A 144,179-nucleotide genomic window follows, 5' to 3' on the forward strand; every position below is an offset into this window, starting at 1 on the left:
TACATATATATACACACATATGTGTATACGTGTATATTACATATACATATACACATACATAGTGATGTGACTGTGAATTTAACTGTTACTATAATTCAGCAACCCTTAAAATGAAATTCGGTGCTTGATTTTCAACAGTATCACCCCTATGCTTGCAAGAACTAAAAGGTTCTTTGTAGTGCTGGTCGTAGTCTGTGACTTGAGCTGAGAGTTGAAAGACATTTCATTTTCTATCTACAAGTGCTTAAGGGCACTCAGAAGGCTCTATCCCATATCACTGTCCTTATTATCATCTTCATTGCCCTAATTGTGAAATGCATCAACTGCTGAGGCCGTCACTTGCTTCAGTTGGCATGTCATCACAATCAACCACAGATGGTAGTCTGATCAATTGTAATGCCCCTGCATGCCATGGATTTCTAGCATCTAATTTCCCTCTGAGGAAGAGCTCAGCCAAAGGGAATGACCAAACCAATTCTTAAATTTTATCTTCATTGTCCATCTCCTGGGACTACCTCTGATACCAATGCTGTATCAACCAGGGTCCAACTAAGAGAGAGAAAAGAGAAACCACACCACGTTTTGAACATAGAAGGTTAAGCATAAAGAATTATCACTTACAGGCTGGGCGCAGTGGCTTATGCTTGTAATCCCAGCGCTTTAGGATGCTGAGGCAGGTGGATCACTTGAGGTCAGGAGTTTGAGACAGCCTGGCCAACATGGTGAAACCACGTCTCTATTAAAAAATACAAAAGTTAGCCAGGCATGGTGGCATGTGCCTATAATCCCAGCTACCCGGAGGCTGAGGCAGGAGAATCGCTGGAGCCTGGAAGGCAGAGGCTGCAGTGAGCCGAGATCATGCCACTGCACTCCAGTCTGGGGGAGACAGGACTCCGTCTCAAAAAAAAAAAAAAGAATTATCACATAACAGAGAACACAGTAATAAGGAGGAGATGGCTAGTGAGAAGGAAAGCAAATTCTAAAGAACATAGGAATAGCAGATATAGGGATCAGCCACTGCCCTTAGGGATGAGAGGCTCTCATTGACAAAGTTCAGTGATTCAGGCTCATTGAATGTCAGAGAATTTGCTGAGGATGCAAAGCTGGCCAAGGAGTGTGAGGGGAAGCCATTCAATGGAGGGTGTTATACCAGAGGTACTAGTGGTACTAGTGGAACTCCACAAGGGAAAGCTCTTCATAGCAGTTGCCTGAAAAGTTACCTGAGAGGGTTCCTGGAGCAGTTGTTCGTGGGAGGTGCTACACACTGTTGGCCACTGGTCTCCGCTGGAACTGGGTGCTACAGAAGCCACATGCACTGTAAGAACCTGCCTAAAGAAGCACACTACACTGTACAGATAGAGAAATTTCTTTTTCTAGCGTCCCCTCAAATGTTCTCTACTAACAAAGCTTAATGTCATGCCTGCCAGAAAAGAATTTTTTATGACTTATCTATATTATCACAAAGCAGACAATGATGGGTATATTTGGAGCCTTGAGGGCATAATCTGGTAATTGGCTCATGTAATACATTTCCTTTAACTGGAAAAACCTCACAGTGAGGACTGAATTTCATTGGGGTTCTGAAAGGCATTACGAATGGCCTCTTTGAGAAGCTGATAAAAGCTATGGGTCTCCTTTAGATCAATGCCATGTGTACACATGCACACAGTACTATAGACAGTACAGGGGTATACATATGTTGGCCATCTATCTCTGAACCCAGATGAAGAACCCCTGGGGTAGGCCAATGACTCTTCTCCAGGTTCATTTCAATTTAGTGATATTTTCTTAACTTTATTTGAATGTAGTAGGAAATGTTTTTCCAAACTGTTAAACTATATTTCCTTTCTAGCAATAACAACAAACATGTGAGAAATATGGAATAATGTTAAGATAGTTCTAAATTTGGAGGAGGAAATTGGTGAAATGCCTTTAGAAAGAGAGAGGCTGAATGCCAGTGGATGGGCAAGCAGATGTGAAACAATCGCAACACTGGTATTGGGATTTGGAATTGGATAGTAGTATATAGAAGGAAAGAGATATCTATTAGACCTGCCATGCTTTGGTAAAGTACATTTGGTTAGTTGGCCTCCAATATGAGACTAATAGTCCTTATCTCCAAGTATTCATGCCCATATTTACTCTCCTCCCAAACTGACTCAGGACTGGTCTATGTGACTAAAGAACACAATGCAGGTGACAGTATTTATGTAATTTCCAAGATTAAATCATAAAAGGCATTGGTCTTTTGGCTCTCTCATTCTGGGGGAATCCAGCTGCCATGTTTTGAGGATGCTCAGGCAGTTCTACAGAGAGGCCCACATGGGGAGGAACTGAGACTTCACACTAGTAACCAGCACCAGCATGCCAGCCTTATGAGTGAGACATCTGGAAAGTAGGTCTTCCAGTCCCAATCAAGTCTTCAGATGACTGAATGCCACCTGAAATCTTGACTGCAATGCCATGAGAGCCTCAAACCAGAACTCCCAGTTAAGCTGCTCCCAAATTTCTGACCCACAGTTTTGGAGGCAATTTGTTTTACAGCAATAGACAACTAACACATACACTTAGGTAAAAATTCTCAAAGGGTGAACAATGTAAATGATTTTCCCTCTTTCCCCTACTACTTCTCTGGTCACCTAAAAGAGCCTCAGTGAGATGGTATTTAGCTACAATATTCTCCAACTGTTATCCTAAATAAGTCATTAGACTGAATCATCAGAGAAACAAGAGGTTTCTTTCTTAGCCAAATGCTCACTGTAAATACTGACCAGACATAGAGTTCCTGAAAAGCAGGAAACTCAACTGCTAAACCAGATTAGGTAGATTTCTATTAACAAACTAATAGAAATATAGATGTGTCTTTATGAAGACTATTACAGAGAAATCACAATATGTATGAACTACTGTGCTTATTGTGTTCATAATTTATGGGGGAATTTACAAACTAGTATGTTCAAAGGTGAGTCACTATTCTGAGAGATCTGGAAACTAAAGAATTGTTGAAGGATATAAGGCTATTTAGTCTGCAGAAGATATAAAGAGCATTTTATGGTTGTCTATTTGAAGGACTGGTACGTGGAATAAGAGTAAACACATTTTGGATTGATTATTGTAGGCCCAATGACAAATTATAGGAATGCAAATTTCAATTCAGTTATAATTACCATGGCTGTTTAAAACCTGTCATGTTGCAGTAAAAACTATGGTGATCCATCTCTCTAGAAGGAGCTAAGTCAATTGGCTAATCACCCTTCAGAGATGTGGTAAGACTGATTCATTCTGGAGGTACCTAGAAGACTGATCTAGATAACCTCTAAGATGTTCCTGAAAGCCTTTTCCTCCTGAATGTGTCTTGTTACCCATGATTATGTTTAAGTAATAAAGTTCAGTGTAGTGGAAAGTGTGTGCATTACAGTGGAGACAGAACTCTATTTGGAACTTACTGTGTGATTTTGGGCAGGATACTTACCCTTTCTGAGCTTCAGTGTCCTCACTATCTCTCAAGACTGTTCTAAGAATTCATTAGATGACATATAATTCAAAACACCCATTTGGCATTTAATGAATGGTTTTGTTTCATTTCCTACAAGATGGCTTGTGATCAAACATCTGGGACCATTTATGATTTTTAAAGTGGAGTGTTGAAATGAGCTAATTTTCTTAGGCTTCCAGTGTAGGTTTTCATTTTTTAAAAACAATAAACTTGATTAAGATTTGATTAGATGCTTTGTGACACAGTCTTTTTAAAATATCACAAGGATGGTGAAAGTAGAAATGAATGGAATCAGAAGCCAGATGGCCAACATCATCTCTGAAACTTGAAACTGCAAGATCATCACTTGAAGTCTTTCCTTCCAAGAGAGCTATCAAACAAACTCAAACTATGCTACTCAACATCATAAAAGTATTTTAGCTTCCTGGAAGGCACTCCAAATTTCAGTAAGAAAAGCTCAGTGACAAGCACTTTCTTTGAATTTTTAAAGGAACCTGTAATCTCACTGAATGAATCAATGTGTGTGCGTTTTTTTTTTCCCCCCAAGACGGAGGTGTCACTCTGTCACTCAAGCTGGAGTACAGTGGTGTGACCTTGGCTCACTGCCACATCTGCCTCTTGGGTTCAAGCGATTCTCCTGCCTCAGCCTCCTGAATAGCTGGGACTACAGGTGCGTGCCACCATGCCCAGCTAACTTTTGTATTTTTAGTAGTTGATGGGGTTTCATCATGTTGGCCAGGCTGGTCTCGAACTCCTGACCTCAGGTGATCTGCTCACCTCAGCCTCCCAAAGTGCTAGGATTACAGGTGTGAGCCACCATGCCCAGCCGCAATATGTGTTTTCTAGCTGTTCTCTTTTACACCTCAAAGAAGTGGAAGTAAACAAACATCCCATTAATTCACAGAAATCCATTATTATTATTTACAAATAACTTTCTTCAAATTTATATTTTATTTTTTAACAAAGAGAGCTACCCAACAGTCAGAAATCACTGAATTGCTAAGCTTACTTACGTGTGCTGAATAGTTAATATGGCTAAAGCGGAGAAGAACTATACTTATTTTTTAATTTTTAATTTCCATAGTTTTTTGGGGAACAGGTGGTATTTAGTTACATAAGTTCTTCGGTGATTTGTAAGATTTTGGTGCACCCATCACCTGAGCAGTATACACTGAACCCAATTTGTAGTCTTTTATCCCTTACACCCTTCTCACCCTTTCCCTGCAAGTCCCCAAAGTCCATTGTATCATTCTTATGCCTTTGCATCCTCATAGCTTAGGGACGTATGAGAACATATGATGTTTAGTTTTCCATTCCTCAGTTGAAGTAGAAGTATTCTATTTATTATTAATGATCATGACTGTTTTATTATCTATTACCATATTATATTACCATGGTACTCTTGAGAGTTCTCATTACGGGCTTTTTTTTTTTTTTTTTTTTGAGGCTGAGTCTTGCTTTGTCGACCAGGCTGGAGTGCAGTGGCACAATCTCAGCTCACTGCAACCTCTGCCTCCTGGGTTCAAGCAATTCTCCTGCCTCAGTCTCCCTAGTGGCTGGGATTACAGGAATGCACCATCACACCTAGCTCAGTTTTTGTATTTTTAGTAGAGACGGGGTTTCACCATGTTGGCCAGGCTGGTCTCAAATTTCTGACCTCAGGTGATCCACTTGCCTCAGCCTCCCAAAGGGTTGGGATTACAGGTGTGAGCCATTGCACCTGGCTGGGGCTATCTTTAGTAACAGATGGTAACTGAGCTGGCAATTATTCTTTGACATTTCCAGTTCTTATCTGCTAAAATGGACGGTGATTTAAATCAGTAGCTCCATGGACGGCCTCTCCCTAACTGCTGCTATCTTGTATCTCCTCACTGGTAATTATTTTTCCTAGCCCAAATTCCACATTAAACACTATCAATATTCTGGGAACCACCCTTTCATACACTGCTCTGGACACATACCTGTTTATACATATTTTAACAACAGTGGGATATTTACATACTGTTATCATGGCCAAGCTCAACAGCATCAAAAGCATTTTTAGGAACTTAATTCAAGTGGCTATAAAGTTAAAAAAAGTCATTTTTTCTGATACTATAACATCTTTGTACCCATATATTTCAATTTCTTCAATGTTCATTACAATTTTATTTTTACTTTTTATTCTTTTTTGAGGCAGAGTCTCACTCTATGACCCAGGCTGGATGCGGTCTCAGCTCACTGCAACCTCTGCCTTCTGGGTTCAAGCAATCCTCCCACCTCAGCCTTCAGAGTAGCTGGGAATACAGGCTTGCACCACCACACCGGCTGATTTTTGAATTTTTTTGTAGAGATGGGGTTTCTCCATGTTGCTCAGGCTGGTCTTGAAGTCCTGAGCTCAAGCAATCTACCTGCCTTGGCCTCCCGAAGTTCTGGGATTAGAGGCAAGCCATTGCGCCCAGCCTTTACTACAATTTTAAATGTTTTTCTCTGTGTTAGCGAACCGCTGATGGACTCTGTTTTAAAGAGTGTTAAAGAGTATTTGAATCACTGTGAAATGCACATTCTATCTTAATATTTATTAGGGTAGCTTCATTAATAATGTACATTGCATAGTGCCAAACGAGATCACCACATCACTTCTAAAGGATTCCTGGAAGTCTGAGTCACAAGCATGAGACAACAGCTGCAGGAATGGGTGGTGAAGGTTGTGAAAACTTTCTGGCTTAAACAGGAATTTGACCCAAAACAAGAAGTCTTAGGGAAGATAGCCTAGGGCTTGTCTGGTGGCACAACAATGGCATCAAATGTCCAGCCTCTTTACACTTTTCCACTCTGCCATCCTTGGCATGCAGGCCATTGTTTGTTGTTTCATGAGTGAACTATGAGTGCTGTAGCTCTTCAAGACAGGTGTAGGGCAAAGATGAGCTCTGATTCGCAGAGCCCTTCCATCTAAGCGCTTTCCTAGAAGCCTCAGCAGTAAGTTCAACATTCAACTCACTGGCTAGAAGTGTGTCAAATGGCTGCGCCTTGCTTCAAGAGAGTCTGAGAAAATAACTTTAGCTAGAATTAAAGTTCCATTAGAGTGCCTGGGTAGATAAAGAAGAGTCTGCTACAGAAGGCCAGTATCATAGCAAGTTGTTGCTCCATGACTGGAAACAAAGGAGACTTCACTATTTACTTCAGATGTGCAATTGATAGAGTACAGCTAAGATATGGTATGTGTTCTACCGTGAAGAGCAAGGTGAGGGAGTGTAGGGTGTAAGAGATCCTGGTGCATTAGCTGTTGAGAGGAAGAATCTCCCCCTGGTCACTGTGTTACTGGGAGGTCCTTGCTCCCTGAGTTCCCAAGATGGTGGTGGGCCTCTTCCAAGATGGCCACAGGCCACTTCCAAGGTGGCAAGTCTTGTGTTCTCTGACCTGGAGTTCTTGGCCTCACAGATTCCAAGGAATGGAATCTTCGACCATGTGGTGAGAGTTATAGCTCTATTAGAAGCTGTGAGTCATGGAAGAGAACCATGGAACCCAGTGACTAGTGTTTAGCTCGATTAGGACGAACCTGGGCACTTAGCTGTGCAGGAACAATGGCAAGCCTTTAGCCTGATCAGGAGCGGCAATGGGTGCCTCGCTGTATCAGGAGCACAGTGGATGCCCTGCCGGATCCGGAGGGATGGCAGTCAGCTGCTGGTCTGCGACAGCAGCAAACAGCAGTGGTGGACGGCGAGTGAAAGCTCAGCTTGAGCGGTAACAAACACTGACCAGAAGTGTGTGCAGTTGCAAGATTTAAGAATGAAAACAGAGCTCCCTTACAAAGGGAGGGGACCCAAAGAGGGTGGCTGTTGGTGGTTCCAATGCCTATAGGTTTATATCCTGATCATTGTCCCTCCTGTTGTGCTCTCAGGCGACAGATGATTGGCTATTTCTTTACCTCCTGTTTTTGCCTAATTAGCATTTTAGTGAGCTCTCTTTACTACCTGATTGGTCGGGTGTAAGCTAAGTTGCAAGCTCCGTGTTTAAAGGTGGATGCGGTCATCTTCCCAGCTAGGCTTAGGGATTCTTAGTCTGCCTAGGAAATCCAACTAGTCCTGGCTCTCAGTCCCCTCTCTCAACAGGAAAACCCAAGTGCTGTTAGGGAGGTTTGACCACTGCTCTAACTGCTTCCTGCTCAGTTGGGGCATAGTAGGGGTTGTGCAATTGAGATTTCCTCAGGAGGGGTGCCTTGTCTCTCAACGAATTCAGTGGTGGCTACCTCGAAGCCCTTCTGAAAGTGAGAGGGAAAGAAGCCAGCTCGCAAAGTCCCCTGTATTATCTATTCTTAAGTGGAAGTCGGGAGCTGTGAAAATGCACTTCCAACAACCCTTAACTTACTATACCGACTCCTAAACCACAGCAGAAAATGAAGACAAGGTTGGCTATGGGCAATAGACTCAACTTTTTGTTCCTATGTCTAACGTATAAAAATAGAAAAATAATACAGTCATCCCTCATCTCCCACCATACTGAACACGCATTAGGTGCTCAATGAATACTTGTGGATTTTAGTGAAGATTAAGAGGAACGAGACGGAAACTGACGCTTGAGAGGCGCCGGCACACGCTAGAATTGCACCACAGTTTGCTCTCATAGCTCATTTACTCAGCTTGCGGTCAGGTAGGCATCACCGTCCCCATTAGAGAAGTCAAGGGAGGCCCAGCAAGGACGGCCAGGGTCCCCCAGAAAGTAGAGGAGGACTTCGGGTTTTACCAAAAGCCTGTACTCTTTATGCATGTACCCCACGGCTTCTCCGCCAAAGCTCCTGGCACCTTGCTTTGCAGACAGACGGCGCTCAACAGATTTTGAGCAGAAGTGTGGTTCAGCACCAGGAAGGACATTAGCTTTTGCAGAGAGGACTCTTGGGATGGAGAAAGACTTCTTAAATCTTCAGGGTACGGTCAAGACAGGGTAGGCTAGCGCCAGCCGAGTTAGTGGGTAGGCCTCAGGGCAGCTGGGGCCGAGTCCGAGCAAAGGGCCAGGAGGGAGAGGCTCCGAGGAGCCCGACCTGCCGCTCGGCGACGCGAAGCCTGGCAGCTAGAATCCCGGGCAGCCCGAGCGCGGCCAGCGGGCGGCAGCCGGACGGTTGGCAGGGCGGGCGGCGACGGAGGAGGGCCATGTGCAGGGGCGTGCCGCCGGTGACGCACTTCCTCCCTGCCTGTTCCGGCTTAAAGGGGCCCCAGACTATCCTCACAGTAACAACAAAACCAGCGCGCCTGAGGCCAGCCCAACGGCTGTTGTCCCCGCCCTCCTGCCACCTGCAGTCGCCTGGGCCGTCCGCGGCCCTGCCCTGCCTTGCGCCACCCTGAGCTGTCCAGACTGAAGGGTCAGGCGGAAAGCCGGGCCGCGCCCTTGGGTCAACTTCTCTCCCTGCCACCCGCGCCTCCTCGCGAGACCCGGGGCTGGGCCGTGCCCGCCGCCGCGCAGCAGGAAGGGAGCGGCTGCCGCGGAGAACGCCCCGCCGGACGGTGTGGCTGGCGGCCCTGTCTGGGCGCGGAGGGCGGCGGTGGCGGGCCCCGCGGCCTTCTCTCAGGTACCCCAGTCCCGGCTGACCGCCCTGAGCGGCCCAGCCCCTTCCCCAACCCGCACCGCGGGGCCGTGGCGTAGGGGCCTTGTTGCGTTTCAGCTTGGGGGTCGCGGTGGGGCGGGGCAGTGACACCTGGCCGGCCGTCGTGCCCTCATCCCTCCCACCCTTCCTTCTTATAGCTTCCTCTCTCCTCGCGACTGCCTTCACAGTCTGGAGCCCGGCGGAGCCCGGACCTGGCGGGGAGAGGTGCATCCACGGCCCAGCACCCAGACCCCACCGTCGCCGTCGCCACCACCTCAGTCCATCTTTGGTACCGGCAATGGCCTTCGTGTCGCCCAGTGCACTTGTAACTGACTTGGACACGGAATATTAAGAACTCACTTCTGGCCGCATCCCAGTCGCGCCGGCGGTGACCACCTCGGCTCTTTTGGGGTTAACTGCTGCTCCTCTTGACTTTGACTTTGGGGGCACCATGGACCAAAGTGGGATGGAGATTCCTGTGACCCTCATCATTAAAGCACCGAATCAGAAATACAGTGACCAGACTATTAGCTGCTTCTTGAACTGGACCGTGGGGAAACTAAAAACGCATCTATCTAACGTTTACCCTAGCAAACCAGTAAGTGTGTAAAAGCTGGGGGCAGCTGCTCTGACCAGCAGCTTTTCGTGCTGTGTACCCTCCTTTTTCCTGCTCCTCCCCTCCAGTCTTGAATCAAATAGGTCTCTTTTGGTAGACCGCGAGATATTTTGAGTTCTGAGGTTGTGTCTCCTGAGTGTTCGAACCATCATTAATATTTTCCTGATGAGATTCAGTTAATTAGTAAGAGAAAGCAGAAATGTCAAGGGACTTAAGAATTGGCAGGCAAGGCCGGGCGCGGTGGCTCACACCTGTAATGCCAGCACTTTGGGAGGCCGAGGCTGGCGGATCACGAGGTCAGGATCACGAGACCAGACTTACCAACATGGTGAAACCCCATCTCTACTAAAAATTAAAAAATTAGCCGGGTGTGATGGCTTGCGCCTGTCATCCCAGTTTTTCAGGAGGCTGAGGCAGGAGAATCGCTTGAACCCGGGAGGCAGAGGTTGCAGTGAGCCAAGATCGGGCCACTGCACTCCAGCCTGAATGACAGAGTGAGACTCTGTCTCAAAAAAAAAAAAAAAAAAAAGACTTGGCACACCTGGAAAAGGGACCACTTTCTTTGGACTTAGAGTCATCAACCTAATATGCGAGTGAGAGATATATCCTTTCTTAAAAAAAGAAAAAAAAGATAAAAGCACTACAACCCATATCAGAGCTTTTATTGCTTCTTAGACTAACATTCCTTTTTACTTTCAACACTTGACCCAGAAATTTAAACAGAAATTGAAGATTTTTTTTTTTTCTTAGAAATAAGTATGTGACCCCTATAAAAATTATACTTTCAAGATTACTATATATATTTCAAGGACCAAAGAATTATAAGTAGATTCATTTTCACCACCACCCCTTTCAACATTTTTCTCCTGTAGAGGATACATGTACATTAATTTTAAAGAGAACTGCCCTCCACCCCACCACCATTTGGTGCATTCTTCTCATATGACTTTTCTGTTCTGTGTTCCATTCTGAATCATGTCTGGATATTGCAAAGATAATAAATAAAATACAGTACAGCTCCATCTGTCCCCAAAGTCAGTTTTGAAAGGACGTAGTTGGTAATCAAGGAGTCTTGGAATAGTTTAGAAAAGAAGTGAGTGTACTGTCATGTAGAGTACTGTATATGAAAGTGAGGCTTTCACATTCTCCATTGTATACATTTTTTAATTCTTGAATAAGTAGTGTTTATTAAAACTTTTGTTTAATGAAAAGGATTGGATTTTAGGGTGGGAAATACTTTTGGAATCAGGCACGTTTAAGCATGGATCCGTTGAAAGGCAACTATGCTTTCTATGCTTAACACTTGTTTTATGCACCTAAGTTAAGGAAGACACTTGATCTATATTATATTAATGAATTATGACCGTTTCAGTGTTGTATTAAGTTTAGTTAGGCTTTTAGGCTTGCAGAAGAACCACAGAAATGGGGCGGTTACTGCAAAAACAGGAGGTTTAGAAAAACAACCCTTAGTTGGCGTTAGCTGTGTTTATCAGTACTTTGTGATACAAATATTTTTAGTAGGAGGAGAAGAAAAACCCTGAGGAATTTAAGTACTTGAAACAAACTAGTTAGAGCCCCTGTTTATTCACATCTTTTGTTTGAAAGTTAAGATTTACACAGGGAGTAACAATTTGTTTGAAAATATCTTGATTACAAAATATTTCCTGTTGCATATGATTAGTTTTACACATTTTTGAAGTGGAAAATAGGTTTTTAGGATAGGCAATTGAAAGTCATAGACTTCCACAATACTGTTCATAACAAATATATGCTCTGGTATGTACTTAGGCAAGATCTTTATTTACATTGTACTATTAAACCAAAGGAGACTTAGTCTGCAGTTTATAGACCAATTTATCACTTTTCTAAAACTTTCTTTTTTTAAAAAAGTACCTGAGATGGGAGTGGGACGCCTGTCTGCCTTATCTACCCCTGAAGAGGTCTGCTTTTGGCAGGAGGTGTGTCTGTGCAGCACTGATCACTAGTGGAGGATGTCAGTGCCGCTGTGCATTAGTTAGCTGTCTGAGGATGAGATCTGTTGCAGAACTTCTCTTCTGCTTCACAACCTGCCTGCCTCTTATAGCCACACTGGAGGCACTTTTGGAGGCTAAACCAAATACTATGCAGCCTATTAATGATTAACATGGCAAACCTTTTTTTCTCCTTTGACAAGTTTTCTTTAAGTGAATTGTAATGGCTAACTTTCATTTCTAGGTTGAGAGTGGGTGGAGCTCTGGAGCAGCGCGGGTATGTGTGCTTATCGTCATAGAATTTCACTGAAAACTTTGTATAGTTACCAGATGTAGTAAGTTTACATTCTTATCACAGAATTGATTTGAAGCATCACAGTTATTGAGCAGCAGTTTAATGGTATCGCAAAGCCGTAGGTAGTCCTCAACATAGGAGTTGGAGTCCTAAAAGTTTACTTTGTAAGGTCATTTTTTAGAATTCAGAACAGTTTTCTGTTAAGTAATATTATAAAGGAAGTTTAGGTTTTTCTGACCACCTGCCATGACTAAACATTGATTCTGTGTTTTAGTTTTCAAGTGCTGTTATGTTTAACAGAGATAATTTCTTGTGCATCTTCCTTGCACATATGCCTACTTTCGTTATCAGTGTGTGGACTTAGCGGAGTAGAGCTGCAGTGTTTTGTAGGAACAGGAGTGTGCCAGTAAGTAAAAAGTTGATGGCTGTCATTAATATTGCTCTAATTGGATCTGATGGGTCAGGGGTAGGTGGAGGGCCTTTGTCCCTGTGGGCAGTGGCTTCTAGGAAAATAAATTGGTGCTGCTAGAGGGGAAAGAATGAAAATTTGAGATTGTCCTTTTAGGATCCTGCAAGGATAGGTCATATGTCTATATGCTGTTAATGGAATTCTGGCTGAACTCTGTGAAGTCGTAAAATCCTAGGATCCTAGTTTCATGGTCAGATACTGATTTGACTAATCACAGTCTCCATATGGATATGTTAAATGCGCTTCTCCCTCCCCTAGTAAACTTAGAACAAATGTACTCCTCCCCCTCAAAGCACATTTTTTTTTGTCTTCATTTATTTATTTAACTAGGATTTTATTGGCCTAGCATTTGAATATTTATGCTAAGTGTGAAGATGATGGTAAGAGTCCTTTGCTTTTATGAAGCTCAGATCCAGTGACATGTAAGTAAATAACCATAATAGTATGTGACTAGTGTTATACAGGAGGGGTGTTCTGTGTGCTGCATAGGAGCACAGAAAGGGAATGGTTGTGTCTGGAGTAGGGGTTAGGGGAATGTGTAGCTGTTTCAAGAAAAGATTCACAGGGACATTTACGTTTTCTTCAAGAGTTGCTTACAGTTTTAAGCAGACAAGAATCACACTCTGATAGCTTCGTTTTTTAAACTATTCTTTTTTTTTTTTTTTGAGACGGAGTTTCGCTTTTGTTGCCCAGGCTGGAGTGCAATGGCGCTATCTCGGCTCGCTGCAAGTTCTGCCTCCCGCGTTCAAGCAATTCTTCTGCCTCAGCCTCCCCAGTCGCTGGGATTACAGGCATGTGACACCACGCCCGGCCAATTTTGTATTTTTAGTAGAGATGGGGTTTCACCATGTTGGTCAGGCTGGTATCAAACTCCTGACCTCAGATGATCCACCTACCTCGGCCTCACAAAGTACTGGCATTACAGGCATGAGCCACCACTCCTGGCCTTAACTATTCTTTTGGAGTTAATGTTTGCACTGATGACTTTGTTTTATATTAGTATGTTACTTAGTAATACAGTATTAGGTAAAAAGATTATAGATCCTTAATGATCTATGAAGGGAAAGGTGTTTTCTAGTTAGGAATTTAGGCAGTTGCCATACAAAGTCATAATTAAAAACCTCGGATGTGGAGTTTTGAGCTCTTTTGGAGTTAACTTTGAATGATATTGATAGTTGCTTTAGGACTTGGTTTAGGAAATGGGAAGTGCCCTAGTTTATATTAATAGAATATATAGATAATTGTGAGTTGTATTGTAATATGACATTTGACATCACTTCATGACTAGCTTTTCAGATCCTGAAATTGGCCTGCACTGTGAAATAATTCTAAAATTTAGGTAATTGCTGTTTGGTGATAAAGATACTTAGCAAGAAGACCACTTTTACTTGAGTTTCAGACTTTAATCTGAGTTTAGACTTAGTTGTTAGAGATGTAAATATCAAAATGGTTGATAATAGATGGATCATCCTAGAGAAAATTTTAAAAATATCAATCTCTAAGTCCCGTTAGGTACCTTTCTCGTTCTCTTACTGTATCTGTTCTTGTGAACAAGCAGTCACTAAGGTGGACCTGATTCACTCTGAATTCAATTTTGAAGGCAAACCTTTTTGGGGCTTGCATGACTTGGCTCTCCATTTTTCAGTCTTGGGGTCAAAATACCTCTTGATTGTGTCCCTCAGTTCTGGATAGTTTTCCTCTGTCTTTGCCATTCATGCTGTTAAACTAAGCAGTCATTTTCTTACCTGCCTCTCCTGATCAGCTAGGCAGGTTTGTGCTGTTTTTTCAAACTGTTCCTTTACTCTCAGATTCTATTAGAATTAAAGAAGCAAGAATAGAACCAATTGTATATATAGGTTCTATTGTGAGATTATAACACTCCATAACCAAATTGCCTGCAATCAGAAGTCTTACTTTTATTATAGGTAGAAATAGCTCATATCATTTGAAATTTTATCTTTCTTAGTTTTGTAATTTCCTATTACCTTACTTAGGTCATTTAAAAAAGTCTACTTGTTTAACCACTTTGGAATTGTTGATTTAATCCATAAACAAAACAATCCATAAACAAAACAATTTTGTTTTATAAAACTATTGTCTTAGAAGATTTTAATACATTTAAGAGGGTTTCATGTCACCGGGAAATATAGTTCAAGATTTTAAAACCTCTTTTGAACAAAGGGTACTATAAAATTGAATGTTAAAGTTGATGAAAAACAGACTAAAAGTTTTGAATGACTGCTCACTAAAATTTTACTGCTTAATGTTATTTGTAGCCTTATGTCTTTTTGGAAAATATAATAACATTATTATCAAGGTAATGTTTAATCATTTATCAATACTTTCCAGATAGGATTTTTGTAGAACTTTTAGCTTAAGTTACTTTTTTTAACATAATAAATTCTGCTTTGATTTTCTAGAATGCTTTTATTTAACTGCTCTGACTTTACCATTTACTAAGTGTTTGCCATGTGTGCCAGGCATTATAATAAGCATTTGATATGCTTTATTACATAGACTTCTTATGATGTAAGGTTTATAATTAGCTCTACTTTATAGATGAAGAAACCGAGGCTTGGTGATTTTTTTTTTTGCTTAGGTCAGACTCTAAGGAGTGGAATTAGAATTGAACCCAGGTTGGACTTACCGTACACATTATATATGATGGTTGTATATAATAAAATGAAGAAAGGCATTAGGGACTCGGCCATCTCAGGTATATACTTGTAAACTAAAAAGAACCAGTTGAACTATAAAAAGAGATGTATATGTTTGGCAGGTTTGTTGTCTAAAGGCTGCAGATAAATGGATAACAGCCTTACTGTTGTGCTAACACTTAGCTTAATGTGTGGTTATTTCTCTTTATTCTGAGAAATTATAGGAAAGATTGGATGCATAATATCTGAAGACTGCAGTGCACGTATCTTTGTCCTATCTTCACAGTCTACCAGTTTGTGTGAACCATAGTCATATACTTTGACATGCTCTATTGTACATCAGAGGTGTACATCACTTGCTGTGTGAATATCATATATCTCCACCCATGAGTGGAAGCAGTTAAACTGGGAATGTCTCTTTGGAGTTCCAGAGAACATTACTCTGTAATATTATGTATGTACAGTTTTGCTTACTGTTACTGCGAGGAGATAAGGGGTAGAGGCAGTTTGGGTGACTGTGCCTCTATTTATAGTGTTTCTGAATTTTCAGGGGTTTTAGATTGGATGCTTTTAGTGGGAAATGGGAAGGAGATGTGTTCTAGTACAAATTTACAGAATTCATTTCCCACAGAAATGATATTTTGTGTACTTCCTGGGACCCAGCTCTTTAAAGCTATTTGATATTTGTGACTGAACTCTATGTAAGTACTTAATAGTTACTGCTTTTAAAGGACTAGATTATAGTTCATTGAACTAACCTGTAAGTTGAAGATTGATTTACTGAACTATTAAGATGATAGATATTTAAAAAATTTTTAATTAATATTTTTAAATTAGCATATGAAGTTTGATTATGCTGAAGTTGGATATACTAGGAACATGATTTTTAAGCCATACATAATTGAAAGACCCATTTAATCCTTGACATAAAAAATTTAATCATTTGATACTAAGTGACGTTCTTGAAATATAGAATTGTTGGCTTTAAACTCATTTATCAGACTGCAGGAGATAATTTAAATGTGTTAGAGATGTATGATATTTGATCTGTTTCTGATATTTAGTTAAACATTAAAGGGTCAGACACTTTCAATAATGGCATATACACGAACCTTTTAGAAACAACAAAAAAGTCCAGGTTAGGACTTATTTTCACCTGTTATACCAGCAAGTGAGCTTTCCTCACCTTGGTTTTTAGCAATGTCTGTTAAGTGGGTAGCAGAGGTTTTTTTGGCCAGTTGTTAAGCAGCTGGTTATTTGGAGTGGGTTATTTCTATTTCTGGGCCAGAGTATATCAGGATGTTTCCAGCTTGTTCTTTGTCTTATTATTTGGCTGATTCTGCACTGCCATATGTGACTAGGCTTCATCTAGGGTGAAGTATTGGTGGTGAAAGTAGTGAACCTGATAGAATTTGCTGACTATCGGATGTAGGGGTGAGTACCAGGAAGAATAGTGGTGGTGTTAATGGAGAGGCCAATTATATTTATATATTACTCTGTGGAGCCAGTATCTTATCAGTAGAATCTTTAAATTGACAATTTAACTAGTACTTTTAGGTTTGTCAATGCTGAGCCTTCTGAATTCTTATTTTAAAAGGGTACCATGCAATGTTTTTTAAATTGAGAAACGAAGTTTTATTGTGTTAAGCTACTGAGATCTTGGGATTTGTCGTAGCAACTGTCATTACCCTAACTAATATAGAAACGGGTTTGTTTTGGTTTGTTTTTTTTGAGACAGAGTCTCACACTGTCTTCCGGGCTGGAGTGCAGTGGGGCGATCTCAGCTTACTGCAACCTCTGCCTTCTGTATTCAAGTGATTGTCCTGCCTCAGCCTCCTGAGTAGCTGGGATTACAGGCGCCTGCCACCATGCCCAGCTAATTTTTTGTATTTTCAGTGGAGATGGGGGTTTCAGCATGTTAGCCAGGCTCGTCTTGAACTCCTGACCTTGTGATTCGCCCCCCTTGGCCTCCCAAAGTGCTGAAATTACAGGCGTGAGCCACCGCCCCAGCCCAGAAATGGGTTTTTAATCAAGCCAAAAGATAATGTTTTTAGCAGGACTGGGTAAATAATATTATATTACTTTTTACAAGTCAAATTGAATTGACATCTCAAAATCTGTGCTTTTCCTAATGCTGTAGCTTATAATACCAAAATAACTAGTTGAAAATTCAGTTGATTATTGTCATTTGTTATTAGGTCTAACACATGATTTTCCTGATATTTAAATTATTTATTTATTTATTTATTTATTTATTTTGAGACAGAATCTCGCTCTGTTGTCCAGGCTGGAGTGCAGTGGTGCAATCTTGGCTCACTGCAACCTCCGCTTCCCAGGTTCAAGTGATTCTCCAGCCTCAGCCTTCCACACCTGCCACCACACCTGCTGCTGCCACGTATTTTTAGTGGAGATGAGGTTTCCACCATGTTGGCCAGACTGGTCTCGAACTCCTGACCTCAAGTGATCCGCCTGCCTGGGCCTCCCAAAGTGCTGGGATTACAGGCGTGAGCCACCGCTCCCAGCCCTGATATTTAAATTAAATTCATTGGTATTTAAACTGAAGAGGCAGTTTTTTTTTAATGGCATAAAAAATATCCAGCCAGGCACAGGGGCTCATACCAGTTATCCCAGCACTTTGGGAGGCTGAGGCGGGCAGATCACCTGAGGTCAGGAGTTCGAGACCAGCCTGGTCAACATGGTGAAACCCTGTCTCTACTAAAAATACAAAAAAATTTGCTGGGTGTAGTGTAATCCCAGCTACTCAGGAGGCTGAGGCACGAGAATTGCTTAAGCCTGGGAGATGGAGGTTGCTGTGAGCCGAGATCATGCTACTGTACTCCAGCCTGGGTGACAGAGCAAGATTCTCAAAAAAAAAAAAAAAAAAAAAAAATTCCAAGTGTTACTTTTTACCTAGTTTAGGCACATGAAAAAATTAGTAAGTTAATCTTTCTGTTTTCTTTTCTTTGTTTGTTTTTTTTTTTTTTTTTTTTTTTTTGAGACAGTCTCTCCCTCTGTTGCCAGGTTGGAGGACAGTGGAATGACCTTGGCTCACCTCTCTGCCTCTTGGGCTAAAGTGATCCTCCTACCCCAGCCTACTAAGTAGCTGGGACTACAGGCATGCACAACCATGCCCAACTAACTTTAGTATATTTTGTAGAGACAGGGTCTCACTATGTTGCCCAGGCTGGTCTTGAACTCCTGGGCTCTAGCAATTCATCTGCCTTGGCCTCCCAAAGTGCTGGGATTATAGGTGTGAGAAACCATGCCTGGCCAGTTTTTCTGTTTTCAATTACTGTAAAATTAAAGAATACCTTTCCTTTCCTTTTACTTTACTTTATTTTATTTTTATTTCCATAGGTTATTGGGTAACAGGTGGTGTTTGGTTACATGAATAAGTTCTTTAGTGGTGATTTGTGAGATTTTGGTGCACCCATCACCCGGGCAGTAAACACTGCACCCTATTTGTGGTCTTTTATCCCTCACCCCCTTCCCACCCTTTCTCCCTGAGTCCTAAAGTCCATTGTGTCATTCTAATGCCTTTGTATCCTCATAGCTTTAGCTTCTACTTATGAGTGAGAACATACAATGTTTGGTTTTCCATTTCTGAGTACTTCACTTAGAATAATAGTCTCCAGTCTCATCCAGGTTGCTGCAAATGCCATTAATTCATTCTTGTTTATGGCTGAGTAGTATTCCATCATAGAGATAGATAGATAGATATAGATATATAGATAGATACAGATATCTCACAGTTTCTTTATCTATTTGTTGATTGATAGGCATTTGGGTTGGTTCCACGTTTTTGCAGTTGCAAATTGTGCTGCTATAAACGTGTGTGCAAGTATCTTTTTATTTTATTTTTTTTGAGATGGAGTCTCGCTCCATCGCCCAGGCTGGAGTGCAGTGGCATGATCTCGGCTCATTGCAAGCTCTGCCTCCTGGGTTCACGCCATTCTCCTGCCTCAAGCCTCCCAAGTAGCTGGGACTACAGGTGCCCACCACCAAGCCCAGCTAATTTTGTTTTTGTATTTTTAGTAGAGACAGGGTTTCACCGTGTTAGCCAGGATGGTCTTGATCTCCTGACCTCATGATCCACCCACTTTGGCCTCCCAAAATGCTGGGATTACAGGCGTGAGCCACTACACCTGGCCGCAAGTATCTTTTTTCGTATAATGACTTCTTTTCATCTGGGTAGATACCCAGTAGTGGGATTGCTGGATCAAATGGTAGTTTTACTTTTAGTTCTTTAAGGAATCTCCACACTATTTTCCATAGTGGTTGTACTAGTTTATATTCCCACCAGCAGTGTACAAGTGTTCCCTGCTCACCGTAGCCACACCAACATCTACTATTTTTTGATTTTTTTGATTATGGCCATTCATGCAGGAGTAAGGTGGTATTGCATTGTAGTTTTGATTTGCATTTCCTTGATCATTAGTAATGTTGAGCATCTTTTCATATGTTTGTTGGCCATTTGTATATCTTCTTTTGAGAACTGTCATGTCCTTAGCCCACTTTTTGATGGGATTTTTTGTTTTTTTTCTTGCTGATTTGTTTGAGTTCCTTGTAGGTGCTGGATATTAGTCCTTTGTCAGATGATTAGATTATGAAGATTTTTTCCCACTCTGTGGGTTGTCTGTTTACTCTGCTGACTGTTCCTTTTGCCCTGCAGAAGTTCTTTAGTTTAATTAAGTCCCAACAGTTGATCTTTGCTTTTATTGCATTTGCTTTTGGGTTCTTGGTTGTGAAATCCTTGCCTAAGACAGTATCTAGAAGGGTTTTTCCAATATTATCATCTATAATTTTTATAGCTTCAGGTCTTAGATTTAAGTCCTTAATCCATCTTGAGTTGATTTTTGTATAAGGTGAAATATGAGGATCCAGTTTCATTCTTCCACATGTGTCTAGCCAATTATCTCAGCACCATTTGTGTAAAAGGATGTCCTTTCCCCATTTCTTGTTTTTGTTTGCTTTGTCAAAGGTCAGTTGGCTGTAAGTATTTGGGTTTATTTTTGGATTCTCTATTCCTTCCATTGGTCTATGTGCCTGTGTTTATATCAGTACCATGCTGTTTTGGTGACTATGGCCTTACAGTATGGTTTGAAACCAGGTAATGTGATGCCTCCAGATTTGTTCTTTTTGCTTAGTCTTCCTTTGGCTCTGTGGGCTCTTTTTTGGTTCCATATGAATTTTAGAATTTTTTTTTCTAAATCTGTGAAGAATGATAGTGGTATTTTGATGGGAATTACGTTGAATTTGTAGATTGCTTTTGGTAGTAGGGTCATTTTTACAATATTGATTCTACTCATCCATGAGCATGGGATGTGTTTCTATCTGTTTGTGTTGCCTGTGATTTATTTCAGCAGTGCTTTGTAGTTTTCCTTATAGAGGTCTTTTGCCTCCGTGGTTAGGTATATTCCTAAGTATTTTATTTTTTTTGCAGCTATTGTAAAAGGGGTTGAGTTCTTATTTTGATTCTCCGCTTGGTTGCTGTTGGTATATAAAAGTGCTACTGATTTGTGTACATTAATTTTGTATCCGGAAATTTTGCTGAATTCTTTTATTAGTTCTAGGAACTTTCTTTCTGGAGGAGTCTTTTGGATTTTCTAGGTAAATGATCATATAATCATCAAACAGTGACAGTTTGACTTCCTTTTTACCAATTTGGATGCCCTTTATTTCTTTCTCTTGTCTGATTCGTCTGGCTAGGATTTCGAGTACTGTGTTGAAAAGGAGTGGTGAGAATGGACATCCTTGTCTTGTTCCAGTTCTCAGAGGGAGTGTTTTCAACTTTTCCCCATTCAGTATTACGTTGGCTGTGGTTTTGTCATGGATGGCTTTTATTATATTGAGGTATGTCCCTTGTATGCTGATTTTGCTGAGAGTTTTAATCATAAAGCGATGCTGGATTTTGTCAAATGATTTTTCTGCATCTGTTAAGATGATCATGTGATCATCTTATTTTTAATTCGGTTTATGTGGTGTATCAGATTTATTAATTTGGGTTTGTTAAACCATGCCTGCATCCCTGGTATGAAAACTACTTGATCATGGTAGATTATCTTTTTGATATATTATTGGATTTGGTTAGCTAGTATTTTGTTAAGAATATCTTTCCTTTTAAAACTTCATTGTGGTTGGTCATGGTGACTCATACCTGTAACCTAGTACTTTGGGAGGCTGAGACTAGTGGATCACTGGAGCCGGGGAGTTTTAGACCAACTAGGGCAGCATGGCAAAACCCTGTCTTTACCAAAAAAAAAAAAAATATATATATATATATACACACACACACACACACACACGTATATATACACATATATACATACACACATATGTATATATACATACACACGCAAAAATTAGCCAGGTGTGATAGCACATGCCTGTAGTCCCAGCTACTCAGGAGGCTGGGGTAAGAGGATCACTTGAGCCTCAGGAGGCAGAGGTTGCAGTGAGCTGATACCATGCCACTGTACTCCAGCCTGGGCTACAAAAAACCAAAAACTTCAGATTATTTGAAGGCATTTGAATATTCAGTTGAAAGTAACAGTTTTTCTTAATGCAGATATAATTCACATACTGTAAAATTTGCCCTTTTAAAGTATATGACCCAATGGTTTTTAGTACTTCACAAAGTTGTGCTGTCATAATCACTATCTAATTCTAGAATATTTTCATCACCCCAGAAACTCCATACCTATTGGCAGTCACTCCCCATTCTTTTTTCTTCCATCTGCTCATCTACTTTCTGTTTCTTTTTTTTTTTCTACTCTGTTTCTATGAATTTGCATAGTCTAGACATTTCATATAAATAGAATCATAGTTATATGGATTTTTGTGCCTGCTATCTTTAACTTGGCATAATGTTTACAAGGCTCATCTACATTATAGCATGTGTCAGTATTTCATTCCTTTTTGTGGCTGAATAATATTCCGTGTGTGCATATATTTATATACACCATATTTTGTTTATCCATTTGTCAGCTGATAGACATTTGGGTTGTTTCTACTTTTTTTTGACTATCATGAATAATGATGCTATGAACATTCTTGTACAAGTTTTTATGTGCACATATGTTTTCCATCATTTTTGGTACGTACCTAGCAATGGAACTGGGCATATATTGTGTCATAGGGCAACTGTATGTTTAACTCTCTGAGACACTGCCAAACTTTTTTCCACAGTGGCTGCACCCTTTTACATTCCTACCAGCAACATATGAAGGGTCTAGTTTCTCTGCATCCTTGCCCATATTTGTTTTGCTTTATGTATTTTGGGGGGTACTATGTAATTTTGTTACATTTTTATGTTCTACATTTCTGAAAATTGATGTGACCTTGCTGTGGAAAGATAAAACCATTTTTTCAAAGTTGACTACTAATTTAAAGAAAAAAATACTACAATACTAATATATGATTGCTTCTTTATCATAATTTGCTAATATCAGTATCATTTGTAGAAATGAATCAGATGAATTTAGCACCAGCAAGTGTTTTAAGTTAGTGTTGTAATTCATAGACTGAATGTTTCATTTCTGTTTTTCCTGATTACATGTAAAATAACTTATTTAACAAACTTCAGATTAGGTGGTTTCTCCAAGTCTGTGTAAGCAGTTTTGGACTCATGACACCTCATAAATCTACACTTAGCATGTACTCTGTGAGGCACAGTAGTGGGCTATGGGAACACAGTGACAGCAAGATGGCTATGGACCCTTTGTTCTTGGCACTTTTATTTAAGGGAAAAAAAAACACATGTTGGCATAATTAGAGGTTGTGGTTTGTGTTACGAAGGATATAAACAGGATGTGTGAGAGGGAATACTATACTGTAGATTTATAAGTCAAGGAAGACCTCGCTGAGGGAGTGATTTTAAAACTAAAATCTAAAAGGTGATTAAGAGTCAGGTATGTAAGAGCTAGGGGAGAATACAGCAGGCAGGGTGTCTGAATTGGAAAAGAGCTTGGGATCTAAGTGAATGTCAATTTGGCTCATAAGGAGGAAAGAATACTACTGGGGAGTTTGGAGAGAGACAGAAGCCAGATCTGGCCATGGAAAGGAATTTGAATTAAATCCATTGTAGTGGGACTCCATCAGAGAGTGACAGGATTGATCTAAGTTTTTTTGTTTTGTTTTGTTTTGTTTGTTTGTTTGAGACAGGGTCTTCCTCTGTCACCCAGGCTGGAGTGCAGTGGGAGTGATCATAGCTCACTGTAGCCTTGAACTACTGGGCTCAAGTGATCCTCTCACCTCATCCTCCCAAGCAGCTGGAACTACAAGCATGCCCTACCACACCTGGCTACATTTAAAAAATTTTTTTGGGGAGATGGAGTCTTACTATGTTGCTCAGGCTGGTCTTGAACTCCTGGGCTCCAGCAGTCCTTCTGTCTCAGCCTCCCAAAGTGCTGGGATTACAGATGTGAACCACCATGCCTGGCTGATTTAAGTTGTTAAAAGATCACTAGAGCTGCTGACTGTAGAATGGAAGCAAGAAAACCAATTAAAAGGTTATTGCAGATGACCAGGCAAGAAATGATGGTTTAGATTAGGGTAATGGCAGTGTAGGTGGAAAGAAGTAGACTGATCTGAGAGGGACTTATGGAGATAGAGTCTATAGGATTTGACAGTGGTTAGATATGAGAGGCAAGGCAAGAGAAAGAAAAGTTGAGGATGATGCCCAGGTTTTGGCTTAAACAGTTGGTCACAGGTTGTTACAGGATAGGGAAGAAATAAGAGGAAAGATTTGGGGAATTGGGAATTGAAGTGCATTGTAGAATTTGAGTTGCCTGTTAAAATATATGAAGATGTCAAATCTCTTAACAGTTGGGTATATGAATCTGGGTCTGAGAGGGTGAGGCCTTGGACAGAGAGACAAATTTGCGACTTGTCTGAAGAACCCTAACGTTTAGAATTGGATGAGAAATTTAGCAAAGACTCTGGCAGGGCAAAAACCAGTGATATGAATGAAATGTACATATGCCTACTAACGGTTTTTCTAAACCTTGATTCCTTTTCTAGAGAAGCAAATGATAAAGACTGTGGTGTCTTTCTTTCTCCTTGCAAAAGTCAGAAACTTTTGCTGGGTGCTATTGCATCTTTTCCTCCTACTGCTGACGGACTTGCTTAGCTATTGCCTAACCTTTCTGTTTAGTAGGTGTAGGTGGTTTTAAAAAAGAAGGACTTGGAGATAAGGGATTACCAGTCTCTTTCTGGGATACTAGTCATACTACTTTAGTTAGCTATATTTTGGGTTAAATACAATATGTGCCTAGCTTTTAAATTTAATAATTATTTGTATGTGTGCGACCCATAGTTCCAGGACTAGGAATTCTCAAAATCTTTTGAGTTTTTATCTTGATAAAAAATTAATATTATCAATAATCTGGATAATCACTTTATAGCTATCATGAGATTTCAGTACCTCTACTTTTAACTAAATGGTTTTCCTAAATTTATTTAACTTGTATTGCATTGCAAAGTTTTCCAAGCTTTGGCTTTTGAAGTCTCTGACTGAAAATGACCTATTGTTTCTGTGAAAAATTTGTTTTAAACCTGTCTACTAACAAATTATGGGAGTAAACATTTTAAGTAGGACTGTCAGTGTGCGCCATTTATGTATATTTTGATCAGTAGTCCCAAATACTGAGTTTTCCAGAATATTTTTTCCCTATCTTGCTTAGAAGTGATGCTTGTGATAAAATATCTGACAAATTCCATTACTATTACAGTTTAATAGGAAAATGGAGATTATCCATGTAGAAAGCAGATAATATATTAACATCTTGAAGTAGTTGGTAAATACTACATTCTTTCACTAAAAATAAAAAAGCGTAAGTTAGATAACTTATGTTTTGGACATGGACTTCTTTTGACTAATATGAAAGTATTTTTTCTCGTAGAGAAGGTAAAATTAATTAAAAGATTTCCTTTTGTTGTTTATAGATGTCATTTTAAACTGAGACTTTAGGCTGGGCATGGTGGCTCACACCTGTAATCCCAGCACTTTAGAATACTGAGGTGGGTGCATTACTTGAGGCCAGGAGTTTGAGACCAGCCTGGCCAACATGGTGAAACCCTGTCTCTACTAAAAATACAAAAATTAGCAGGGTGTGGTGGTGCATGCCTGTAATCCCAGCTCCTCGGAAGGCTGAGGCAGGAGAATTGTTTGAACCTGGGAGGTGGAGGTTGCAGTGAGCCAAGATTGTGCCACTGCGCTCCAGCCTGGGTGACAGAGTGAGACTCTGTCTCAAAACAAAAAAAACAAAAACCAAAAAGAACAACAAAAAAACTGAGACTTCAAAGTTCTAACGTGAATTGGGACTTTGTTTTTTTTTTTTTAAATCACATGAAGTGACAGTCATTGCAACTTTAACCCAACCTGTTTTAGCAGCATCCAAATCATGTTCTTATGCATAATGAACATACACAGCCTGCTGTTAGTCATTCAACTTTTCGGTACTTTTCCATAATCTCATTAGAGCCTCATGAAACTGCATGATGTGGGAGGAGCAGGTACTAGAAATTAGCACCTAATGTTAATTGAATACTCAGTAGGCATTGTGTTCTGTTCTAGTTTATGTGCATTTCCATTGTTACGAAAATTAAGCCCTGTGAGATACAAACTATTATTGCCCTTATATTACAGACAAGGAAGTCGAGGCACAGAGTGCTGGTGATGGGATATTGTATAAGTTTCTTATCATTTCTTTACCTACATCTGTCATATTGTGCTGTAAGTCCAACTCCTCTGCACAAGACCCCCATCCCTTATTAGCTACTGAAGGACATTGCTCTTGAAATTGTTTTTCTCTCTTGCATCATCAGTTTTTTCCTTTCTACTGAATTACTCCTATTGGCATACAAACACGTTATTTCTCTCTTGAATAAACAAAAGCACAAAAGAATAAAACAAACCAAAAGCAAGACCCTCTCTTGATCCCATTTCCCTTCTAGCTGTTGTCCTGTTTCTTCCTTTAAGTGCAAAACTGTTTATAAGTTGTATATATTTGCTGTCTTTACGTGTCTCTCCTTTTCTCTTGAATCAATTCCAGTTAGGTTTTTATTCTACTACACCACCAAGATTACCTTTATCAATGTCATTAATGATCTCCTTGTTGCAGGATGCTGTGGGAAGATATAGAGATAAATAGAATAATATGAAGGGAGGACACTGTGCATAATAACGAAAGCCTAGAAACGCTCAAATATCCATTAACAAACTATAGTCCTTTCATATAATGGAGCATTGTGCGTTTGTTAAAAAGAATGGGGAAATATTTTTATGCTGCTAAGCAGTAATCTCCCTGGCTTATTAAGTGAGAAAACAAGATGCAATAGAGTAAGTGTATTGTACTACTTTTTATGTAAGAAAAGGAGGAAAATAGGAGTATGTGTGTATTCAGCTTTGTTGTTAAGAGTTGTAAGGGCAATCCAAAATCATAGAGGGGACAAGGACAGAACTAAAGCCTCTTTGAATGCACCTTGTTTATAGTTTTTACCTTATCGCCATTTTTTGTTATATATAATTATAAAAAAAATAGAGAAATCTCTAAATGAAAACACAAGAATTAAAAAACGTCAGGATGGTGACACAGTTACAAGAATTATTATTTCAAGTAACTTTGAAACACTGTATTTTGCCTAGTGACCTATATCCTAAGGACAGAGAAGATCAATAAGAAATCTTAAACTTTGTTCAATATTGTTAGTAACAATCTTGTTATTGTTATTTTGAAATTACATATAGTAGGATAAAACAAATAAGTACATTTGCTAATGGCATGTATTTATTAATGTCATTAGCAAGAAAGATTTTCAGGGTGAGAAGATACAAATAAAATGAGTGAATACTATTTAATTGGAAATGTCATAGTGAACTCAGGATTTAAGTTTCTCTTTATAAAAATACATTATTTTCTAGCTCTGCTTACTGAAGAAGTAATGACAAGTAAAAATCAGTACTCGTAGCTCCTAGATTTTGGTCTTTAGATACCATTTCCCATTAAAATGAATCATGAATCCTGGAGCAATGGCTGATTCCAGGTCTGGGGCATGGAATGTGTAAGATGAACTTCTGGGGCATTTTGTGCCTGAGAGCAAGGAAGCTACTATTAGAGATGACAGAGGTCATGTTAAAATGCAGGAGCCACCTTGTAGGGACTCCTCTGGTAAAAAATGGTGCAATTTGAGGTCCCCCTTGTCAAAAGTCCTCTTGTCATACAAAAAGGAATTGGAATCTGATCAGCCCTCTAGATCTAACTACATTGTACAGGACTACAGGAACATGCTGAGCAATACCAGGAGGATACAGTTTGCCTAATCAGACTGGAAAGTTCTATGAGATGAACAATTTCTTCAACACGTAAATAGCCTGGGAAAAATTTTTTGAAAATAGAAACTGTTAAAAGATTAAAAGAGGCATAACAGCCAAATTTTGTGTGTGAACCTTATTTGGATTCCGATTCAAATCATCTTTAAAAAACATTTTTCGGCAAGTGGGAAGAGTTGAACTGCACTGGATATTACATATTAAGGAATTATTTGTTGAATGTAGTAACATTATGGTTATTATAAAACTTACTGAATTTGTACAGGTGAAAAGAAATGATGTGTCGTATTGCTTTAAAATACAGTACTCAGCTGGGTACAGTGGCATATATCTGGAGTCCCAGCTATTCCAGAGGCTGAGGTGGGAGGATTACTTGAGCCCAGGAGTTCGGGGCTGTAGTGTGTACCATGATCGCACCTGTGAATAGCCACTGCACCTCAGCCTGGAAAACAGAGTGAGGCCCTGTCTCTCTCTCTCTCTCTCTTTTTTTTTTTTTAAAAAAAGATTAAAATGCAGTATTCTCTTTGAAGAAAAAAAAAAGAAATGAGGGATGGATGAGACAAGAATAGCAGAATTTGGTAATTGTTGAAGCTGGGTACTTGAGAGTTCTTGAAGATGGTACCTGGGGGTTCATTTTATTGCCTCAACTGTATGTATGTTTGAGAATTTTTATAAAGGAAAAAAATTCACAAAAAGAGACCGATGTCCTTTATGCAGAGTGATGATATGACATAAAAGTATCTATCTATTAAATGTTTGGTCTGGTAAAAAAGTGATAGTTTATGATGACTGTAATACTTACTGAAGAAACTTCTTTAGGTTCCAATTGTAATAAGTACATTATAAAGATTTATAAAGCATTGCATAATTCATTTTGGGCAGGAATTAAATCATTGAGTGTATATTTAGCATTCAACTTATGGTCATATAGTTGGCCATTCAGTGCCTATAAGGATATAGGAAAAAACAAACTCAGTTTCTCTTATGCTCTCACAACACTCAATACAGAATTCTTCTGTAATGTCTGGTCACCAAAATGTGTGGGGATTTCTCTCCAACAACAAGGAGTTCTGCAGATAATTCTCCAGAGGACACCAGCTGAATGTCCTTTAATTCAGTTTACTTCTGACACTATCTACCTGGAGATAGATTCCACAGGTTGAGGGCTCAATCCCACAAGACTGCCCCCCTTCATATGTGGTCCCAAGCACAGGTTGTGGCCTGTGTTTTTGACCAGCTGTTTATAAATAGGGGTTCCCATGACCTCCTCCTAGGGTTCAATTAATTTGTTAGTGCAGCTCACGGAACTCAAGGAAACATGTTACTTACATTTGCTCACTTATAAAGGATATTATTACAAAGGATACAAATGGAAGAGAGATGCATAGCACGAGGTCTGGGAGAAAGGGCTCAGAGCTTTCATGCCCTTTCTGGGCCCATCCACTCTTGAGGAACTTCGACTCATTCTCCTATGCTGGAGCTCTCAGAACTCTCCTTTTCGGTTTTTATGGAAGCTTCGTTAGGTAGGCATGATTGATTAAATCATTGGCCGTTGGTTTATCAACTCAACCTTAAGCCACTCTCCCTTTCTGGAGGTTGGGGGTGGGGGTGGGACTGAAAGTTGCAAACTTCTAATCACTTGGTTGTTCCCCTGGCAACCAGCCCCCACCCTGAGGCAGTGTAGGGTCCCCCAGCCACCAGTTGTCTTATTAGCACACTAAAGATACTCATCTTTCTGAAGATTCCAAGGATTTTAGGAGCTATTTGGCAGAAAACAGCATGAAAACCAAATATATTTTACAATACCACAGTGCTCCTCTCTCTCTCTCTGTCTCTCTCTATATAAACAGAAACCTTTATATATAAATAATAAACCTTTATATATATATAAAGGTTGTAAGACTTATGATTTTAAAACCTGTGCATTGTATTTGATTGTTTATATATAGGAGTTTGTACATGTGCATTTGAGGAATGGTACGCTCCAAAATGCTTCCAGGAGAAACTGGAATATGTGTAATGGTTAAGTATCTTGGAAGGATAGCTATACCTTTGGTGTGTAAGGATGCCTGAACCACAGATCTTAGTATGATAATTTCTATTATGGCTAGTTTTAATATAAGAAGACCCTTTTGTAGTAGCTATGTTGAATACAGAATCTTAAAAATTGTTATAGTTGTGGCTTGGATTTGGCATATTTAAGAATTACTGATATGGCTAGTATTTGTTTTGATAAAATGCAAAGAACATTCACCTGTTTTGCAGTTATTAAATAGGCCTTATGTGGAGTATATACAGATGCTTTAATTTTACATAATTTCATATTTTGGTTGCATATAGAGATGGCAACTGACTCTCCATGCACTTGTGTTGATTTTTCTTTAGTCTTGTGTTTTTGAAAAGCTTAACAAAGGTATTTGTGAGAGTGGTAGGAATAATAATTAGAATAGTAAGTAAATTTATAACTAAATCTAAATGGCTCTTGAATTAAAACCAATAAATTGTTCTGCACAATATTAGTAAGGAAGAAAATAAGTCATATATTATCTTAGATGAAAAATTGACAAAATAAGGCAAAATGATTCTGGTGACCTCGAAATTTTATCCTACTGTTGACTATTAATATAAGGCCAACCCCTTTCTCATTTATATAGTCTTGAAGATTTTTTAATGATAGTCATATATGCATTGCATTACAGTTGAAAAGACAGACTTCCAATTTACCTACCCCCCTACCCCGCCAGGATAGTATTAATTATCTGTACTTTATTATAGCTGCAATAGATAAATTACCATTTGCTGAACTCTTAAATGTTTTTTCTTAAGTAGAATTTGGAAAAACAAAAGTTCTTAAATTGTGTCAGTTTTCTGCTTACTTGTGCCTAAAGGGAGTTTTATTTTACCCATAATTAGGCATGTTATTCCCAGCCTTCAATTTGCATAATTAGAAAAGTTGAATTCTTTTCTTTGTCCCATTTCTTAGTTGACGAAGGATCAGAGATTGGTGTATTCGGGCAGACTGCTTCCCGATCATCTGCAGCTGAAAGACATTCTCAGAAAAGTAAGCTTTTCTATCACTATTTGATACCAGATACATTCAGAATGTGAGAGGAGATATGTTCTGAAATTGTATTCAACCAGTTCAGTTTTTAGATACTTAAAATCAATCCCTTTGGGTAGCATAACAAGTAAAGATAAATTAGAAAGTAACATGATAGTTCCTTGCTAGTTTAGGTAACGGTTCTGTATATTCATCTGATAGTTAAATCTAAAGTAGGATTATGTATTTGTGTTCAGGTATTTGTCATTTTTTGTAAGAAAATGCTATTGACGTCAGTAGTGCAGAAGTAGAATGTTCAGTAGTGGTGACGGATTTTCATTGATAACAATCTTTCCTCTAAATCTCCTTTTTGCCAGCTGCATGATATTTTTATACAAATTGCTTGAGTTGGGAGTTTAATTTCAGGAGGAAATTAACTGGTCCATCAGTTAGCAAACTTTGTGGGTGCTCAGAGCTAAAATATATTTCAATACATTTTTATATTTCAATATTTTCAATAAAATCAGCTTGAAGGCTAGTTATTTTAGTAGTAGCTTTTAGCTCATGTTCGTTTGTGGAATTTATACTTATAGAGCTTTTCAGCATTTGAAATGTTGCTTTTTGTTGTTGAGTATAGCAAAATTGAATTTCTTCTATGTTTTGCCTTAGCTCTTTGACTTAAACTGTTGTTGTAGATATTGCTTATCTAATTTAGAAGATCTGTATCTTCTCCTGTATGTTTATGATCACCTGTGGGAAACTTTAAAAAAAAAATTAGTATATTCCTTCTGCTTAGACAGTTGACATTTTAGCTTTGCCAGTGTGACTTCTTGCTGTTATTGGAATTATGTAGTTTCAGATTGCTAACATGGTGCAATACCCACTCCCTCAAAAATAGTGGATTTTGCAGCAGGTTTTTTGTCTTTTTTCTTTCTTTCTTCTTTTTTTTTTTAAAGACATACATTATTACCCAAAGCCTGTAGTTTATGTTTAGGGTGCACTCTTGTGTTGCACATTCTATGAGTTTTGGCAAATATATAATGACATGTCTCCACCAGTATAGTATCATTTAGAATAGCCCTGAAAACCTCTGTGTTCTGGCTGTCCTTTTTTTTTTTTTTTTTTTTTTCTTGTTTTTATGCTGGTGCTCAGAAATAAAATATATTTCAATATAGTCCTTTCTGCCATCTGCTCTTTGAAATACAGATATATTAATTATTTTACCCCAAGGATAGCTTAAATCTGCACATGAAGACTTTTTAAAACATTTTTGCTGCCAGAAATGGTTTCAGGCCAGACAACTTAAAATAAAAACTGCTTCAGTCAAAGAACTCTTGTGCCGCTATATAAAACATGTTGAGTAATATGTTTATATTTTAAATAGTTCTTTCAACTGTTTTTGTTAAAGTCAATGTACCCCTTTACTTTTTTCAGTTTAAATGCTGCCATTAGCTTTACCTATTTAGTCACAAAATGTTTTATGGAAACATTCCCGAGATAAATAAATTCTGTGAATTAATTGTGATTAATAATGACCTTTTGGAACTATGTTTCTAAGAATCAACATCTTATACTTGTATGCTTGTTAATATTCTGTATTAAGAAGCTAAGGGGGGCATTGAAAATTAGGAGTGTCTTCAACCTCCTTTGCCAGGCATACCTTCTGTCGTGCTGTCTCTGAAGCCTTTCTTTAGCATTCTAACCCTTAGTAACTTCTTCCTCCAAACTCCTAAAGTAATTAAGGTTGGACTTCTCAGTTTCATGCAAAAAAGACTTCTCTGTTTCTGTAATTGTGCTGTAGTGCACAAGTCTACTCTCTTAATAATGTCATGAGCCTCTTTAAGGAAGGGCCTGTTATACCCTTTCTTGGATTTGCCTCCAAATTAAGCACAATTATAGGTTCGTGGTAGGCAAGTGATACATTCTTGGTTTCTAGTAACTTTGTTTCCCTTTCTCATCATTTGGGTATCTTTCTTTCTGCTCCTTTTTCTTTGTCATTCTGTTCTTTTCTTTTTTAAAAACTTGCTGACTCATCCCTCATTGTTCTCTGTCCTCCTTTATTCCTTCTTTCCTTTCCCCATCTTATTTGCTAGCTTTATGTCTAAGTATAAATAAATATGCTCATGATCTCACTAAGCTAAAATGCCAACCGTAATCGTTATTTGTAACATTTTTCTTCAGTCGTATTTGTAGGTTTATGGAAAAACATGGGATATTTACAGAATATAGTTTAAATGTATGCTTTATATCTGCGTATAGGTGTTATAGATGAAAATAGTTTTTGACTCCAAAAAGAGTAAAAAAATCACCTTGCTAAAATTAAGGCAAACGTGATTATGATGAAGTTATTTGAGTTTCTTTTATGGTTGCTAAGCCTCAAGTGATGGAAATATATAAACTGTAAAAAGTTTAAGGTGCTAGATGTTTTCATGCTGAAATGATAGATTGTGCTGATACAACTTTCACAACATTGTTTGCTTTAAGACTGCTTTGTATGCAAAATAATTTTTTAATACAGCAATTAGAGTATTTAGATCATTTTCCAAGTATGGAGAAGATATTGAATTCAAAAGGATCCCAAATAAAATGACAGATTTACCTTCAAATGGTAACAGTTTATCAGTAATAGAATGGCTAGGCTGTAAAGGGATCTAAGTTTTAAGTATTTCAGTTTAGCTACTGACTTTTTGAACTGTACATTTTGTAGTACTACCCTTTAAATGTAATCTTCTTTAATTTTAGCAAGATGAGTATCATATGGTTCATCTAGTATGTACTTCTCGGACTCCTCCCAGTTCTCCAAAATCCAGCACCAATAGAGAAAGTCATGAAGCATTGGCATCCAGCAGCAATTCTGTGAGTTGTTTTGGGAGGAGTAAACATTGAACTTTTCTTCTTCTTCATCTTCTTCTTATTTTTTGCCTCTAAAAACTAAATGAAAAACAACAATTGGAGCTTGTGGATTTTGAGATTGCGTTTTCAACTAAAGTTAGACATTTTGTAAAGTTTACGATTTTGAAAGGTCTAATATGCAGTGTTATCCCTTGAAGTCTATTCACCATGAGTTATAATTTGCTGTATGGCAGGTCAGTAATAGGTTTCATCTTCAAAGGTTTAATTATTGGAATACTTAGAAAACGGAATTATGTTATGGTTATATAATATAAATTCTTAGGCCAATGATGTTTCAGAATATGCCAGGTATTTAAAATAGTATATTTGATTCAAGGTAGATTAAATTGTTTAAAATTTAAGTACCCTAAATCTTCTTGAAGTAGATGACTTGGTCAAGGATTTTGTTTTTTAAAAATGACTGGATTTGGGTGTACCTTCCACCTGCTTGGGGAGGTAATACTTAATGTGCTAATTTTTTTTCAGACTTGGGTATTCATTCCTCCATCCTTATTTTTCCATCTGCCTGAAATTGTTTTGGAAATGTTTTGTAATAGTTGACTTTCTCAATTTAGACATTTTCTATAAATTTCAAAGACATTGTCCCCAGTCCTCTTATGTTATTTTTGATTTCCCATAAAGGCTTTCTATGACACCTTTGCAGGTAAGAGGACTGGATGAATGGAAGCTTGCTTTCAACTTCTTGAGCAGGCAGGGAACTTGTATACTGCTAAGTATGCTTTCCTTGTCAAGAATCCAGCCAAAGCTCGAAAGAGAGCACAAATGACAGGGGTGGGAACTAGTTGAAAGCTCTCTCAATAGATGCTAGTTAACTGCTGCTTTAAGAAACTAGCTTCTCCAGTTGCTGTATTTAATTAGTATTCTCTTAATGGTAAGTATTTCCTAGTACCAGCCATGGGAATTTAGCTTACATTAAACTAAATATAATATGCCTTGTCAAAACACCCAAGGGTCTTTATATGTTTCCTGCCTTGGCATGGAAAGGCACAGACATTGGCATTGGCACAGAGTTTTTTTTTGTAGTTGTCGGACGCAGTTGCATTGCTCCAATTTTTGTTCAGAAACAACCCTCTGACTTTGACTTGTCCAGTGGGTTGCTCAGCCATGATTTTGTATCTTTAGTGTGTATATTTGTTTTTTTCAGAGTGTTATGAAAGCCTGAAAAGTATCAAAGGAATGTTAAGTTGAATTCACCTTAATTTTTCATGGTTCAGAAATTTCAAGGGAGTTGAAAATGTTTTAAAGATCTAATCATAAAATAATTACCTAATAAGGTCAGAAATCATTAGTTCTAGAGAAATTAGGTTGTGCTGCCAAATGACTAGGCTTTTCTTCTAATAATTGTATTAATGAACACCATATTATGATGGCCCATTTAATGAGAAATCTTGCCGAAAAAGCAGCCTTTCCCAGTTTATGTTCCTAAGAATCCAGACTCCTTAGTAAGATATTTGATATCTATTGTGTGTGAAGTAACATTTTGAAGTATTTGTTAGTCTTGCAAAAGACTGGTGTGGGCTGTTTTGCAAAAGACTGCTTTGGACCTTTCACATGGCAGGACTTAGCATGGGAGTCATGCAAAAAGACATCCTGTCAATAGGAAGGCAGTACGGGTAAAATACAATTTAATAAACTTGTTAAAGGAAGGATGTTAAAGTAATACTGTACCTAGCTTTTTAAAGTGGAAGAACTATAATTTATGTAAAATGTAATTGTGTTTTAAATGTACATGAAACACTTGACAAACTATTTTTAAACAAATTGGGATGGTCTTCAGGGAGTTATATTGTTTACGGTTACTGAATCCATGAGCACGAGAATAAAAAAATTTGAGCATGAGAATAAAAAAATCCCGATTAACATTTTGATCCTCATAGTTCATTTTGTAAAAAAGTAATATTTGTTGGTGATTTCTGTAAACTAATAGAATTTCAGAACTGAAAGGAATCTTGAAAATTTAGTCCAATCTCATTTTCTGTAGGAAAGTGGAGACTCTGAGAGGTTAAGTGAACCTTTAAGGTTATACTTCTTGTTAATGTCAGAGATAACACTAGATTTTAGATCTTTTGATTTCTAGCCTGTTTCTCATTACTTTAAACCAATGTGTTACCAATAGGATGTTGTACAGTACTTGGCACATAGTAACTGTTTAAATGACTCAGTAATTAGTACCATTTATTGAACACTTTATATGTGTTAGGCATCATGAAAGGAGCTTTGCATTAATTTAATCATGTGAAAAGAGCTTTTTATGCATTAACTTAATCTTCAGAATTTAATATGCTGATTTTGTGTATTATTCTGCTCCTCAGCCATTTCTAGTTGAAAAAATGGAATATTTTAATTTAATTAAGCAGTTTTGATAAGTTTTGACTTATCAAAATTGAAGTACTTATACTGGACACAAGATTTAAAACAGTAAATTTCTGAAATTTAGTTGTTTTGTGGAGGGATTTCATGAATACATTTTTAGTAATGTGCCTGTAATTTTATGATTGTAAAGAACTAAATCTCCTTTTAAAAATTACACATTTTTGTTTGTAGAGTTCAGATCATTCAGGATCAACAACTCCATCATCTAGTCAAGAAATGTTGTCTTTAGCTGCGGGTTCTTCCTCGGAAGGATTGAGGCAGCGCACCCTTCCACAAGCACAAACTGACCAAACACAGAGTCACCAGTTTCCATATGTAATGCAAGGGTAAGTGAAATTGTGGTAGCTGTGGAAAGTGATTGGGGCCCCCTAAAAATGAATTCCTTTTGATTTTTACCATAGCCTCTTTGCAGCAATTAAAGTACATTTTAAATTTATTCATATACTTGATTTTATATTTTGAGAACTAGAGGGTTAAGAAGAGCACTGCTTTTGAAACCTGACTGCACATCAGAATCATGTAGGGCAGCGCTTTCAATCTTGAATGTTTGTCCTAATCACTGGGAGACCTTGCTGAGCTTCAGGTTTATATTCAATAGGTATGATGGGGCCTGAAAATCTGCATTTCTGACAAGCTCCCAGATGATGCTGATGCTTCTGATGTTTAGACCACACTTTGAATAGCAAGGATCTATGTAACTAATTTTTTTTTTTACTCAGTCTCATTATAGATCTACTCAATTTAGTCTTCAGGGGAATGTGGTTGAGTGAAGGTATATTTGGAAGAGTACAGATCCCAGCAATCTGTTTTTAAAAGTTTTTAAAAGTTCCACAAGTGTTTCTGATCAACTTGGTAACAGCTGTGCTAGAGTAAAACCATGATGTATTACAGAGATATGCTAACCGCTGCATGTTTTCCAGGATCTTTGTTGTATTGATAGTTTTATAAAGCAGTTTTCTTAAGAAGCTTGCCACAGTCACCCTATATTTAGCAATTACAGCAGGCCCTTTGGGTTAGGCACTTCTAGAGGAAATGCAGCCACAGGTAAAGCAGATCAGAGAGTAGGATCTTGGAGAACATGGTTTGGACCAGGGTTGTATCGAAAGCAGACTGTTTTACTGGGGTATTATTGTTTGTCATTTTTGAGCTAAAGGAAGCTTGAGTAACAGGTAGTGATAATTTCTGTGTTGCATATCAATCCATGGGGCTGCAGTGTGTGTCACTGGTCTGGATCCATGATGATGGAGCAGGAAATGAGACTATGGCTAGGACCTCAGAATTGTAATGTAGGTGATGTAGCCAAGGAGTAGCTATTGACTGCTGTGCTAATAAACAGGATAGCATAAACACTCAGGTACTTTTTAGTTAGAACTTTTAACTTAATTCAGTTATTAATATAGAAAAACAAAGCTGAATATATAGCAAATAGAAGAGAACTAATTTGTCTAAGATTTCTTGAATGTGAAGCCTTTTCTTTCAAAATAAGTGTTTAGATGAGGCTGGTTGTAGACTTTCATAAAGTACCTGTGAAACTATTTTTGTTTTCAGAAAGTAATTACTATTAATATAAACCAAGATTTATTTGTAAAAAGCAGTGTTCTCAGGGTTTATATTATGGAACAGTAGCTTAAAATACTTCCTATCTTATGACAGTAATTCATTTCCTTTCTTTTTTACAGAGTAAGTTCCTCTCAGTTTTTATAGAGTGATTTTACTTACTTTATTTGGTGGTAGTGGTGGAAGGTGGGATTATAAATAAGCCTGGAAGAGTATATAGTGCCACGTTAATAGTGGTTATCTCTGAATAAAATTTTTAACTCTTTCTCATACTTGTAGTGAATATATTTTGTAATAAACAAATCAAGCTTATAAGATTACAGGTCTTCAGAATAAGACCATAGATACATTGGTAAAAGATTAATAATTTCTCTAAACTAGGCTATTGAGAAAATTAATAAACATAAAAGACAAAAGCATTCAGCTCTTCGAAATATATTAAGCAGATTAGAAAAATCTGAAATAGTGTTTATTTTGCCAAAAGTGAATGTTGAAGTACTGAACAACAAAGATATTTGAGGTTCACTTAGGGAATCTATTACTAGATGAATAATATTTTATTTTAAATAATGAAGGCAGTATCGCCTAATGATTGTACAGATTCTCAAGCCAGCCTGTCTGGGTTTGAATCTTGTGAATCTGGGTCTGAATTTAGTGACTAGTTTGGGCAAGTCTCTTCTCTACTGTGCTTCAGTTTTCTCATTATTTGAGGGATAATGGAACTCTTACAGGATTTCTATGTGGTTTAAAAGTTAGTGTATATAAAGTGATTAAAACAGTAACTGGCACGTAGTGATGTATTAGCAATTACTTATAAATTCTTTCATCCTCATAAGTGAATGTTATACATTCAGCAAACAAATTTATAAGCATCTCTGTGTATGGTACACTAAAACAGTCGAATGAATGCTTGTGTTAGGTGCCAGAAAATAAGGCTTTATATTTGGAGAGAGTATTTTGTGATTTATGAAGCAATTGATGTGACAGTTCAGTAATTAGGTTATTCAGTTCAACAATGAACATGATTTAACTTATTCTCATAGTTGTCATTTTGTACTAATGAAGACTTTATACTTGTCTTTAAGTAAATTTTATTTAACATAGTCTTAGCCTTAAAATGTGCAAGAGCAGTAATTGAGTGACCTTGAAGAATTCGCTATCAAAATAAAAAAGCTCTGCTCTTTATTTTCAAACTTCAGTATAGCTTATATTTAGCTAGTCTGCATGTGTTGTTTACCACCATGTAGGTTAGTATTCTCAATCTTTAGTGAGTGTATTAAAACTGAAAATTGCTCATTTCTGGTCCCTGCTTCCTGAGGTTTTGAATCACTAGTTTTGAGATGGCGTTCAGAAGTCTGCCAATCTAACAATATCCTGGGAACCTCACTTTGGGAAATCCTGATGTAGTTGATTGTTTGCCTACCTAGCTCTTGAGAAAACATGAGAAGGACAAAGCAATACATCACCTACCACACTGTCTGTTCATTTACAAAGTTCCATTTATAAGTCTTGACGGTTTTTAGACTCAGTCTGTTGTGCTGTTTATTTACTCTAACAATTACTGGCTGGTTTATAAAACACCCAGTTTTGTACATTCAGTTTTTCCTGCTGAAATATTAACAGCCTTGTTTTATAACAAATCTGAAAAGCTACTTATTGTACCCATCTATATTGTCTGTTTTGTTAGAATTTATTTTTAAAATTGTTATTCGCACATATTTATGGAGTTCATGTGATGATCATTACACATGCATAGAATGTGTAATGATGATTAAGTAAGGGCATTTATGGTATCCATCATCTGGAGTATTTATCATTTCTGTGTGTTGGTAACATTTCAAATCTGCCTTTCTAGCTGTTTTGAAATTTACAACATTGTTGCTAACTGTAGTCAGCCTACTCTGCTATATTTATACCCATTAACCAACTTCTCATCTTCCCTTCATCACCTCACCCCCACCACTCCCAGCACCCTTCCTAGCCCCTTGTGTCTATCAGTCTACTCTCTACCTCCATGAGATGAATTTATTTAGCTTCCATATATGAGTGAGAATATGAAATATTTGTTTTTCTGGCCTAGGTTATTTCACATAACATAGTGACCTCCAGTGCCATTTGTGTTGCTGCAAATGACAGGATTTCATTCTCTTTTATGGTGAAATAGTATTCTATTGTGTATATGTAGCACATTTTATTTATCCATTTGCCCATTAATGAGCACTTAGATTGATTCCATCTTTGCTATTCTAAACAGTGCTGTAGTAAACATGGGAGTGCAGGTATCTTTGACATACTTTTCCTTTGGATAAATAGCCAGCCAGTAGTGGGATTGCTGGATCATATGGCAGTTTTATGTGTAGTATGTTATTTTTTTTTTTTTTTTGAGAGAAAGCCTTGCTCTGTTGCCCAGGCTGTAGTGCAGCAGTATGATCATACTCCTGGGCTCAAGCAGTTCTCCCACTTCGGCCTCCCAAAGTACTGGAATTACAGGTATGAGCTACCACACCCAAACTGTGTTTAGTTTTTTGATAAATCTCCATACTGTTTTTCCATAGTGGCTGTACTAATTTACATTCCCACCAACAGTGTATGAGGTCCTTTTTCTCCCCATCCTAGCCAGCATCTATTGTTTTTTGTCTTTTTAATAATAGCCATTCTAACAGGGGTAAAATTAAATTTCATTGTGGTTTTGATTTGCATTTCCCTACTGAGTCATGTTGAGCATTTTTTTTCAGATACCTGTTGGCCATTGTATGTCTTCCTTGAGAAATAGCTATTCATGTCCTTTGCCTACTTTTTAATGGGATTATTTGTTTTATTAACTGTAAGAAAAGTTGTATGAGTTCTTTATATATTCTACATATTAGTTCCTTGTCAGCTGAATAGTTTGCAGGTATTTTCACCCATTCAGCAGTTGCCTCTTCACTCTGTTGATTGCTTCCTTTGCTATGCTTTTATGCTTTTTAGTTTAATATAGTTTCATTTGTCTAGTTTTGTTTCTGTCATCTGTGTTCTAGATGTCTTAGCCATAAAATCTTTGATGAGACCTATATCCTGAAGTGTTTCCCCTGTTTTCTTTCAGTAGTTTCATATTTCAGGTCTTAAGTTTAAGTCTTTAATCTGTCTTGAGTTGAATTTTTTATATGGTGAGAGAAAGGAGTTCAGTTTTATTCTTTTGCATATGGCTAGCCAATTTTTCCAGCACCATTTATCAAAGGGAGGGTGTTCTTTCCCCACTGTATGTTCTTGACACCTTTGTTGAAAATCGGTTGGCTTTTTGAGAAACATTTAGAAAAAAGAAAAAAGGAACTACATGGATTTATTTCTGGCTTCTCTGTTATGTTCCTTTGGTCTTCTGTGTCTATTTTTATACCAATACCATGCTATTTTGGTTACTATAGCCTTGTAATATATTTTCAAGCCGAATAGTGTGGTGCTTCCAGCTTTGTTCTTTTGTTTAGGATTACTTTCACTGTTCAGGCTCCTTTTTTGTTCTTTATGAATTTTAGGATTTTTTTTCTAATTCTGTGAAAAATGACATTGGTATTTTCATTGAATTTATAGATTGCTTTGAGCAATATGGTAATTTTAGTGATAGGAGCTCTTCTGATTCATGAGCATAGGGTGTCTTTCCATTTGCTTATATCCTCTTCAATTTCTTTCATTAGTGTTTTATAGTTTTCCTTATAGATGTCTTTAACCTACTTGGTTAAATTTATTCCTAAGTATTTTATTGTATTTTTTTTTTTTTGTAGCTATTGTAAGTGGGATTGTCTTCTCGATTTTTTTTCTTTCTTTCTTTTTTTATTTTTATTTTTTCGAGATGAAGTTTTGCTCTTGTTGCCGAGTCTGGAGTGCAGTGGCACAATCTCAGCTCACTGCAACCTCTCTCTCTCTGGTTCAAGCAATTCTCCTGCCTCAGCCTCCCAAGTAAGTGGGATTACAGGTGTCTGCCATCGTGCTGGGCTAATTTTTTGTATTTTTAGTAGAGATGGAGTTTCACCATTATGACCAGGCTGGTCTCGATCTCCTGACTTCAGGTGATCTGCCTGCCTTGGCCTCCCAAAGTGCCAGGATTTACAGGCGTGAACCACCACACCCGGCTCGATTTCTTTCTTAACTAGTTTGTTTTTGGTGTGTAGAAATGTTACTGATTTTTGTATTTTGATTTTGTGTCCTGTAACTTTCCAAATCTAAGAGTTTATTGGTGGAGTCTTTATCTACAAAGAGGGATGGTTTGACTTCCTCTTTTCCAATTGGGCTGCGTTTTCTTACTTTCTCTGGCCTGATGGCTCTGGCTAGGACTCCCAGTACTGTGTTGAAAAAGACTGGTGAAAGTGGGGATCTTTGTCTTTTTCCAGCTCTTAGAGAAAAGGCTTTCAGATTTATTTATTCAGTATGATGTTAGCTGTGGGTTTGTTATATATGGTCTTTTTTATGTTGAGATGTTCTGTCTATGCCTAGGTTTGTTGAGAGCTTTTATTATGAAGGGATGTTGAGATGATCATATGGTTTTAGTCCTTCATTCTGTTAATGTGATGTATCATGTTTATTGATTTGCATATATTGAATCATTCTTGCATCCCTGGGGTAAATCCCATTTGATTATGATGTATTCCCTTTTTGATGTGCTGTTGGATTTGGTTTGCTGTATTTTGTTGAGAATTTTTGTGTCTGTGTTCATGGCTGACCTGTAGTTTTTTGTTGTTTTTGTTGTGTCCTTCTCTGGTTTTGGTATCAGGGTAATGCCTTGTAGAATTCCCTCCTCTTCAGTGTTTTGGAATGGTTTGAGGAGAATTGGTGTTAGTTCTTCTTTATAAGATTGGTCAAGGCTGGGCACAGTGGCTTATGCCTGTAATCTCAGCACATTGGGAGGCTGAGGTGGGTGGATCGCTTGAGGCCAGAAGTTTTGAGACCAGCCTTGCCAACATTGTGAAACCCTGTCTCTACTAATGCAAAAATTAGCTGGGCGTCATGGTGCATGCCTATAATCCCAGCTACTCGGGAGGCTGAGGCAGGAGAATCGCTTGAACCCAGGAGGTGGAGATTGCAGTGAGCTGAGATTGTGTCACTGCACTTCAGCCTGGGCAACAGAATGAGACTCTGTCTCAAATAAATAAATAAATAAATAAATAAATAAATACATAATAACCACAAAAATTAGCTGGGCATGGTGGTGTATGCCTGTAATCCCAGCTGTTCAGGTAGCTGAAGCATGAGAATCACTTGGACCCAGGAGGTGGAGGTTGCAGTCAGCCAAGATTGCGCCACTGCACTCCAGCTTGGGCAACAGAGCATGACTCTGTCTTAAAACAAAAAACAAACACACAAAAAAACAGTTTTGCTCAAATTTGGCAGTGAAGCCATCCAATCCTGGGCTTTTCTTTGTTGGGAGATTTTCTTTTTATTATTACTGATTCAATCTCATTACTCATTATTGGTCTGTTCAGGTTTTTCTGTTTCTTCCTGATTCAATCTTGGCAGGCTGTGTGTGTCTAAGAATTTATCCATTTTCTCTAGATTTTCTAGTGTATTAGTGTGCAGTTGTACATAATAGCTTGATTATTTCTCTTTTGTATTTCTGTGGTATCAATTGTAATGTTTCATTTTTCGTATCTGACTTTATTTATATGGGTCTTTTTGTTTTCTTGGTTACCTAGATAGTGGTTTATTGATTTTATCTTTTAAAAAAACCAAGTTTTTATTTTGTTGATCTTTTGTATTTTTTTTCAGTCTATCCTGATTTTTATTATTTCTTTCCCTCTACTAATTTTGGGTTAGGTTGTTCTTGCTTTTCTAGTTCTTTGAGGTGTATTGTTGGATTGTTTATTTGAAATCTTTCTACTTTTTTGGTGTGAGCATTTATTACTATAAACATCTCTCTTTGTCGTATTCCATAGGTTTTGGTATATTGTTTTTTGACTTTCATTTGTTTCAAGAACTTTTTGTTGTTTTAGAGAGGGTCTCACTTTGTTGACCAGGCTGGAGTGTGGTGGTGTGATCCTAGCTCACTGCAGAACTCCTGGGCTGAAACAATCCTTCCGCCTTAGCTTCCTGAGTAGCTGGGATTACAGGCACATGCCACTACACACCACAAACATTTTTTATCTCCTCCTTAATTTCTTCCTTGGCCCAATGGTCATTTAGGAGCATATTGTTTAATTTTAATGTATTTTGTACAGTTTCCAAAGTTTCTCTTGTTACTGATTTCTAGTGTTATTCCATTGTGGTCATAAAAGATACTTGATATGATTTTGATTTTTAAAAATTTGTTGAGACTTGTTTTGTGGCCTAACATACGGTCTGTTCTGGAGAATGGTCCATGGGCTGATGAGAAGAGTGTATTCTGTGGCTGTTGGATGAAATGTTCTGTAAATGTCTGTTATACCCATTTGGTCTAAAGTGCAGTTTGAATCCAGTGTTTCTTTGTTAATTTTTTGTCTAAATGATCTGTGTAATGCTGAGAGTCAGGTATTGATGTCCTTAGCACTTATTGTATTGGATTCTGTCCCTCCCTTTAGGTCTGATCATGTTTTCTTGATAGAGCTGAGTGCTCTGTTGTTGGGTTCATATATGTTTAGAATTGTTACATCTTTTTGTTGAATTGATCCCTTTATCATTATATAATGACCTTCTTTGTTGTTACTGTTTTTAAATTAAAGTCTGTTTTATCTGTTATAAAGATAGATGTTCTTGTTTGCTTTTGATTTTTGTTCACTTAGAATATCTTTTTGCATCCCTTACTTTCAGTCTGTGTCTTTACAGATGAGATGAATTTCTTGTAGGCAGCATATGGTTGGATCATTTTAAAAAATTCTTCAGCCCCTCTGTATCTTTTAAGTGGAAAGTTTAATTCATTTATATTCAGAATTATTATTGATATGACAGGGCTTATTCCTGTCATTTTAGTAATTGATTTCTGGTTTTTGTGTAGCATTTATTCCTTTCTTTCTCTAATATTGTTTTTCATTGTAGTTGGTGGTTTTCTGTAGTGATGACATTTAAATTATTTCTCTTTTTTATTTGTGTATTTGCTCTACCAGTGGGTTTTATATTTTGATGTATTTCCTTCCAGGTATAGGGCTCCCTTGATTATTTCTTGGAGGGCCGGCCTAGTGGTGATGGGTTCCTTCAGCTTTTACTTGTCTGGGAAAGACTTTATTTCTCCTTCATTTATGAATGATAACTTTGCTGGGAATAGTATCCTTGGCAGAGAGTTTCCTTCTTTTCCTTCCTTTTCTCCCTTCTCTGCTTTCCCTTCCCCTCCCTCCTTCTCTTCCCTCTCTTCCTCCCTCCCTCTCCTTCCTTTTCTTTCTTTCCTTCCTTTCTTTCCTTCCTGCCTTTCTTTCCTTTTTTCCTTTCTTTTTCTTTCTTTCTTTCTTCACTTCAAATATATCTGCTTATTCTCTCCTGGCCTGTAAGGTTACTGCTGAGAAATCTGCTGGTAGTCTGCTGGGGGTTCTAAGCATTAAGTGACTGGATGCTTTTCTCTTGCTACTTTTAGAATTCTCTCTTTGACTTTGACAGTTTTACTATAATGTGCTGTGGAGAAGACCTTTTTGAATTGTATCTATTTGAGGATTGTTGGGTGAGGTGTCAGAGCCCTGGCACCAGGAAGTGGTCAACTCACAGGTTGGTTAAAAGAATTTACTGACAACAGTACAGGTTTGAAAAAGGAAACTTTATTAGAAAGGAAGGATGCTGCAAAATGGTGCAGCGGGGTGCCTCAGTGAGAGGACTGAGCGCACCGTGGTGGATTTTCTTTAGGAGCATTTATAGACTTTAAGACAGTAGCTTAGGGTTGTAAAATTAGTTTCAGCATGACATTCCAGAGATGTATAGAAATTTTAGTTACTTATAAAAATTGAAAGAAGCCTGGAATCAGATGCTGACTTTAGATACTAGGGAGGTTTGATTACCTCTAAATTCCCCAGATAAGGAGTCTTGCTTCTGGATGGCCTGTTTGATGGTCACCAGGTAGTCTTTGCTCCCTTCTAAATTGCTCAGATAAGAAGTTTTTATCTCCAGGCCTGTTCAGTGGTCACCAGGTGATTTTCACTCCTCAGGTACTTTTTAATGATATCAGTGTCTTTGGTAAATTTCTCATTTATATCCTGAATTGTTTTTCAGATTTTTAAATATTGTTTATCTGAATTCTCTTGTATTGTGCTTCTTTAATATCATTATTCTGAATTCATTTTCTGGATTTCACAATTTTATTTTCACTGGAATCAATTGCTGGAGAATTACGTTCTTTTGGAAGTGTCATATCTCCTTGCTTTTTCATGTTTCTTCTATCCTTATGTTGATATTTGTGCATGTGGTATAACAGTCCCTTCTTCAGTTTTTTGAATTTGCTTTTGTAGGGGGGGCACATTTTCCTAAAGATGTGTCTATGCTGTTGTTTGGTAGGCCACTTTGGCTTTGATTCTGTATATATACCATAGTATAGTCTCTGTATGAATTTTGTCAGGAACAGTGTCAGTGGTGTCTGATTTCCTCAGTGTCTCAGGGTGCAGTTTTTAGTGGAGGCTGTGGTGAAGTTTTGCTGGGGACAGGGGTGTCAGGTGGGCCAATCTTTAGGTCCTAGCGATGGCAGTGGTAGGCTGAGTATGCCTGTCCTTAGGCCCCAGTGTGGCATACGCTGACACCAGTGTGAGATGGTCCAGGTGGGCCAATTCTTGGGGGGCCTCCAGCCAGTTTGTTTGGATGCCATCAGTGACAGTGGTGAGCTGGGCAGTTTGGCATGTCGTCAGGCCCCTAGGCAGTGGATATGCCATGGATTATGGCAGTAGAAGGTGGGACAAACCTCTGGCTCCCAAGCGGTCTATAGTGGTGTTGGTGATGATTGCAATGGGTTGGATGGGCCAGTTCCCAAGCCCACAGATAGTGCATGCACATGGGTGTCTGCTGTGGTAATAGTGGCAGGTTGGGTCCTCAGGCCTCTGGGAGGAGTACTCAGGTGCCAACAGTTGCGGATGGGGTAATCCACAGGCCCCTGGATGGCACGCTTAGCCACTGGAGGTGGGTGGAACTGGGCCAAGCTGGCTTGACTTCAGGCCCCCTGTTGGTTTGTGCAGCTGCTGGTTCTGGTAGGCGAGGATGGCATGATCCCCAGACTTCCAGCACAGTGCTCGGGAGATGTACTGTAGCCTGTTACTGGGAGGGCTGGCTTGCTTTCAGTGACAACAGTCATAAATTGGTGGGGGGTACACTTTGGTCTCAGATGGCAGCTGCAAGTTTGTAGCCTGTCCTCAGGGTACGTGTAAATGCTCAGTAGCACCATTCACGGGTATGGGGTTGCTGACAATGTCTTGCACTTTGGCCCAAGATACATCAGTTAGCAGCACCACCTGGGAGTGCACAGGGGATCTCAGTGAGGCTCCAGGGATGTGAGATTCAGGGGTTCTTGGGCCCCAGGGCAGGATGCAGCCCGATGGGGGTTGGACTCTGAAAATGATACCTTGCTGTAGCTATTTAGGACTTAGGAGGTGTGTGGGACCCATTGTGAACTCCTCTTGAGCAGCGCCTTCGCGTGGTCTCCTGTTAGTCTTGGGGCCGTGTGTGTTAAGGGTCTCTCTTGTGGCTAGGATTACAGGAGTCTGCAGTGGGAATGTAGACTGCTGGGGGTCCCCACTTAACCTTTCCCTGCCCTGGGGAGCCTTTCCAGCCTCCCAGCCCATCCAGTGCAGCAGGCTGCCTTGCTTCTCTCTCCTTCCTTGCCTTAGGTGTTTCCTGTCACTTCTCTATTGAATTCCAGCTTTCTGGTGATCTACTGGAAGTGTAATTATCTACTCAGTATTTTTGTTCTTTTTTGTGGAGGAAGTGAGTATCAGATGCCTCTAGTTAGCCATCTTGAAGCCCCTCTTAGAATCCCTATTGTCTGAATTTTTAAAAGTAAAAATTTCTTATAGCCTAACACTCAGAAATAACCGTATAGACCCAAAATAAAATTCTCAAGTCCCCTAGCCATCTGAGTGGATCTCTCCTCTTAGCCCAGGCACTCCAGAGTGAACCTGAAAAACTGGTTCAGGCCATGATGGGAAGGGAGGGTTGGACATCCCTCATTATACCCTCTTCCCTTTTGGAATTCAGGAAAAGCTGACCAACATTTAACATCAACACAGACCTTAAGTCTAATAAGAAACATTTACAATCTATTCTCTCTGAAGACTGCTACCTGGAGCTTCATCTATATGATAAAACTTTGGTCTCTACAACCCATCATAACTCAGACATTCCTTTCTATTGATAATAATTCTTTCACCCAATTGCCAATAATACTTTTTAAAAATCTACCTATAACCTAGAAGCCCCTGCTTTGAGTTATCCTGCCTTTCTGGACCGAACCAATGTATATTTCACATGTATTTGATGTGTCATGTCACCCTAAAATGTATAAAACTAGGGTATCCCCTGAACACCTTGGGCACGTGTTCTCAGGATCTCCTGAGGGCTATGTCATAGACCATCAGTCACTCCTATTTGGCTCAGAATAAATCTCTTCAAATATTTCACAACATTTGACACTTTTTGTTGACAACCATTACTAACATTTTAGTAACTATCCTTCTAAATGCTTTTCTACGTATACTTTTAAAATAGAAACATCATACTGTTTATTTTGTTTTGTAAACTTAAAAAAAAAGTAATATAGCTTGGACATATTTCCAGGTCAAATATAAATCCACAACTTTTTTTTTTTTTTTTTTTTTTCTGGGATGGAGTCTCGCTCTGTCACCCAGGCTGGAGTGCAGTGACAAGATCTCAGCTCACTGCAAGCTCCGCCTCCCGGGTTCATGCCATTCTCCTGCCTCAGCCTCCTGAGTAGCTGGGACTACTGGCACCCGCCACCACGCCCGATTAATTTTTTGTGTTTTTAGTAGAGATGGGGTTTCACCGTGTTAGCCAGGATGGTCTTGATCTCCTGACCTCGTGATCCGCCCATCTCGGCCTCCCAAAGTGCTGGGATTACAGGCATGAGCCACTGCACCTGGCCGTAAATCTACAACATTTAAAGTCTGTATGATTTTTCTTTATGTAGATTTACTAATTTGTTCACACATATATTGATGGAGAATGTATTAGTTTTGCTGCATGATAACCTCAGAATCTCAGTGGCTTACAATACATTTTATTTTTCTTGCTCACAGATCTTTTAGTCATTGGTACAGCTCTTCCTTGGGTTGTAGATTGAGTTCAGATCTGTTTCAAGTTTCTCATTCTCTGTAGATCAGTCATTTCCTAGCACACATTCTTCTTATGGCAAATGACAGGAAAACAAGAGGGCAAGCTAATGTCTGAGCACATTTGAAGTCTTCTGCCTGTCACATTTACTAATACTACATTGGCCAAAGCAATCACGTGACCACTCTCAATAGCTCAGCTGCGTTTAGAGGGGGAAGTATTGCAAAATTACATCCGGTGCTGTGCTGGTAAATGCTTACCAGCTGGCTTTGGGGGGTGAGGGAAATAAAGCACTAGATTTGTAGCATTTGCTGATTTCTATGGTGTAAATACTCCCATCATGGCTCAGCAGTGTGCTGTTATGAGCTAGATGAGCCAGCGTAAACCAGTTTTGCCACTGTGTGGCAGATAGTATGCATGTATAATCCTGTTATAGAAGACTGAAGAATTGGGGCAATCTTTTACCATAAACATTTGGGTCAGTCTTTTTTCCCACGAAATATTACCATAATCAGCATTCTTAAATATGTGTGCTTACATATTAGCAGTTATTATTTTAGGATAAATTGTGAGAAGGGGAATTCCTGAGTGTTCTGCTACTGTGAACTTAGGCAAGCTGCATAACCTTTAAGTCTTCTTAAGTGTTCAAAGTGTTCTTAAGACTTTTTGAGGCCCTTAAAGACTTTTGCAAAATTGCAGTAAAGTTGTACTAGTTTACTTTCTCAGTAATGTTAAAGATCCTGAGTATCTTTACTTGTACAGATATGTACTTGCTAAAGTGATAAGTTGGAATGTCCATGTTTTAATTTGAGACATGATAAAGAGGCATTCTTTATGTTTTATTTGTGAGTTTCTTATTTGTTGGTGTGGTGGTATCTTTAAAAATTCATTTACCACACTTTATCCAAAAGGATATTAATAACTAATACTTAGCATTAGTAGAAGTTAGGCATTGTATTAAGCACCTATATGTGCCTGCCTTCACCATATTTTATACAAACTCTGGTCTCAGCACTGTTATCTGCTGCTTATGGATGAGGAGAATGAGACTTAAAGGTTATGCAGCTTGCCTAAGTTCACAGTAGCAGAACTAGAATTCAAATCCATTTTTAACTTGGAGGCCTATATTCTTTTTTTTTTTTTTTGAGACGGAGTCTCACTCTGTCGCCCAGGCTGGAGTGCAGTGACCGGATCTCAGCTCACTGCAAGCTCCGCCTCCCGGGTTTACGCCATTCTCCTGCCTCAGCCTCCCGAGTAGCTGGGACTACAGGCGCCCACCACCTCGCCCGGCTAGTTTTTTGTATTTTTTAGTAGAGACGGGGTTTCACCGGGTTAGCCAGGATGGTCTCGATCTCCTGACCTCGTGATCCACCCGTCTCGGCCTCCCAAAGTGCTGGGATTACAGGCTTGAGCCACCGCGCCCGGCCTGGAGGCCTATATTCTTAACAGCATTGCCGAAGTGACTATTTTGTCTATCATTTGTTTCACTATTTTTTCCTAGGTTATCATTTGTATTTTAACTTTATTCGTAATGGTGGTGTCCCACCTCCAACCACAATTCAAAACTTTTTTCTTGTCAGATCTACCAGTCGGATTTTAAGTATTAGTGACTGTGTGAGCAAATCTATTTGCATGAAGACCCTGTGACTTCATTCAGTAAATATTTACTTTAGAATCTGCTTTGTGCTAGGCACTCAGGAGAGGAAAATGAATTCTGTACTTTCTCACTGGAAGTAGGTCAGATAGGCAAATGAATTACCATCTGCTGATGGGCTGTCATGGTCTTGAAAAAAATGCTGGGGGAGCCTGGAGGAGGGAGGGACTATCTCTGCTTAGAGGAGTTGAAAGGGCTTCAGAGGTGATAACGTTTGAGCTGTCTTTAAGGGTGTTAATAGGGAGAACAAAGCAAGTGCAGAGTCTTGAAAAGGAGGCTTCTGGGAACACAGTGGGATTCCATGAGGTTGCTGCTTGATCGCTTGTATGGAGTGGTGGGGGAAGCAAGGATAATTTGACGAGTTTCCTATGAAAGTTTGTTCCTGCCGGGCGCGGTGGCTCAAGCCTGTAATCCCAGCACTTTGGGAGGCCGAGACGGGCGGATCACGAGGTCAGGAGATCGAGACCATCCTGGCTAACACGGTGAAACCCCGTCTCTACTAAAAAATACAAAAAACTAGCCGGGTGAGGTGGTGGGCGCCTGTAGTCCCAGCTACTCGGGAGGCTGAGGCAGGAGAATGGCGTAAACCCAGGAGGCGGAGCTTGCAGTGAGCTGAGATCCGGCCACTGCACTCCAGCCTGGGCTACAGAGCGAGACTCCGTCTCAAAAAAAAAAAAAAAAAAAAAAAAAAGAAAGTTTGTTCCTGAAGTTTCCAGTTCCTTTAATCTCCTCTCCTCTGTAATTTTAACTTTTTAAAACCTACAAAGAGTGTCTTTTGGTATAGCTTTCAAGTATATAATTGCGAATAACAGTCTTTCTACTTCTTGTTTATTCTTTATAATTTCTATAGTACTCCACCAGTTTTATGGGTTTCAGTGAATTTGCCTTGCTCCTTTTTTTGTGTTTAGTTATTATCCTACAGTGCTAACTAGTATAGCCTATCTGAAAAGAAAAAAAAAAAGCTGTCAGAACTTCTGCCACCAGCTGTGATTTCCTCCAGCTTGTTTATTTCAGCTATTTCCTCACTGTGACTTTCCTAGGGGCAGAGGGAGAAACCAGGTTATCATCTTACTTTTCCTTGCATAAAGAATATGACATTTTCTATGGGGACAGGCATATTACACATTCCAAATAGTTATTTTCCCCATGTTTCTGCTATTTTATTTTGCTTTTTGCCAAAAAAGAAGACAATTAATTTAACATTTTGTGTTTTCTTCCAGTATCCTTTCCTTGTTTCTTTCTTTTTCTTTTCTTAAATAGATGGGGTCTCGCTCTGTCGCCTAGGCTGGAGTGTGGTGGTGCCATCATAGCTCACTGCAGTCTTGAGCTTCTGGGCTCAAGTGATCCTCCCGCCTCAGCTTCCTGAGTAGCTGGGACTACAGACATGTGCCACCATGCCCAGCTAATTGAAATTTTTTTTTTTAGAGATAGGGTCTTGTTATGTTGCTTAGGCTGGTCTCAAACTTCTGGCTTCAAGCAGTCCTCCCATCTCAGCCTCCCAAGTAGCTAGGATTATAGGCTTGAACCACTATGCCCAGCTCAGTATCCTTTACTTTGTAAATGTTTTTATTTAATATAGTTGAAATTTTTACTGTGTTGGTAACCTTACATGTTTTCATTTAATGTTGAATAATTAAGTTGAATTTACAAATTACTAGATTAAATAGTTGCTTATAATCAGTATTTTATTTTCACTATTTTCGTAATGCTCATATGAAGTTGTTCAATACATATTTATTGTGGTAGATGCTAGAGATATAGTAATAATGTATAAAGCCCATTCCCTGTTCTTAGGAACACAGAGACTGGTCAGAGAGACAGTAGATTATTTTTTAAATAGGTAATTTATTTTTAAAATTATTTTCTAAGAGGTAATATATGTGATGAGTAGTACCATCTTCAAAACAAAACGAAACAAAAGTATGTAAGAGTTTCATTTCTATGTCTTATACCACTTGCCCTCCTTAGAGGCAACCATTATTAGCTGTTTCCCCTGTATTATTCTAGAGATAAAATGTGCTTACACAAGTATATGTGTGTGTGTGTGCATGTGTACGTGTGTTTATTTTAACACATAATAGCATACTTTCTATATAAGAAGTCCTCACTTAACATCATGATAGGGTCTTGGAAACTGCAACTTTAAGTGAAACAATATTAGCAAAACCAACTTTTTTTTCATTAATGTTATAACAAAATGACATTATTCAAGGACCTGTTATACATCGTTTTGTTTAAAGTCACAGTTTCTAAGAACCTACTGACAATGAAAGTGAGGACTTACTGTACACACTAGCCAATATCTTGTTTTTTCACTAAGTATATTAACAACTGCACCACATTAATACACAAGAGCTGTACCATTCTTTGTTTATGTAATATATATTTTTTAGTTTTTATTTTAATTTTGTTAGAGATGGGGTCTCACTGTGTTGCCCAGACTTCCATGAACTCCCAGGCTCAAGCAGTCCTCCTGTCTCAGCCTCCTGAGTAGCTGTGACCACAGGGTAGCCCAGCTGTCTCATTCCTTATTAATTGCACAGCATTCTATTATACAGATTACTATACTTTAATGAACCAGTCCTTGCTGATGGATATTTAAGTTAAACAGTCAGTATTTTTATATACTGCTTTTTTATTTTTAAAGACTTTATTATACTTTTTAAACATTCACAAAGTACAGAAGATACTGTAATGAACCCCAGTGTACCTAATACCTAACTTCAACAATCAACAAACTACCATTGTTCATCTAATTCCTCTTCTGTTTCCTTTTTTATCCTTGGGCTGGAGTTTAAAACAAAACCTAGACCTTATAATTATATCTTTAAACAGTGTGTATTTGTAACAGATATGGGCTTTAAAAAAATCTTAATCACAATACCATTAGAAAACTCAACAAAATTAAAAAATCTTCAATATCATCTAGTATTCAGTTTGTGTTCAGATTGAATCAGTATTTGAAGAGAGTGGCATGGTGTATTTGGTTGATGTTTCTTTTTTGTTGTTGTTGTTGAGACAGAGCCTCGCTGTGTCCCCCAGGTTAGAGTGCAGGCGTGCGATCTTGGCTCACTGGAACCTCTGCCTCCTGGGTTCAAGTTATTCTCCTATCTCAGCCTCCTGAGTAGCTGGGACTACAGGCACACATCTCCACGCTGGCTAATTTTTGTATTTTTAGTAGAGATGGGATTTCACCATGTTGGCCAGGCTGGTCTCAAACTCCTGACCTCAAGCGATCCACCTGCCTCAGGCTCCCAAAGTTCTGGGATTACAGGCATGAGCCACTGCGCCTGGCAGGTTGATGTTTCTTAAAGCTTTTCTAATCTAATTCCCCTTCCTTTCTTTTCTTACTTCATACTCTTTCTATAGTTCTGTGTTATTTTCCACAGTGGTCTAAATATAGCTGACTAAGTTCTCATGGTGTCATTTAGCATTTTTCTTTATCCTATATTGCCTGTAAACTGGTAGTTAGATCTAGGGCCTGATTAAATTCAATTAAGGTTCATCTTTTTTGTTCTTTTTTTTTAAAAAGAAATTCTCCCATGGGTGGGTGGTGCTATGTATGTTTTAGAAAAAAGGAAAAAAAAAATCTTGAGTTCATACCGATATTTCAAATTTAGGTTAAAAGTTAAAGAGTTTTTTTCTTTTTTCTTTTTTGGAGACGGAGTCTCGCTCTGTCGCCCAGGCTGGAGTGCAGTGGCCTGATCTCGGCTCACTGCAAGCTCCGCCTCCCGGGTTTACGCCATTCTCCTGCCTCAGCCTCCCGAGTAGCTGGGACTACAGGCGCCCGCCACCTCGCCTGGCTAGTTTTTTGTATTTTTTAGTAGAGACGGGGTTTCACTGTGTTAGCCAGGATGGTCTGGATCTCCTGACCTCGTGATCCGCCCATCTCGGCCTCCCAAAGTGCTGGGATTACAGGCTTGAGCCATTGCCCCCGGCCAAAAGTTAAAGAGTTTTCACAAATCATCTTGGGTATGTGTATTTATATATCTTCTATGCTAAAACATCCTAGTCCCTAATGAATTAGCATAATTACTTATTTGCTTTATCTGTATGTATATATGCGTATGTTTTTCAAATAGTTTTAAAATAGCAATACTATTTCCACTTTTGTAAGATCACTGAGTGTGATTTAAAACTTTTATTGTTCTTTTTGTATTTAGTATTTACCCTACTAGGGATAGTTAAAATATTATTTTGAAGTCAGTAGAATAATTATCTGTATGGTTGTACTATTAAACTTGAAACTTCTTTAGTTTTTTTTTTCCAGCTTTCTATTTTTTTCTTTTTAGTTTTGTTTTTTTTTAATTACATAAAACATTATTAATGTTCCAGTGTCAAAACAAGATACATTCAGAGAGACTTATTTTCATTTTCTTCACTCCTCTTTTTCTCTTCCTTTCCATAATAATTTATTATTTTATTTTTATTATATATATTTTTTCCATTGGTTTCTTTGTGGAAAATTCATGAAAATGTGTGTGTGTGTTTGTGTGTGTACACACACATGTATATATACACACACATAAAAATATATCCTCATTCTTATACAAATATTATACATATTCTTCTTAACATTGTTTTTCAACAAAATTTCATGTAAATGTCTAAGAAGTCACTCCATAGTAGAGAGAGATCTTCATTCCTTTTTATAGCTGCATACTAATTCATTCAGTGCGTAAACTGTGACATCCAACCTCATATTGGCAAATATTTGAGTTATTTACAATCTTTGCTGTTATAAATAGTGTTGTGATGAATAGTTTTGTGGAAACATCCCTTCATGTGTTTGTTATGTTTTGGCCTTGCTGTATTTAGGGTAGATTTCTGTCTTAAAGTAGGAATGGGCCAAAGTGGATAGGTCAGAGAGTAAATGCCTACATAGGTGTGCAGTTAAAAAGGCAATTTCAATGTGGTGGTAAGTGCTGTAACATTCTCTATTTTTAAAAAAATTAATGAACGATTGTCCCTGTCTCCAGTTTCTCTCTATTACTAGAGGACAGCGGGCTGGAAGTGGGAGTATGTATAAAGGTTTTATTAAAGGGCAGAGATGTGAAGTTTTTTTCCTTATTTCATAGTTCTATAAGCTAATTTTCAAAAGCAGAATTATTTGGGCAGTTGGGCATAAGAGCAAAGCTTTTTAAAAAACTTTTAGGTTCATGGGTACATGTTCAGGTTTGTTACATAGGTAAACTTGTGTCATGGAGGTTTGTTTTACAGATTATTTTGTCACCCAGGTACTAAGCCTGGTACCCAGTAATTTTTTTTGATTCTCTCCCTCTTCCCACCCGCCACTCTCAGTAGGCCCAAGTGTCTGTTGTTCTCCTTTTTGTGTCCATGTGTTCTCATCGTTTAGCTCCCACTAATAAGTAAGAACATGCGGTATTTGGTTTTCTGTTCGTGTGTTAGTTTCCTGAGGATAATGGCCTCCAGCTCCAACCATGTTCCCGCAGAAGACATGATCTCATTTTCTTTTATGGCGGTGTAGTGTTCCATGGTGCATATGTACTTTTTCTTTATCCAGTCTGTCATTGATGAGCATTTAGGTTGATTCTATGTCTTTGCTATTGTGAATCGTGCTGCATGAACATTCACGTGCATATGTCTTTATGGTAGAATGATTTATATGTCTTTGAGTGTATACCCAGTAATGGAATTGCTGGGTCATATGGTAGTTCTGTTTTTAGCTCTTTGAGGAATCACCACTCTGCTTTCCACAATGGTTGAACTAATTTACACTCCCGCCAACAGTGTAGAAGTGTTCCCTTTTCTCTGCAACCTTGCCAGCATCTGTTATTTTTTAACTTTTTTATTGTAGTCATTCTGACTGGTGTGATATGGTATCTCATTATGGTTTTGATTTGCATTTCTGTAATGATCAGTGTTGTTGAGCTTTTTTCCATTTACTTGTTGGCCACATGTATATCTTCTTTTGAAAAGTGTGTGTTTGTGTCCTTTGTTCACTTTTTAAATGTTTTTCTTGTCTTTTAAAATTGTTTAAGTTCTTTATAGATGCTAGATATTAGACCTTTGTATGATGTATAGTTTGCAAATATTTTCTTCCATTCTGTAGGGTGTTTGTTTAAATGCAGAAGCTCTTAAGTTTAATTAGGTCCCACTTGTCAGTTTTTGCTTTTGTTGCAATTGCTTTTGGCATCTTTGTCATGAAATCTTTGCCCATTGCCTAGGTTGTCTTACAGGATTTTTATAGTTTTCAGTTTTACATGTAAGTCTTTAAACCACCTTGAGTTGATTTTTGTCTATGATGTAAGGAAGGTGGGTCCAGTTTCAGTCTTCCGTATATGGCTAGCCAGTTATCATAGCACCATTTATTGAATAGTTTTCCCATTGCTTGTTTTTGTCAGCTTTATAAAAGATCAAACAGTTGTAGGTGTGCAGCCTTATTTCTGGGCTCTCTATTTTGTTCCATTGGTCTGTGTGTCTGTTTTTGTACCAGTTACAGTGCTGGTTTGGTAGCCGTGCAGTAGTTGGAAGTCGGGTAACATCATGCCTCCATCTTTGTTCCTTTTGTCTGGGATTGCCTTGGCTCTTCAGGCTCTTTTTTGGTTCCACATGGATTTTAAAATAGTTTTTTCTAGTTCTGTGAAAAATGTCAATGGTAGTTTCATTGGGATTGCATTGAATCTACAAATTACTCTGGATAGTATGGCCGTTTTAATGATATTGATTCTTCTTATCCATGAGCTAGAATTTTTTTTTTCCATAGAGCAAAAGATTTTTAAAGGTCTTTAATTTTGTAATTGTGTTTTAAAGGCTTATTCCAATTTATACTGCCACTAGCAATCAAAGAGTTAGGTTTTACTTGTACCTCTTGCCAATAATGGATATTTTTATTTAATCTTTTCTACCTTGGCAAATAAACTTAAAAATGCTATCTTTGCTTTAATTAGTATTTGATATCCTAATGATTATTCTGTTTCTATCAGTTCTTTATATAGAAAAGATATTAACTACAATTTATTGGCCATTTCTTAGCCATTTCTCTCTAAATTTTGTTGTCAAATAGGTTCATTTTTTTTTTTCTCTAAGAAATGTAAAACTACATTTCTTAGCCATTTCTCTCTAAATTTTGTTGTCAAATAGGTTGATTTTTTTTTTTTCTGCTTTCTTCTATTACTTAAGTTAGGAAAATCCTTCCTCCAAAGGGTTGGTAAATAATTCTAGTTTCTTCTAGGCTATCTGTGGTTATACTCTTAATACTTTATTTCATCTCTCTTATTTGAATATATAGAATGAGATGAAGCTTTTTAAACTCCCTTCTCCCACAAATTTGGTAATCTTTTTTCCTAGCACTAAATAACAATTCTCTTTAACTTGTTGTTTAATGATGCATCCTCTAAAATATATTAAATTCTTAAGTAATGTGTTTCATTGTATCTATTCCTATATATTTTATTAATAACTTTATTAAATTCTTAAGTAATGTGTTTCATTGTATCTATTCCTATATATTTTATTAATAACTTTATAATTTAGCATCAGATCTTTTATTCCTTGTTTCTGGAGCATACCATCTTGTCTGAGGGTAATGAACACAACTGAAAATTATAATGTGTCATCTTGGGTCTAGGATGTATTTGGCAATTATATTGTCCAGTGGTTTTCTAACTTATTAGGGGAAAAGGGAAGAATACTTTGGGCAGGTTGTTTATTTTGGCAACGTATTTTCAGTAATCACCTTATATTCTCCATATGTTTTGGGCAGCATGCAGGAGGGTGAGGTGGGAAACTATGACTTTTTAAAAAAGTAATTGTTAGTGTCTTCTTTTTCTTCCTTGAGCTTTAAAAACAGTGACAAAGTCCGGCCTTCCCATTTTACAGTTGAAGTAACAGACTTGTTTGACATTCTTATTAATGATAGTGATTGGTGGAGATTTACTTTCAAGGGGATGGATTTTTTTCATAATGGGGAATACTAATAAAATTTAAAATATACACCTAGATACAGCATATTGCTGTAATACTTGATTTGGGTAGTTTTATAGATTTGCGCAGAGATGCATCAGCTCCCTGGTGTAAATGCTGAATTGTATAAAACGAATGTTTTTATAATACTTCTCTGCCTCAGTGGTATGGCTTTCTCTCCAGAGTTGATCACTAACTGACATCTTTTTAAAGGAATAGCTGGGTTGAGGTTTGCTTTTTTTTAGGTGGGGAGGTGCTGTGTCGTCTGTTGTCCTGTGTCCAAGAGAGCTGAAGTTTTTTCCCCCTTATACAGGACCCTATATGAAGGTATATATAATATATATATAATATTAGGAGATTGAAGGGTCTTTTGAGGATGGGACCCTCTGTGGCTGCCACAGCTCCATCAAGAATAAGGAAAGTTCAGGTAATATGTGGGGAAGGTGATGCCTTACCTAGCACCAGGTTTCCTTAAGTATAGCCTATTCAGGCTTAGCTTCCCAAGCTCTTCTAAAGTTAGGTTTCTATAATCAATTATTACCAATTGTATGTGTAAACAGTCTTTAGAATATAAAATTACAGCTAATGAATTTAATTATTCTTGTCTCACTCCAGATAGACCAAACTAGTATTAGCTAAAGATAAAAATCAAGTAATGTGAAGAAGACTTAGCAAATTCATAAAGAATTCTGCATTTACTTACCTGTTTATCTCTGTAGTTGTTCTGATATATGTGATTTTCTACAAACCTCACATTATACACTTTGGCATCGTGTTCGGTGTTGGAATGGGAAAGAATAAAAATAAAGCTAGCTAACATTTCATGAATACAGGGTGAGAATCCTGTGAGGAAGAGTCTAATATTAGATCCATTTTAGAAGTGAGGAAACTGTAGAGAAGTTAAATGTGACCTTCTACAAGTTTTACTGAATTAATAGAATTTGGCCAGGTGCAGTGGCTCATGTCTGTAATCCTACCACTCTGGGAGGCCAAGGCGGGAGGATCACCTGAGGTCAGGAGTTCGAGACCAGCCTGGCCAACACAGTGAAACCCTGTCTCTACTAAAAATACAAAAAAAATTAGCCGGGCGTGGTGGCACATGCCTGTAGTCCCAGCTACTTGGGAGACTGAGGCAGAATTGCTTGAATCCAGGAGGCAGAGATTTCAGTGAGCTAAGATCACGCCACTACACTCCAGCCTGGGTGAAAGAGCGAGATTCTGTCTCAAAAAAAAAAAAAAAAAAAAACAGAAAAAAGAAAATTTTAGCCTACTTTAAGAATGTATATGTAAACATGTTCTGCTAATCTTGTCTCTTTACAGAATATTTTACAGGTTTTTGTAATGTTCATTTTTTATTTTACAGCTCATAACTGCTGTATTTTAATAACATTTTATTACTAATATAAAATATCATTTGTCTATTTCACCATTCCCCAAAATATTTTGTCATGAAATTTATCTTAGGGCTTTGTTTCTTAAGGAAAATGTACTTAAAATGAAGGTATTTTTGGCTTCATGTGATGAAGTGAAAAGATAATAAATGTTCAGATTGGCTCTATATTTTGTGGTGTTTCTCTTTGTTTTCCCTTTAAAACTGGGCTAAAATGTTAGTTATTCTCTATAGTTGGGCCCTGGTTCAACCTATGTAAGACATATTTTATTTGAAGAATAGTTGAAAATAAGTATTTTTCTTTTCAGTGAGATTTAAATATATTCTGTCAATGGTTGACTTGGGGTTCAGAAATGAAAATTTAGAATAATACTTTTAACTGCTAGAGCATTAAAAGAGCTCATTATTTATTTCTTGCAGAAATGTAGACAACCAATTTCCTGGGCAAGTTGCTCCACCTGGATTCCCAGTGTATCCCGCGTTTAGCCCACTGCAGATGCTGTGGTGGCAACAGATGTATGCTCATCAGTATTATATGCAGTAGTAAGTTAATCTGAGTTCATTTTTTAAGTTACTCACTGTGTTACTTGCTTTATTTTCTTTTTATCCTAAGTAAGTTGATTTGGGATTTCATTTTTTTATGTATTTAATGTTGTTTTGACTAAAGGAAAAAGGGTTCACCTCCAGTTCACATGAGCTAACCCTGCCCTTGGCTCCTCCCTATCTTCCCTAATTACATTTAGCAGTATTCAGATTCTTTAATACAACATTTTATAAATTCAAGAGGAGAAAACTTAGGAATGTTTCACTGGAAGGCAGCAAATGTACATGAAGAGTTAGTCAAATAAAAAAAGGGATAGAATCATGTCAGGGAGGCCATAGCTTATGTAGGGCTCAAATGTGGCTAATATGCTTACTGGACTCTCAGTATTTAGTCCGTTTTGATTCTGGTCAGCATGGAACAGTCCTAGCATTGAGGACAGTTTCTCAGCCTTCATTCTCCTCAACTCATTCTGCATTCATTTAACATTGATTAGCTTCTCTTTACCGTTCTCCTCTCCTTGTTTCTGTGATTCTTTTGTCTTCTGTATCTTTTTACCTTTCTGTGTCCTTTAATAGCTCATTTTATTAACATATCTTTGTCAGTTCATCATGTGTTTGTTACTACGTGCTTCTCAGCACTCATAGTCGGTAGAGAGGATGGGATTTAGTTGTGGGGTAGTTCTCTTGGATTTCTTTTTTGTATGGCCTTAGTTGTTAGCTCTCTGTGAATGAATCCTGGTTCTTCATCTCCTGTGCTTCATCCTGTGTCTCTGCTTTATTGTTGGAAGATTTCCATAGGGGAATGAGCCTTTACCTCAAATTCAGTGCATCTAAAATTCGATTCCTCTGTTCCTTAAGTGCCTTCTCCTTTCTCACTTCTTTGTCAGTGATACTAGCTCTCTTCTTATTACCCAAGCTCTTAACCGTAAACAGCTTTGATTCTGGGCTTCTGTTACTCCTGAAAGCAGTATTTTATGAAGATGAGTTAATAGAGCTTTTGTCCTTCCCCATATGCTACCTCCAATGTTTCACCAGGTCTTTTCTCATTCTAAGTCCACTTGACTTCAATAGCTTTCTCCTTTTAGTCTTTTCACTATATTTCCTTATACTACTGCTGGGTTACTTTTTTTTTTTTTTTCCTTCCTTCCTTCCTTCCTTCCTTCCTTCCTTCCTTCCTTCCTTCCTCCCTCCCTCCCTCCCTCCCTCCCCCCCCCCCCCCCCCCCCCCCCTTTTTTTTTTTGACAGAGTCTCACTCTGTTGCCTAGGCTGGAGTGCAGTAGCATAATCTTGGCTCACTGCAACCTCTGCCTCCCGGGTTCAAGCGATTCTCATGCCTCAGCCTCCCAGGAGCTGAGATTACAGATGTATGCCACCACACCTGGGTAACTTTTGTATTTTTAGTAGAGACGGGGGTTTGCCACACTGGCCAGGCTGATCTTGAACTCCTGGCCTCAAGTGATCCATCCGCCCGCCTCGACCACCCAAAGTGCCAGGATTACAGGCCTGAGCCACCATGCCCGGTTTGCCAGGTTACATTTCTTAACACATAATTAAGTCAGTCATTCCCGCAGCCACCCAGATATCCTCTGATTCTCTTGCCCACTGTGAAGTCTACATCCTCAGACTTTTCCCCATAAAGCTAAGCTGCTTTATGAACCTTGTATCCTAAGGCTCTCTTTCATAAGCCCTTGGCTCCAGGCAGGATATTCGTACCTTACATGTTGCCATGGTAATGGTTATCATTTGAGTGACTGCTTTGTGCTCAGTACTTTGCTGGATGCTGTACCCCACCTTGTCTCGTTTGTGAACCTTACGAGAACTATGTGAGATAAGAGGAGCTTATTATGCTTGCTGCTAAATCATATACTCTTATGCGCATCATTTAACTTCAGAGCCTTAGTTTCTCCCCTTGAAAATAAAGTAACTCACCTGTGTATCAGAATATTCATGAAGTAGGAAGTGTTTTCTAAACTAAAAAGCCCTATACAGATACAAGATATTAGCATACTGGCTTAAATAGGATTTTGTAGCCTGGGAACCATTTATTTAACTTTCCTGTGCTCCCTTGATTGTTAACTTCTTATTGTAGAAAAATTTAAAAACATAACAAGGTAGAGTAGTAAAAGGAATCTGTGTGTACCTATCACCCAGCTTTGACATTTATCAATTCATGTTAGTCTTATTTTACAACTTTCTTCCTTCTGTTGGATAATTTAAAGCAAATCCAAGATATATTATCACTTTTCTGGGAAATTTATTCTTTACTGGGAAATTTTAAGCAATCAAATTATAAGCAAACCTCAGAATCACAATTCTTTCTAACTTGACAAGGACCAGTGGTCCCCAGTTGGAGTTCTTCCAAATCAGTATTGGGGTGAAAGGGTTGTTACCTGAGATGTATTTAGGATTTTAGGATACTAGTACAAATCATTTATCACTGGCAGTAGACACACAATGTAATAATAGCATGTATTTTTAGACAAGCCTTTCAAAACATGGGTCTGAGGGAGAGGTAGGTGGTGAGCTTGGGAGTATTCATCCCATGTAGAATAACAAAAGGGGGCATTCATGAAAAGGTTTGGACATCTCATTAGCTTATAAGGTAATTGATTGAAAGAGAGAGTAGTGGTTAACATGGCTGCTCTCACATCTTTTGCCTTTCCCCTGTCATCTTACACTACCAGGCTAAGAGAACATCCTTTCCTGTGTGACATCTACCATCAACCTTGGCTCCACTTTTCCATTGGAATTTGTGCTTACCTAAGAAATGTGGTACAGGAGTTGGGATATTCCATATTAGGTTTATGAAAAATACATATAGCTCCCCAAGAAGTTTAAAAAAATATGGTATGGTAAAGTTTTTTTTTTTCTTTTTAATATTTATTTTGGTGACTATTTCAGTCAAGCTGCAGTTTCAGCTCAGGCCACATCAAATGTCAACCCAACCCAGCCTACTACTTCACAGCCTCTAAATTTGGCACATGTTCCTGGAGAAGAACCCCCACCAGCTCCAAACCTAGTGGCCCAAGAAAATCGACCCATGAATGAGAATGTTCAAATGAATGCACAGGGAGGTCCAGTACTAAATGAAGAAGACTTCAATCGAGACTGGCTAGACTGGATGTACACGTTCTCACGAGCTGCGATTCTCCTTAGCATTGTATACTTCTATTCTTCTTTTAGTCGGTTTATCATGGTAATGGGAGCCATGCTGCTGGTTTATTTGTGAGTGATGTTCATTAACTTTTTGTGGTTTAATGTCTGAAACTATTCAGCACAGAATCTGGTGTAGGGTAGTCTGTTGTGAATGTTGAGTGAAGGAATTTGAATGCTGGACTTTAGATATCTGGCATGTTTTTGATGCCAAAAGCAAGGGCAGGTTTTGTTGAGTGAGAATGTTTATCAGAATTATTTAGAAGCAGATTTTTTGTTTACTGTATTTTATAAAAATTGTTCATTCAGTGAGATATACTCTATCCGTTATTCAGAACTTAAGAAGTGTATGATGCACTCCTGCATAAGGTTGTCCTCTTTCATTAGACTTACCAATAGTAAGTCCTGTAGGTATAAGCCAGATTTTTTTCATAAGTAGACTGTTTTTCCCCTGCTCCCTTCTCTCCAAGGGGCAAACAGATATCTAAGTTGTATTTCATTTTGAAAAATACCAAAAGAGATTTATGATTCCTCATATGTTTTATTAACTAACATAGAGCCAGTGAAGTCCATGATAGACTTAGAGATTTGAGTTGGTTTTGTTTTGCTGTCATTGCTTTGAGAAGGGTGGTTCCCTGTCCTGAAGTGGGAGATTTGGTCTTTTTATTTATTGTAGTTCTAATCATTTTTCTCTTATAGGACACTAATAACATTTTATAGTGTTACAAATAAAAACAACTGTGACTTATTTTATTTTCTCTTTATTTTACTGAACAGACACCAAGCTGGATGGTTTCCTTTTAGGCAAGAAGGAGGTCATCAACAGGCTCCCAACAATAATGCTGAAGTTAACAATGATGGGCAAAATGCAAACAACTTGGAACTTGAAGAAATGGTATGTGATTGAAGCTTTTGTATACTTAAGTTATTGAGATTTTCCCAGCACTGTATGGGACCAGTGTGATGAAAGAAGATTGGATGTTCCATAAGTATTTGTGAAATGGTATGTGAAAGAAAGCTAACATAAATTGTGATGGTTTCATTTGGGAGAGCTTAGAATATAATACCAAATCAGTCATATATTGTAACTAAATGGGAAGAAGTAACTTTTTTTTTCTTGAAAATAGTCAATAAATAAAATTATACACATGGTAAGAATTTATTGTATTGCATTGGCAGTTGTCCCCTTTAAACTAGAACACTGAGGAATTTACCAATTTTGGCCTTAAAGATTTCTAATGACCACATATGTACCACTTCATATTCCTTTGTTCTACAAAGAATTTAACTGTCTTCTATTATGAGCTAATGCTCGTTCACATCACTCAGGAGTATGTTTCTTGTTTTGCTTGAAAGGAGCGTCTTATGGATGATGGGCTTGAAGATGAGAGTGGAGAAGATGCAGGTGAAGATGCCAGTGCAGTTCAAAGGCCTGGATTAATGGCTTCAGCTTGGTCTTTCATCACCACCTTCTTTACTTCACTAATACCAGAGGGGCCTCCCCAGGTTGCCAATTGACCTGAAAAACTGTGCCAGCTACAAGGAGGGTCTGACTTTAGGAAAGTGGTTTAAATAACAGTGCAATTTCAAAAAAATTTATAACTTTCTTTTGATCATCATGTACAGAGGTGTTTTTTTTTCTTTAGGCTTCTCATGCATATGAATATTTTAAGCACAAATGGACTACTAAATGTCTGAATTTTTTTTTTTAAGATCCTAACAGAACATAGCGTAACAATATTGGTCTTCCAGGTGTTATTCATTTCAATTATGTGTAGTATACCAGGACAGACCTATTTTCATGTCTTATTTCTTTAAAGAGCTGCTTCATTGGCCGGGCGCCATGGCTCACGTCTGTAATCCCAGCACTTTGGGAGGCCGAGGCGGGTGGATTACTTGAGGTCAGGAGTTCGAGACCAGCCTGGCAAACATGGCGAAACCCCGTCTCTACTAAAAATACAAAAAAATTAGCCGGGTGTTGTGGCACGTGCCTGTAATCCCAGCTACTCGGGAGGCTGAGGCAGGAGGATTGCTTGAACTCAGGAGGCGGAGGTTGCAGTGAGCTGAGATTGGGTCACTGCACTCCAGCCTGGGTGACAGAGTGAGACTCAGTCTCAAAAAAAAAAAAAAAAAAAAAAGAGCTGCTTCACATGTAAATGTCTATAGCTAGTAGCCTGGCCCTTTAATGTTTAATTTGAATAAATATATCTATTTTCTGTGAATTATCTTGAAAGTTTTAAACAGAATGACCTCATAGTTTTTAATAAAGAATATTATTTACCTAAAATGTGCTAGTAGCATCTTGCCCAGCCATAAAGCAATAAACTTCTCAATAATCTTAATTTTGACGTTTGAATAAATAATGGAAACTTTCTATTTTAAGGGCATGTATCCCATCAATTGGAATCAGTACCTTAACAGAAAAAGGCAGCTCTTCAATGGAATTAACGTGATATAAAATGTTTGATATAGGCAGTACTTTTATAAAAAAAAGATATGCTGGAAATTGCTCAGTGTAATTTTTTAAATAAAAAGTCAATTATGGTAAACAGTTCTAAGGGGTATTTGTTCAAACTCTTCACCCATTACATGCAAAAATTATATAAATTTTAGTAGTTGTTTGGAAGGGTTGCTGAAGTCTTAAAAGTCATTTACACCTCTTTCCATCCTAGATGGATATCTCCTAGTTAGATTGTCTGAAACCTCATTAGTTTGTTTAAAAATCCCTGTGAAAGCCAAGTTAATGTATCATGAGAAGGCAGTAAGTTTCTTACGGGATAGCTAAATAAAAGAAATACAGGCAGGAGAACTTTATCTCACATGAAATGCATTATAAAATTATGAGTGTGGTACTGGCCCAGGAAAAAAAATTATGTATATGATTAGATAACAGAGAAGATTAAGAAAGCATCAATAAATTATTTTCTGATTTGTTTACTTATAATGATAAAAGTGAATTATCAGGGATGACTAGTTAGTTAACCATTTGAAAAGTAAAGTTAGATTTCTATTTATAAATGTCAAGACATCATGATTGAATATGAACAACCAAATCATGAGAATACTAAGAATATATAGGTGAATATATAACATTGGAGTCAGAGGACACTTTTATGGCAGAGTCTTTAAAGACTGCTAAGAATATAATGTTTTGACATAAGTAATTTAAAGGCAAATAATTAGAGCGAAAAAAATAGAAAAGGTAATAAATGAAGTCTTAAATTCAGTCCAGTAAAAAAAAATTTGTATCCAGTAAAAGAAGAAAAAAAAGCACTCCAATAGGAAATGGGTAATAAAGATGAAAAAAAGTATCTAGTAGTTAAAACTACCAGATTCATAAGATGATATTCAGTGTTGGTGAAACTGTAGGGGAATTTAAAATAGAATATAGCCATTCCAGCAAGTATCAGATTTTCAAAATGTGCACAGAATCATTCAGTGTCATCCTGTTATTCCTAGAATACAAATCAGACTAATAATGAACATGGCTTACAAAATCCTGAAAGGTTGTGCCCTCGCTTCCTGTCAGTTTGAGCTGCCCCTTAATTCCTGTTTGAGCTAGGCTGCTCTAACTCCAGCACCTTCCAGCCCCGGACTTTTTAAATTGCTATTCTTTTTGCTGCAAACACACAGTTTCTTCCTTCTCTGCCTCACTAGCACTAATGACTCATCAGATCTCAGCATAATTGCCAGTTCTTTGGGAGGCTTTTCCCTGGAAGCACAGTTTATTACTTTGCCGTTAACACTGTTGCAGTTTACATTTATTTCCTTATTTCTCTCACCATATAGAAGGGATGAAGTTGGGGAGAATCTGGTATTTAGTTCAGTCCTGGATGAGTGCCAGCAGAAGTTTGAAAGGATGTCATGCATGTGTGAGATTTAGCTTTCCAGATATTCATTGCATTGTTGGTAATTAGAAAAAAATCAGAATTAGCAGATGTTCAGCAGAGTGAGCTATGGCCACATTTGAACACTGTTTGGGTCCATGATTAGGGATGGCTTATTTCAAGACTGATGTAATTATTGCATCCAGAAGAAAGGTCTGGATTTTAACCTGGAAGCTAAATAGATAAACTACCAAAGCTGGCAGAAATGCTCCATGGGTCAGAGCCTAAAGCGGGTACAGGGTGGGGAGAGAATTCTGAGTTAATTATGAAACTGATCAGTTTCATTTCTCTTGGGAGCTGGAGAGAAGAGAATTGGAGCTGTAGAACTCATTGAGGGTGGGCAGCATCGTGGGGACACCCCTCTGGAGGAAATGAGCAAGTCCCTGCCTCCTAGCAGCAGGCTGGGGCCTAAGGAGAAAGATCCTGGTTATAAACTCCTGTGAAGGGATGTTGTCACAGGTTCTAAGAACACGGAATTTGTGAGCCACTGTTATTTTCTCTACATTGTTAATTCCCTTGTGTTAGCCTCACATTCATTAAGTCTTTGTCAAAAACTACAGCCCAATGTCAGCTGTGTTTTGGATGATTCAGGGAGGGACTGTGTCCATTCTGGGGCCAGATGGTATCTAGGTGGCTGGGGTAATCCAAACACTGGTCTTAAGGCCAGATTGTGACTAGTAACAACCTGTTTCTGGAATATAAACACTTTTAGGACTTATTACATTATTATACATTACCATAAAGACTAGACCTTCTACAGTGAGAGGGTCAGATTATGTTAGGTGGGTAAAAGAAAAGAGTGATCTGTAGGGCTGGAGAATTGGAGACATTCGCATCATATTTTGTTAACATAATTAGATGCCACAGCTCACCAGTATTGTAACTGGTTTCTCTGGCTCTTTCTACCATCACTATTGAAATTAGGCTTTTCAAATTTGTGGGAGGAAAGACCATATTTGGAGTTTCAAATATACAGTCCCAGTGGCAGTTTTTGCCTCACTGTTTTGTTGTTGTTGTTTGCTTGTTTGTTTTGAGACGGAGTCTCACTCTATCACCCAGGCTGGAGTGCAGTGGCACTATTTCGGCTCACTGCAACCTCTGCCTCCTGGGTTCAAGCAGTTCTCTGCCTCACACTCCCAAGTAGCTGGGATTACAGGTACCTGCCAACACGCCCAGCTAATTTTTGTATTTTTAGTACAGATAGGGTTTCACCATTTTGGCCAGGCTGGTCCTGAACTCCTGGCCTCATGATCCACCTGCCTTCGCTTCCCAAAGTGCTGGGATTAACAGTTGTGAGCCACTGCGTCCGGCCTTGCCTCACTGTTAAAAGACTATAATGTGATGTGATATACGAGGTTTTTCGAAGTCCAGTGTACGTCAGACCCTAAGGCGTGCAGTATCCGGAATGGTGTTGCTGGATGTGCAAAACTGCCAGGCTCTGGCATGTGGTATTCTCATCTACCAGATCATTCCTTGGGCTCACTTCTGCGGGTGGTATTGCTAGCACTGCACATTGGAACTGCAACTTGGGAAAGTGATAGAAACCGACTGCATGATAGGTACAAAGTAAGTTTGTTGTATTTTATACACATTAATATTTTGGATGTTTCAATATTTAAACATTTCACAAAGGAAAATCAATGATAATGCTTCTTGAATGTGTTGTGAACAATGCAAGCCTTTTATTAAAAATTATGGAATATTCAAAAGAAATGTTTTTCTTACAGAGAGCAGAGAATAATTACTCAGGGTTCCTGTGTCAAGGCCTCTAGGGCCCCTTTACTGTCTAGAATTCTTAGTAAGTGGAAAACCTTTCCCAAGCACACAACCTAGATCCCTCACATGCACAGTTCACAGTAGGATTAGCACTCCTATGAGAATCTAGTACCACTGTTAATCTGACAGGAGGTGGAGCTCAGGTGGTAATGCTTGCCGGCTTGCCACTCACCTCCTGCTGTGTGGCCCAGTTCCTAACAGGCTACTGACCAGTACTTGTTCACAGCCTGGGGACTGGGGACCCCTGAGTAAATGGAATTAAAGTATTCTGAAGTCCTTGAATTGTCTTGAAAGTGAAGATGGTGGAGGCACTGATTTATATTAGAAATGAATAAATCAGGGGTACATGTTTCAGTTTCTACAGTATTTTCTAAAAGAATAAGAGAATATAAAACTAACAAGATAACAGAAGGAGAATATGAAATAAAATAATCCCAAGGAAGCAAAAAAAAAAAAAAAGCACAGAACAGACGGGAACAAATAGAAAACAAACGCCCACATGCATCAATCTCTACATCAAGCATATGTGGACTAAATATTCCATTTCAAAGGCAATATTACCACCCCTGGATAAAGAACAAATATAATTATCTGAGACTTCAAAACAACATACCTTAAACAAGGATACAGAAAGACTGAAATTAAAAGGATGGAAAAAGAACTATCATGCAAGTATTAACCAAAAGGAAGCTGGTGTATTTAGTACACGAAGTAAACTTTCAGGCATTACTAGAGTATGAAGGATATTTCATAATGATAAAGGGCTCACTTTACCAGGACTATACCAATGGCTGAGGTATTTGGGCTGTCTGTGAAGCTCAGATGGGCTGCTCATGGCCCAGCCTCACCTTGGTGATGGCCCAGGAAGCTAACTGAGACTTGGCTGAAGAGAAGCCAGACTCAAAATAAGTATTTGAAGAGTGTGTGTGTGTGTGTGTATGTGTTTAGGGGAAAACATGAGAGGTAGAGTACTATTCAAAAGGACAAAAAGTGGAACATTTTCTTTTATAAATTAAATAAATGATGGCTCCGAGCCTTCCCCCGCCTCCTGCCTTTTTTGGGTCCAGATTGCTAAGAAATGTTATTAATGATAGTTCACGCTTACGAAATTCTTACCTTCTAAGTGCTTTGCAGGTATTAATTTAATCCTCACAACAGCCTTAGGAGATAGGCATCATCACTACTATCGCTATTTTACAGATGGAAAAACCAGCAACCGTCAGAGCTGGTATTCAAAATAAGCCAATTCAGATTCCGAGTCCCGGCTCCTAACCATGGAGGGGCCTCAGGGTTTTATAGATTGTCCGGCTCTTTGGATGAACATCACACCTCATGGAGAAGAGTCCCTTCCATTTTAACGGCTCCAGGTTGTCATGGAAATCCTCTGTATACAGAGGGTAGGGAGGAGGATGAGAAGCAATACATGTTTATTGGGACTTTCTGTCACCCCAGGACTTATCCACGTACATTATAACAATATTGAATACAGTGTTAGTCCCATTTTAACTATGAGGAAAATAAGGTTTGGACCGGCAGAGACAGAGCAAGGCACATTGGTAAGGGCAGACAAGGGATTCATCTGACTCCAATGCCTCTTCCCTGCTAAACCACACTGGCTTGTCACACCGTGAAATTAGAGTCAACTTGTTAAATCTTGGCACGTTGCTAAATTATTACACCCTCAGGAGCTGTGACTGGAGCGGCAGGGATGCTATGGCTGCACTGTACTATTTTTAGCACTAGATGGTGCTGTAACACTGCACATCTCTACTGCGGTGGTCCTTGGAGGAAGGTTACTTCAGGGCTTGGAGACGCTGGAGGGAAGGATGCTACACTACCACACATGAAAAAAACATGGAAGACAGGACACTCTCGGGCCCTGATATTCTGGTTCCTGATGGCGAACTTTGGGAAAGCTGGAGACTGTAGCCTCCAGGTGACTCCAGGATGTGCAGTACTGGCATCTGGGTTTTGCTCACACAACGGTGAACTCCTGGTCCCCCCAAGCCCTAGCGAGTGGATTGGAGCACAAACCCACCCACCTCCTCAGGTGCTCCTACGAGTGGGGGAGGTATCTAGGCACGTAGGAGCTTGGCGCCGTGTTAGGTGCTCAGGATACTGGTTGTCTGTCCGGAATCCCAGTGAAGTGCAGTCCCGCCTTTGTTGTGCCACTTTCCCATGCGCCTCCTGCCACCCTGAGGGTTGCAGAGGCTGCAGAGTTGTCCAGCTTGAGAAACTGTATCAAGGTTGCTCCCTGACGGCCTGGCAGCTCGCTGAAGAGCTGCCTTCAGTTCAAAACAGTTTTAGGGAGATTGTCATAAACTCAGTGGGTTTAAATGATTGTACACTGACTCTTCAAAAGTGTCAAGGTCATGAAAAACAAAGAAAGGCCGAGGAAATGCTCCAGACTGGAGGAGAAGGGCGACATGGCAGCTGTGCATGCACCGTGGGTCCTGAACCAGAAAAAGGAGCTCAGTGGGACGATTGGTAACTTTTGGATACAATCTGTAGGTGAGCTAATACTATTGCTTCGATGTTAATTTCTTGGTTTTGATCACTGTACTATAACTATACAGAAAGTTAACATTTGGGGAAGCTGGGTAAAGGGTATGTGGGAATTCTTTGTGCTATTTTTGCAACTTTTCTCATCAAGTTTGAAATTATTTCAAAATTGAAAGCTAATAAAAATCATAAAAATGTTCTTAACATTATTATGGAATATTTCAAACATATAGAAAAATATAGAGAATAAACCTGGCCACTTTTACAGGTGACTCAAGGGTGCTGTTGGCACCAGACAGACGAATGAAGTTCCTGTAGGAGTTAAGCATTGAGCGCTGTTGTCTCGCTCTCTGTGTCCAGAGGTGGCTACTGGTAGTTGAATTAGACCATTATATTTTGGGCAAAAGCTATTTAAATTTTTGACAGCCTCCACTTTAGAACAAATCAGCAGACAATCCACCTCTATGGCCATAGTATTTGCTTAGTGAGATAGCACCTTATTCCCATGCCCTACTTAGTAATTCTCTTGGGAGATATTTTTTTTTTTTCCAGACCTTGTCTTTTATTACAGGGATCTAATCATTACTGTCTAAAACAAAAACATATAAAGATGGCCCCAATTGCTTAATGATGCTTTTGATATTTTTCTTTAACTTCTTTAACTTTCAAAAATGAACTTTTAATTTAGAACAGTTTTAGAGTTTCAGAAAAATTGCAAAGATGATACAGAGTTACCATATTCTCTGCACCCAGTTCCCCCTATATTATCAGGTTACCTTCGTAGGGTACATTTGTTGCAATTAATGAACCAATATTGATACATTATGATTAACTAAAGTCCATACTTTATTTAGATTTCCATACTTTATTCAGATGTCCCTTTTCTGTTCCAGAATCCCCTCCAAGATTCCAATATATCACATTAAATTTAGATGTTATGTCTATTTATGCTACTCTAGGGTGTGACAATTTCTCAGACTTCTTTGTTTTTGATGGCCTTAATATTTTTGAGTAGTATGGGTGGAGTATTTTTATAGGATGTCTCTTGACTTGGGATTTGTCTGATATTTTTCTCATGATTAAACTGGGGTTATGTATTTTTAGGAGGAAGACACCAGGGGTAATGTGCCAAATATTTTCATCACATCATATCAAGAATACATAGTATCTCTGGGCATGGTGGTGGGCCGTTAAAATTAGCTGGGCATGGTGGCAGGCTGCTCAGGAGAATTCCTTGAACCCAGGAGGCGGAGGCTGCAGTAGACCAAGATTGTGCCACTGCACTCCAGCCTGGGTGACACAGTGAGACTCCATCTCAAAAAAGAAATACATGATATTGACCTTCACCACCTGGTGAAGGTCACCTGGCCACCTGGTAGTGTTTGTCAGGTTTTCCCACTGTAAAATAATTCCCACCTGCCTTCCACACTGAGCTCTTTGGAAGAAAGTCACTATGTGCAGCCAAGAAGGAGCAGGGAGTTATGCCTCACAGATTCGAGGACAGAGTATCTACATAAATTATTTGGAATTCTTCTCTATGGTGGGATTTATCTCTTGCCTCCCAATTATTTATTTATTCAATCTATTTATTTGTGTTAGTGTGGACTCATGGATATTTATTTTATACATTGGGTTTTAATCCAATATGACTTTATTTTATTGCTAAAATTGTTTAAGCTTTGGCCACTGGGAGCTCTTTCAGGTGGCTCTTGTGTTCCTATTTAATTGCTACATAATAATTGTACATATTAATAGGGTACATGTGTCATTTTGATACAAGCGTACAATGTGTACTAAAATCAGGGTAATTGGGATATCCATCACTTCAAATTTATCATTTCTTTGTGTTGGAAACATTCCAAATCTTCCTTTCTTGCTATTTTGAAATATACAGTAAGTTCTTATTAATTATAGTCATTCTACTGTGCTATCAAACACTAGAACTTATTTCTTTTATCTAACTGTATTTTTGTATCCATTAACCAACTTCTCTTCCTGCCTCCACCTCACCATTTCCTGGACTCTGGTAACCACCAGTCTACTGTCTTCTTGAGATCCACTTTTTAGCTCTCCCATGAGAGTGAGAATATGTGATATTTGTGTTTCTGTGCCTGACTTATTTCATTTAACATAATGTCTTCCTGTTTCATTCGTGTTGCTGCAAATGACAAGATTTCGTTCCTTTTCATGGCTGAATAGTACTTTATTGTGTCTATATGCCACATTTTTTAATCCATTCATCTGTTGATGGATACTTGGGTTGATTCTACATTTTTGCTATTGTGAATAGTGCTATAATAAATATGGGAGTGCAGATATCTCTGGTATACTGGTTTCCTTTCTTTTGGATAGATAGCCAGTAGCAAGATTCCTGGATCATATGGTGGCTCTATTTTTAGCTTTCTGAGGAACCTCCACACTGTTTTCCATAGTGGCTATACTAATTTACATTTTCACCTGTTTATACAAGCTTGCCCTTTCTCCAAGGCCTCAAGCATGTTATTTTCTGTCTTTTTGATCATAGCCATTTTAACTGGGGTGAGATGATAGCTCATTGTGGTTTTGATTTGCATTTCCATGTGAATTAGTGATGTTGTGTTCCTTTGATATATCCCCATCATTGAGACTTTTCTTTTGAGCACTTCCTTATTTCCTGGCATAATAAGATGTTCCAAGCTCATCTTGTATATTTTCTGCTCCGGTGCTAGAATCAGCCATTTCTCCAAAGAGCTTTTGGAAGATATTTGCTTTCTTGATTACAGTTAGGATTTTCTCATGAGGGAAGTTTGTTGATGGCCTGCAAACAAATAGTAAAATACTACGTGATGTCATGAAAATTAATTGCATCTTTCCTTCTAGATTTTGCATATAGAAGACGGTAATTGTAAAAACAGTGAAAGAAGAAATGTATCTGAGAATTCAGTCAATAGACTTTAGAATGAATATGATTTTTGTGTGCTCAAAGGCATCTTTTCAGTTTGGCTTTGTAAGGTTTCATTCTTTTTTTTGATAGGAAAATATAAATAAAAGGAAGGAGCAGGGAAAGTGGAGAGTCACCTGCGGGACCAGCTATACCCCCTGTGGCTGCCCTGAAGGCCTAAGCTGTCTATAATAGCATCAGTTTTCTCTTTCTTTTCCCTTTTGTTTTTAGATGGTGTCTTTCTGTGTTGCCCAGGCTGGAGTGCAGTGGCATGATCTCGGCTCACTGCAACCTCCACCTCCTGGGTTCAAGTAAGTCTCCTGCCTTGGGCTCCTGAGTAGCTGGGATTACAGGTATACACCACGACGCCCAGGGAATTTTTGTATTTTTAGTAGAGACGGGGTTTCACCATGTTGGCCAGGCTGGTCTCGAACTCCTGACCTCAGGTAATCCACCTGCCTCAGCCTCCCAAAGTGCTGGGATTACAGGCGTGAGCCACCGCGCCCAGCCAGCCTCAGTTTTCTTTGTGCATCTTTTCCACAGCCCTCTCACTGCAGATGTTTTCAGTTTTTCCTTCTGCTTGGTATACTTTTCTCCACTCATAGTTTCTTAGTAACAGCTGCCTGCTATGACCCTTCATCCTCCCATTTCTGCCTCATGTCTTGGTTCTCTGCATTTTTCCAGTTTCAGCCCTGTTGTTGACTGCTAGATTCCTACTGTGTTTCCCAGTTAAAATTCTCAAAAGAAGGAACCTGACTGGCTCAACACAAAGTTTCTTGCTAGACAATATCATGTGTCAAAATCAGCGTATCGACTGGTTGCCTGGGCTTAGTGTCAACGCAGTTCCATCACCTGCTGCCTGAGAGTGAGGTGGGATCAGTTGCAGGGCTCATTTGGTCCTGCCCCTTCAGCAGAGGCTTTAGCATTAGAAGAGGCTGTGGGTACCAAGGCTGGCCTTCTGCTTCATGGCTTGGTGGGGAGGAACACAGCAAGAGTAGTTAGAGACCCCTGAATAGGATCAGGAGTACCCAGTACTAATAAAGCCAAAATTTGTACAACACTCTAGCATTTGCTAAGCACTATAAAGTCATTATCTCATTTTGTGCATACCTGGGAAACACTTATTCTCCTATACTGTGATTGCTCTTTCCTTGGGTCTCTCTTACAAGCAGACCACAGGGACCCTGCAGGCAGGAACTATGTCCTGTTATTGTGATATCCTTAGCACCAACTCTACAGATAATATTCTAGAAATATTTATTAGATGTAAGAATTAAACAATAGCATGTCTTCAAGGTGGACAGCTGTTATTACTGTTTTACAACTGAGGAAACTGAGGTTCAGTTAAGTAATGCAAAGTAATTTGAATAAAAGACTGGGTTCCTTGTAGCCCAGTCCTTTTACAAAGTTGCATTCAGAGAGAAGCGTTTGACTCTTTTTTCCCGTCATCCTGTACTTCCCTCCATTTTTCTTTCCCATGCCAGTCACTGCTGGGGCTTCGGGGCCCTCTGGGTGCTCTGAGCCCCTCTAGAATGACTAAGAGTCTTCGCTCACTCCTGTCAAAGGGCAGTGGGTAGCAGTCCCTTGGTAATATTTTAGCCGTCTTCACTGATTTTTTTGTGAGAAACCTCCAGAGAATAAAAGTCTTCCACCTCATTAAATTGGCTAATATCTGGTAGATTTATAATGGAAATAGAATCTTCATATCCTAGGCTGGAATAAGGGTTAAAGACAGGTTTAAGGTGGATCAGGGACGCTGTGTTCAGTTCTGAATACTATGAGTTGGAGGCAAAAGGGAGGAATGGTGGAAGACATACTTCCAGGAGGAGGGGTCCAGGTTTGGATGCCAGACCGGAACCAGAGAGATGGATTGTATAATGCATGGATGTGGAGGTTTCAGAGAAGTAGCAACTAAAATTGGTGCCACAGATGAGATAACTGGTAAGTAACTTAAAATATTATTATTCAATGTCAAAACCATCATAGATAATTATGGATTAAAATGGAAAATTAGCATGTGTAATTTAGTCACACACAAAGACCTCAGAGAACTTTAGTTTTAGCGGTAGGCCATTTGGAACCCCAGACTCTTAGGAAAACATAATCACATGTTTCTCTGTTAGGCATGCATGCATGCGTGTGTGTGTGTGTGTGTATGTGTGTAGACATATACTTGCTTCCCTTTGCTGTCATTTTCTTGTTTTGTGCCCACTAGACTGTGTCCTCACTCTTTCTCCATAGTGCCCACCAGGTTACCTTGTCCATGGAGGGCATCCGTATGTGGAAGGATGCTCATTGCAACATTACTAATAGTAGTGAAAAGTGGAAAACAATATAAAATATCTTTAAAAAGGGCATGGTATGGTAAAATAGGATGTATTCACTCTGTGTTAGTCCATTTTCAGATTGCTATAAGGAAATGCCTGAGACTGGGTAATTTATAAAGAAAAGAGATTTAATTGACTCACAGTTCTGCATGCCTGGGGAAGCCTCAGGAAACTTACAATCATGGTGGAAGGCACCTCTTCACAGGACAGCAGGAGAGACAGTGAAAGCCAGCAGGGGAAATGCCAGACACTTATAAAACCATCAGATCTCATGAGAACTCACTATCATGAGAAGAGCACGGGGGAAACCGCCCCCATGATTCATTTACTTCCCACTGGGTCCCTGCTACAACACATGGGGATTACAGGGATTACAATCCAAGATGAGATTTGGGTGCGGAAACAGCCAAACCATAGTACACTCGATGGAATGTCATGCTGCCATTCTATGACGGTTGTAAAAAATGTGTTGCAAACTCAAAAATGCATATGTATTTTCTCAAAAAACGTATCTCTCATACACCATTTCTTAAGAAGCTGCTGGACGGTATGTTTCCAGCAGAAAGAACAGACAATGGAAAAGGCCCTCAGGACTCCAGACATTGGAGTTATGAGTTACAACTTTAAAATAACAAAAGCTCCCTATGTTCAAAGAATAACAACTGATAAAGAGTAAACCAAGGAAGAAAGAGCTGGGGGCACTGGAATCTGGAGATTCAAAGCAGGGGAGAGGTGAAGGAAACCCATAGGCTGATGATGAAGGGAGCTCCCAGGCTGGTGGCCAACAGCGGAGCTGGAAGGCAGCCTCTGTGAGTTGAGGGCCATCATCGCAAGATCCCTGCTATCTTAGTGCCGTCTGTGAGACCCGAGGAAGAATGTCTGGGGGAGGCTGGTCCTGATTCTTCTCTTGGCTCAGTGCTATTAAAGCTGCTGCTCTCCCCTTGATGCTTGGGTTAGCTCTGAACTTCTCTTGAGGGCTGACAGAGGAGCGCTGTGAAGTTAGAAGAAAATACAGAGCAGCCTCCTCCCTCCGAAGCTCTTTCTGACAGGTGTCTAGTAGGTGGTTCAAATTATAGTTCTGTCTGATGCCCCAGTTGTGTTAACTTGTGGTTTCCATGACTCAGCCATGACCTTGCCTGTAGACATGCCTAGAAAGTGCTCTCATAGATTCTCAGGGAAGCAGAAGCCAGCCTGTGACGCCCATTTTGCCACCTTCTCTTCTGTTGGGAACCCTTGTAGAATAGCGTTGATATTTTCCTTCTCTTACACAGATTTGTGCTTCCTAGGCAATTTTTACAACACTATTTAAAGAAAAGCAAGGGAGTGACTAACACAGAAGGCAGGAAGGGTTATCTGTCGGGGATAAGGTATCTGACTGTGGCAGAGGCAATATGTGATGGGCAGTGTTGTTCAGACATAAAGGAAGGCCACATTTCCAACCCCCTTTAGAGTTAAGTCGAGGCCATGTGGCAGCTCTTACCGAAGAAGGCAGAGATGTGTCACTCCTTGAGAAAGGCAGTTAAAAGCAGATGTAAGTTCTCTGTGTCCTCTCTTATTTATTCTACTTAACTAAAAGCAAAAATTCCAAGATGGTGAAATGATGAGTCTTAAATTACTGTTAAGACTCTTAACAGTCTTAAATTTGTTCCAGAGCTTGTGTTTCAATGGGGCCAGAGCCAGGGTCTTAAATTACTTTTGGAGGTGGCAAGGACAGCTCCTGAGCCTGCATGGACTGTGATGTGAGAGGGACATCAGTGTATGCGTACGTGTGTTTTACATCAATGGCATTTTGAGATCTGTCTATAGCTGCTGTGATACACTAATGTAGGTACATGAGGGGCCGCTAATGTGGTCATAATAGTCTATTTCTTAAACGGGATAGTGGGTACATGGCTGTTAATTTTATTATTATTATTATTATTTTTTTTTTTTTGAGATAAAGTCTCGCTCTGTCGCCCAGACTGGAGTGCAGTGGCATGATCTTGGCTCACTGCAACCTCTGCCTTCTGGGTTCAAGCGATTCTCCTGCCTCAGCTCTTGAGTAGCTGAGATTATAGGCACATGTCACCACGCCTGGCTTATCTTTGTGTTTTTAGTAGAGACGGCATTTCTCCAAGTTGGCCAGGCTGGTCTTGAATGCCTGACTTCAGGTGATCCGCCCACCCTGGGCCTCTCAAAGTGCTGGGATTGCAGGCGTGAACCACTGTGCCTGGCCATTATTATTCTTTAAACCACATAATTTTTATATACTTTTCTGTATGTACTGTACATTTCATAATAAATATTTAAAGTCAGTCTCTTATGTATGTTGTGACTACCTGAAATTGCAAGTTTATTGATCTTTTTCACTTTGGTCCAGCTGACAGTATACGTGGGAACGTAAAGTAGAACAGTGTTTTGGAAAAGCTGTTTCACAGTATATCTCAAAAACCTAAGTATTCTCCTTTATCCAGCAGTTCCACTTTGAAGAACTGAACCTAAGGAAATAGTCCTAAATATTGGAAAAGGTTTTACAGAAGGATGCTTATTGCACCATTATTAATAGTTAAAAAATGGAAAGAAAAGGCCATGGTTTATTAAAATAGAGTATATTGACTCGATGGAGTGCCATGCGATATTTCTAAATGATGTTTGTAGAAACAATGTTGTAACCTCAGAAATGCACATGACAGATGAACAAGAACAGGATACAAGATTGTGTCTCTTGGGTGATTATAGCTATGTAAAAAATGTATGAAACAAAGAACTCTGTACCTGACATCTGCAAAGCCTATCCTATACCTAACTGTTCTTTGAATCATTACTTTAAAATACAGTAATTTAGGCATAATCCAATATATATACTTTATGTCTATGAGGAAAAATTCAAACGTGTTTGAGATTCTTTTCTTCTTCCAGATTAGGTTTTTAAATTCAAACACAGATTTAATAAATCTAACTTGGTTCAGCAATACAGTTGGAACAATTGAACACATTTGTATGTGAGGATGGAGGAGGGAAGAATGAAAAGGAGGGATTGGGAAGGGGATGGGGATGAAGTTCATAAAAGCACAGTGGCTAGACCTGTAACTCATGGCAGTGTCCAGCTATTTGTCCAATGAGCAGTAAATGGCCTCTAAAGTTTCTCCATTGTGTCTATGATCTTGCATTTCAGCATCTGAAAAGAAATCACAAGAGGTTGGGTTGGTGCAATGTTCCTTTCTTCCCAGGACTTTCTGGTCTTCAAGGCTTTCTTATGAGACGGAAGACTGATGGATGTAGAAGTTTCTAAGAGGACAGGTAAGCCTATCGTCCCTAGATCCTCCTCTTTCCCACTGAAAGACCAAACCACCATGGTCAGTTCAAGCGTTCACTGTTCATTGTTTCCTGTCCAGTGACGCTGCCATGTTTTAAAGCAGGAAGACTTTACCACTTCTCAAAGGTCTTTAATTGCCTGACGACTGCTTCTCTTTGGAAGGCTGTCAGGGTGATGGAATCCCAGATCACAGCACAGATAAAATGGACAAAGAAAGAAAGATACAAGAAGAATGTAAAAATGTCCATAATGAACTCATGTATCTTGCGGAAACCTCTAATCTAATGAGAATGGATTTTGTTGAGAAGATTGTACACCAACAATTAATTATTCATGGCAGAGACATCATTAAGATTTCATTTTGTTTAAAGGCCTCTAAGTGACTTAGGAAATTGGGTTAAGCTAGAGAAGAATTTCAAGAAAGAGACAAGGGAAAGCTTTTCGTTATATTGACTTTTTCTAATATTTTCCAGATAGATATTTTGACTTGGCACATAAATTATACTCTGACTAAAAATCTCCAATGATCTGTCTGAGTAAGAGTCTCCACATGGGTGGATAGTATACCAGTGTGGTCAGATGGTAGCAGATTGACAGAGATTTGTGAAAGGATTAGGAGATTTATTCCAGAATTCTATAATAATTCAATTTGGCTTTTTGGTTAGGAATGCAGTGAAGAGTCTCCTTGAAATAACAATGGGATTTGTACAACCTGTGATATTTTGCACTCAAGGATACTTTTCCCAGTGCACTATGGGATGTGAGCACCTGTTCACTTATAGTACATGTAAGATAAGACACTTTTAATAAAAACTCTGGAGACCTGGAGTAGTATAGACCCTATGCCTGCTTATCTTAAAGACAAACACCAGAAACTGGTGTCAGGTTGTGAGTTCAATGTGAGATTGATTCAAAGCATAAAGCTAGAGATCTAGTGTAAATTTTCAGAGGGATAGCGATTACAGGGTCAATTTCTATGGGCAATTAATGCAGGGGTTTGGTTTATGTTTGAATTCCAAGCACCCAGTGGTATTCAAAAACAGCACCCATTTTTACGTAAAATGTAAAGTTACATTTTGTGTTTGATTTGGGCACCCTGTAATGATTTACAATAAAGGGCTGGGCTTTCGTTTTCTTGTTCCTTCATTAGAAAGGTTAGGACTTGCCTTTCCTCCTTGATCACTATCCCAGTGTCCTGGGTGCTTGGGATTCAAAACTAAACTAAAATTTATTAGTGGTTGAGAAATGTTAAGGTTGAAATAGTAGATCAGGGCATGTCTGCGTGGAGAACATCACAGCAATCGAGAACCGCAATAGAAGAGGCTTGGTAAAGGGAGAGTCTCTTCCCTGTTTGTGAGTTAAAGAGTCCTGTAACACCTTTAGGGTAATAATGAATTAGGGTTGGCGCCCTACACCTGCACAGCTAGAGTTGGGGAGAAAATAGAGCTCCAGATGTGGAGCCAGGAAGACCTGGGTTGAGTTTTCAGCTGTGTCCCGGGCCAACAACCACAGCAGCAGCAACACCCACCACATGCACCGATCTCCATCTGCCTCAAAGAACTACACATTGTAGTAGAGGGAAAGAGTCAATAATCAATAAATGCACCAAATAGGTAAATTACGTAAATTTATATAAAAGAGTCAATAAATAGTAAGTGCAAAAAATAAGTAAATAAGTACATCTATTATGGTAAAAAGTGATAATTGCTATAGAAAAAAATAGGTGTGTGCCTGATAGTTTGTTTATGAAAATCTGCTTTAACATTTTTCAGAAAGCTGTCTCCTGGAAAAACAAGTAGTCTCTTAACTTTATACATTTCCAGGGACAAAATGTTATAACCACTGCTTAACTGATGGTGATATCAAGTCAAAATGTATGCAGCTTTTATACGGTGGCAGCTCTAATTTCCAGTAGCACGGACATTCTCCCAGTGGTTCCCTTGTTTTACTATCACAGCTAACCACCTATTTATGTGTTTCTTTATCTCAGCCTCTCTGTACCTCTGTGTTACATGGAGAGACAAGATGGCATGTTGTTTTCGTAGCTTGATACATACCACAGCCAGAATTCCAGAACACTACATACTTTACAGTTAAATGTTTAGGCCTCAAAAACAGGAATCAAATACTTTGCTTTCAACACTGCTTCCTTCATGAGAAGGAGAAATCTCACCCCTGAGGCTGGCTCCAGGGCCGTGGCCCCGGTAAAACGCAAGCCCTGGAACAAAGCAGAGGCCTGGCTAAAAGGAATTGTTTGCTTGGTTAGCTTAGCTTGAGGCCGAATACAGGGAATTTGTTTTCAAGCCAGACAGGTGCACTTGAGGGTGCAGGAAGGGAGACTGGCATTTGGGATTGAGCCTCAGGGTGGGTCCATCTTGACCTGTTTTTATTTCAACTGATTAGTCAATCATGGCTTGTTGCTTCTTAAGTCCTAAGAATTTTAGAATTCAGGCAGCCAGTCATGGTTTACAATAAAGACTTGGCACTTTGGGAGGCTGAAGCAGGTGTATCACCTGAGGTCAGGAGTTTGAGACCAGCCTGGTCAAGATGGGGAAACCCCATCTCTACTAAAAATACAAAAATTAGCTGGGCGTGGTGGCGGGCATCTGTAATCTCAGCTACTCGGGAGGCAGAAGCAGGAGAATCATTTGAACCCAGGACGAGAGGTTGCAGTGAACTGAGATTGCACCACTGCTCTCCAGCCTGGGCAACAGAGCGAGACTCTCTCACAAGAAAAAAAAAAAAAAGACTTGGACTTGTGATTTCCTTATTCCTTCATTGGAAATGTTAGGACGTGCCTTTCCTCCTGGATCTCAATATATTCCATCCAGCCCTTCCCACCTCCCTCACCCCCTCTCCAGCAGGGTCTCCCTCCTGCTGGTCACACAGCTGGCGACTGTAATTAGTCCTCAGGGCTGCAAGGAGAGTCTCAGCAATCCCTTAATGAATCGCCCCGAATCTAATAGATAAGAATTGCACAGGAATATTCAGGATGCAAGAAATGTTCCAGTTCTTTTTTTTTTCATACTAAGTTTTATTGTATGCTGCTGCCAGTGTTTATAAAACAATTACTCTTGTGAAATAGAAATTCATGAAAATTCAGAGAGGTAGATGTTAAGGACTGACAAAAGCAGAATTTTGTATATTATGGCCCATGTGTTACAGGGATAAGCTTTTGTGCAGGTTTCAAATTTAGCTCTCTTGAATATTCACTGGATCATAAGAAGCGATTTGGAAAACCTTTGAAAGATTCATTTTACTACAAAAAGGAACAGACTTTCTGGGGTCTGAAGGGATTTGTACCTGAAGATACTCCAGTCAGCAGAGGGTCATGTTGAGCATTCTGCAGACCGAATTGTTTTAAGTCTGCAGCTGCCTAGGAAACTTGTACGCGTTTGAGCGTGGTTGAGCCCGGCTTCCAGCGGGAGCTGCTGAACCACTTTCTTCATAGCGGCGATGCTGGAGGAGCCAGGCATGCTGCACATGAGGGCCAGGCCGATTCGTGGGTTGGTGAAATGTTCCAGTTCTGTATTAAAGAATCACAGGCCGGGCGCGGTGGCTCAAGCCTGTAATCCCAGCACTTTGGGAGGCCAAGACGGGCGGATCACAAGGTCAGGAGATCGAGACCATCCTGGCTAACACGATGAAACCCCGTCTCTACTAAAAAATACAAAAAGCTAGCCGGGCGAGGTGGCGGGCGCCTGGCGGGAGGCTGAGGCAGAAGAATGGCGTAAACCTGGGAGGCAGAGCTTGCAGTGAGCTGAGATCTCGCCACTGCACTCCAGCCTGGGCGACAGAGCGAGAATCCGTCTCAAAAAAAAAAAAAAGAATCACAAATGGTGAAAATTCCAATGTCAAACATGAAACTCCCAAAACCTTGAAGTCAGGGTTTATCTCTCACCCCTCTTGACACTTGTCAAAATAGCATGCTGGCTTTGACCTCCTAATGCATCCAAACCTGCCCACTTATCAACAATTCCTGTGCCACCACTTGGGGCTCAGTCCCTGTTCTCTCTTCCCTCAGGTTACTTCAGTAACGTCCTACCTGATTTTCCCACTTCCACTAAACCATTAGTGCTCAGTCTTGAGATGGAACAGGGCTCTCTTTGAGGGTCTGTCGAGGCCCTCAAGCGTAGAAATAAAGAAAAATCCTAGTTCCTTTAAGGGAAATTCCAGGTACCTAGGTCACCTTGAGAAGTAAATGAGCAACCTGATAAGTAAATAGGTAAATAGTAGCTTTTTTTTTTTTTTTTGAGACAGAGTTTCGCTCTTGTTGCCCAGGCTGGAGTGCAACGGCATGATCTCAGCTCACCGCAACCTCTGCCTCCTAGGTTCAAGCAATTCTCCTGCCTCAGCCTCCTGAGTAGCTGGGATTACAGGGATGCACCACCACCCCTGGCTAATTTTGTGTTTTTAGTAGAGATGGGGTTTCTCCTTGTTGGTCAGGCTGGTCTTGAACTCCCAACCTTAGGTGATCTGCCCACTCTGGCCTCCCAAAGTGCTGGGATTATAGGCATGAGCCACTGTGCCTGGCCAATAGTAGTTTTAAACAACAGCCAAGGAAACTAGAGCCACAAACTCTTTGGTTCCCTATAGAAACTAAAGATAACATCTTCACATATGTCTTTGAGTTGTTTTTTATAAACCCGAACCCCCAGCAAATGCAAAATGCCATCTGCCGGCCTGTAGATCTCAGATAAGGGGAACGAGGACTGAACTCTGCCTGCCAGTTATTCTAAACTTCTTCCTGAGGTGCCCAGAGGAAGTCATGCCCACAGGCCAGAGCTCAACATTCCTTTTGACTGACCCCAAGTTTTTAAACAAAGCTTAATCAATCACAAGTCAGGAAATCTTTGAATTCACCTATGACCTTTGGTCCTCCCAACCCCATTTCAAGATGTCCTGCCTTTTTTAGGCCAAGCCAATGTATAGCTTCATTGTGTTGATTTATGACTTTGCCTGTAACCTCTGCCTTCCTGCCTATATTAGGCAGTTCTTGCATTGCTATAAAGAAATACCTGTGACTGGTAATTTATAAAGAAAAGAGGTTGAATTGGTTCACAGTTCTGCAGGCTGTGCAGGAAGCATGATGCCGGCATCTGCTTGGCTTCTCAGGTGGCCTCAGGAAGCTTACAGTCATGGTGGAATGCAAAAGGGGGGCAGTTACCTCACATGGCAAAAGCAGGAGAGAGAGAGAGATTGAGAGAGAGGGATCGGGAGGGTGGGGGGTAGGTGCCACACAACATTAAAGAACCAGATCTCATGTGAACTCAGGGCGAGAGCTCGCTCAGCACCAAGGGGATGGCCCAAGCCATTCATGAGAAATCCACCCCCACAATCCAGTCACCTCCCACGAGGCCCCACCTCCAATACCGGGGATTATAATTCAACATGAGATTTGGGCAGGGAGAAAATATACAAACCATATCACTGCCTTAGAAAAACCCTTATCTGTCAGCCAGTGGGGAGTTCTGGTCTTAAGCATGAACTGCCCAATTCTCCTTGCTTGGCGCTTTGCAATAAATGCCTCACTTTTTCTTGCCGTAAATCCTGATGTCAGTGTTTGGCTTTGCTGTGCCGGGTAGGTGGGCCCAAGTTCTGTTTGGCAATATTCTCATCTGGTTCCTCTTGTGCTCAACACCTCGCAGTGGCTTCCATTCCACGTGGAGTAAAAGTCAAAGCTCCCCTATGCACCTCTCTGAGACTTACCCCCAATGATGCTCTCTCCTCGGCCCCTCCTCTCTAGCCACCCTACCCTCCTGCTGGTTCCTGAACACCTCTGGCAGTCTCCCACTTGAGTAGGAAGAGTAGGTCAGGGGTCAGGACCTACTCTTATTCCCCTGAGCTTACCTCCCCACACACCCACCCCTACATGTCTCTATTTACCCCTGAGTCCCCATCACCATCTAGCAGACTGTATGTTTTACTTGCAGATTACATTTAATGATTTAATGCTTAATCTGTGGCTCTGCCTGCTAGTGATGTAGCTGTGGTCTTTTATTTGCTGATATATCTCCAGTGTTTAGATCAGTGCCTGGTACATAGTAGATGCTTAATAAATATTTGCTGAGTGTATGAGTGACTTTTCTGTGACTTCATCAATTATCTTTGAATTAATCTAGGACCTGGAGCTCAAGAACGTGGCTGGGAGAGGCCTGGGATCATGAACATTCTCTAGGCACCACCTCCACTACTGCGGGTTGAGCCCAGGTACTAGGTTTATTTTTTGGCACCGTTGTCTAAATAAGCTCACAGCAAGCTGATTGTAGGGACATTCCTTGTCAACTGCTGGCCTGGCCACTGGACTCCTCATGGCTGTTCTCAAGGTAGGGGCCTTAGGTTCCAGCCTTTTTTAGGTCCCATGCAGCTGTGTCCATTTAGGGTCTGGTCACCTCCGGGAGGCTCCTGTCAGAAACCTGCAATGTGCAGAAGGGAGGAGCCCCGTTTCCCTGGAGGAGGAGGGGCCCCCAGGCCTGTCCCTCTCAGCCTGGCTGCTGAAAATCCCCCAGAGACTTAAAAAAATACCCTGTCTGGGCCCCACCCTAGGCCAAATGAAATTGGAATCTCTGGAGATAGAACCTGGTAATACATACATTTTGCAAATTTCTAGATTATTTTAAATGCAGCCAGGATTCACATCAAGTGTCCTAGGACAAAGGCCTCCTGGGAGAAAAAAATACGCATGTCCTTCCCCTCCTCCCAAAGGCAGCCAGAAAGGATAAAGAAATGAGCAAACAAGGCACTAATGTCTTCATTCCTCAATGTCTAAGCCTGTTGTTGAAAAGATGAAGAAGATACCATTTGCTTACTTCCTTAATTAAATCCTTGAGTTAAAATTTTAGATGTGAAGTTACAGGATATTTTTGACACTTAAAAAAAAAACATAATTTCACTAGAAGTGAAAAAGGTGTGATTATTTGGGCCCTTCCAATTCTGGAAATTTTCAGTTTAAAAATTTTTGCCCATTTGGTAGATGAAAAATAGTTTCGCATGTGTGCAACACATATTTCTTGAATGTTTTATATATGCCATTACTCCATTGGACAGTGTTACTTTAATTTCAAAGTGTGTCGATCTTCATTGAGATTCAGCATATTTTCATATACTTGGTAGCTAATTATAATTCTTTTTTTTTTTTTTGAGATGGAGTCTCGCTTTGTTGCCCAGGCTGAGATGCAGTGGCGCGATCTCAGCTCACTGCAACCTCCACCTCCCAGGTTCAAGCGATTTTCCTGCCTCAGCCTCCTGAGTAGTTGGGATTACAGATGTGTGCCACCACACCCGGCTAATTTTTTGTATTTTTAGTAGAGATGGGGTTTCACCATGTTAGCCAGGATGGCCTCGATCTCCTGAGCTCAAGTGATCCACCCGCCTCGGCCTCTCCGTTCTTTTGTGTATAGCTCACTCTAGCTGAGGTGAGAGTGGATGGTTGGAGGGGGAGGGGGCCAGAATGGCAGACAGAGATATGTCCAGAGGCCATTGCAGTGGTGCAAGTGTGAGAAGTGGGTACCATGAAAAGGGGTCAGGTTTGGGATGTATTGCAGAGGCTGGGCTAATAGCATTTGCCAATGGATTGCGTGTGAGCTATGAAGGGAATCAAGGATGACTTGGAGGTTTTCAGGCTGAGCAACTGAGTGGGCAGTGGCCTCACTTTCTGAGCTGGAGAAGGCAGGAGCCTGAGGTATAGTGGCTGGGAAGAGGAGGTGGTGGCTGGTCTTGCTCAGCTGGAAGCTCAGGAATGCTGGGCCAGGTTTCCAGGCCTGCTGGTCTTTGGGGCTGGGAGAGATGTACTGTGTTGTGGAAGCTGGTTCAGGGGATCAGTCTCCCTCTGCATGTAAGGAAAGACACACAGCAGCAGAAGCCTATTCTTTCCACAGCCCAAGACACTGTCTTTCATGTATATATTTTGTGAAGATTTTCGTCCCTGCTTCTCTATTTTCTGATTTTTAAAAGTGAATCTTACAAGCATTTTTCTTTATTTAAATACATACAAATTATACATTTAAAATAGAACATGGCATGACGGGAAGTATAAAGATTTGCTCATTTATGTCTATACTGTTGGACTTGTATGATGTTTCCAAATCTTTATAAATATATGTTGCAATGGACATTTTTGGGTATATGTATGTGCTTATATATTTGCTAAATTATCCTTTAGGATAGATACATTTGCAGGATTTCAATTGCTGCATCAGAATATAAAAGGTACAAAGCCATTTCATTGATTCTTTTGTTTTAGTCCCTGATGCCTCATCGAATCCGGGGCCAAGTTCAATCTTCCTTCTACTGCTCCAGACGGCTCCCCTTTCTCCCTCTCCCACCAGGACCCCTAATCTCCCCCGTTTCCCCAACGCTCCTTCTCAGAGCCAGGCTTCCTCTCACTACTAGCCAACCCCTACCCTTCTGGAAGTCCACCAGTAATCTGAACACATCTCTTGTATCTGCGCTAAAGCCACCATTGAGGATATTCAGAATTTTGCTGTGGAATCTGCTTGGAAAACTAACAGAGTATTAATAATATTTAGAAGAATTATGTAATAGAGGAAAAGTTATGGGGGATCAGAGAGATTTAAGTGTGTATTTTTGTCTTACCCCTTACTAGCTAAAATGTAAATGAATTTGAAGCCTGTAGGCATGTGCTTAAAAAATCACTGTGGGCAAGTCATGTATACTCTGTGTGAGCCTCAAGTGCTCCGTTAAAATGGGAAGAATAATCACTATATCCTAGGATTAGCGTGAGGGGTGCACGAAAAAGCACATGAAACACACAGCCTCATATCTGGTGTATAATACCTTGTATTTATTTGGGTTTGCTTTCCTTCCATTCAATTTTCCCTTGGTTGCATCATCTTAGAAATTATGGCTAAATATTAGAGCTCTTTGTATCCTCAATAAAAAAGACATGGACTTAGATAACACTTTACCATGAAATCAGCTGAGGTTTGTGTTGCTTCTCAAATCTAGGAAGCACATTAGTCAGAGGCTGAATGCTAACCCTCTTTTCTCTGAGCCACAGTGGAAAAAAAGGAGATTTTCCTGTATCACTCTGATAGTATTCTGTTTCCTTCACCAATGTAAGTCCGTTATTGCAGTGAAGAAAATGCACTGACACCTGGATGAAAGGCGACTCCATGGAATATGAAGTTGTTTGAAAAGATATGAGTGGCATGATTAAGATGCCAGGTTTTTATTTTATTTCTCTTCAGCTTGTAAACACTTCGGTAACCTGCAAAGATGCTGGAGCCGGTGGGGAAGAGAGTCCAGCCAGGATGTCCAAATGCCACTGCCACATCAGGATTACTAATGGGCATGGTCATCTTCTAACCAGTGAGCTTCTTTAATTTTGGGGAGACAACAAAAATGAATCAAAAGAATAATGTGGTTCTAATGTCATCTGTGAGAAAAATGATATCAGCCAAACCCTGTATCCTTAAGCCAGGCTGATCTGCCTGACACCATAAGGGCAGTTGGCCAATAGGCACACAGCAGTGCATTAGCTCAGTGGGCTTAGTGTTGGACGCTAAATTCCAGTTTCACTCTCATTGCCCTTGGCTTCTGCCAGGGACTTGGTCTCAGTGTCAGCCCTACTTTTGCCACATAGATTTTGTGTTTGAACTTTGTTTTTCCGACTTTGATGCTCAGATCGCCTCACAACTCAAGCTCTGGCCTCCTCCTTCCTGACTGCTTTGAGTAGACAAAGACCTACTTTTTCTCCAAGGACAAAATACTTATCTGGGCTCTGATCATGCTACCTTAGTCACCTAAATATCATCAGTGCTGATTCCTAACCACTCTGACTATTGTCACCAGAAAGTGGCCTGATAGTGTTGGGAAGTCTTGCTCCTTGTCTGGGGCCCGAGGCCCCCTTTTGAAGTTTGAAGGCTCTTCTGTAGGTAGGTAGGTGGGGTCATCATTTGCTTAGCAGCCAAACCAAAATGTTGTATACTACCTGTGGTAGTTAGAATGATGACCCTCCAACAATGTCCACATCCTAATCCCCTGAACCTGTGAGTATATCGTGTGACATGGCAAGGGGGAATGAAGGTCGCAGAAAGAATTAAGTTGCTAATCAACTGATCTTATGATTGGGAAATTATTTTGGATTACTGAAGCAAGTCTAATGTAATTATTAGGGTCTTTAAGGTGGGAGAGGGAAGCAGAAGAGGAGGTCAAAAGGAGAGAGAGATTGGAAGATGCTCCACCCCTGGCTTTGAAAATGGGGAAAGGGACCACAAGGAGCTGGAAAAAGCAGAGAAAGATTCTTTCCTAGAGCCTCCAGGAGGACACAGTCCTGCTGACGCCTTGATTTTAGCCCAGGATGATCAATGTCTGACTTCTGGCCTCTAGAATTGTAAGACAATGCACTTGTGTCCTTCAAAGCCTCAAAGTGGGGGCTAATGTTATAGCAGTAACAGCACATTAATATACCCTTCAAACAACAAAGAGCTTCTTTCTATTCAATAATGAATTTTTATAAATGAAACAAAAAAAATCCATCCTTGAACATGGAAGGTTAAATTGTCACCTCAAATGCCTGGATTACTGAATATAAATTGGTGTTTTTCTAGCCAAAATACTGATGTTTGAGAAGCAGAGAGGATGAGCTGCTCCTTCTCTTACTGAGATAGATGGGATCAGTAAGAGGAAGTCCCCTTTGATTTTAAACAGAGGCTCTAGGAAGGTCCAACATCTGTTCTGCCTTGATCTTGTCTCTGGTCATTTGATGGCAAGGAAAGGTGAACCCAGAGTCAGCAATTGGTTCAAAAGATAGTGTGCCCCAGTGCCTGGGCAGCCTGGCCTGTCTGCCACCCCAGGTCTCTGTAGAGCCCAGAAGAGCCCACCTGAAGCTCTCTCCAGATCCCTCTCAGCAGCCTGAGGGAGAGCAAAGGACCACAGGCAAAGATGTTTGTTCTAATTCAGAGTGTCCATGTTTTTCCTGCCAACGAGTCACCCTGCTCTTGTAATTGACCCCTGCGTGTCCTTGGGGGAGAAGTGGTAATGGTGGGAGAGGCCAGGGGAAGATCCAAAGGAGGAGCTGACTCGGGATCCCCATCCTGCCATTCATCCAGCAACATCTGCAGGCTGTGCAAAGCCCTGCCTTGCATCTCTGCAGGCAAGCTCAGGCTGCAAAATGAATGCAAGGCAGGTGTGGCAGTGGGGAAAAGAAGGCAAGGGGAGGAGTAACTGTGTAGCTTGATTTCATACTCTTAACCTTTTAGGAATTCTAACCTGAAAAATGTTGCCAGCTACGGATAAGGTACTTTGCAATTTGTTATCCCATTTTACTCTCCACCCATTTTATAGTAGAGGAAAGTGAACTTTTACAATGTATCTTAGTCCATTCAGGGTGCTATAACAAATATACCATAAACTGGAGGTCCTAAAGAGAAATATGTATTTATCACAGTTCTGGAGGCTGGGAAGTCCAAGATCAAGGTTCCAGCGGATTCGTTGCCTTCTTCCTGGTTTTCATATGACCATCTTCTCACTGTGTCCTCACATGGTGAAAACAGATCAAGAGAGCTGTAAGGGCACGAATCCCATTTCTGAGGGCTCCAGGTTCATGATCTAATTACCTTTCAAAGAGAGTCATCTCTACCAACACATTAGGGGTGAGGATTTCAACATGTGAATGTTGGGGGTACAGGTTCAGTTCATAACACCATGTGACAGGCAATATTCTAAAATATTCACAGAAAATCTAACTAATTTAGGTACTAGATTTTGGATGGCAATTTGGATGGAGTCTGAAAAAACTTCCCCTTTACAATATTGCTTTATGGAAAAGAGGCTTGTTCTATAAGTGAAGAGTGCATGAGGCTTTCCCCTCATGACAGATTATCTGAACCAGGATTCTTAGTTGCTCCTGTCAAGTCAGAGGGGCTTAAGATGTAGCCCCTTCAGTTCCTACACAGCCATGCCCATCGCAGGCAAAGTCACTTGGGGGGCTCCTCTCAGAAAACTGCAGTGTGGGGAACAACCCTTCTTGCTGTGGGTGAGGAAAACCCAGGTCAATCCTTCTCAGTAGACTACTCTGAGAACTCTGTAAGGAGCTTTAAAAATATCCTGCCTAGGCCCCACCCCGAACTAGTGAACTCAAGTCAGGGTTGTGAAACAGTGGCCTCTCTTAGGACAAAGGCCTGGAAAACGTTTCTGTGTCACATGACAAAAATCCTTTTTCTTAACCCCCGACCCATCTGGAGCGACAGACAAAACGAGCAAATGGGCACACCAAGACACCAACTGGTTTCTGAAGGTTTCACCTGGTTACATCAAAGATGCAGAGGCTACAACTTTGTGCACATCCTTAGTCAAATTCTTAAATTGAAAATTTAGATATGAAAGTAATTGATCAAAATATATGGGCACTTCGGAGACTTTTGAGACAAATTTCCTGATAAAAAACAGAGTCTCTCCAGAAGTGTGAAGAGTGCCATTTCTCTGAGCCCTTGCTAACACTGTACTTTATACTTAAAAAGTTTTGCCAATTCGTAAATGAAAAATTGTTTTTCATGTATACAATAAATATTCATTGAGAAGTCACTTTGTGCCAAGCACTACATTGAGCAATGTGTTATTTTAATTTCAAAATGTTTAGTTGCTTGCTGAGATTGAACATCTTTTCAGAAATTCAATATTATACGTATATATTTTCTATTTGTAAAGCTCACTCTAGCTGTGACAAGATGATAACTGCACAGTGGGAGGGGACTGGGGGGCCAGGATGGAGATAGCGAGACACAGCCATTGCTGTACTGCAGGTGGCATCCAAGGGTGGCTGGGCTGAGTGTGAGAAGTGGAGGTGGTGAGAAGGGGTCACAGTTGGGACATGTATTGTAGGGGGAGAGCTAATAGTGTGTGTTGATGGACATGGACTATGAGGCGAAGTGGGGAAAAAAAGATGACTTGGAGGTTTTCAGGCTGAGCAACTGAGTAGTTGGTGGCCTCATTTCCTTAGGTGGGGAAGACAGGATGGAATAGGTTAGAGTGGGGAAAGGTGGACCAAGATTTCTTTTATGTGCAAGATGTCTATTAGACAGGTGGAGATGCTGAGTCAACAGTTGGATTTACAAGCTTGGAAATCAGGAGGGATTAGTTTGCAGATATAGATTTGAGAGCCAGAGTACAGATAGTTTCTAAAGCAGTGAGAATGGGCGAGATTTCTTAGAGAGAGAGAGAAGAGATAGATAAATGAAGACCGAGAACTGGGGAATGTAATAATTTAAAGTTCTGGGAGAGAAGCAGAGTCTAGAGAAGGAGAGAAAATGAACAACTGGTGAGACAAAATATCTAGTGAGTTTTCTATCAAAGAAACCTAAGGAAGAAATATTCCAAAAGTGTCAGCCGGGCGGGGTGGCTTGCACTTTGGGAGGTGCTAGGTGGGCGGATCACCTGAGGTCAGGAGCTTGAGACCAGCCTGGCCAATGTGGTGAAACCCCATCTCTACTAAAAATACAAAAATTAACCAGGCGTGGTGGTGTGTGCTTATAATCCCAGCTACTTGGGAAGCTGAGGTGGGAGAATCGCTTGAACCTGGGAGGCAGAGGTTGCAGTGAGCCGAGATCATGCCATTGCACTCCAGCCTGGGCGACAGAGTGAGACTCTGTCTCAAACATCTCAAAAAAAAAAAAAAAAAAAAAAAAAAAAAAAGTGTCAACTGCAATCAGTGAGATGGGGACAAGAAATTGGTATTAACTTTGACCATATGTTTGATAAGAGTTGCTTTCTTGGTGCAGTGGGGACAGAATCATGATTACAATGGTTAAAGAGGAAGAGGAGATGGTGACAAATCTCTTGAGGAATTTTGTGTTGAAGGGAACAGAGAAATAAAATAAAATATGTATCTGTTCTTGGAATCTAGGAAAGATTTAAAAACAATATGTTTGTAGGCTCATGGGAATGTTCTTCTCTGTGGGAGAAATGGATGATGCCAGAAGGAGAGGGAATAATGGCAGAACCTTTTACTTATCAATGAGAAGTCAAGAGAGAATGGGGTGCAGACTGCAAGGGGAAGGATTATCTTTGGTTTGCTCAGGGATATTTCTTAGACAGTGAAAATGGAATATGGGGTACAAATGCAGACCAGTTCATGGATTTAGTGGGACTGAGATGTGGGCATTCACTTTGCACTCACATATGTTGACTGCTTTGTCTGCAACAACCTAGGTACCTCAAGACATGGAGATCAACTCGCTCCTCAATGCCACATTCCAAGCTATTTCATCTTCAAAAACCTCAGACTGAAGAATCAAGCCTTTTCTCTTATCCACTGCAGCCATCTACTCAACACCTTCCAATACCCCACACCCTGCTTCTTGAATCGGTGCATTTAGCATTTGGATCACTGGCTTTCTGTACATGGTAGAACTTTGGGCTCATGTAGAACTTTGGGCAACTCACTGTGCCCACAAATTATGAGTCCAATAACCTGTTGCTCCAGATGCTTGATTTCCTCAACTCCAGTGCCCTTGAAGTGAGGTCCACCTCACTCTTCTGATAGTGGCAGGAGGCAGTCAAATGCCTAGGCAGATGAGGTGGGTCCCCAGTGAAACTCCCCTTCAAACCAAAGACAGTTCAAAGCCTGAAAGTCAAGCTACAAGTCTTGGATAAATCCATGGACCAGACTGAGAACCTCTCTTCTCGTTTGGCATGCTTTCCTCTGATTGATCCCCACCTTTCACCTATTTTGCATATAGCTACCCTTTCCTAAGTGGTTTCTTGCACTGTGTTTCTTACCCACCTTTGATTGGTGCCTTTGTTTTAGCCTTTCTTGCATACTCATAAACCAATCAGCATGCACTCCCCCATTCTGAGCCCATAAAAGCCCTGGACTCTGCCACAGTTGGTGGGGACTGCCTGCCTTCAGGTGGGGGGAGCTACCCAACTTCAGGTAGGGGGCTGTCTTCTCTTGATCCCCTCTCTGCTGGGAGCTGTAACTCAGTAAAACTCTCTGCCCTGCTCACCCTTTGACTGTCAGCATAATCTCATTCTTCTTGGACATGGGACAAGAACTTGAGACCCACTGAATGTGGGTATGAAAAAGGCTATAACATTCCCTTTGGGGCTTCAGGGTCACTGGCATCCCTGTTCAAGCACCACCACATTCCCCTTGTTGGAATGCTGGTGCACAGGGCAGAGGCAGGTCAAGGCACCCCCAGCCTGGCCCAGCTGTGGGCTGAGTGTGGATCCTGTGGTGAACATGGGATCCAGCCAGAGTACAAGCCAGGTGTGGCCTGGCTCGTCGAGTGGCCAGGGTGCCTCCTGTTGTGAGCCCAGGGCTGAGTGAGGCTCAGGTGTGGGTTTTGACGGCTGTGGATATCTCCAGCTGGCCAAGCAGCACTGAAAAAATCCTGCATCACTGGTACTTGCTTGTAGGGTCATAATGAAAATCAGGGAGTGCATCTTTTAAGAGGGCTCAGGTAAAGCATGTCCTCCAGTGCCAGCCAAGTTTCACTCAGAAGAAAAAAGGGAAAACAGGCTGGGAGTAGTGGCTCGTACCTGTAATCCCAGCACTTTGGGATCTTGAGATGGGCAGATCACCTGAGGTCAGGAGTTTGAGACCAGCCTGGCCAACATGATGGAAACCTGTCTCTACTAAAAATGCAAAAATTAGCTGGGCGTGGTGGCACATGCCTGTAATCCCAGCACTTGGGGAGGCCAAGGAGGGCATATCACCTGAGCTCAGAAGTTTGAGATCAGCCTGGCAACATGGCGAAATCCCATCTCTACTAAAAATACAGAAATTTGCCAGGAATGGTGGTGCATGCCTGTAATCCCAGCTACTTGGGAGGCTAGGCAGAAGAATTGCTTGGACCCGAGAGGCAGAGGTTGCAGTGAGCCAAGATCACACCACTGCACTCCAGCCTGGGCGAACAGAAGGAGACCTCTCAAAGATAATAATAATAATAACTTTTAGGATATGGCTGGAGATTAAAAGTGATTTTGCTGATGAGAGGTGGTTAATTTGGGACGATGAAGAGAGGAAGTGATTAGGTCCAGTTGGGGCATTACAGATCAGAGTGGGGTAAGCATGTCTCTGATTAGGCTGAGGACTGAAGCAAATGGGATGTGTGGTATAGTGGAATTGGTCCTTCCTTTGAGGAAGGAGGGCCATCAAAGGAAAGCTGTAGATTATTTAGCTGTTGAGCATGTAAGGTGTGGGACCTTCTCAGTAGCAACTGAGGCAACTCCCAGAGCCCTGGTAACCTCAGGGAAGGACCAGGGTGGCTGATCTTTCTTTCAGATGCCCTCAGGCAAAGTTCTTGGGGCTGGTTCCAGGTGTCCTCTTGTGGCAGCTAAGCATCTAGTCCAGGTGACTGATGTCTCCCTTGAGGGTAGGGAATGACTTCTTAGAGCAGACGGAAGGTTTCTCCAGCAGCTTTGTGTGTGACTCTCATATATGTTTTATTATTTCCTGCTTATTTGTTTTCTGATTTGTGTGTAACTGAACCTTAGGCATTAAGCATTTTTCTATTCATATATTATTCACAATTATGTTTTTATGTTGTATAATATTGCATGGTATAAAGCATAAAATGTGCTATTTTATTTCCTTATTGTTGGATATGTATGCTATTTCCAAATCTTTGCAAATATATGTTACAATGAACATTTCTACATATATATGTATATTTTATTTGCTAAATTATTACTTAAGATAAATTTCCAGGGTCAGGATTATTGGATTGAAATATAGGAAAGGGACCAGGCGCAGTGGCTCACACCTGTAATCCCAGCACTTTGGAAGGCCAAGGCAAACGGATCAACTGAGGTCAGGAGTTCAAGACCAGGCTGGTCAACATGGTGAAACCTCGTCTCTACTAAAAATACAAAAATTAGCCAGGTGTGGTGGCAGGCACCTGTAATCCCAGCTACTTGAGAAGCTGAGGCATGAGAATCACTTCAACTTGGGGGTGGAGGTTGCAGTGAGCCAACATCACACCACTGCACTCCAGCCTGGGCCACAGAGCAAGACTCGGTCTCCAAAAAAAAAAAGAAAAAGAAAAAAACATGTGGATGGTTTACGGCCATTTCCATGACCCATTAGTTTTAATCCTAAATACATCATCTAATGCAGAAGGAAGTTTAGTTCTCCTTTCATGGCTCCAGGCTGCTCCTCCTTCCTTTATCCACCTCCTAATATAGTTCCTCAATTTCCTCTGACCCCCAAACATGTCTCTTTAGCACCGTATTTCCTGTTACCAACAGCTGTCACTCTTAGCCTCCAGAATTCCACCAGTAAATTTAACAGGTCTCTTGGATTTTTGTTGAAGCTGCCACGAAGATAATCAGAAGAATTTGTTCTTGAATCTGATTAAAGCAGTGTAATAGTATTTGGAGGTATCATGTTATAGAGGGAAAGATTTGAGAGCTGGAGAAACCTAAAATTGAATTTGAGCCTTAGCATTTCCTAGCTAAAAATGCTATAAAACATATGCAAATGTAGATGTGATATGAAAATTACCTTAAGCAAGTCTTTTATACTCTCTGAGCTTAATGTGTTGAACTATAAAATTACTCTAATGAGAATGCTTTCATATAATTGATGCATGAGATAAAGGCAAATGTGAAAATACCTTCTGGCACGTCTGGTGTGTGAAAATTATTATTGCTGTTTCTCATTTTTTTTTCTGTATTCACTGGCTTTTGATCATTCTTGGATCAAATGACTCAGTGTTTGAGTCATTGATGGTATCATTGCCTGTCAGTCAAAACTCCCAAGGAATACATCTGCAGTGGAACATATTTGCCTGTGTTACTTGCTGCAACAAAGGAGACTACACACCATGAGGAAATCAGGAAGCATTTCAGGATTTAAACCTGTTAGGTGGTTTTGGGGGGTGTCTGAAGAAGCAGGGTACTCTCCTGGGTTGGATACTGTCAGGAAGTAAAATTAAATCTATGTATGGACAACTTAATATTTTACCTTGGAAGTGGGAGAAGTGGAATGGAACTGAAGATGTAATTGGCAAAAAGGCAACGGCCACTCATGTGAGCTGAGAGAGGAAGAAATTGGATTGTTTTTATAGTATTTCCAGTATTCTCATGTTTGTATTCAGACATAACTTCCGAGGGATTTGGCTTTTCTCCTACTCTCTCATGGTCCCACGTTGAATTGATCTGATATAGGTGTTCTGTGAAATTGTTTATCTTCAGTAGAACATCATGGTCTTGCTGGTAGTGCAAGCTGACGGCTTTTGGATATGTTTTTCTTGTAATTCTCACTTTTGGCCAACAGCAGATGAAGTTAGGCCACAGGTAATTAATCCATGATATTGAGGTTTTTCACCATTACTGAGATTCTGCCTGTTGGGAGACTGTCTAGAGAACATTCTTTGTATTTGGACAAATTAGTACCTCTTACTCCATTTGTTATCAGATGAGTTGTTGAGTGATCTCACATGACAATGGTGATGTATTTTAGACTCAGTATAAGATGCATCAGTCAAGTGGTTTCTAGGCAATTATGAAAGACAAAATGACTATTTATTAGTTTTCCAAGGCCAGGGGCCCAGGTGACTAACCCCAGGTCATGAAAACATGAGTCAAAGTCCAAGTGGGTCTGCTGTAGGGATCTAAGCCATGACCCTTTCTTTCAGTCCAATCACAGACTATTCCATCTCTCCAATTGTACATATGTTGATGACACAGGGAGTGCTGACTATAGCATGAATTCCCTATTAACTAGTCCATTTAACTAGTTTATTTTGGGCCTTCACAGTAGAGGTAGTTTGTACTTAAGAGTAATACTGTATGGAGCACAGACCTTATTGAATGACAGTCACTTTAAAAAAAAAAAAGGAAAACCAAACCCTCTACTTCTAATTTTACTAATTTTATATATTATTTATGTAACAATTTGCAGGGAAAGATAAATAAACCTTCATGGCTGTATTTACATATATGCATGTAAATTAGCATAAAATTAAGTGATAAATGTAAATATTTTAACTATAACTTCAAAATATAATTGACCTATTGATATTTGTTAAAACAATATATATATAAAATACTATCTTAATACACTGAATGCTTTTAACAATCAAATCACATCAATTATCTTATATACATATTCCTTTTTTCTGTAATTATTGCACTAGTCTACTCAACCATTTATATTATTATATGTAGCCAAATTAACCTGCTTTTTTCCTCAAACAAAAAAGCAAACTAGAAAACTGTTGAATTGTTTTAAAATTTTGCCATTTTCAGCAAATTTAAGATAGCAAAACAAATGTAGGTAATCATAAAAGTCATTTGCATACCCTGTTAATTTGTAGCCATCTCAAGAAATAAGGGTAAATTAAAATTATATTTAGTCTTTTGCATCTTGTTCTTAGGAATTGTCTAGGTATCAAAAATTATTTCTTGATTCAATTTAATATTTGTCTTAGGTCTTAAAGTTGCTAAAGGTTATGATTTTAATTAATACATTAGTTCTTTCTGTTTTGTTTGTAATATTAAAAGAAGTTTTATAAGATTAAATGCTTTAAAATAACATCTATTTTTTGATTCTATTTAATTATACAATGACTCTCTTGATGAGAGGTTCCCATTACTAGTTCCTTTTCACAGATAAGTAAACTATCGACTAAATATTTATAAACTATTTAGTATTGTTAGAAATCATTCTGAAGGCTTTACAACTTAATTTCATTTTGATACTGTGTTTTATACATTGTGGCTATTTGGTCTGGATCTGGACAAAGATTCCCTTTTGTAATTTCATTTTATGGATAAATTTTGTCACATATGCTAAGAGTGTAAGTGAGCTGCTTTGAGTAATATTAGAAAGGTATGTTTTGAAGAAAATAATTCATGTGTCTGGTTTTTAAAGCCAATCAATATTTGTATAGGTATGAAACAATTTTTACATTTGCCTTTTAACTATAATATAGCATTTGGGCAAACAAAGACAACATTTAAAGTGAAAAATATTTTCTCTCGCTGATACTCATACTACTCACATTATTGTTGAGGTTATAATGGACACATAATTAAAATTAAAATACAGTTTTTATACTCTCGAGAGGGCAAAATAAAAAGTAATTATATATATAATCATTTTGTAAATGATATACTTATCATTTATAAATCTCTGGATATTATAGCTTCATCTAGCAAAAAATATAATCTCTTAAGCAGGAGCAGCTGCATAAACTAAGAAGGAGAGAGGCACGATTAAATTTTTTTCTAAGCAAGACAAAGGAAAGCTCCAAGTTTCCTGGCGTAGTTTTGGAAGTGCAATAGTTGGTTTGTTTGAAGACTGAATTAATTTTGCAGGCACACATTTCTATTTTCAGCCTGTGAAGTTTGGGGGAGGTCTTGACGGTGGTGGCAGTGGTGGGATCCATGCATGGCATCTGGAAGAAGGAGAGAAAGGAAGAGAAAGAGGCAAGGAGGGAGGAGGAAAATGAGGCCTTGAAATATCATACACAGTTCCTTGGATGGAAGGAGGAGCGAGGTGAGCATAACCTGGCAGCTTAAGCGGAAGCTGAGCAGAGGGGAGGGGAGCTCTGTTTTCCAATTAGGGAGGCCCCCTTGCTGTGAGGGACCAGCTGTGCACCAGCGGCTCTGTTTGGAAGAGCTACTTGCTGTGGGATGACTCATAATTCCTCTTCTAGAAACTGGACCTTTCCCCTGACTTCAGCTGTCTCCTCTTGTTCTGGGCCTGGACTTCTCTTCCTACAGGTCCTCCTAAGGAACTAAGTTGACCCTCTTCAGTTCTCGGGGTTTTCTGGCAGGCTCCAAGTTCCTGCTGACATCCTAAAGGCTAATGCTCTATAAGGAAGATTCTAGCTCCACAGCCTCCTTTTTGTCGGAGCTGAGATTATCAGTGGTTTTGCATTCCTCCTGAATCAGTGGGACATGTTTTTCTTCCAGCTGTGTCTCTCTTTTAACAAAAGGTTGGATTTCAGCTGATTAATGTATCTGAAAAAAGAAAAAAAGGTATGAAAAGTCTACATATGGCTGCACATGTCCCAGACTCTCACAAGAGGGGGAGGAAGTCAAGGTCAGGCTCAGGTTGGGTGGGGTCATGGCAACCTCCCTACTCACTTTCCTAAGGACATTCTCCAAGGGGTGCTGCACAGAGGGCACCCTGAGCACCATCCTGTAGCCACGGCTTCACAAGATCACACTCCACACGTACCACAGAGCCACTCCAAGGGTTCAGCCTGGAGTCCTCCTCAGCACCTGGGAAGCAGCGCAGAACCCTAGAACCTTGGGAGATGGCCGGACAGATTCAGCGAAGAGTACCTATGCTCTGGGACTGGCCAGCACATCCAGCTCCCTCCTTCCTCTCTCTCATAATTGCATACATGGGTACATAAGGAAACGCTGAAAGACTAGTACAATGGACATCCCTATAGGTACCTGCTAGATAGAATAGTTGACATTTTCCTATATTTACTTCTATCTCTGTCTCTTTTTTTCTCTGAAACATTTCAAAGTAATAGATGACTTGACATTTCAGCGTGCGTTTGAAAATCGTGTGCACATTGTACTCTATTTCCATATGTCACTGTGGTCCTTTGTTAAGCTCATTTTCCAGATGAGGAAAGGAACTGAAGCACAGAGAAAGAAGTTACACAGGAAATTGCAGACCTGAAATTTATATCCAGCTCTCACTAGCTCTGAAGGTTGCGAGAAGATTTTACAGTGATCTCTCCGACTGTGTGGAGGAGAAGGCCTCAGGTCAGTGCCTATCCTTTCTCATATCTCCCTAGCACTCCCTTGTCTCCCTTTTCAGCACAGAGGGCACTTCTCAGGTGTAGAATGATTGCAGGCACAAGATCTCTCTCAAATTTAATCATGCATTTTAAAATTTATATTTAATTTTATACTTATCTATCATTTATGGCTATATTTTTGCATATGCCCATGTTTTATATTTTAAAAATGCATGGCAGTGGATATAAAGAAACTTTTTATACACATCTACTTAAATAAAAGTGTTATAATATTGGTAGTACATGGCAGAAATTGTAGCAAAAATTCTCCCTTTGATAGGTGAATTACTGAAGCTTTAGCAATAATGTTGCAAACTCTGTGAAAGAGTTGCTGTGGGTATACACCACCCCTTCCTCCAGCCGGGTCTGAACTTCAGGGGGCATTTCTCATTCCTAGTCCTGTCCCCCCTTGTCTTGGCTGTCTAAGGGAAGAGGAGAACCAGTCATTGGTGTGGCCTAAGTCGAAGGAGGAACTGTGGTGAGTCCTCTCCCTGACCCCCTTTTCCCACCCATCCTGACATATTTCTTCTGTTTTGCATTCCCAGTGCCAGGGACTGTTTGTGTGTTAAATACGACATAAAATGGATATCTTTCCCATGAGCAATGGAAGAGGTGGGGGTGCTTACCTATCCCTAAGCCTTGGTTGCTTTCTCAGACACATTCTAAATAGCAAAGCAGTCTCCTCCAGGGGACCTTTAGAGGATGGGCTTCAGGGCCATCCTGGACCGTGGCCCTCTGTGCAGCTCTCCTTGGAGGTGGTCCTTGGGAAGGTGAGCAGGGAGGGACTATGACATCTAAAGTCCAGGCTCTGACTACTTCTGTCCCTGGGAATCAGTGACATGTGAAGCTATGGCTAGATTTTTCGTAGATCTCTTATTTGTATTCAAAAAGCATTCAGAAGTTTTTATTTAGCTAAAAGTTGGCTTTATGTTAAGCGAGAGGCAGTTGGCATAGAACTTGTCTGTTGATTAAGGAAATACGTAAATCCTTGACAACCTCAGGTCTGATAAAAGGGAATATGAGACGCTGGAGTCTCCTCTAGGGGGCGCTAACCTCCAGAATCAGCTGTGGGGAGCCACGTGCAGGAAAGCCACCCTGAGTTGAAGAGGACTCACTGAGTGGTGCGCCCCCTGCCCCTGGCCCTCTCTCCAAGGCAAAATGAACAGGCACGGTACTCACAGTCCTGCGCACTGGGAGGGTTTCCTTTCACTACTGCCTTTCAGAGCTGTCTCAAAGTGGGGTGGTAGTGCTGCCGCCCACTCCCAGATGGTGTCTAGATATCAGGCCGAACTGCCTGTCCAACCAGCCTGTTTCTTCTCCATCAGTCAAATGATCATAGAGGACTCCCCATGAGGCCATACACATGGGTTGAGAGAGAGGATGCAGTGTAGCAAGGGAAGGGGGCCGGGGTTTCTGAGGGCCAGTGTAGCCGGAACGAGGGCAAAGGCACCTGCTGGAGCTCAGTCCATATATAACACTTCTGCTTGAGGATGGAGCACTGCTTCATATTCTCAACTTTATGGCTTGAGGGGTTAGAAAGCACCCAACACGTGACATGGAGCTTAAGGCACATGGTGATGGGTGGCCCATGGGCAGTTTTGTCTCTACTAAGGCCCAACAGAAATCTAAAAGCTGTTTCTCTAAAGGAGAGTAGTTACCAGCAGAGAGCCACAGATCTTCCGCCAAATCCTTTGAGTCTTCACTGTGATTTACCCTAGAGAGGTCTGCCAAACACTCCACGCAGAATCCCTATTTGCCATTGACCCTTCAAGCAGCGTCAGTTCTTATGGGTTCTGTGTCCCAAGTGAGAAGCCTGTACATCAGCCTGGACCTGTTGCAGAACTCTCTCTTGTGGGTCTTACTCAACACTGGAAGCTTTGTGGCTCACTAGGTAGATGAGTTGGAATAATATGCCTGAATGAGGAATATATTGCCTGCCAAACCCAGAGAGGTTCACCAGGGGTCGTGCCACTTTCTTAGTGGTAGGAGGGGCCAGATACAGCAACACGCTCTTCAATATGGAAGGGATATGTTGATATGCCTCAGATCATTAAATCCTTCAATTTTTCACAAAGATAGAAAGCTTCTGTTTTTTTTGTAGCATAATTGTATGATTTTTTTTTGTATGCGGTTGTATGCTATTTGTGGATTTTTTGGTGATATCTTACCAATGCAGCTAGAAGTCATTTCTTCCTTTTCATCAGATCCAGTCAACATAACATCATCAATGCAATTGACCAGAATAATGTTCTGCAACATGAAAAATGTGACCAACATCCTATACACTAGGGCTGGAGAGTTGATATACCCCTGCAATAGGATGGTGAAGGAAAATTGCTGGCCTTCTCAGCTGAAAGAAAATTACTTTTGATGATGTCTACTAACAGTAGAAAAACAAAGAGTATTCGCCAGACCAATAGCAGCATGTCAGGTGCTAAGGGATGTGTTGAAACTATGTTTGGAATATGCAATTGAAACTATGTTTGGAATAACAGCAATTGTGTCACCATCTGATTAAATTTCTGATAATTGGAGTCACCATCTGATTAAATTTCTGATTATTCACTGCCATTCTGTTTACTGCACAGGTCAAATCAGTGAGTCAAATGGGGATTGGTAAGAATCATCACCTCTGATCTTTCAGAGGTCCTATGGTGGCACTAATCTCTACAGTCCCTCCAGGAATGAGACATTGCTTTTGGTTTGCTTAAATTCTTATGGGTAGAATCTGTTTAGTGGCTTTTACTTGGATTTTTCTATTGTAATAACCTGAGCATACAAATCAAAATGGCTGCCACTTCACTTTCACCCTCCAAATCTCATGTAAAACATCTCTTGAGGCCCACCTGAACCAGAAAGGAATTCTGGGAAGCATGGCTCAGCCTAGCCAAGTTGATATTTTAAACCGTTTCAAACTATGGTCATCTTTACCCTTTACACTTCAGCATGCTTTTGCAAATGATGACATTCTACTGTGTAATTGTATGCCATTGTGGTACTGCGTTATTTTGTTTCACAGATAAGGAAACTGAAGCACAGAGATAAGAGAACTTGTCCAAGTTACATGGTAAGTGGGGGAGCCAGAGTTTATATCCAGCTCTGTCTAGCTTCAAAATCTGTTTCCTTCCTTCCTTCCTTCCTTCCTTCCTTCCTTCCTTCCTTCCTTCCTTTCTTTCTTTCTTTCTTTCTTTCTTTCTTTCTTTCTTTCTTTCTTTCTTTCTTTCTTTCTTTCTTTCTTTCTTTCTTTCTTTCTTTTCTTTCTGTCTCTCTCTCTCTCTCTCCTTTCTTTCTTTTTTTCGACAGAATCTCACTGTCACCCAGGCTGGAGTGCAATGGCGCCATCTCGGCTCAGTACAACCTCCGCCTCCTAGGTTCAACTGATTCTCCTGCCTCAGCCTCCCGAGTAGCTGGGATTATAGGTGCGCACCACAACACCCAGCTAATTTTTATATTTTTTAGTAGAGATGGGGTTTCACCATATTGGCCAGGCTGGTCTTGAACTCCTGACCTTGTGATCCACCCACCTCGACCTCCCAAAGTGCTGGGATTACAGACATTAGCCACTGCACCAGGCCAACCTGTGCTCTTTCTACTGCACTCATGCCTTAGGGTGTGCACATCTAATGGTATTTACAGGGACTTCATGGTACAATGGTATGGTACATGGACACAATGTTCAATCATATAATGAAAAATCATAAGTTATCTTTATTATTGTGTCAATGAAAAAGTCTCAAGTTAGAACCAGTATGTTTCTAACACCTGTCACCACCTCACTAACCCTTTCTTTTTTCTTTTTTTTTTCTGAGACAGAGTCTCACTCTGTCACCCGGGCTGGAGTGCAGTGGTGTGATCTTGGCTCACCGCAACCTCCACCTCCCAGGTTCAAGTGATCTCATGCCTCAGCCTCCCAAGTAGCTGGGATTACAGGTGCACACCACCACACCTGGCTATTTTATTTTATTTTTTTAATAGATGGGGTTTTGCCATGTTGGCCAGGCTGGTCTCAAACGCCTTACTTCAGGCGATCTGCCCACTTCGGTCTCCCAGAGTGCTGGGATTACAGGCGTGAGCCACCGCACCCAGCCAACTAACACTTTCGTGTCTCACTTTTAAAAAAGAAAGATCAGACCCTAGTCTTGGCAGTAACATACATACGCGCGCACACACACACACACACACACATACACAAACACACACACACACATACACACACACGCATACACGAACACACACATACACAAACACTTAGTTAATTTTGTGGTAGGAGGTTTGCGATTCCTTTTGAAGTAAATTTATTTCAAGAGAAAAGGAAAAAAGAAAAGTAACTTTCTAAAAGAAGAGCAACCAGTTCATGTACTGGCAAAAGTTGTATCCAAAGTTGTGAATTCTATATGTGAATTACGTTCAGAATGTTTTTCTCAACCAGGCATCTTTTCCTGGGCAGGAGCACTTTCCTTGAGAAAGAAAACATGTTTTATCCATAGCTTCAGTAATGAGGCCACTAAAATACTAATTTTCTGAGCATTCTTAAACATAACTGAATCAGCTTCAATTTGCCTGGATAGATAGACATTTTAGTGGTTTATAGCAAAATGTAATAAACTGAATAACTGTAGGCTTTAATGTAATCTCACACAATCCTATTACATCCCAATTACTTATTTGACATTTTAAGGATAGTTCCTGCCTAAATACACACAATCCTGCAATTCTGAATGTCTTCTTCCTGTGTTGTTCCAAGGCAATCAATAGATCAGAAAGAATTAGTATCTTGCTGTGTCCTCCATTTGTAATATACACTGTCCCAGGAAGGCCTAATGCATCCCTCCCAGGCATAATAAATGTTTAGTGAGCACTGTTTGTGATAAGCTCTCCACTTTTCATTCCCACGAGTTTCAGGGCCATCATAACATCTTTTATTTCCCTTAAAGTAATGAACAAACCCAGGATCAATCCTACTGCTGCTTACAATGCGTCAGAAAGGTGGGAGGGTGGCTGAGTTCAGCATAGCTTTTACGCTGTAAAGAAGCTCCTTTTGAAAGTTAAACTTCAGGGACTTGGGGAGAAGGGTGAGAGAGGGGGTGAGGGATAAAAGATAAAATAGGATGCAGTGAATACTGCTCGGTGGTGGGTGCACCAAACTCTCACAAATCACCACTAAAGAACTTACTCATTTAACCCAACACCACCTGTACACCCATAACCTATAGAAAAAAAATAAATAAATGAAAAGAAAGTTAAGTGTATAATGTATTTAGAGGTAGATGACAGGAGCAGTGAGTCTATATAGAATTATGCAGATTGAGATCTGTGGATAGAACAATCAACATGAGGTTCAGTTGTCCCCAGTCACTTCCACATAAGTGATGAGTTTGCTAAATGATTATGATATTATATGATTATGAGTAAGTGAATGTACTTATCCAAAATTAAATAAACTACCATTTATTGAACATCTATTATGTAACAGGTTCAGAGCTATATTTGTGGTAAACAAAGCAACATAAAATGTATCTGTCCCTGGAGACTCTTGGTTTAGATAGGATGAAAAGTAGACTAAATAAATCATAGTATAATGCGATGGGGACAAAAATAAAGGTGAGTGCCAGTTGTGAAAGTGGCACCAAAGAGGCTGTGATGGGCTCTACTTGGAGGAGTCAGGGCAGAGGGGCATAAGTGGGGTCTTGAACACTGAGTGGGAGTTATAGAAGCTTGAAACAAAGGTGAAGGGAAATGGAAACTGATTCCAAGCAGTAGGATTCATTTTAAAATGTAATGAAGTCTTTCTAAAATTGGTACTATCCTGGAAAAATAACTGTGTTTGAGGTTTGTTAGGGCTGCACTCATTTGCAGCTTGCAGGAAGCCTAATTAACAGCGCTTTCAAAAGGTAGATATTTATTTGTTTCAGGCAACAAGAATAGTGATTGTAGGCCAGCTGGGTCTGGGATGATGGTTTAGTGGTGCATTTGTAAAGTAGGTTCTTTTCATATTTGCCCTCCACACACAGTAGAGTCCAGCCTTAGCCCTTGCATTTGTGTTTCTTGGTCAAAGATTGCTGCTGAGGCTTTGGGCTCATGTTCACATCACAATCAGGAAGATGGAAGAAGAAATGAAAGGGAGAAGGGATGTCACACCAGGTCTTTTCTTTCTTTTTTTTTTTAAAAAAAAAAAAAAAAAAAGCTTTCCTGAAATTTCTTCAAGAGATTTCTTTTATTTATTTATTTATTTATTTATTATTATTATACTTTAAGTTCTAGGGTACATGTGCATAACGTGCAGGTTTGTTACATATGTATACTTGTGCCATGTTGGTGTGCTACACCCATCAACTCGTCAGCACCCATCAACTCGTCATTTACATCAGGTATAACTCCCAATGCAATCCCTCCTCCCTCCCCCCTCCCCATGATAGGCCCCGGTGTGTGATGTCCCCCTTCCCGAGTCCAAGTGATCTCATTGTTCAGTTCCCACCTATGAGTGAGAACATGCGGTGTTTGGTTTTCTGTTCTTGTGATAGTTTGCTAAGAATGATGGTTTCCAGCTGCATCCATGTCCCTACAAAGGACACAAACTCATCCTTTTTTATGGCTGCATAGTATTCCATGGTGTATATGTGCCACATTTTCTTAATCCAGTCTGTCACTGATGGACATTTGGGTTGATTCCAAGTCTTTGCTATTGTGAATAGTGCTGCAATAAACATATGTGTGCATGTGTCTTTATAGCAGCATGATTTATAATCCTTTGGGTATATACCCAGTAATGGGATGGCTGGGTCATATGGTACATCTAGTTCTAGATCCTTGAGGAATCGCCATACTGTTTTCCATAATGGTTGAACTAGTTTACAATCCCACCAACAGTGTAAAAGTGTTCCTATTTCTCCACATCCTCTCCAGCACCTGTTGTTTCCTGACTTTTTAATGATCACCATTCTAACTGGTGTGAGATGGTATCTCATTGTGGTTTTGATTTGCATTTCTCTGATGGCCAGTGATGATGAGCATTTTTTCATATGTCTGTTGGCTGTATGAATGTCTTCTTTTGAGAAATGTCTGTTCATCTCCTTTGCCCACTTTTTGATGGGGTTGTTTGTTTTTTTCTTGTAAATTTGTTTGAGTTCTTTGTAGGTTCTGGATATTAGCCCTTTGTCAGATGAGTAGATTGCAAAAATTTTCTCCCATTCTGTAGGTTGCCTGTTCACTCTGATGGTAGTTTCTTTTGCTGTGCAGAAGCTCTTTAGTTTAATTAGATCCCATCTTCAAGAGATTTCAACTGATGTCACTGGCTAGAAAGAACTTGGCCATCCCACTTAAGCACAAGGGAGTCTGAAAACCAAGAACGTTAGCTTTCCAGCCCATCACTGAGGAAGGAGAGAGAAAGAGAAAGAGAGAGAGAGAGAGAGAGAGAGAGAGAGAGAGAGAGAGAGAAAGAGAGGAAGAAGAAGAGGAAGAAGCAGAAGCAGAAGAAGAAGAAGAAGGAGGAGGAGGAGGAGGAGGAGGGGGAGGAGAGAGGAGAGGAGAGGAGAAGAGAGGAGAAGAGAGGAGAGAAGAGAAGAGGAGAGAGAGAAAGAGAGAGAAGTTGTGGGGGGACCTGTGGCTTCTTCGTGAATAGCTCGTTCACAAAGTATAGCAAAAGGTCTTGTGAGACGGTTTTAAGCCAAAATCACCTAATTTTAGCACTAAATGTTTAGGTCTTATATTAGTCAAGGTTCTCGAGAGGGACAGAACTAATGGGATATATGTATATATGAAAGGAAGTTTATTAAGGAGAATCAGCTCACATGATCTCAAGGCAAAGTCCCACGATAGGCCATCTGCAAGCTGAGGAAGAAAGAAGTTGGTAGTGGATCAGTCTGAGTCCAAAAGCCTCAAAAGTAGGGAAGCTGACAGTGCAGCCTTCAGTCTGGCCAAAGGCCCTAGATCTCCCAGCAAACCACTGGTGTAACTCCAAGAGTCCAAAGGCCAAAGAACCTGGAGTTTGATGTCCAAGGGCAGGAGGAATGGGAGGAAGCATCCAGCATGGGAGAAAGATGAAAGCCAGAACTCAGCAAGCCAGCTCATCCCACCTTCTTCCACCTGCTTTGTTCTAGCCTGGCTGGCAAAAAAGTGGATGGTGCCCACTCACACTGAGGGTGGGGCTTCCTCTCCCAGTCCACTGAATCAAATGTTAATCTCCTCTGGCAACGTCCTCACAGGTACACCCAGAAACAATACTTTACCAGCCATCTATGCATCCTTCAAGTCAATCAAGTTGACACCCAATGTTAACCATCACAGGTCTAAACATCTAAAGGAGGTAAAAACATCTTCTGAGTTCTTCATTTTGTAGATGAAATAACCCACTTGCTCAGGATCACACAGGTAGCTAGTGATACGGCTGGAACTTGAATTCAGGTCATCTGGTTTCCAGTCCTGGTTTTTGTCTCATTGTATGACTCCGTTCTCACACTGCTAGAAAGAGCTACCTGAGACTGGGTAATCTGTGAAGAAAAGAGGTTTAATTGTCTCATAGTTCCACAGGCTTACCAGAAAGCATGATTGGGAAATCTTAGGGAACTTACAGTCATGGCGTAAGGTGAAGAAGAAGCAAACACCTTCTTCACATGGCAGCAGGAGAGAGAGAAAGAGTGAGGGGAGAAGTGCCACACACTTTAAACCATCAGATCTCATGAGAATGCACTCACTATCGGGAGAACAGCATGGGGGAACCGCCCCCGTGATCTAATCACCTCCCACCAGGTCCCCTCCCCCAACACTGGGGATTACAATTCAACATGAGATTTGAGTGGGGACACAGAGCCAAACCGTATCACTCCTGTACACTAAACTGCTGTGTTGAACTTAGGTTATGGTTTACATTGATCTCAAATCAAATTGTTAGTTACAAAATATTAAAAGTTTCTATAATTATTATAATCTGCATAGAAAAACAATAGCTATAAGAAATAAAAAAACTCTGGAAGAACCAGAGAAGACACCTGAGCAAATATTGGTAAAATAGCTCAATGCACTGCAGGTATCTGGTTACTTACTTATCCCTGGAAGGGAGATAAAAAAATACCAGGCAAGAATAAAGCTTCCCATCTTTTGAGGCACAAAGATTGAAAACAAAGTTGGTTCTTCAAGTGGAATTCAACTAGCCTAGAAAGTGATTGTCAATTCTTTCTCCTAAGCCTTCTTCAGATCTTCAAAAACAAGGTAATATTCCTCCACAAGAAAGCTACTTTTCAGACCTGTGGAGCCTGTTCCTGAGGAAGCGCTCCTGCTTATCACAGAATGTCTAAGTGTTTGTCAAATGATAGTTTGCAGAAAGGAAGAAAATAGATGGGAAAAAATGTCCACAAAGACACTTCTTCCCTTTGCAGTAACAAAACCTGTTGCCAAATTATTGCCTCTTATAATAATAAGGGAAGGCCACTGAACATTCACACTGCAATTTAAACGATGGAGAACGCAGGTTATTTTATTAAAATGCATGTAAATATTGATTTGGAAAGAAAATTATGTGAAAATGTTGCAGTGACTCAATAAGGAAGCAAGTGTGCCAAATATAACCTTCCACTTCTAAGCATTTTGAGAAAGAAACATAATAGAAACAGATACACAATTCCTGTATACATTTCTATCCATCATCACACATTCATGCAAATGGTTAACCAGATAGTCTGTCTGAAGTCTGTCACCTTCATGAGTCAAGTGTGTTGGTGGCTTATTCTTAAATTTATCTTTAATGTCTTTGTACCCCAGTAGCATTTTGCACTTTCAAGTAATATTTTAAAATTTGTGTAAGTTACTGTAATGTCCTCTCTGAATTCCAACCTTTTGAATCTCCACTCTTGAATCAATGTGGCAATTCATGGTTCCTGTGACATACCACTGATGCAGGTAGAACTTTATTGTAATTCCATAGTCAAATAATCATATTTTATTTACTTGTGCTTGGCATATTGTAAGCACCCAGAGATTGATGGGTTAAATCAATTTATACATGTCTTTTCAGCATTCAAATGGTGTGCCTTGCAGTGAAACACAATGATTCGTTTTACTGAAACACTGTGTGGAACTCTAGGTAGACTTTGAGTGTGACTGCATTCCTCTCATTTCATTGAGGTGAAGCCACTGAATGAATTTAAAGTGTAAATAAATTGTGTATAGTGTATGTATTATATGCACATCAGCAAGCATGAATCACTGCATTGATCACAATCATGGGAATTTTACACCTATTGTCAGTTCTTACACTTTGTTTAAGTCTCTGGTTTCTGGTACAGTCTTCAGTGCACTGAATGAAATGAAATACTTGTTTTGAGTCTGTTCATCAGGTTGGAAGGGGATGGAGTTGAGGATGTGATAGAACAGAAGCTGCAAAGTGACATGGTCCACACTGCCTACAAAAAAGACTGGGGTGCCTATGGCTTTTGGAAAATGAAAAATTCCAAACATATACATATAGAAACAGAATAATAAAATCCCAGGTACCCATCTCCAGCTGTGACTAATATCCACTCATGGCCAATGTTTTTGCATTGATATTTCTCCTCACCTCATGTTTTGATGCAAGTCTATACTTACATTCATAGCTTTTCAGAATGTAATTCTAAAAGACTCTTTATGAACATAATCATAGTACCAATATAAAATCTGTCAAAATCAACAGTCCCTTACCATAATTAAACGATTATCCAATCTGTGTTCCAATTTTCCTGATTTCTCAAATTATATTTTGTGGTTTCTTAAAATCAGGATATGAGTAGTATTGCAATCCATTGCTGTGCCTCTTAAGAGTCATTTTATCTAGAGTCTTCTCTCCTATTCTTTTCCTACAATGTATTTGTTGGAGAAGATGGGCTGTCTGTCCTGTCCCAGTCTGTATTTTGCGGAGTGCACCTGTGGCATTGTTCCCTTCTCCTCCACATTTACTACAATCTAGTAGTCAGATCTGATGCTTTGATCAGTTTCAGGTTTGATTTTTGCTTGACAAAACCACTGTGCAGGTGCCACTGTGTTCTTCCATCAGGGGCATGGAAGATCTGGTGATCTGTCTTTTTGTGATGGTGCCATGACTCCTTTTGACAAGTTCCCATGGTACATCATGGGGATGAGGGTTTGATGGACAATTAGTAGCTATTAGTAAGTTACAATATACCTGAATATCACAGATTGTGTGTGAGTTTCAGTCCTGCAAATAATTGGCATGCATTTAAAAAAGTTTAGAATAGTAATCACTGTTATATCTTTATTATTTTTTCTGTGTGATTTTCTAAGGTGTCCCGCCAGTCCTGCTAAGCAGAAAGCACAGTTTCTCTGTGTCAAAGCCTCTTCCATGTTGCTGTGCAGGGGCCGCCTCTATCTTACAGCCTTTAAGTCAGCCCAGACTCCCCTCTGCTGTCCATGGACCTTGGCTGGGTCTGTATCAGGCCTTTTGAATCTCTAGATGGAAAGTCAGGGCTCCATCTCTTACTGTCTCAGGTGGCTTCTTGGCACTTAGACAAAGAGACCCACTTTCCCTGCAAACCAGCTCTGCACACCAGAGAGAATCTCAGCCCTCCAGGCCAGAGGTCTTGAACTCCTTTCTCCCAACAGGAGGCCTCAGCTCTTTATATTTACATACGGATAAGAGACTCCTCAAGTGCTCAAAGTTGCTAAATGAATATCTGTTCCAAGGTGACTTTCTGTTCTTCTAGCCTGAGAAGCTGCTGCAAGCTTTTTTTTTAAAATGAACTAAAACAAATCAATGAACAAAAATTCAATTTCTAAGAATTTTGACTTTAACCATTTAATCCATACTTATAGAACGCTATGACACACACAATACTGTTCTATAGCATACATTCCAAACCTTTTTAATGAAGAAAAATATTTCACATCAAGATCCATTTTACCTACCTACCTACCTACCTACACACACACACACACACACACACCCCTTTGTTTCATTTAGCGAAACAAAATATTGCTAAATGAAACTTATTCTCTCTGTTTTCTTTTCGTTTCTCTCTTTTCTTTTTTCTTTCTCTCTCTCTTTTTTTTTTTTTTTAAAGATGGCCTTACTTTGTTGCCCAGGCTGGAGTGCAGTAGCATGAGCAGAGCTCACTGCAGCCTCGACCTCCTGGGTGCAAGCACTCTTCTTGCCTCAACCTCCCTCCTGAGTAGCTGGGACCACAGGCATGTGCCACCATATTCAGCTAATTTCTTAATTTTTTGTGGAGGCAGGGTCCCACTATATTGCCTAGGCTGGTCTTGAACTCCTGGGCTCAAGCATTCTTCCTGCCTTAGGCTCCCAAAGTGTTGGGATTATAGGCATGAGCCACAGCACCCAGTCAAAACTTATTCTCATTATGCGAGAAGCATGCTGCTACTTGCTACTCCTTCCTATTTGCTTCCATTTTATACTATGTCATTAACAAAAAAGGTGGTTAGGCCAGTAAGTTGATTTTACCACTGAATAACAACTTGTAAACTGCAAATTGAATAATACAGCTGTGGGAAAACCTTCTGGGCTAATATAGATCCAGGCACATAGCAGATGCTCAATAAATATTCGTTGATATACATGATCCTTTCTCTTACAGGTCTTTGTGAGATAAGACACACGTACATTAAAAATAAAGATACTATACAAGAATAAATTATATAAAGAAGCTACATGCATTAAATCACAAGGCAGTAGCCTAAGATTAAAAAAATCAAAAAGTGATGCAGATGGTTATTTTGTGAGTTAAGCTAATAAATGCTTATCCTTTACAATTGAAATCTAAGCAATTTATTTTTCATGATTAAATATCTGATATTTGGTATCAATTTGTATTTGATCTTTAGTTGGGAAACTTTTATGTCATAGCTAGAGAAGTCAGCTAACTACAGTAAAGGGAGAAAGAGGAGCCTGTTTATAAACCATAAAGTATACTTTTGTTTAGGCTCCAAGTCCAAAGGGTAATAATTCACTGAAAAATTTATTGAAGAATATGTTCTGATGTGTTCTGTTTTAATTTTAAAACTTAGCAAATAAGGAGACATTTAGGTTTCTCAAGTGCCTTACAGTGTAACACAGTCTATTCCAGTAAATAAACTTTTATTTGCAAATATCTCAAATCTGAGTGTATATTTTTTTCTTAAAACAGCTTAGGGATGTAGAAAATTGTTTCTTACAGATCTGTAAAGATTTAGCAATAAAGAGTTAAGACAGTAGTTTCTAAACTTTGTGGTATGTAGGCATCACCTGGGAAACTTTTACAAATTCAATAAAATTCACAAATGCCTGTCTTGTGCTGCTGGTGATTCTGATTAAACTATATGAGGTGCAACCTGGTGAAGGAACGTTTATTTGCTTCCCAGGTAATCTCTAGGTGTGATAAAATGTGGGAACTGTGTTAAGGGAACTGCTGCCATCCTCTACCCCTAGAAGTCTTCAATATCATACGGTGATGGTCTGTCCTTGCCTTGGCTAAGGTGTACAGATGAAAATGTTTCTGTTGGAAATACCACCCTTTTAAAAAAAGGAACGCTTATACACTGTTGGTGGGAGTGTAAATTAGTTCAGCCATTGTGGAAGACAGTGTGGTGATTCCTCAAAGACCTAAAGACAGAAATTCCATTCAACTTAACAATCTCATTACTGGGTATATACCCAAAGGGATGTAAATCATTCTGTTATAAAGACACCTGCACATGTATGTTCATTGCAGCATTATTCACAATAGCAGTGACATGGAATCAACCTAAATGTCCATCAATGACAGACTGGATAAAGAAAATGTGGCACATATAGACCATGGAATACTATGCTGCCATAAAAAGAATGGGTTTATGTCCTTTGCACAGACATGGATGGAGCTGCAGGCCATTATCTTTAGCGAACTAACCCAGGAACAGAAAACCAAATACTACAGGCTCTCACTTATAAGTGGGAGCTTAATGATGCCAGCACATGGACCCATAGAGGGAAACAACACACACTGGGGTCTTTCAGAGGGTGGAGGGTGGGAGGAGGGAGAGGATCAGAAAAATAACTAATGGGTACTAGGCTTAATACCTGGATGAGGAGATAGTCTGTACAACAAACTCCCATGACACATGTTTGTTTATGTAACAAACCTGCATATGTACCCCTGACTTAATAATACAAGTTAAAAAAAATCTTAAGATGTTTTTATGTATGATTTCAAGAGAAGTTAAAAGATATGAACAACAACAATAGCAGTAACAAAACAATAGTAAAACCTTTTTTTCACATTAAAAAATCTCCCTTTTAGGATAGATGTGATATTTGAAAGAGGAGTGGCATTTTGATATTTAGGTTATCGAGCTAATTTAAAAATTCCTAGCTATTAACCTAGGAAAGTAAGTGTTTACTATGTAGGTTTGAGAAGACTGTTTACTGAAAAACTATTATAAACTCCCAGATCAGCAGAATTTTATGTTTGCTTCAGGGTGATCTTATGTGTTTGTGGACCTGGGATAAATTATAGAGGGATATGAACATTGTGTGAAACAGAGGTAGTTCTGGAGGTGATTCTGAAAAGAGTTTGTCAAAGTCTCATAAATGTGCAAAACAATTGGGTTTTTATTGAATCAGATGGGTTGGTGCATTTAATGGAGATGGGAAAAACTACTGAGGAAGGATAATCCAAAGTCGAATTGAGATTGACATTTTGAAAAAGAGCAGTAAGTATTGGATATAGCCTGGGGGTTCATCACTCTCTAAGTTCTATTAATAGGCTCATTTAACCAACTACAAGGTGGCAGAGTTTAATGAATGCACAGAGAATCACCTATTTGGCAATGAAAATGAGGTGCTAAGTCAGTTGTTCTCAGACTGGCTGAACATTGGAATCACCTGGGGAGCCTTGAGAAGTCCCCGGGCCTCATATCAGTTACATCGGAGTCTCCGGGATGGGGACCAGGCCTCGGCACTGGTGATTCCAGTGTGCACCTGTGGGTGGCAAACACTATATCAAGTTAAGAAAACAGCAGATGCCACCCGCAGGCCTCTCTTCCTGTCATTACAGGCGTAAATGACATTTCTGGGGTGGGGTGAGAGTGCATAATTACGGTGGAGTTCTGGAATTGAGAAGACCTTCTAAAAGTTAGAACGCGAGGTTTGCTAAAGCATTTTCCTTTTTAGATAATTTTTGGGAGAGGGGTTTATTATTACAAATCTTGTTTTATAGAGTGTCTCAGAGGCGATCCATAAGATTAGGGGCTCTAAGATACTGAAACCTAATGTACCTGTGAGTTTTTCTCGATAGCTGTGGTATGGGCAGGATGCACTACATTTCTACTTGTGTGCCAGCTCCATCTGATGGGCGGTGACTTCCATGGGGACAGCGTGAGAGAGATTCTGAGGCCAGGTCCAGCTGCGGCCGAATGAGTTCTGGGGTTGCTCATGACATCTGCTACGGAGGTGGAGGTGAACTGTGGAAATGGCGATGCCACATTTTTCCTGCCTTGGGTATCAAGAAAAGAGCTGAAGTTCTAAGTTAGAAAGGGAGAAATGAAAATTCCAGTTCTGCCTCTGTGGTGATTTAAACATATGTCGTAAATTCTCTGATGTACTTCCCCCCCAAAAATGGAGTCTACTTCTTCCATTGAGAGTGGGCTGGACTTAATGATTTGTTCCTAAACCATAGAATGCGATTGAGGTGACACTATGTGGCTTCCAAGGCTGAGTTCTAAAAAGGATAAACTTCTATTAAGCTCTCTGAATTTTGGATTGCTCACTCTGAGGGAAGCCAGCTGCCATGATATGAGGATACTCAAGCAGCCTGTGGAGTGGCCCATATGGAGTATGACTGAGGCCTCCCACCAACAGCCAGTGTCAGCACGCCAGCCATGTGACTGAGCCACTTCGGAAGCAGATCCTTCATCCCCAGTCAAGCCTTCCAATGACTGTGGTCCCAGTCGACGTCCTAACTGCAACCTCCTGAGAAGTCCTAAGCTAGAACCACCCACCCAAGGCATTTTCAAACTCCTGATTCACAGAGACTGTGTGATGCAATAAATGTTTATTATTGATTTAAGCTATGAAGTTTTGGAGTATTTTGTAATACAGCAATACATAATGAATTCAGCTATTTAGTAGCTTTGTTCTCTAAGTTTTGGGTTCCCCTTCTGTAAAATGGAGATAAGTATCTCATAATGTAGTTTTGAAGATAAAATGAGTGAATAGTAAAGCCTATCATTGATTGAGTTCATGTGAATACTATTACACGATCTTGTACTGTGCTAGCTTGTCAATTAACTGAGGGTGTTACAAACAAAAGCCTTTGGAACACAGGCCAACCTACACAAGCAATCCCTAAGCAGTGGGAAAGATGGTGTTTTCAGTGATGGTTGTGGTCTTCTTGCATTGTATAAAGTCTGTTTCTGCCAATGTGGTCTTTCTTAATATCATAGGTGTAGACAAGTCAGACCTAGGCATTACATTTGAATGTTATCTTCCACATGTGTAGAAATTACTTAATTGTGAGAATTCAGAGGGGTGGCATTTAGGGCAGGTTGATCCCCTTCATTATGAGAATAAGGAACCATCATGGGATGATTCAGGATCTGGGAAGCAGTGTTGTCTACAGCCTTGGTTTATTTTTTATTTTTTATTTTTTTTATTTGGGAAGACCAGGATCCAAATACTAGCCTTTCCCTTTGTCTATGTTGTTTTGGTCAAATTACCAACCTCTTGAGCTTCTAGTATTTCGTGTATGAAATGTGACGAGTAATACCTACTTTATAAGGCTGTTGTGAGTTGTATTGAATCTCAGTATGAAAGAGTATCTAGTACAGTGTTGGTATTTAATAAATGGTCAGTAGAGGTGATTAATATTTCTTTTTGAGCCTCAAGTTGAGTTCATTCCACACAACATTCCTATGAGGTAGGTGCTACTTTTATCTTTATTTTACAGATGAGGAAACTGAGGCCGGAGGCATTAGTCCAAGGTCATACACTGATTTAGGGGGAGAACAGAATGTGAATCCAGGCTGTCTTGCTCCTAAATCAAACATCTTTCCTTCTCACTATTCCTTCCATGGAAAGATTATGCATGTATGTGTATATGTCTTAAATCTCTTTATTGGAAGAAGGTGAGATCTAAATATATAGGCAAATAGTAGTTAAAAATATATATATACACACATATATTTTGAGTCAAGGTTTCACTCTCTTGCCCAAGCTGGAGTGCAGTGGCACAATCGTGGTTCACTGCAGCCTCAACTTCCTGGGCCCAAGCATCCACCCATCTCAGCCTCCCAAGTAGCTGGGACCCCAGGCATGTGTCACCATGCCCGACTAATTTTTTTAGTTTTGTAGAGATGGGGTCTCCCTATGTTGCCCAGGCTGGTCTCAAACTCTTGGGCTCAAGCAGTCCTCCCACCTTGGCTTCCAAAACTGTTGGGATTATAGGCATGAACCATTGCACCCAGCCAAAAAATATTATTTATTTATTTATTTATTTATTTATTTTTTTGAGATCGAGTTTCATTCTTGTCACCCAGGCTGGAGTGCAGCGGCATGATCTCGGCTCACTGCAACCTCCGCCTCCTGAGTTCAAGCAATTCTCCTGCCTCAGCCTCCCAAGCAGCTGGGATTACAGGCACCTGCCATCACGCCTGGCTAATTTTTTGTATTTTTAGTAGATATGGGGTTTCACCATGTTGGGCAGGCTGGTCTTGAACTCCTGACCTCAGGTGATCCACCCGCCTCGGCCTCCCAAAGTGCTGGGATTACAGGCGTGAACCACTGCACCTGGCCATTATTTCTAATATTTGTAGTTTCTCAGTAGTTGGTTCCTGACCATGCTTTGGATTTTCTCATGCTTGACTCTTTTCTTCATTCTGCCCACTTGAAACTTCTGAGGGAATCTGCTTTGAAATTAGACCGGTGAATGAAGGCTTGGGAACTATTTCACAGCAGTTAGAGGGAATTAGGTGTAAGAAGAAATGCATCCATCAGTCACATTCCATGAATGCTCTCCAGACCTTAAACTCATACTTGCAACAAGGCACCAGGCATGAGTTCAGTGAACTAACAGCTTGGCCACATGCTTTGGCTTTTGTGAAACACTTTTCTCTTAGACTATTCCCTGTGGGGTTAAGTGGACAACTGTAGGTCACAGGGTCTTTTGTCCAGATTTCCAGCTTCTCTCTGAGGGGTGGGCCCATATTTCTTGTGCAGGTGCAGAAATGGCTTCTTGGTTAGGGGAAAGCTGTGTTGTTGAAACTGGTGGTGTTGATGGTTAACAAAGAGGCATAGTTGTCATCTTGGGCTGCTGCTGGCCACTCAGGTAAGCCTCCTCCCACTAAGGTGGGGTCAAGGTTTGTAAATCTAGAAACTTCAATCTCTAGACACACTAAAAAAGATTTGTGTACGTATGTTCTCATTCATAAGCGGGAGTTGAACAATGAGGACACATGGACACACAGAGGGGAACATCATACACCAGGGCCTGTCGAGGGGTAGGGGGCAAGGGGAGGGAGAGCATTAGGACAAATACTAATGCATGTTGGGCTGAAAACCTAGATGATGGATTGATAGGTGCAGCAAACCACCATGGCACATGTATACCTGTGTAACAAACCTGCACGTTCTGCACATATATCCCAGAACTTTAAGTAAAAAAAAAAAAAAAATTGTGTATTCATATACTTCAACAAATATTTACTGAGAGCCTACCACATGCCAGACATAGCACTAAGCACTGGGTAGAAACCAGCACAGCAAATTAATAATTTAGAGTGGAAAATATGATCTCAACAGATTAGAGTGTGCCAGTGCTCGACTCCTTTACAGCAGCAGGGACTCCCTGCCCTTCCCTTTCCTCCTCTTCTTCTCTGTTGTCGTTCCTCTGTTTTCTCTCTAAAGCATCAATGCATATGCAGTATGGATTTGGAAGGAGTACCTTACTCCAGATAATGTGGGTAGGGTGGGCAACCAGTGTCTACCATGTGGTAAATGCCCAATGACATAAAGAAGATTCTATTGTAAAGTCCTTAGATTTTCGATGCATACAAAAATAAGGAGTTGATTGCGTTTCAACTGCGTCCTCCTTCTCTGGTCAAAGTGACTATTCTCTCCTTCTCTCTCTCTCTCTCTCTCTCTCTCTCTCTCTCTCTCTCTCTCTCTCTCTGTGTCTTTCTCATCTTCAATCTCTTTAACAATGTTTAACACTTTCTTCCAGACCTTTTCAAATCTACCCTTTCATTTCAAGTCTAAACTGGACCCAGCACCTCTCATGTTGGGTTACAAGTCCCAGCAAGGAAAGGGGGTCAAGGAAAGGGACATGCGACCCTGAGCAAGAGGGACCCCTCTCACTCCCTGGGCTGTAGGAACACAGACCATTGGGCCTGTTGCTGTTGTGAAGAGGCCTGGCTTCTTCCAGGGAGCATCTGGTGATCACCATGGCTGGGCCAGGGCACAGATGCACCACCTGAATTGGCTGATTCACCCTGATATCTCTGTCTTCCACCTTTCAGCAGCATCACATGCTAGCCAGAATTTAGTAAGTGAGGACAAAATGAAATCAGCGCAACCTAGGGACCTCTATGAGAGCTTCTAAAGGTATTGCACTGAAACCATTGGGCTGTGTCCCCACCCAAATCTCACCTTGAATTGTAATAATCCCCATGTGTCAAGGGCAGGGTCAGGTGGAGATAATTGAATCATAGGGGCGGTTTCCCCCATAGTGTTCTTGTGGTAGTTAATATGTCTCAAGAGATCTGATGGTTTTATAAATGGTAGCTCCCCTGCACAAGCTCTTTTGCTTGCTGCCATGTAAGATGTGACTTTGCTCCTTGTTCACCTTCAGCCATGATTGTGAGGCCTCCCTGGCCACGTGAAACTGTGAGTCAATTAAACCTCTTTCCTTTATAAATTGCCCAGTCTCGGGTATGTCTTTATTAGGTGAGATGGAAAAGTCAACACCACCAAAGGGGCTTCTTTTTTTTTTTTTTTTTTTTTTTTTTTTTTTGAGATGGGGTCTTTCTCTGTCACCCAGGCTAGAGTGCAGTGGTGTGATCTCGGCTCACTGCAACCTCCTCCTCCCTGGTTCAAACAATTCCCCTGCCTCAGCCTCCCGAGTAGCTGGGACTACAGGCGTGTACCACCATACCTGGCTAATTCAAAGGGGCCACTTTTCTAATCTGCAAGAAAAATTATATTTTTGAACAGACAAAGAGAGAAAATAAGAGGCACTGGCATTCTACAGTCTGTCTGTTCTTTGGCCACCTGGCAAAAAAGGGGTATCTTAAATTGATCAGCAGAGCAGGGTGTCCTGGAAACGGCATGGGCATGGTAAACAGCCAGGCTGAGTCTGGACCCAGTTCTGTGGCTTGCCACCTGTGTGTCTGTAGCAGGCCGCCCAGCCTCTCCAAGCTTCTCTTCCTCATCTACAATAAAATGACCATGACATCTTTCCTTCCAAGGCTGCTGTGAGAAGGAAGGAGAGGAATGTGAACATGCCCAGCTTTGTGTCTGATACACAGTTGGTGTTCAAATACCAATTTCTGTTCCCTAAACCCCATCGGAACCCATATTTCTTCTTTCCAGACACCATGCCAGCATAGATTTAGAAAACAAAATCACTGGGCTTGACTTTCTAAAAATATTTACTTTTTCCAGACTCAGCCAGTTTAACCAAGGGAGAATGTTTAGGTAAGTGGGGGGAATTCAACTCGACCCCCATTCCTGGTCAGCTGGCTCTGGAACTGCTCTTCTCTGATCAGTTCTGGGGAAAATCAAAACCCAGCAGCCCACAGTGATCCCCACAACCCACGGAGGGTGCCTGGCTATTTCTGGAATGAAGGACATGGAAAGCGGGACAAGTTCTGTTTTTGCAGGTGGGTGGGGGCCAGAGCTCCCTTCCTCTTGAGGCTCTACTGTGTACCTGGGGTGTCGCTGGCCAATGCCTGAACCCCTTAGGGTGAACCCCTTAGGAAAGGCCCCGGTGTCACTGGGCCTTTCTAGGCTGCAGTGGGAGGCAGTGGCATGGTTAGAAATCACTTCCCTCATTCTCATTTTGTGGGTTTCAGGGCCATCATGATGGGAGCAGTAACAATAATCCCTTATATTTGACATGACATTTTAATTTCCAGAATATGTTAGTCTGCATGGTCTTATGATCATCTTCCCAAATCCTCATAATTTCCACTGGTAGGAAAGTGTTAGTCCCATTTTACAAATAAGCAAACAGAGTCCCAGCAGTGGGAGGTTTGCCTGAAGTGAGGTTTTACCGCAGGTTATTGCCAGTGCTCCTGGCACATTTGCATCCGAGCATGGTGGGTGAGCGAGGAGCTGGGCCCCTGACAGAGCCTGGTAGACCCGCATTCCTGCCCAGCCCTGCTGCCCCTTGCTGTGTGCCCTGGGCTGGGTGGTTAGCTTTGCCAAGGCCCTGGCTCCTGGCTTCCTGGAGGCCGGTGCTGTGCTAAGGGGCTCTCCTTGGCAATTCAAGAGCAGGCGTGTGCAGGCCTGCAGGAAGGCCACGTTTACACAATTCCCACTCCTCCCCCAACACCCACTGTGAGCTTCCCACAGATGTGCAGAAGCCAGGAAGAGGTGGACCTCCAAGAACCGCAACGCTGCTGACAGCCTGGCTATAGCAGGGCAGAGATGCGAGGGGGCAAGAGGCCTGGAGAGTGGGTCACAGGGCCCACCTGTGCCTTGTTATGGTTCCTGTTAGATCTGCAGGTGGAGGGAGGATGGGAGGACTGGACTTGGCCTCAGACCTCCAGGACCAATGGATCAATTGAAAAACAAATGGCAGGGAGTGTGTCGCAGGGGAGTGTGGCCTGGAGGCTGAGGGCAGGCAGGTGGCATCTGAGATCCCACCAGCTTCAGCCTGGCTGGAGGCTTTGGGCAGGGATAGAGTGTTTCTGTTGACTCTGTGTTTCCTTTCAGACTCTGCCTTTCTCTCCCTGTAGCCTGGAAAGGAGGAATGGCAATGTGATTGGTGAGACAGCCCAGCCAAGACCCCCCTCCCCTTTCTCTGGAGAGTGAACAGGAAGGACACATTTCTTTCAATTCCTCCAACTAGAAAGCGTTGACTCTGCAGGGGAACCCCTGTCCAGGCCAGTCCTGCTCCTGAATGCATCTGTTTAATTGTAAGACTCAGTATTCAGAACCTACCTACCCATGGGGGAGGCTGTGTCCTCCAGTATCAGGTTTTTTTTTTTTTTTTTGGTCTGTGTGTTGTTGCTGTTGTTGTTTTGAGATGGAGTCTCACTCTGTCTCCCAGGCTTGAGTGCAACGGCACAATTTCAGTTTACTGCAACCTCCACCTCCCAGGTTCAAGTGATCCTCCCGCCTCAGCCTCCCAAGTAGCTGGGATTATGTATGAGCATGTGCCACCACGCCCAGCTAATTTTTGTATTTTTAGTTGAGATGGGATTTCACCAAGTTGGTCAGGCTGGTTTCAAACTCCTGACCTCAAGAGATCCACTCACCTTGGCCTCCTAAAGTGCTGGGATTATAGGTGTGAGCCACCTTGCTCAGCTTCCAGTATCAGCTTTACCAGAAATAAAGCAACATTGCAGCCTTTTTAGGCAGTAACTTTCTTTCTTTCTCTCTTTGTCTTTCTTTCTTTCTTTCTTTCTTTCTTTTTCTTTCTCTCTCTCTTTCTTTCTTTCTTTCTTTCTTTCTTTCTTTCTTTCTTTCTTTCTTTCTTTCTTTCTTTCCCTTTCTCTCTTTCTTTCTTTCCCTTTCTTTCTTTCTTTCTTTCTTTCTTTCTTTCTTTCTTTCTTTCTTTCTTTCTTTCTTTCTTTCTCTTCCTTCTTTCCTTCCTTCTTTCTTTTCTTTCCCTCCCTTCCCTCCTTCCTTCCTTCTTTCCTTTCTTTCCTTTCTTTCCTTCCCTTCCTTCTCTCCCTTCCCTCCCTCCCTCCCTCCCTCCCTTCCTTCCTTCCTTCTTTCTTTTTTTTTTTTTTGACAGAGTCTCGCTCTGTCATCCAGGCTAGAGTGCAGTGGCACGATCTCGGCTCACTGCAACCTCTGCCTCCCAGGTTCAAGCGATTCTCCTGCCTCAGCCTCCCAAATAGCTGGGACTACAGGTGTGCACCACTACGCTCAGCTAATTTTTGTGTTTTTAGTAGAGACGGGGTTTCACCATGTTGGCCAGGATGGTCTCGATCTCTTGACCTCATGATCCACCTGCCTTGGCCTCCCAAAGTGCTGGGATTACAGGTGTGAGCCACCGTGCCCAGCCAGTATGGTATGTAATAAGTACATGGCATATGCACTATTTTGCCTTTCTAGCATCAGGGAAAAAAATTGGTAAGCCAAAGAATGTCTGGCTTCAAAGATTTCAGGCCCTGTGTATGAAGAAATTTTAATATTTTCTTTCTGTGCCTGAATAAGTCTTCTTGCATGCACTCATTCTGGAGGCCGTTGCTCTGCAGAAGTATGGCTCCAAGCATGGCTTGCACACCAGCTGCTGGTCTGTGATGGGGTGAGCATGGGCTGAAATGTAAATCAGATCTGTTGCTAGACCAGTTCACTTGTTTCTTAGCCAGACTATCCTAAGAAAAGGATCAGCAGGTGGCTTTTCATTTTGGTGTATGCTCCTTGTTGTGGATGGGCACATTGAGAAGCACTGCTCTAAAGCTTGAGTCTCTTAAGGCCAGGAGCCTTGTCTTCATCATCTTTGCTTCCTCATTGTAACCCAGGGCTTGGAATATTACAAATGCTGGACACTCTCTTCTCCATGCTTGCTGTGTGGCTTCCTGCCTAGTGATGGACTGTCCCTTGCTTTTTACTCTGCCTGCCTTTGGAACTCCACCCCTTAACCCCTGGTCCCAAAGTCCCTTCTTTATGTCAGGTTTAAATGTCCTCTCCTCTGAGAGTCTCCCAGTGTCTCTTGTGCAGAAGAAATGCTCCAAACCTCTAAGGCAGCGTGTCCGTGGTTCCTTTCTTACAGGGGCATTGCTTACCTCTCAGTTAGTTTACGACTCCTCTCCCCGGCCAGCTGTAAATTTCTTGCAGACAGAGACTCTGTTCTGCTTGGTGTCTTTAGGACCCCGCCTACCTTCTTTCCCATGTGTGTTGAATAAGTATTTATTCCATAATTAATATAATGTAATACACTCATTGTTAAGTTCTCAGTGATCTCTATTGCCAGGACACATATTTCAATGTGAGATTTACAGGAATAACACCGCCTATGAGGAACCTCCCTGTCTGTACAAACCAGTGTCCTTAAAATGCTGCACTAATTGGCTTAACTCTGATGTACCCTAAGCTCTACAAGTTATCTAATATATTAAACACTGAATTCAGTGGGTGGCATGGGGTAAGCACTCAATAAATATTGCTGTTATCATTTTTGTTGTTGTTAATGTTACTAGGCATGTACTTTTGTGAGTGGTCTTTCGGACTGAGAAATGTCATTCTTTTTTTTTTTTTTTGAGACAGAGTCTTGCTCTGTTGCCAGGCTGGAGTGCAGTGGCACAATCTCAGCTCACTGCAACCTCTGCCTCCCGGGTTCAAATGATTCTCCCGCCTCAGCCTCCCAAGTAGCTGGGACTACAGGCATGTGCCACCATGCCCAACTAATTTTTGTATTTTTAGTAGAGACGGGGTCTCACCATGTTGGCCAGGATGGTCTCGATCTCTTGGCCTCATGATCCACCCCCCTTGGCCTCCCAAAGTGCTGGGATTACAGGCGTGAGCCACCACACCTGGCCAAATGTCATTCTTTGTTGAGTGGATCAGGAATGATCCTAAGCCTTAGAATAGCAGGTTCCGTGGTAAGAATTTGCTCATTCTCCAGCCTGGCTATTTTCTAAACTACCCTTAGGCTGAATCATGTTGTGTGGTATTCCTCTGTTCCAAGACTTACAGCTGGTGGCTAGCTGGGGATGGGCAGTCCTGGTACAGCTGGGGTGCCTGCTGGCATGCATAGTGCACGCTTGAACATTGGCATGAAGAAAATTTTCTAAAACTCTGGGGGCAAGGGAAGAGAGGACAGACCTGAACTGTAAGCCCAAGTTCCATGGTCACTAAGCTCTTTGGCCTTGAGCAAATCATTTCCATTTTGCTGCAGCTACAGTCTTGTGGGGAAGCAGAAGTTGGTCTTTTATCCCACTTGTCCTTCCCTTGGGACTTCCTCTATTTCTTTACACTGAGTCTTCTACCAGGCATTCAGTGGCCTTTCAAATGTGCTCTCAGGAAAGCAGACACCATCAGGAATTCACACTTCAGTGTGACATTGATTCTGAGAGTCCCTTCCTGAGGTGCTACTGTTGATTCTTATTATTTAGAGTAGTTACGTCCTACAAAGTTGCCACAAACACTGAATTAGGGAATATTTGCTTCCAGGGGAAATACAGCATGAGGTTCTCTTGAGTTTCTGGTCACACCATTTTTACCAGCTGATCAATATATAACCTTGTTTTATGTATATTTCAGTCTGGAGACACTTTTAAAAATATGTATTTCTTACAAACAGGTAATTAAATGCAGTGTTTTAAATAATAAAACAATATTTTAATTATGATAATGTGATCATAAATTTCTTTGGCTTTCAGCCTCACAACAATGCTGTCTGTCCACTACACGTTTTTGTGGTTGGTTGTCATCTCGTGAATCCACAGATGTTGTGCTTTTCTGTGTTTTCTGTAGCTTCAGCATGCACTGTAGATGTTACTTTAGCACTTTCCAGAGAGGACTCACACACAGTTTGGTGTGGTTCCTCTTCCTTTTCTGGATGTACTGCATTGTTGATTCATTAATATTGAATTAATGGCCAACAGCACTGTAACTCATGCCCTAATGTACCTCATCCAACACAAGTATTTTCGCCTTCCTTCATTTAGGAACACTAGACAGCACTTCAGCATCACGCAGGAGGGCCATCTCGAACAGCGAGGCCACCAACAGAAAGCACAAAAATATGAAAAAGTGACACTAAATAGATCACGAAAAGGATGTTTGTTTATAGCATAAGAGCTGAAATAGGAAGGCAGAGGTTTGCTTTGTTCCACCTCAGCCGGGCGCACGAGCGTCTGCAACTCAAATTTTGTTGCCACTCTATGCATGTCTGTGAATGGCTTTGAAAGTGCCCAAGTTTTAGGACTTACAAATAAATTTCAGTGAGTAGTCAATTTCACAATGAGGATATACAGTACTTGCATTTTAAGCTCTCTCACTGTACAGGAAAATGTGTGTTCCCTGTAGGAGGAATTTCCAATGAATGGGTGGGAAAAGTTTTGGGGATCAGGAGATTTCTTTCTGGACCAGGATGTTACTTCTAGGGAGGTTCACTCAAACCATGACCTCTGGCCCCTGTCCTGGGGCTCATGAGGGACACTTGCAGGGACTCTTGCATACCACTCCACTGGACATGAGACCTCAACATCTTACTGGGCACTGCTCTAGCAGACTTCTTTGCTCAGGGTTTTGAAAACTCCCCCCTCACCACTTTCTTCCTAGCCCTATTCTGTAATGATTTTGAGATGGAAAAACATATATTGCCCTCAGAGGTGGTGTGAACGCTTCCAAATGAGATAAAATAATATTCATGTCTTCTGACCTCCCAGGAGACCAGCAGAATGCTGAGACATGGTGCATGATGTGCTAGGCACTTTGCGTGTGCCTTCTCATTCAGTCCTGATGGCTCTGAGGAAGCCTTCGTGATCTCACTTACAGCTGAGAACTCTGTAACTCAGCAAGTTTAGGTAAATCACCCAAGTTTGCATGGTTATTAAGAGGGAGGATCAGGACTTGAATTTGGGACTGCTACATCCAGTGGCCCTTAATCAAAGCAGACTAAAAGGCAGGCAGTCCCTATTTCCTCTAGTCGCAAGCTGGAGTCTTGGATTTTACCACTCTGATCCAAGGAAAGTCCATGGACATGAAGGTGCACAAAACACACATGCATATGCACACACATGCCAGCGTGCTGCAGAAAGAAGCACAGAGACAGGAGTGCTCCCAGCACCAAAAGGAGAACTGGCTTCTGCTTCTGCTTCTGCCAGAGACCTTCTCAGGCTGGAGCAGTAGTCTGACTTCAACTTGCCAGAGATAAGAATATCCAAAAGGGAAAAAAAGATGGGCTGCTCAGGTAGCCCAGAAACATTCATAATTCTGACTTCTAAAAAAAGAGAGAAAAAAGGAGAGAGCAAGAGATGACTGAAGGTACTCTGAGGAAGTAGGCTCCGGGAATCCTCACTTCTGCAGACATGTGGCAGGAAGGACCTCAAGAGGAGGAGAACTCAAAAGGGACAAATCCATACATTGAACTTGGTGCAGTGGCTGCACCTGCCTGCCCAGTTGCCAACAACGCTGTCCTGACCCGAGCACCCGTTCTTTCCCTTGGAGAAGAAGAAGCAGGGATATAACGGGCTGCAGGGGGCACAGTGGAGTAAGAAGGGAAAATAGGACATAGAGTCTTTAGTTCATTGGAGGCCCAGATGCATAATACAGAACCAAGAACTTAGAACTAGGCCATGAAACTGAGTAAAAGCAGGGCTTGGTGGCAGAGCACTGGCCCTGGAGGTGGGGGTTGCTGTAGACATTAGTTATATTTGTGGACACTAGTATCTTTGGAACATCTTTCCTGTGTTTGGAGAATTTTCTACACTATCCGTCTTGCCTCTTCAAGACAGAAGCTATAGCTCACTGATTCGTCCTCTTGCATCTGGGCCACAGACATATCGCCCAGTCATGTCTACCCATCAGACCCAACTGTGTGAGACTTCAATTCAGAAGTAGGCAATGAGAGAAGCAGGGGCTGGGTGGACTTAATCTTTTAGTAGTGGAGGTGGCAAGGGCACCATCAGTGCCTGCATGGCGTCGACTGGATTGTGGTTTGGCCATCGCTCTGGCTGCTTCACCTCAATGTAGACTCTCTGCCTCCCTGGAAATTCTATGAGCTACTTGACATCCTTTCATGGATTTATTTTCTGTTTAAATTAGGTGGAGTGAATTCAGTGCTTTGCAACTAAGAACTGACAAGTGGAGAGTCAGGGAAGCTGCTGTCATTGCAGAATTGCTTGCTTGTTTTCACTGGTGGCAGAGCTGTAAGGCAAAGAGAGACCAGACTGGTGAAATGTGGAGCCAGATGATGAAGGAAAAAGGATCAATGTCACGATGCTCAATTTGGGCAGTACCGACATTTTGGATGGAATAATTCTTTGCTGGGATGGGCTACCTTGTGCATTTTAGGGTGTTGAGTAGCATCCCTGGCGTCTACCCATTAGATGCCAGTGGCACCCCATCTCCAAGTTGTGACAATAAAGAATGTCTTGAAACATTGCCACATGTCTCCCATGGGGCACTGGTTGATAACCTACTTGGTCTAATCACACCAGGGAAAGTTCTCTAGTGAGAAGATTCTAGAAGCACAATGTTGTTGACTTGTATTTGTAATTTGTGAATGTATGCATTTATGCTTAAGTTAACCTTAAATATGTTATATATAGGTATATATACACACATAGGTATATATAATATATAAAAATATATTTTATATATAATAAATATACATAATATATAATATATTATATAATATATATTTATTTTTATATTTATTTATATTTATTTATTATATTCATATATTATAGATAATAAATAAATATATAATACATAAATATATGTTATATATTAAATATGTATTTACTATATATTAAATATATAAATATATGATATATAATATAATTTATATTTATATAATATATATTTATATATTAAATATATGTATTATATATTATATTAAATATATGTATTAAATATGTATGTTATATATGTTATATATATTTTATATATAAAATATATATTATATATTAAATATATGTATTAAATATATATTATATATTATGTATAAAACCTATATATAGGTGTGTATATTATACCATTGCAGAGTGTATTATTTGCGGTTTCTCATTCAAGCTGAAAGAACCACTTTAGAGGTGATGACTGAACACGTAGACAAATTACGAGTCAGGCCTTAGCATCCTGGGCCCTGTTTGGGCATTAAATACAACAAGACCTTATATATTTAGTGCCTTCTCATGGAAAAGTCATATTTACTTACTTATAAAATGGTACAGAAGAGGGACCAGCTCTTTGGGTGTGTTTGTGTCCAGTGGTTCCTGGGCGTATTTCTTTAAGTGGTCCGCCTATCTTGATTCTCATCAGGAACACTGTGATTTTCTAAGTTTTAAATGGGTAGAAGAGGGCTGCAGTTAAGGTCTCCATTTTAAGCGTGAGCACTCAATTAACTCATCTTGCATCGTTGGGAAACTCAGTTACAGCTAATAAGTGTATCGGGCTACTGCTTTAGGATTACAAATTTCCTGTCTAGATTTTTTTTTTTTTGACATTTTCAGATAAAAGGTCACTTGGAAGAAGAGATTTATTGGTTTGCGTTGGCCGTCCCTTCCTTATCACCCTGCTGCCCTGAATTGGAGCTAACTGCCGGCCAGCCACCCACAGTAGCTTCTGCTGGAGGAAGAGTCTGATCCTTCCATCCCCCATTCCTGCTTCTTCCCACATTCAGGCTTGAACTGCACATTTTCCAGAAATCAAACCAATGCCTTTTGGGGTGTTTATCCCATGATGGCGGGAACTCATTTCCCCGTGGCTATTTAATTTCCATTGTGTGATTCGTGGGGAGGCCAAAGATGTAACAATTTAGAGAAACCAGAGATTGATGTCAGCACATGGGCTAGCTTTGCATGAGCCGGAAACCTGCAGGTAGGACTGAGCGTATGAGAGGAGCTCAATAGTCACTAGTCTAGTCTTCTCCCCTCATTCTGCTGTTTGACATCTACCTCTAACAGAACTGCCTTAGGATATGCTGATATGCTCTCCAGACCTCTGTCCTGAGCTAACAGAACTGGCAGGATTTTCAGTCACATAGACAAAATTTATACCATTTGGAAGCTATAATAGTCGCCTGAAGCACCTTACTGATGGGTGTTTTCCTCTGGATTGCAGGTTCTTGACTGGCCTCTGTTCTGGCTTCTGGCAATGCCCCTATTGTCCTTGATGGGGACAAAACACTGCCATCAGGAGGGACTAGGCTGAATTGTATGCAGCAATGTCTACCAGCTTGGAGGAACAGTCTCCTCCAGCCCAGAGAAGAGGTTCTTATGGTAAACTATGTAAAATCCAACCCTGACATTTCACTATATTAAAAAATGTGCCTTAATTATGCCTGTGCACACAATGTTTTTTAATCACATGTCTCTGTCATCTGAGAAAGACAACCCTTGAGGTTTCTCAATCAAGAGACAGAGAGGCAGGGAACAGATTATCCCTCAAAAACTCCAGAAGACATCAACCCTGCTGACACCTTGATTTCAGGCCTCTGGTCTCCAGGACCGTGAGAGAATAAATGTCTGTTGTTTTAAGCTGCAGACTGTGGGAATCCAAATGGTTGTGACCACCATTTGGATGGTGACCAGCTAGCCATTTGTGCTGGTTTCCCCTGGTTACCATAACAAATTCTCTTCTTCCTCTTTCCTGTAACACATTATCAATCTGTTCCTAGGAATCGTTATACACACTGACACACACACATATTTAAGTTTTTGAGGGGTAGGCAAGAGCTGTAAATAATTTAAAATCTTTTTTCTGACTTGAAAAGAGATTTTGTCTACTGATCCCTTTTTCTATTGATCCTCTCCTCTTTGTTGTATCTACTACCTGGGAGAGTTTCTCCTCCTGTAGCTGGCTTCTTGTGCTGGTGGAGAGTCTGCTGTCTCTGATAACAGAATGACCCCACACTGCTGCTCACTCTGTAGGGTCAGGGTGGCCTAAGTGAACGGAAGTTTGACCGCAAATTCTGCATTCCCAGAACACCTGCCCTTGAGGCTTCTGATGTAATGTTCACAGTCGGACCCTGTTTGTTCCCTTTGCCCAGGGCATTCTTCTTTTTAGGGCATGCTTTTTTTTCTGTTTGCCTGTCAACAGACCTCTTGTTAGATATCAGTTCAGGTTGACTCTTTCTTTGGTGTGCCATCAGGGACCTCAAATTGAATTTCGTGAATACCTTATATCCCATTCCAAACATCTGCTTCAGATTTGGCCACCATCCAGCTAGACATTTGTATTGGTTTCCTGTGGTTACCATAACAAATTACCACAACCTGTGGCTTAAAACAACAGATCTTTGTTCTCTCACAATCCTGGAGACAAGAGGTCTGAAATCAAGGTTTCAGCAGGGTTGATGTCTTCTGGAGTTTCAGAGGGAGAATCCGTTCCTTGCCTCTCTCCTGGCTTCTAGTGACTCCAGGCATTCTTGGACTTGTAGCACATAACTCCAATCTCTGCCTCCGTTTTCACATCTCCTTCTCTATTTGTGTTTGTGTCTTGCTTGTCACTGGATTTAGAGTTCTTCTGGATAAGCCAGGATGACCTCATCTCAAGACTCCTAATTATATCTACGAAGATCCTTTATCCAAAGAATGTCACAATAGCAGGTTCTTTATGGACATATCTTTTGGGGGCTACTATTTAATTCACTATACAATTTGTTTTTACATTTTGAAGAGATAAAAATCAGAACAATTTTATTTCTGTAGCTATACATGATGATCATGGTATAGTACACTGGAATCAACTTGCATTTCCATTTGTAGAGGCCATAAGACTTTGCCAATCACTTCTATATCAGGTTTCTCATCTGACTCTCGCAACAACCCTGTGAGATAGCCAGGGATGCAGTTGCCATTTTACAGATGAGGAAATGGGGCCCATGCATGGTCACCTGCAGCAAGTCACAGAACATACGAGCACCAGATCCTGTCCCTGGAGCAGCCCTACCAGCCCTGCTACCCGGCTGCTTTCTGCCCTTCCACACGACCTCTCATCCTTCATGGATGCTGGCTGTGAAAATATCAACGGGAGCTACCTTCCGTTGTTGTTTGGGTGCAAAGACCTTGCTCCAGCGATGCTGATGGATCTGTGCCTGCCTGCTGGTTGGTGGGCTCCCACAGTGATGGCTGCAGACCTCTGCAGGCTGGCCAAGGGGTTGAAAGTGCAGCAGTTTCCATGAACCAGGCAGAAGCAAATGGATCCTGGAGGAAAACCTTATGATTTTTGCTGTCTTAACACGGAGGCAGTGGTCATAAATTAGCATTTTAAAAATTATCAAGTGTTCTGATACTGGAATGTGTGTCTCTTTATTTGCAGCCTTTTCTGCTTGTTCCTCAGTAATGTTTTATAATTTTCTTTTTAAAATAATATCATGTATATTTATGGGATATGATGTGAAGTTTTGATACATGCATACATTATGGAGTAATTAAATCAAGCTAATTAACATGTCCATTGCTTCATATACTTATTTTTTTGTGGTAAAACATTTAATATCTACTCAGTTGGCCATTTTCAAATATATAGTACATTATTATTAATTATGATCACCATGTTGTACAGTAGATCTCCACAACTTATTCCTCTTATCTACTGAAGCTTTGCACCCTTTGGCCAAGATCTCCCTCTTCTCTCCCACCATCTCAGCCTATGGTAACCATTATTTTACTTTCTGTTTCTGAGTTCGACTTTTTAAGATTTCGCATGTAAGTGACATCATGCAGTACTTTTCTTTCTATGTTTGGCTTATTTCACTTAGCATAATGTCTTCCAGGTCATACATGTTGCAAACATCAGGATTTCCTTCTTTTTTTAAGGCTGAGTAGTATTCCATTGTGTGTGTATACCACATTTTCTTTACCAATCCATCCATTGTTGAATACTTAGGTTGTTTGCATACCTCTGCTCTTGTGAATAATGCTGCAATGAACATGGGAGTGCAGATACCTCTGTGAGGTACTGATTTCATTTCCTTTGGAAATATACCCCCAGTGGGATTGCTAGATTATAGTGTAGTTCTATTTTTAATTTTTTGAGAAATCTCCATATAGTTTTCCAAATGGCTGTACTAAATAACATTCCCACCAACAGTGTACAAGGGTTCTCATTTCTTTGCATCTTTGCCAACACTTTTTATCATTTGTCTTTTTGATAAAAGCCATTCTAACATATGTGAGGTGACATCTTATTGTGGTTTTAATTGGCGTTATCCTGATGATTGACGATGTTGAACATTTTCTTCATATACCTGTGGGCCATTTGCATGTCTTCTTTTGAGAAGTATTGATTCAGATTCTTTGCCTATTTTAAAAATTGGATTACTTATTTTCTTGGTATTGAGTTTGAATTCCTTATATAGTTTGGATATTAATTCCTTATCAGATGTATGGTTTGCAAATATTTTCTTCCAATACATAGGTTGTCTCTTTATTCTATTGATTGTTTCCTTTGCTGCACACAAATTTGTTAGTTTAATACAATCCAATTTTTTATTTCTGCTTCAGTTGCCTGTGCTTTTGGGGTCATATACAAAAATATTTGCCAAGACCAATGTCAAGAATCTTTTTCTATATTTTTTTTTTCTAGGAGTTTTATAGTTTCAAGTCTTATGTTTAAGTTTTTATCCATTTTGAGTTGATTTTTGTAGATGAGGTGAGATAAGAATCCTATTTCATTCTTCTGAATGTGAATGTCCCATTTCCCCAACACCATTTATTGAAGAGACTGCCTTTTCTTCATTGTGTGTTCTGGGAACTTTGTCAAAGATCAGTTGACTGTAATTGTAGGGATTTATTTCTGAGCTCTCTATTCTGCTCTTTTGGTCGATATGCCTGTTTTTGTGCCAGTACCATACTGTTTTGATTATTATAACTTTGAAGCAGGTTTAGAAATTAGAAAGTGTGATGCCTTCAGCATTACTCTTTTTGCTCAGAATTGCTTTGACAATTCAGGGTCTTTTGTGGTTCTACATGAATTTTAGGATTTTTAAAATTTTTGTGAAAAATGTCATTGAATTTTGATAGAAATTGAATTTATAAATCTCTTTTGGTAGTAATGTAAATATTTTAACAATATTAATTCTTTCAATCCATGAATACGGGATATATCTCCACTTATTTGTGTCTTCTACTTTTCTTTATATGTCTTCTAATCATTATGTATCCTTTAGTTGCTTTTTAAATATTATATTTTCTACCTTGCTATGCTGGTACATGAGAGGTTTTTAAATTTAAATATGTTTAATTTGTAATAAGACACTTTAAAATGTGCATATTAATACTAGTAGAATTTCAACTACTGTCCTTTGGTTTGACAAGTAGTCAACCAAAGCTCCTGTGAAATGAAATGTACAACTATTTTATTTTATTTTTCTGGTCAAAATTTACACATTTCTTTTTCTTATTGCAACATGAAATATAAGAGATGTTAACTTGTCTCCTTGCCTTTTAAAATTGGCTTTAATGAGAATATAGTTTTTCTTTGTTAGAATAAAAACAAATACAAAAGAATATGCAACAAATGTCCATAAACCTTCCCACTGGAAATTTTAGCTTTTTAGTTAATCACTATAAATATAAAGATAATGTTAACTGCCGGTATTCTTCTAATCCTGGCTTACTAATCTCTTATTAAAATCAGGAAAGGATATTGAATCTTATGAACTGTTATGCAGGCATATACTGAGTCTTAGAGGTTACAACATGCACACTAAATTGAATACCGGCTTTCCTATTTAATAACTCCATGATCTTGAGAATGTCATTTGACCTCTATATCTCTGTATTCTCATCTATAAAATGCGATAATACGTTGTTTCACAGGACTCTTCTAGAATTAAATGACTTAGTATATGCAAAGCAAATAATTCCTGGTACACTGTAAGTGTGATCTAAATGTGTGCTATTAGTATCAAAATGATTATGTTTCATTTTCCTTTGATGTATTGCTCTCATAAGCTATATCACTAATTTCCTGTTGCTGGACTATTCTCACATTTCTAGAATAAAATCCTACTTGTTTATTGCATATGATTTGTTTGATATGGTGCTTAGGGTATGAATACTGAAATAAATACTAACTGAGGTGTAAAGGATGGTGACCATTCCATCATCTTCCATACCAAAGGTACGAAGGTTTGATTTTTAAGTTTGCTTTGGTGCATCAGAGAATTGACTCAGTCTCTGCAACAGTCTTGGCCTTTCCTTCACAGTTGGAAGATGGCTACAGCAGCTAGCTGTAAGAATCATTTCCTGTGAAACTATGTTCAAAACAGCAATAAATGAGATAGACATAAAAAGGGCTTTCCCCACACCTCTGTTAGAGAGCACTATCTTTCTTTCAGATTCCAAGCACATTTTCTTCTCACGTCTTACTTGTCAGAACTGGTCCTACTGCTGCTGTGAGCTGCAAGTGAGGCATGGAAAGAGGAAATCTGGCATTTTCAGCTCCTAGTGTGAGAAGTGAACTCTGTGAGTAGGAAAAGGAACAGGAATGGATGTTGGGGAGGAAAAAAAGAGCACCTACCACATCGCACATTTTATTTAGGATTTCTGATTAAGTGAAAATGGATGTTGGTTTTCTTTATGTGCTGTTGTTTTCTTTTTCATTAGGGATATGCTAACATCATTAAAATGTATTGGGGATATTTTCCCTATTTTTCCTGTCTTGAAAGGGTTTGCCTAAGATTACTTTTGAGCCATTGCCTATTAGAGCAGGCATTTCTGTTGCTTTTGCACATGAAAAGAAATTGGCCAGATATAAACTGTTTGGATCTCAAAAAGTTTGCCTCAAATGTTGCATACACTGTTTAATTATTTTTGAACATCTAGTACTAGATATATTTATTCTTTGTATTTAAAGGTTTTTCAGGGTGTGTATAAGGAGGGTCTATTTTTCATTAATTTTGCTGCAAAATTAAAATAAAAATTCTTAGAAGATGCATAGTAATGTCTTCAGTTTAGACATATTTTTATTAGAATATGTGTCATCATTTTAGTTTTATTTGTACTTCTCTTTTTAAGAAATATTCATTTATATATTAGCTTTTTGTTTTCTATGCTTCATATCACTTATATTCTCTCAATTTTTCTCATGCATTTGTATCTTTTTCTTTTTGATATCCAACTAATTTGTTTCCTCCATCACTGATTCAATTTGCTACAAATTCATTCTTCTATTTACTGCCTCTCATGTGGATTTAAACTTGGGTATTACATTTTTTCCCCTTTCCATTTTTTCTTATCTTATCTGGTTCTCTTTTCATCTCATCCATGTTTCATATGCAGTCCAGGGAAGCCTGTGAACCACTTATTAGAAAAATGCTTCTAAATGCATAACATAAAATAATAGACTTTCCAAGGAAACAAATAAAATGGAAATCTATTTAGCAAAATATTTTAAAACTATTGTGATATGGAAATATAAGTTCTTTTTTCTCCATCTATTAAATAAAAATATCTTGCAGCAATTCTAGTAACTACTATATCTGCAAGTAATGAGCTATATAAATGATTCTTAGCAATATCCTCCATTTGCAAATATTTTCTCCCAATCCGCAGGTTGTCTCTTCACTCTTCACTTCATAGTTTTCTTTGCTGTACAGAAGCTTGTTAGCTTGTTAGTTTGATACAATACCATTTTTGCTTTTCTCCTTTTGTTGCTTGTGCTTTGGGGTTATATCCAAAAATCTTTGCTAAGACCAATGTCAAAAATCTTTTCCCTATGTTTTTTTTTTTTTTTTCTAGGAGTTTCACAGCTTCAGAATCTGATTAAACACTTCTCGAAAGAAGAAATACAAATGACCATTTACTATAGTAAACTTTTGTGATTCCTATTATAGACAATGTCACAGGTATAATTATTACTACTTTTTTTTTTTTTTTGCCTACATTCATACTGAAAGGAATGGCTAAATTTTAGTTGGCTGTTGGTAAAATGAAGATGTAATATTTTCCCCATTGAATTCATGAATGCCCTGAATTCTCTCCATAGACTTCAGGTTAAGAATTCCTGACCTAATCTTACTACCTTTCACCTAAAGTGGTACTATCCTTGCTGCTCCTGTCCCAGAAAACTTACACTGTTGTGAATAATACCAAGGAGTCTATGACATTGTCTCTTGGATATCACAGGAGTTACGTTCAGGCTTGTGCCCACTCTTGGAACCTTCTGGAATCTGGCCTTTTTCCTCATTTTTCAGTGATTTCTCAAAGCAAAACTCTTTTTCATGTCTATGTAACCCAATTTAAATACTTTATTTGTTGGTACCACAGTTCCCAGACTGCAAATCACACACATTTTTTCTTCTCTGTCTTCCACTCTTGGATTTATATCCTCTCCATAAAGATGGTTAAAGATTGTTGGGTAGGGGGAAGGTAGAGTAGGAGAGAATAAAAATATTCCATCCTTATTTTACCAACAGCTAACTGAAATTTAGCATTTCCCGTAACTATGAATGCAGACAAAAACAAACAAACCGTAGCAGTAATAACTACCTACGACATGGTCTTCAATAAAAATTACAGGTTTTTTTTTTCAACAGACTTTATTTTTTAGAGTTTTAGGTTCACAGAAAAATTAATTAGAAGCTACAAAAATTTCCTATATTACAGTTAATGCAGCAATTTTCAAAGTGTATCTGGTGGCAGTGCATATGGGGCTGGAACTGGATTCTGGTGCCCCACACCCCAGTAGCTGAACAGGACACTGATGGCTGCATAGCCTGGATTTAGAAGTCCAGGGGCTGGGCGCAGTGGCTCATGCTGGTAATCCCAGCACTTTGGGAGGCTGAGGCAGGCAGATCATCTGAGGTCAGGAGTTCGAGACCAGCCTGACCAACGTGGTGAAACACTATCTCTACCAAAAATACAAAAATTAGCTGAACATGGTGGCGGGTGCCTGTAATCCCAGCTACTCAGGAAGCTGAGGTGGGAGAATTGCTTGAACCCAGGAGGTAGAGGTGGCAGTGAGCTGAGATAGTGCCATTGCACTCCAGCCTGGGTGACAAGAGCAAAACTACGTACAAAAAAAAGAAGTCCAGGGACAGACAGTGGTGGGTGTACAAAGTTTATTAAGAAACTTCCTGTTTTCAGGTGATTTCTTTCCCATTAAAGTCTGAGTATGCCATTCGGTAAAGTGTACATGTCTCTCAACCCAGCTCTACCATTTCTTATAGTTAGTGGAAACTCTTTCTAGATTCCAGGATTAAATTATAGATTGTTTCTTTGCCTTCAGTTTTCTTTTCTTCTTTCTTTCTTTCTTTCCTTCCTTCCTTCCTTCCTTCCTTCCTTCCTTCCTTCCTTCCTTCCTTCCTTCCTTCCTTCCTTCCTTCTTTCTTTCTTTCTTTCTTTCTTTCTTTCTTTCTTTCTTTCTTTCTTTCTTTCTTTCTTTCTTTCTCTTTCTTTCTTTCTTTCTTTCTTTCTTTCTTTCTCTCTCTCTTTCTTTCTTTCTTTCTTCTTTTATTTGCTGTATGTTTTCATAGAAGTTTTGGGGAGAAGTTTAAATAATTTGCCTTGGGGATTGCTAGAAAATTATCTTTTATTTTAATAAGTAAAGATTCTTTGGATTATTTATTCTTGTGCTATGTTAAGCTGTGTATCTTTTAGATTTGGCATTGAGAACCTTGGGGCCATCTAACTTGACTAAGATTTTTAAAATGTTTAGGAGACTTTTCATTGATGAATGTGTAGTTTTTCTCTCAGAAGTTTGCACCAATACAGTCAACATCGCAAATATGAAGGTAGTAGACAAAAAACCTATGAAAGAACTTGACTTTCATACTAGCCTGTTGGCTTTGTTTGGCATTTCTTTGACAAATAAGGAATGGGGATAACTTTTTTTTTTTTTAATTTGAAGGGAATAAAAATGATTTTCATTTATTCCTCCTTCCCTTCATTTTTCCCTCACTCACTCAATAGATGCCAAGTTCTTGCTCTGGGCAATGCACTGTGTTAGGCTGTGTGGGGAGGCCTAACCCCTTGTCTGAGTCAGTGGGGTAAAGGCCTTGAGAAAGCAAAGGGTGGAGCAATGAGCCTTGCTGGGGATGCCAGAGGAGCCGCACAGAGGGAGTCCTGTTTAGAACTGGGCTTTGAGAGTTGTGTAGGAGTTCGACAGGGGGGTAGAAACGGGACAAGGCCAGGGTGCTCAAGGTACCACCAAGGCAATGCTTGAGGAAAGGAAGATGTCCTTCTGGGCCAGGGTGGCCTGCGTGCCATGGTGTGGTGGAAGGGGAGGCTGGAGAGGAAAGGAAAGTGGGGTAGGGGTGGCGTGCAAACATGGAGGGCCCTTTAGGTCCTAGTGAGGAGGCTGGGGCTGCTTTATGCAGGGGGCATGATCAGATCAGACTTGTTTTGGACAATAACTGTGACAGTTATGTGACAGACGGATGTGGCAGAGTCAGATAGCAGAAAGCTGCAGAAGTCCAGGTGAGAGACTTGGAAGGCCTGAATTTAGCCAGGCCTCTGGTGGTGAGGAGGAGGGGCCTCGCTCTAGATGCATGCATTGGTCCATTCTCATGCTGCTAATAAGAACTGTCTGAGACTGGATAATTTATACAGGAAAAAGGTTTAACTGACTCACAGTTCAGCATTGCTGGGGAGGCCTCAGGAAACTTGGAATCATGGTGGATGGTGAAGGGGAAGCAAGGCACCTTCTTCACAAGGTGGCAGGAAAGAGAATGAACACAGGAGGAACTGCCAAACACTCATGAACTGCCAAACACTCATGATCTGCCATCAGATCTCGTGAGAACTCACTCATTATCACGAGAACAGCATGGGGGAAACCATCCCCGCGATCCAATCACCTCTACCTGGTCTCTCCCTTGACACGTGGGGATTACGGGGATTACAATTCAAGATGAGGTTTGTGTGGGGACACAAAGCCTAACCATATCGACGCAGGTGGGAGGAATAGGTGAGAAGCCTCTGTGACTCCGAGGCACCCCCACTAGATGCCTTGAAGTCACCTGCACTTCCTTCCCCTCCCTACCTTCTCTCATACCTCTCAGCTTCACAAAGGCCTCTCAACTCTCTCTCACATCTACACACATGTACACACACACACACACACACACATCCCATGCCATTGCCTGGTCCACACTGCATGAACCACACAATTCCAGCTACATGAATAAACTGGTCAGTATCAGGTGCGGGAGGGAAGCCCAAGGAGAAGCAGTCAGATGTCTCCTATGAAAAAAATTCAAATAAAAGCCACAAGTCACGTGTGTCTGTAGCATAGGGTTCCAATGGCCCTTAGGAACTTCACGTGAACATCCACTAATGCAAGGGAGGTGCCATGGTCCAGGGTCTGAGGTTAGTATCTGGTTACACTAACCTGATACTGGTTAGGAATCAGATGCCCTTCCAAGCTCACTGGTCAGTATCAGGTTAGTGTAATCAGGTCTGCAGGTGCAAAGAATGGGGTGAGTTTGCTCAAGTAGACTTAGCTTAGGGTGGTAGAGTGAGTGCAGGAATTCAGCTGCTGCCTCCAGGATGGGTTTCTGAGGAGGTATGGGGCACTCTGGTTCCCAAGCCCTCCCATGAGAGGGAGGATAAATGAGAATTTAGAGACCTTTGTTTGTTGAGAGGTGTGAAAGAAGATGGGCAGGGGAAGGAGGTGCGGGTGACTCTGAGGCATCCAGTGGGGGCCCTGAGCAGATGGTAGCCCCATTGGTCACAGTATGGAATACAGGGGACCATAGAGAACACAGGTCTAGTTTGTGAAGATTGTGGGGTGGTTTGGCTCTGTTCTATTTCTTCCAAACCTACAGCCCCACTTCCTGTTTGTACAATCCATGCTTCCTACAGCTCAACTTCCTGTTTGCATAATTGATGCTACTCCATGATTACCCCAGTGCTGCCTGCAGGCGGGTGACAGGAGGCTGCCTCTCGTCATTTGCTGCCAAAGGCCAGGATCACTGTCTGATTTCCTGGATGTGGACTCTTGTCCAAGGGGCTTTGCTGCAAATGATTAACTTCTGACTCTGTGTTGTTTGCAGATGGCCGGGAAACCTAGTTTAGGAGGTCTTCCAAAATGCAACCAAGTGTTTTAAATTAAAAGAAATTCTCCTGGTTTTGAGATGTTGGATTTTTTCCCATCTCATTTGCAATGGCTCCTGTGTGGAGACATTCAGCACGTGAAATCCATTGAGCTGAAAAGGGGCTTGAGCATAGCGGGAGCCCCTCCAGTGACTTTCGGGTGAGTTCTGACAAAGAAGGCCATGGCTGGGCTGAGAGGAGGTGGATGTAAGTGGCTGAAGCAAACTCTGAAGCTGTCAAAATGTAACCAGCAAACAAGCCGGGGCACTTCCTGGAGCACCACATTCAAGGGAAAAGTAAGGCATGAAGCAGGGAGAAGTGGGTGGCTGGACCCTCCCGCGCTGGGCTCCCACTGTGGGTTTCAGCCTCTGAGAGGAGCGGCCGTGGCTCAGGACTATGGTAATTTCTTTCAGGAGGCGTAGGTTCCCTGAGGCTGTTGAGGTGGAGCTTATTTGTTCACACATACTTTTAAAAATCCACATTGGACTTAGCAGGAGAAACACTAGACTTGTATTGTGCTCATCTTCTGATATTTTGGGGTTGTTACTAGGTTAGCCTACCCTGACAAGGCAACTTTAATCCACCTCTTCTTCACAACATCACTTTGCACTGTCAGGGATCTTTTCTCAACACCCTGGCAGTCTTTTCTCATGATTTGACTCTCTTCACAAACTACCAGTGAAGGAGGGAATGGATTTTAATTATTTTTGGTTTTTGGACTATGTTTGCTCAAACCAAATAGTAGACAGAACCTAGATCATTTGGACATGAGCTCTCTATTGCTGTGTGACAAATTACTCAAAAACAACCACCTTGAAATAACATACTTAGTATCTTAGAGTTTCTGTGGGTCAGAAATCAGGACACACACTTATATGTGTGTACAGCACACACACACACACAGAGTCATGTAGGGAATACTAGGCGAGGTTCTGAGAAATGAGTCATTGGGTGATTTCATCATTGTTGAAACATCCTATAGTGTATTTGCACAAACCTAGATGATATAGCCTACTACTCACCTAGGCTATAAGTTACATCCTATTGCTCCTAGGCTGCAAACCTGTACAGTATGCTATAGTACTAAATACTGCAGGCAATTCATAACATATCTAAACTTAGAAAAGGTACAGTGAAAATACTTTTATAATCTTGTGGAACCACTGTCATATATGTAATCCATCATTTACTGAAATGTTACCTGGCATATGACTGTCCATATATATCTGTACACATAAACGTATATTTACATAGACATATGTACAATGTATATGTATCTATTTCCTATTGGTTCTGTTTCTCTGGAGAACCCTGACTAATACACTTTCCAACCAATGTCATCTACTGTATGCACAATGCAGAGTCTTGAGGCTTATGGAGCATTTCCCAGGTGTAAGCACAGAAGTGCTGAATGTATTGAGTGCTTGCCTGGTGCCGGGCACTGTTCAGCCCTGAGAGGAACATAAAGCTGAATGTGGGTCCTGCTCCCTGAGGCTGACACCCACAAAGGGGACTTCCTCTAATCCTAAGACAACACGTGCACACAACTTCAACAGTCCAGTGGCAAGACAAAGCACACAGGCTCTGCAGCCAGGACCACCTTGGGATGAACCAGACCACCTGGCTCTGCCACTTACCGATCATTGTCACTCACCTCCTATGAGCCTCTGTTTCCTCCACTGCTAAATGGAGTTAATAGTCCCTGGCTTAATAACTGAGGTTGTTGAAAGTATTAAATGAGATATATTAAGTTCCTGGCAAACAGTGTG

General features: G+C 40.2%; 1 protein-coding gene and 1 pseudogene across 2 annotated transcripts; one reads left to right on the forward strand and one right to left on the reverse strand.

Annotated features, from left to right (window-relative positions):
* Nucleotides 1-8,675: 8,675 nt before the first annotated feature.
* Nucleotides 8,676-65,678, forward strand: HERPUD2 (HERPUD family member 2). 2 transcript variants are annotated; one of them, XM_025380364.1, is made up of 9 exons: nucleotides 8,676-9,038; nucleotides 9,212-9,651; nucleotides 30,375-30,452; nucleotides 33,174-33,287; nucleotides 35,889-36,043; nucleotides 59,852-59,974; nucleotides 62,876-63,199; nucleotides 63,905-64,022; nucleotides 64,484-65,676. In XM_025380364.1, exons 2-9 carry the CDS (start codon nucleotides 9,505-9,507, stop codon nucleotides 64,643-64,645), a joined length of 1,221 nt encoding a protein of 406 aa, XP_025236149.1. In that variant the 5' UTR covers nucleotides 8,676-9,038; nucleotides 9,212-9,504; the 3' UTR covers nucleotides 64,646-65,676. The 2 variants fall into 2 exon arrangements, with proteins under 2 accessions (XP_025236149.1, XP_025236150.1); XM_025380365.1 differs by having other exon boundaries at nucleotides 8,806-8,973; nucleotides 64,484-65,678.
* Nucleotides 65,679-83,093: 17,415 nt separating this feature from the next.
* Nucleotides 83,094-83,310, reverse strand: LOC112620016 (annotated as a pseudogene).
* Between the last annotated feature and the right edge of the window lie 60,869 nt (nucleotides 83,311-144,179).

The sequence above is a fragment of the Theropithecus gelada genome, chromosome 3 (assembly GCF_003255815.1).
Source record: "Theropithecus gelada isolate Dixy chromosome 3, Tgel_1.0, whole genome shotgun sequence".
Lineage (NCBI taxonomy): Eukaryota > Metazoa > Chordata > Mammalia > Primates > Cercopithecidae > Theropithecus > Theropithecus gelada.

Coding starts and splice junctions, on each gene's coding strand:
- HERPUD2 (XM_025380364.1), top strand. CDS start 9,505: ATGGACCAAAGTGGGATGGAGATTCCTGTGACCCTCATCATTAAAGCA. Junction 36,044..59,851: donor TTTCCATATGTAATGCAAGG/GTAAGTGAAATT, acceptor TATTTCTTGCAG/AAATGTAGACAACCAATTTC. Junction 64,023..64,483: donor ACTTGGAACTTGAAGAAATG/GTATGTGATTGA, acceptor TTTGCTTGAAAG/GAGCGTCTTATGGATGATGG.